Here is a 130,890-nt window from a genome sequence, read left to right as displayed (position 1 = left end):
CTGCAGTGGGAGGGTGTTTGTGAGGAGAGCCGGTTGCTGGGCTGAGGGAGCAGCGGGCGCTCAGATTCTCTTGGGCGTTCAAGTGAAGCTCGGGCACCTTGACTGGGTGACCTGCCCGTGCGAGGCCATCTGCGACGGGTCCCACCACGGCCCGGAGCACCGGGAGGACCCTCTGCCATCCTCAGCTCCTGCTCTTTTGAAGCTTTGGATTCAGGCAAAGCCGAATAAAGCATCGAGGCTGGGCCAGGGCAGGCCGCTCCCGCATGACGAAAGGGAAGGAAAGGAAGAGAGAAAGTGGCACTTGGGTGGAGAAGATGTCGGGTGGGAGATTTTGGGAGTGATGCCTGCTGCTGCTGAGCCTCCCCTGTCCCGACCCTTGCCGCGTGCTCCTAGGCCACCGCAGCCCACTCAGGCTTTCGAGGTCTCCTGTGCAGGCAGAGCAGGCAGCAGGGCTGGGCCTTTGCTTCTGCCATAGGCAGCAGCCTGCCGGAGCTGAGCCCGGACCTCGTCTGCCCCGACCTGCTGAAACAGGCAGGTTTCAGCCGCCAGCTCTGCAGTCGGTCTCGTCTGATGACTCTGCTCAGCCTCTGAATCTCACAGGCAAAGAAGCTTTAAATGCTGAGGTCAAAATTATGCTTTCAGACTGCTTCTTGGTAATTTTTTCACTGGGGACATACACTAAAGCTCTCTGCCCCCAAGTGAAACGCGTCCCATTACAGATGTGTAGGAACACTTCGCTGGCAGCAATGGAAAAATAGGAGGTTATTACTGTCGCTTCAGTCTGTCCCATTTGACTTGAAAAAATGTCACCCTCCTAGCGCTCTGCAGCTGCTGTGGAGAGGGTAGCACCTCACTGGCTGAGAAAGTACGCTTCAGGCAAAGGTTAAACAGTTTGCTGTGCCACTGTTTACATTTGCAAAAGCATGCCATTCAGGTGTCATTATTTGTGCTGGCAAAAATTATTTGGAGTTTCTCCAGCCTGAAGAAAGCAAGGCTTACGGTTCAGTCCCTAAAAATCAATGAAGAAGGCACTTTTTTCCTTTTTCCCCTCCTCATCCAGTCAGGGAACTCAGGAAGTTGATCCTTTTCCAAAACTGATGAACAACATGGAAGAGCTGTGCGTTGTCCCACAAAGGGAAAGTCATTAAGTAATGAAAGACTGAGATCATGCTCATCTTGAGAATGACTGCATAGTGAAAAAATTAATAGGCTGATTTAAGCAAAATGAGCATGAAACAACAGTGTGTTTCCATACGCAAACCCCTGAGCTTACATCTTGGTGAAGGGAGCTGAAGCAGATGTTACCTGATTTGCCACGAGGGCACCTCTCTAACCTGCAAGCCACAGACTCGATCGCATGGATCAAACACCACTCAGGGCGCCGTTAGAAGGAGAGTCGTTACAGCCTTTCACTTACCCCATGGATATGGTTGATAATGAGTTAGGAGTTGCTGTAACTTCAGGACTCCGTCCCTGGAAAAATGTTTGTTCGCTTAGGAACTGTGCAAGGAAGTCTCCCTCCTGTTTTCTGATAGAGAGGAGTTTGTCCCTTTGCTGTCTGGATCAAATTCTTTGTAAATATTATGAAACAGCACTTTGATAGTATTTGCTGCCATTACTTTAAAAGGGTTTGTGAGACTTGTCCCACTGCAAAGCAGAGTGTATTTTTTTGTTTATTTCATTTAAAATAAACCATAACAATGAAAACCAAAATCCTGCAGGACCATTCGCTTCTCCTCACTGAAACCAGAGCTCTGTGGGAACTTGAATGCAAGCGCTGTCTCAGGGAGTGGGGTGTTATGTGTGGCTGCGTGATGGCTCAGTAAGGAGTAACAGCAGAGGATGACCTGAGCTGAGAAGTATTGAGCTGAATAGAAATGGATGAATTTGGGCAGATGCACAGAGCTGACCTCAACTTCTCTGATATTCACACTGGGTCTATGATATCAGCTGATTCAACAACAACCAGAAGAGAAACTGGGCTCTGCCTGGAGAATCTTCAGCTCAGGTGCACACCGAACATGTGGTCCGAGCTCTGCTCATGGCTGCATTTTTTCTATGGGTGTAACTAGTTTTATTTCAGAGTGTAAGTGTGAAGGTTAATAGTGCTCTCAAGGAGACAGCAATGCTCACACTGTATTTTTCTGTGCTACATCCTCTCATCTCTACAATTCACAGAAATCCCAAGACAGATGATTCTTACAGTACATGGAAAGCATCCCTCCACCCCTCCCTCCAAATGGAGCGTGTAGTCTGCAAGTGCACTGAGGAGGGCTTCGGTGACTGGCGAGGTCGGTACATGTGTTCTTGGGAGACGGAGATCACAGACGTGAGTCCATAAATCCTTTTAAATTGTTTTAAAGTTCTTGTTTCTTTACTAAGCAGTCTGGCTATGTTTTCAGCACCATGATCAACTGCACTTTCATACTTTGCCACAGGATAATGATGGGGAAACAACTAGGGCCATGTGCAAGGGTCTGCCAGAGAGAGAAAGGTACACAGAGCAGGCGGGCAGAATAAATAGCAAAACCATTATCAGAGTATTTACTGCAGAACTCCAAAAGAGAAACGTGTCGTTAATAGTGTGGTGCATGGAGAGGAAATGGTGCGCTCCCTGCAGTTTACCTCTCTTGTGCGTCAGCTCTTTCTGTAGATCTCAGCAATATATTGCTTTGTGAATTCTAGGTTCCTTTTCTTCAGGTCCACCACCTCGAAAAATTGCCATAATGACCTGAGGTGAGTGGTTTTTAGAGAGGTGTTTGTACTCCTTTGACGCTTCTCTTCAATAAAAAAGCACTCTTGTCTAGAAATATTGTCTGTGGCACAGAAGGTCTTTCAGGTACTTCTCACCTGGCCATCAGATGCGAGAAGCCAGCCTATAGCTATGTGTAGCCTGCCTCTACGTCTGGCACTGTATTAACACCATCCATGAGTCAAAGCAGGTCATAGGGTTCCTCTGGAAAGATGAAACTGATGTTAGGGAACAAAGAAAAGTTTGAAAGGAATTTGCAGGAAACTCCAAGCCAACAGAGGAAGGCTTGGATTGAGGTGTATGATGCATGCTGGTTTGGATATATAAGGAAGAGCACTCCATGGGGAAAGAGAAGTTTGAACACTGTTTTGCAGAGACATGATACAGCCCTGTCCCATTCATTTGGCCTGGTGTATATGTCACTACACAGTAATCTCAACATTAAGATTTCTAGTTCAAGTCTAGGATTGGAGGTGTCCTCCAACTTCTTCCCTCTCAGATCAGATAGTGAGCTTTTTTTGAAACGTCTTTTAAAAAATTATTCCCCACTGCAAGAGTCAGTTTTCAGTTTTGAAATTTCTATGCGTAATACCCATATTTAGCTGTGAATGTTTAATGAAAATTAATGACTGAATGAAGAGCAAATAACAGATGTTAATAAAATCATTGTTTATAAACTTGTTAACTTAAAGAAAAAATCCAAGCCCTAGTCAGGAATAATAAACAAACAAAGGAGAGGAGGGAGAGCAGAAAATTTTGGTTTAGTTTTTACTGGAGAGCCACCTTGGAGGGCCATAGCAGTTACACAACTATTAAGATTTTGTTAATTCCACAGAAAAAGGTGTCTGGTGGAGATCCACTCCAGCAGCCTTGGAGTAGACAGAGAAGTAGCCCACGCGGTCCTGACCAGCACTCAGGCCACATCTTCACCTAGTTGAAGTGCCGTATGTGCCTGTCTAGGTGCTGATGGTGTGGTGTTGTATGGGCTGTGTGGCACAGGCTTGGGGATGTCTCAGCGCGTGGGTGGGCAACCTGGCAACTCCAGCGTTTCTTCCTTTGTGCTATTTCCTTTTTGAGGGAAAAAAATTGTGCTAAGTTTACTTATTTAAACAGAAAAATGAATCAGTGTTTTACAAACAGCCCAAACATTGCCCAGTTCTGGCACGTGTTAAGTGTTTATATTAAAATTGATGCTCTTTATTGTCCTAGTTATGGTTTTGTCTAGATAACAAAATAAACCAACTCTAGTCCCTGGGAACAACTATCTGAGCACACTATTACAAACTGCTCAAGGCTTCAAGGTGGGACAGCAGAGATCAATATATATTATTCTCCAGCAGGAACAGTGATTTGCCTGAGTGTTGGAGCATCATAAACCACAAGTATGCCATGCTTGTGGAACATCCTGTCTATTTTGTACTGAATAGTTATGACAACTAAAGAAATAGTGATTAAGGTCTACACTGCTTCCATAAGTGCTATTGAACCCAATTTTCCAAATAAATGCACATTACTTACTATATGATGTGAGAGGAGTGAATGACATATCATCTACTGTTACCATGGATTTCTGAGCACAGCAAGTCTGGAGCGTGTGGAGAGAGAAGACATCAGAGTACAGGATGACAATCAGAAAACATTTTAATGCTCCGCAAGATCTTTCAGTGAAGGGCCCGAGGCTGGCTGACACATGCGCAAAGGTGGAAGAAGTTAAAGAGTACTGGAAAGAAGATTGGAGAAGATCAGTATTTCTGGGCAGATGGGTTGGGAGTGGCAGGGTAGAGGAGGTGTGAGTAACAGGTTTCTTTTGTGTCCGCGTATCTTTGATTTGGTGCAATTGACAAGTGACTTCAGTGGAGAAGATGCATAATGCCCTTTTGTTGTTTAGATTAGATATAAGGAAGAAATTCTTCACCATGAGGATGCTGAGGCACTGGAGCAGGTTGCCCAGAGAAGCTGTGGCTGCCTCTTCCCTGGCAGTGTTCAAGGCCAGGCTGGATGGGGCTTGGAGCAACCGGGTTTAGCAGAAGGTGTCCCTGCCCATGGCAGGGGAGTTGGAACTAAATGGTCTTTAAGGTCCCTTCCAACCCAAAAACATTCTGTGATTCCACAGCGACTGCTGCTATAACCTGCCCATGCAATAGCACAAAGCTGGTTCACACAACTACATGCGCACAGACCCTTCAAAAAACCTTGCAGGCAAACTGCTGAAACGTACTTAAAGACTGAGTCTGAAACTGCGTGCAGTTTACCCTTGTTGTAACGAGTGTTTTCTAATCTTGCTAGTTATGAAATCAAGAACTGTTATAGTTGGTTACAGACATACTGTTTACTCTGGTTCTGATATCTCACCTCTGATGGTAGTGCCATGTTTCAGGATAGAGACTAAAATTGAGGGCATTTATTATTGTGCAGTCCTTACCTCCAATACAGGGCAGCTTCCAGAGTTTCATGGCATGCACTGCCCTCCTTAATGCACCTCTCTGACTCTGTCAGATTTCAGCTTTCATGATTTTTTAGAAATAAGCCGGAAAGCAGAGAAAGGGAGTGGCACATGAGTTTACAGTGTTTGGCACAAAGTTGTCAACAGATTTTTAAACAATTACATTGTTCCTGACAGAAAATGACATGATTCTGAAGCTTTAATTCCATGTTCATCAGTTTATCCAGTGTCTTGCTGAAGTTTCTGGTGTTTTAACTACACAAAGAAGTTAAGTGAGTTTAACCACAACATGTGCAAGTTTGTATGTAGACATTGTAATGTCAGTTTAGGCATAACAGGTGTTGGTTTATTTCAAGAAATTGATTAAAACTGGAGTAAGTCCATGTAAAATTAAGATGAGAAGCTCTTCCCGAAAAGAAGAGGCGGAAATTCTTGATGTAGGTAAGACCCAATACTGTTATTCACAACATCATTCTTGCTTCCTTGGAAAAAATAACTCTCAGTGTAATTAGATCTCAATCAAAAAAATGACTGCTAGTTTTAAGGAAGCATTCTGTACGTTTCTTCTGATTCTTATCTATTTGGCATTTAAAAGCAAGGTTAGCTTTAACTTCTGTTCAACTTGCACACTGTAAAGAAGATTCAGGGTTCTTAAAGAACTTTTGTGTTTCAAAGTGAACTAACCAAACACAAAAATGCCAGGAATATTTTAAATAAGACCTCATTAGGTAAAGACCATGGCTGCAAATACTTCACGCCTCTCTGCAGTCACACTGTTTTTAGAAGAGGATTTATATAGGCTAGTTAATTTTTTCTGATTCAGCTATTTGGACACTGAGCAAATTTCTTCAGCTTCTCTAGTGTCTCCCTGGTTTCTACCTGGTAGAAGATGCTGCTCATTATTTGTCCTGTAAATTCTCATTAATGTTACAATGTCTCAAAGGTCCAAAAACCCAAATAAAAGACAAGAACAAACTCCAAAATACTCTTTTTTTCATTTGCTTTCTCGAATCTTATATTTTCACTGGGTGTGGCTGTCCTTAACCTGAAAAACTACAACTCAAAATGTATGACTGCAGCTCCTGGTTAACAAAGCGAAATGGCTGCTAGAGGCTCCTGCAGCCAGTGAAATTGCTCACCAGAAATGCAAAAGTACAGGGAGGAAGTGGGGAGGAGAGTCCCTTTTAGCAGATCACTCTCTTCACCCTTCCCCAGGGCAATTTCTTCCCTCTACTCAGTCCTCAAAGGTGCTTTCCTGCAAAAGGACATTGGCAACTTCCTACAAATACAGGATGAGGCTGTAATACTCTTGTGCACACAGATCCACTAAAGGAGAAGGACTTCCTATATAATAGTAGGGCTATCATAATCCAGTTCATAAAAATGACCTTATTGCTTCTACCCAAAAGAGTTACAGCTAAATTAGACTCAGGCAGCAAACGATATGCTGCCTGTGCCTAAGCACACCTGTATGCTTCACTATTGTATGGTGACAAATAGTATCTCTTTTTGTTGGAAAGTGAAATGCGAAGGAAACTGTCTGAGGTTTCCTTTTGTAGTTGCCTTTGATTCTCTGTTTATCAGAGTTTCAAAGGAGGTGGCAATTTTAAAAAATGAGAAGTTAAACAAGACAGGGAAGAAGATGAAGTAAAATGTAAGAGGCTGGACAAAACACAAAAAGGCCTTGGAGGTAAGATGGTGTGGAAAGAGGAGGTGGTGAGCTCCGCATTGTGAGGATGGGCAAGCATCTTGCTCTGATCACGTGCTCGAATCCTGTGAAACGCCATTATTCGTATGGTTGCCTTATTGTATTGTACTTTCTTGTATTTCATGTAGTCTAACATGAATTTCTATTAGTTGGGGCTGAGGGGAAAGTGTTTGCTCTTCCTCAGGCCCCCTGTATGTTGGGGAGAGAGACCGTCTGTAAATGTTCCACTATTGAACCCTAAATACCTTCTGAAGGGATGTGTGGTTGCAAAGACAAATAGAGCAAGAAGCATATTCAACTGGAAAACAGATAAATTTTTATCTTATTTTGTGTGCAGTCTACAAGAAGATTTATGTGTTTATTCTAGAGATTGTTCTAGAAATTATTCTCAAGAAATGTTTTGCATTGTGTCCTAATTGTGTGGCTAATTGTGTATTAATCATACTGTGCAAAACCATTTGTGTTCAATTTCCCAGGGCTGCAATTAAATGAACAGGTGATAGCAGTGCTCTGGTTTGATCAGTTAAGCAATCTAAATGAGCCAAGGGCAATATCCTTAAAGAAGCTACTACTTCACTCCCACTAAATTTGATGGGAAGTTAACAGCCCACATCTGCGTGAAAACTAGAACATAAACATCCAAGATTTGTCTCAGTCAAACCTCTTCTGGTTAACATCACTGGATACATCTGTATGCATTTTGTGCCTTACTCTGTCGCCTTCTCTTGAAAATCTCAGGCAAGAATCAATAGTTTAGTTAAACAAAACCACATATTATTTTGTTCAGACATGCTGGGTTAAAGCAATGCCATGACTTGGTCAGCAAACTCCATGGAGATCGGGGAAGTACAGAAGTGTTTTCCGCATATGATGGCCTTGTCAAATATTTCTTCCCAGTAGTGGGAGAGGCGGGTAGGTAGGTTTAAATACATCCATCCTAACAAGTAGTAGGCCTTGTATTTAATTACAATTAGCAGAAAGTGAGAAATATCTAAATATATAATGAAACTGTCTTATATCTAACCACTGAAGTTTCCATTCTGTTTCTAACATCCTTTAGCTAAGTATTTATTAATATTGATAAATATTTAGATTTTAGAAGATCCCAGAGATTTCAGTAGTATCTATTAAGTTGTCTATGAGATGAGTCCAGCTCAGTCTTGAATTTCCTTTTCCCCACCTGAGATCAAAACCTCCTGGTGACACCATTTCCTCTGATTCTTTCAGACGTGTCCTACACTTCAGCACCCTTCCTGCTGCAGGCTGTACAGATGAGCGTTCCTGATCAGACACTGACTTGTATCCTTTTTAATTTGTCTTTTATTGTTGAAAGGAAATATCCATTGCCAAAGGAGGGTGTGCCTTTCACATCATTTTGGAAGAGCAATGGCTACAGGAATGATGGTTGATGGAGCAGTTAAAAATGATGAACTTTGCTAGTGTGTTTCCTGTGTGGCGGACTGAAAACTGATGGATCAAATGACTGTAGTACTTCCACTGAACAACAAGACTGTGTGCGGTAGTGGTAAAATGAACTCATGGGTTCAGAATTTACTTAAGAGAACATAAGATATGAAGAATTTATGTATAGCAGCATGTGTTCAAGAATGAACTCAGTCATGGACTCAGTTCAGGGCATCTGGCATTATTTACAGCATTCGCTTTTACTTTTAGAAGCACAGAATTTCAAGCTTGGAGAGTGTTATTTAAAATACTTTTTAATGACAGTGAAAATAGAACCCAAACTTTAGGATGCACTATCAGGGACTGTTAATACTCTTTGTGCCCGTGTTAGGTTTTTCTTTGTATTCCCTTTAGCCATTTACAGAACACCACGGTGGGGTCATCACTACTCTAGGATGAGAAACGATTAAGGAAGGAATCCTGTTGTTTTATAGGTACCTGTCAGTGATGCTAGGGGATCTGAACAAAATCAGAGCTCTGTTTTCTTCAGTGTTACACAGTCACAAGCTTTGTGCCAAGGCCTGGTCTCTATGGAGAGTTTTGCCACTTCAGTTATGCTAACAGTATTAAAGCCAGAAAAAGATCTGTAGCTATAGATGTGGTTATCGTGCATAAACTGGTATAGCCCATTCAGTTTGGGAAGTGGTTAAATTCTGTGCCAGATGAAATTCCCCGTATTCCAGTAATAACAGCACCCACGCTAAGTGCTGCTGGCCAGCTGAGGTTGAGATGGAGGGGAAGGCAGTAGGAAGGAAGCAGAGGAGAAGGGGTAGAGAGTTTTGGTCTCCTCTTTCACATTGTGTAGCTCTTTCTGAAAGAAATGAAAAGCTTACATTTGTCATTGATGTTTAGAAATATATTGGCTATCGTTTAACTCCTTTCAAATTTAACTATGGAGAAACAGGACAATCTCTGCGGTGAGATGCTGCCTTACTTCATGTCAGTCTATGCATCCAGTTTGAGCAGTTTCCAGTGTTACCAACAACAGGCTACTTAAGTGCCAGCATTCAATCAATAAGTCACACAAGCTCATTCCTAGTGTTTCCCTGAAGTTTGTCATTAATAAAGAAATAACGTCACAGAGGCTGTAGCTGTAGATGTATTTTTAAACTGCAGTAGGGGATAATAAATTGTCTGAAGCACAAGAGGATGTTTCCTAATTGGAGATCAAGGAAGTCACTGCAAATTATTACACTGTAATTTCACTGCAAATAGTATACTGCAGAAAATTAGCATGAATTATGGGGACAGTTCTCCTTCACAGAAGACATCTGTATCCAGAGCATATAAGGTAAACCAAATGTCTAGAAACATCAACTGTGTATAATTCAAGCATCATGGAATCATAGATATTAAAAATAAATAAATAGAAGATGTTTTGATTAGTTTTATATCACTCACACGAGCCACTTCACTGATGGTATCCTGAGACAGCTAAAACTTCATCATCTCATGCATGAGTTGTCCTTTTTGCTCTGAAAAAAGTGGCAATGCTCCCAAGACCTTTATTCCTAGAGAGGTCTGATTCATTCAGCTGACTTTACAGCTGTGAAACCCTGATGGAGGAGCAATGTCTTGTCGTTGTTAGATTATGGGATGTATTTTGTTACATCAATCTTCTTTTTAAAAAAAGGGAGACAGAAAAATTAATATCTGCAACTACTATGCTTAATTTGTCTTTACTTTTTTTTTTTTTTCTTTTTCAGTATTGCAGCATCTCATGCATTTTGCTTTTTCATTCAAGCTCCGGTTCCTGGAATTCCAGCATGATTTGAGCACTTCAGATTGTATTGCAAGAAAAAGTTAGTTCTGGCATTCCTTTGCTGAGAGTAATTTGAAAACCTCACTCAAAACCATCCTACAGACTCAGAAAGAAAAAGGCAAGTACAAAGAATTGTATACTTTTAAAATCTCATGACTTTTAAGCCATTCTCCTGACTGTTTTCATTGCTAGAATTTTGCAGTAACTTACAGTCTTTTTTCAGCTGCCTCTGACTTTCAGCAGTTCTCTGAAGTTGCTGTTCTGGAGTTGGCAATGCAGATTATCTTAAAGCACTATTTGCTATGTGGCATACTAAAAGGCGACAAAGACTTTAATTAACGTCTCCACCCAATTATGTAATCAGAGTTCTTCACTCTTCTATCTTATGGTTCAGCCTTCCTTTACAATTACTTTATTCCATTTTCCTTGCATGGAAGATTTCTCTGGTAAAGGTTGTTTATCTGGGTTAAGTTATTGATGTGAAACTTAAAGAATAGGTACTTACTGTAACTTAGAGTAAAAGACGCTTTCCCTTATTTTCCCTCAATTCAGTCTGTGGTAACTGGGCACTTATATTTCAACTGCCCCCTGGATCTACAGACAGCACTTCATGCCTGACTCAGGTCTTGGTGACTTGCAAAACTCTTCTGATACAAGTGAGTGTTCGGTCTTCGTAATTGCTTCCAGGATTTCGTGACTCTAAGTGTGAGGAGCTCAGCTTAAAATTCCAGCCTAGATCCTTTGCATGGATATACCCTTCTGTTTTCAGGCAGTTAACAAAAATGAAAAGACAAAATTACACAGCCAAACATTGCAACATAGGTTGGACACACATTCAGGGGTGGAAACAAAACAATCCTTTTCTACAGACTGTCTCTAGGGTCTGGTCCTGTTTTGCAATTGGCAAAAAATGGTTATAAAAGATATTACACTGAGAACAAAACCTCACTGCTGTTAAGGACAAGGCTGGCTTTGGCCTTTTGAAGGTGAGGGGCCTCTGCAGGTTCCACACTCTGCACAAAGCATATGCGGTCTGTGAAAGTGAGCAAAAGCAGTAAGTACAAAGTTGCTGAGTGCATGTGCAGTTGATGCTGTAGCTGAGATTGTTGATAGTTCACACTAAATCCATTTGTGGTTCGTAGACCACTAGCAGACTGGTCTGTAGGGTATTGAGAAGAGTGGGCAGTTGTGGTGAAACTAGGCAAAATACCAACAAAAACCATTTTAATTTGCTTTTCCTACCAGACAGTGCATTTGATTGTACAACACAGGGAATCAATTTGTACAGACTGTGTCTTGGCTGGTAGACCCTGGGAGCCATTTCAGATGGGAAGACTGAATTCTGGCCCCTTGTGGCTGTGCTTTGTTAGCATCTCATGTGGCTGTGTGGACCTGCTGCTGCTGAAAAGACAGACTTTTGGAACATTCAGAATTGTACACGTGTACATGAATGACGGCTTCTACCTCTGGTCAAGACATTTATGCAGTGTAGAACAGGACCAGGCTGTTTAAAAAGACAACACCCATTCGCAGCTGCTTTCTAGTAATTATTAGAACGTTAGTTCTTTTTCTGATATTTTACACAAAGAAAAAGGGAGAAAGCTTTTGGTTTTAAAACCATAACTTTGCATGCAGGTTACTAAATGACAGGTCATCCAGAAAAACCAGATTTTGCTGCTATAACAGTCAACGATGAGCTGATCCAGTCTACTTGTCATCACCATCATGTACACAAGTGGGTACCAAAAGAGAGCCACCATATTGTGTTCTGAGGGTGGAAATCCAATGGCTCGATTTTCAGTAGTACAGAATAGCCAGCAGCTCCCACAGAAGTCTACTGCATCACTGGCTACAGGACTAAATCCTATTTAATCATCTTTAATTTCCATCCTGGAGGAGTTTATACAAGCAGACTTAACCTGTTTAGGAAAGAAAAAAATTAATTCTGTGAAGTGACATCCAGCACTTCATCTTCAAAGCCTTTCAGAAGCTTTGGCAGAGGTAATCTGATGGTTTTTTTCATCCTAAAGATTCTGGATTTCCTTTTTTTTTTTGAGAGGAAATTTAGATTTACCACTCTCAAATCTTTTTCAGTCTGTACTAAATATACACATGCAGAGGATTAGAAAACAGTTCTTTTTTAAAAGGTAAGCTTACAGAGGAAATTATGCAGACGAAATCTCTATATGTTATAGATTCTGAGATGCATTATTTATTTTTCTCCTAAGTGAATTTTAATGGGATTTGACTACTTCTATATCCCTCTCTTTATGTAGTTGCTTTGTCAAAGTGCTCCAAGAGCAATAATGGACATTGCCTAAAACCTGAGGAATGTTCTCACAAATTTCCTTCTTTCCCAGGAATCAGGAGCACTGCTGGAAGGAATGAAGGGAGATATACAGTCAGTGTGCATGTGAAATATGGCAAATAGGTTCCAAAGACAGAGCAGACTTAAAAGCGATAGCTGTGGTTTTGAAATTCAGGAACATTCTGAAAGCTGAGAACAAAAGAACGAGGTAACAATTAATTGACTTGCTGATTTCCAGATTTCTAACTGTATTGTAAATGTTTTGCAAAATTGCATTTTAATGCAGAACACTGAACTGCTTTCTGCTTTGCCAACTCATGAAAAAGAGCCCAGATTTCTTTCCAGTTCTTACCCCCTAGGAAGATGGCATATTTTTCATTATTATTTTTCACATGCAATCTCTCCACATGCAGGAGAGTTTTTCAACAAAGGAAAGGCTTGCATTTCAAGTAGTGCTGTGGAAAATGTTCCATATCATCAGCTCCTTGACACACTACATTGATGTGTCAGCATGTCTTTATAAGGATCTGCAACAGTCAGTCTTGGCAACAGAGCTAACCAGCAAACTCTCTGACCCCCAAATTCCTCTATTTTGATAGTGTTATCATGCATTTGACACAGGGTCACTGTTACTCCCTTACATACAGTAAACATTCAGAAGAGAAACTGGGTAACATTTATTCAAGAGAAATCCAGTTTGAAGTGATAAGCTAGACCCCCAAACCAATATGTTGCAAATATCCTTTGTTTCACGGCTATGGTAGTTTTCTTATCTGCTGAGTGCACGAGGATCTAAACTATGAAACAATTCTGACTGATCACTTGAAAACATGGTTCTGCTATTGAGAAGATCCATCTGAAAAAGCAAAAAGAAAAAACTGGTGTGGAAAATATACAAAATGTACCATTTGATTCAATATCATGAAGCATGAATGAGATTTGATTTCCTTAGTAGCATCCCGAGCATAAAAGTTGGAATATAAACGAATCTGAATAATGCATGTTAATTCCAGATAATTCTATTTGCCAAAATTCTAACAAAAGCATCCACATTCTGGTCTTTGTTCAAGCCTGGCAAAGACCCCTGCAGACCCTTAGAGAATACAAAAGAGTTCAAAAGTTTGCTTGTTATTTGCACTTCAACACATTTGGTTAAAATAATGTTTCCAATCTTTCTTTACACCAGAAGTCATGTATTTACCATTCTAAGATAAAAGAAAGTAGAGCACTTCAGAAAAAAAAATGAACATGAGTGTTTTACATGTATTGAGGGGATTTAAGAATCAGTGTACCAATATATGAGGAGCAACTCTTTCCAGAATACCTGGCATTTTGTGTGTAAAACACATGAAGTATATCTGCATTTATCCATGGTTATTTATCTTTCTCCAAGACTACTTAACTTAATTTTCTAGAAAATACTGCTTACACTTCTGACATACTAACATAAAAAAATGACGTGGACTTGCATAGCCTAGAACAGATGTTCCCACGCCGTGATTTGGTGGGTGGCTGAGTAATGGGATTAGATGGCTCTGGGAGCCACAAAAAACCCCACAAGGAAGATACAAAATACATCAAAATCAGAGCATTTTCTTTCCCACAAGAAAAATGGCTTATTGTACCACCAAAACTTGTTTAAAATTGATTCCGTGACCTTTCAGTAACCCAGGGAAGTTATGTGATGACAATTGTGAAGAAAATTGGCCCATAAAAAGTCTTTTGGGACAGGGTATGTGGCAAAAGTTGCAAATCCACTGCATAGAATTTTTGCAATGTAAAATGACAAGAATCCTGAATCCATGCCTATCTGTCCATGTGGACACAAGAACAGGCTTTCGCAGTGCCGCTGGTGAGGTCACCCATAAATGTGCCACAGTAGCGCTCTCTGTCACAGCCTGACTATTCTGAGGGTTACGCATTCATAGAGGTTCAGACTGTCGAGGACTCATCCGGGTTAGAAAAATCCCCAGATTCCTCCTTGTCCGCCTTGCTTCCGCCCAACTGTTTAACGTGGGTATGCATACAATACCAGACCAATGTCCACAAAATGGTGTTTGCAGATAGGAGATAATAAATATATGTTTTATTAAACATCTAAATATTTTCTAATGCTTGTCAGACTCAATCTAACAGAGCTAACTTTATTCAAATAATCATGGACAAAAGCATTCATATATATAATAGTAACAAGAACAATAGAGATAACACTCATGACTGCAATTAAGGCGACTGGCAGTGTCATATGGTCAGGCGCTACTGGCCAGGAGGATGTCACTACGCTAGCGAGATCCTCAACTAGTCCTGTCCTGAAGCTGGCTTTTATAAAGTTTCTTTACCTACATGCAATTACTAACAGCCATAAACCGAAAACAACCACAAGCCACAGGCCACCAGCCCCGTTTCCATACTTTAAGGTGCTTTTTTTCTATCAAGCGCCTCAATTCTGTACAAAAACACAGGCCAAGAGCCCGGTTTCCGTATGTCAAGGTACTTTTTTTCTGTTTCTGTGGTTTTGTGTCAGTAATGTTCTCGGCACCTGCTCAAGCTGCTAAGAGAAAGGAGGGGGGGAGGGGAATCGGTCACCACACTCTCTCATGTTGATGGATGTGTCTGTCTCTCAGTTCAGCTTTCACGTTACTTCTTGCATACTTACCTGGGATTTTATTTTCGGGAACTCCAGCAGTTTCTGGTTTTCTGCTTGTCTTCTCTGTGCTGTCAGCATTGAGTTGTAGGGAACGCCTAGCACAGAGCTGAGTCTCGTGGGGGCACTTGAAGTTGCCTGCCGGTAGTCTCCATGGCTGGTTCATCAACCCCAAGCCACTTCAGTCTCAGAAGTCTCCAACAGCAAGCAGAGGCCTAACAAACTGTTGAGTCTCATTTTGGGAGATGTGAAACTTCAGAAGCAAATTTCAAAGCCAGTGACATCTGATTCCTTACGCCTTCTCCAGTGCTTCCACACTTCCCCCTTCCCTGCCACACACCCCTCCATTCAGACTTCTTTGAGGGCTCTTGTTTATATTTGAAATATCTTGGCACACGTGAGCAGCAAAGTTTGGTGGAGAGACTCTATCAGCATCACAAGCTTACTCTCAGCCACAGTGAAGATGAAAAAGTAAAGACCCTTTTGGCTTTGTGCAGCATGGGATGAGTACAGCCCTCGGCCAACACTCCTGCTGGCCTCACAGTGTTTGCAGAGTGAGGGGGAGGACAGGAGCGGTCACATCTCCTACAGGTTGGATGCTCTGATGCAACTCCCAGATGGGCTCAATTCTGCAGGTAGATAAAATCTCCATCCAGAGTCCAGCTGGATAAGTCAGTTGTGGCCTGACCACCCACCATCAGAGGGACGTTTTTCCTTTCAAGCTGTGCATGACAATAAACTGCCTTTGGCATCTGAAGGCTCTCCACTCAGAATGTAATTACAGACTTCAAAACAGTGGTTACAGCGCCAGTGCAGGACATGATTAGCTGCAAGCTTGCACATGTCTAACAACATACCGCAACAGCAACACACCATTACTTAGTAACTGATATAACCCATCCCCGTTTTTACCACACTGTTGCAGCAGTTTGGCTCAGCCAGCCTTGTGGTATACCTTCAGGTCAACTCAGGTGTGAATGATGGAAGATAAAGTTGCTATACTGAAGGCAGCTCTCTGTAGCCTATTTATCTGCCCGAATTACCATTTGCACCAGAAACAGGCTCAGTTTCAGCATGTGAGGCTTCTCACATGCGTAGCAGTCTTCAGCACGCTTCCATGCCCATCACTGTGTTCGTTAGCTCTGGTATGCATTACTAAAATTGCTTTTATGTCTGCTTCTGCCAGAAGTCCCTAACATTGAGAGGACTTCCAACCATCCCTTCTCGCTTTTCACAGGACATCCTCTGTCCTAGAATTGCCCCAGGACTCTGCTGAAGAAAAGAAGCTCTTGAGCAACTTGTAGAATGGCCTCCTCCATTGTTTCTGAAGAATTCTTTTCACTGCATTCCTCAGGCTGTCATGAATCTTCCTCTTGCACAACCAGCTCTTCCAGCTTGAGCAGAGCTGGACCTGCGGATCTGTATCTTCCAACACAGCAGTCATTAGTTTAGGTGCACACACACGCACATGCGTGCTAAGAAAGTAGGACAAAGCAGGACCATGCCAGTCCACCTTGCCCATTTATTGTGAGGCAGTCTTTCATTAAGTACTAATGTTGTGATGCTGCCGTTTCATTTCTATGCTGTATTTTGGAATATAGTTAAAAGAACATGCTAAAAGCAGGAGCTGTGTGCAATATGAAATACTTGCTTTCACTAGCTGTTTATGAGAGAAAGTTAACTTTCAGGCTTTTGGGATCATTTCCATTAAACAAAGTAGCAGCAACCTTTTATTCAATAGCCCAGGCTTTTCTACAGTAAACTTTTAACCTACCCAGTTTTTGTGAAAAATGATGAATGAGAGGTTAGTTAGTTAATTGGTTCACCGTTCTTCCAAACCTGTAAGTACATTGGGGGACAATAATTTTCCTATTCTAGGAATTAGGCTTGAATGCAACAATTTGTGTATTTCTTACGTGATATGGTTTAGTTGATTTAACAAAGTTATAGGATGAGGGAGTGGATAATAGGAAATAAGAGCCCACCAAATGTCCTTCAAGCAACTAGACTGTAACATTCCTTTGCTAAAAGAGTAAATATTATATAGTTTAGGCAAGAATTCTTGGACTATGTTATTAGATAAAAAAAAGTCTTACATAATCTGTTCTTATGTAAGAACTGTGAAAAATAGTTCTGATGTCAAATTGAAGGAAGGTCTATTCTTTGTGGCCCATTTCTGTTGCAAACTACATGTGTGCTTGATTGTGGGCACCCAGACACGGCCTAAATATTGTAGTTGTAAACAGCTAGCTGCTAGCATACTGTAAAATAATTACCCACAAAGTAATGAGTGGGGATTTCTTTATTGCTGTCATAAATGCTCAGTCCTATAAAAACTACTGAGAGTTGTAAGAACCATTAACATGTTAAACATACAGTAAAAATTGTGGAATTCATGTATTTGCAAACTGAAGGTGCTTGTTGTTTGCCTCTAATATCTAAGATTTTCCTTAGTTTTATATATAGGTTGGTTTAAAATAGAATTGCATTCAATTAGTTTATGTGCACGCATTTTTTATGTGAGTTTTGTCTGCTAAAGCTGAGACTGATCTGTTCCTTGGAACCATTTCATTGCAGAGCAGACATGCAACGCAGGCAGCGATAGAGTATCTGCGCAGCTGAAGTATATCCAGTCAACACAGTAGCTCTGTTGCAATTTTATGCACTTCCATAGTCACAGTGGGTGTGGAAGAGCCTATTCATGGAAATACAGAATAGGAATTACATGTATGCATACACATATATATCTTTGTGTGCGTGTGCACGTGCACATGTTTATACTTTTTATGAAACAGAAATGATCCCTGTTGTTGAAGCCTGGGGAGATGATCTGGTGAGGCAGCAATGTCAAAATCACTGGATACACCCTTTCCAGCAGCAGGCAGAAAGGGAGGATAACAGCTACTTCATGCTGAAAGATACTGTTACTGCTACCATCAGTAAAATGTGTTTTAATTCCTAGAGGATAAGCAGACAGAATTTTAAAAAAGAAAATAGTAAAACTAATTTGGGCTTCTCCTATGCTGGGCTGCAACCTTGCAGGTGAAAAGGAAGGACTGCAGATCTGTTCTGTCATGGTTGCCTCAGTGGAAAGGATTATACTTGCTGTGTGCTAATGAAATGCAATATTAACCAGCTTTGTTTCCTAAATATGAAAAAAAAAATGGGGAACAGAGTTTATTAGGAGAAAATGTTGATCCATGAAGGCAGATGACATTTTAATGACAGTTCCTTACTAATGCTTTATTAAATGTGCATAAAATTACGCCACCACAACCCCAGACACATTCTATAATCATAAAAATCTTTGATTAAGAAACCCCGTTCCACTGGCTGGGAAAAGAGATGAAAAAAAGACCTGTAAAAACAATACTGACTCCTTTGCTGCTATCACATGGAAAAAAATAAATTAGAAGAGAAGTACACTTGAGGAGTCAGCAAATACAAACTGTGATAAAGGAGGACTGAAGGTATCAGTAGAGACTGTTAAGGATTAACAACAAGAAAGAATAGAAAGTCTGAAGCAAATAGACTGCTGGAATGGTATAATAGTTGACCAAACAGTTTTTAATGAATCTTCAAAGACATGAGCAGCATCACATAAAATGGAGTTCTTGGATTGAATCATAGAATGGTTTGGGTTGGAAGGGACCTTAAAGACCATCGAGTTCCAAACCCCCTGCCATGGGCAGGGACACCTTCCACTAGACCAGGTTGCTCCAAGCCCCATCCAGCCTGGCCTGGAACACTTCCAGGGAGGGAGCAGCCACAGCTTCTCTGGGCAACCTGTGCCAGGGGCTCACCACCCTCACAGTAAATAATTTCTTCCTTGTATCTAATCTAAATCTACCCTCTTTTCATTTAAAACCATTACCCCTTGTCCTGTCACTGTATGTCCTTGTAAAAAGTCCCTCTCCAGCTTTTTTGTAGGCCCACATAGTACCTCAGTCTCCCCACAGCCTTCTCTTCTCCAGGCTGAATAACCCCAACTCCCTCAGCCTGTCCTCATGGGAGAGGTGCTCCATCCCTCTGATCATTTTTTTGGCCTCCTCTGGACCCACTCCAACAGCTCCATGTACTTGTGCTGGGAGCTCCAGAGCTGGACGCAGGACTCCAGGTGAGGTCTCACCAGAGTAGAGTAGAGGGGCAGGATCACCTCCCTCACCCTGCTGGCCACTCTTCTCCTGATGCTGCCCAGTATACGGTTGGCCTTCTGGGCTGCAAGTGCACACTGTCGGCTCATGTTGAGCTTCTCATCTACCAGTACCCCCAAGTCCTTCTTGGCAGGGCTGCTCTCAATCCCTTCCTCCCCCAGCCTGTATTGATACTGAGGATTGACCCGACCCTCTGGATGTGAGCATCCAACCAATTCCTCATCCACTGAACAGTCCACCCATCAAATCCGTATCTCCCCAGTTTTAGAGAGAAGGATGTTGTGGGGGATCGTGTCAAAGGCCTTACAGAAGTCCAGATAGACAACATCCGTATTTCTTCCCCTGTCCACTGAGGTAGTCACACCATCATAGAAGGCCACTAGGTTGGTCAGGGAGAACTTGCCCTCGTTGAAGCCATGCTGGCTGTCTCGAACCACCTCCCTGTCCTCCATGGGCCTTAGTACAGCTTCTAGGAGGAACTGTTCCATGATCTTCCCAGGCACAGAGGTGAGGCTGATGGGTCAGCAGTTCCCAGGGTCCTCCTTTCTACGCTTTTTAAAAATGGGTGCAATGTTTCCCTTTTTCCAGTCACCAGGGACTTCACCTGACTGCCATGACTTTTCAGATAACATGGAGGATTGCTGTATGACCAGACATACATACCTTAGTGAGCTCAGCCTGCTTTGAGTGCTGACAACTTGAATTGTGCTTTATTCACCACAGACAACTGAGTTTATTTCACTTTTCCCTCCTCCCTGAGCTACTGGATCGCAGTTAGCTAGCACCATCCAGCAAAAGGGATGGAGGAATAACTTCAAAATGCACCTGTAGACACTGCATTGCTCAAAAAACAGAGTACAGCGAGAAACTTGCCTCTCTTCCTATTGTGAGGAACTGACAGTGTGGACTGTTCATCAATGGTGACTGCAAATCTCTTGACTAGCTTAGTTGAAATGGCGTTCAGAACAGCCATAGAAACCTAGCTCCATCAAATATGCATCTGCCTTGGAGGCTTCAGAACAAAACACCTGGTAATTATACTGCTCAAGTCTCACCAGGTGTCTCAATGGACATTTGGAATGCGTGTGTTTTTCATCCAGGCTACTGACATAGTGATAGTGTAGCATCATCCTGCAGCGATTCCCTGCCCCGCTTACTGCTCTGCCTTCCTTTTGCTCCCCTGGGCATCACCCCTTCCTCCTTTCCCCTCTGCTCTTTCCCTGAACTGGAGCCCTGGCTGGCAATGGGACTCGGAGAGGCCCTGGAGGAGGCAGAAGTAGTCACGGATGAGAGATGCATCTGGCTAGAGAAGCACTGGAGAAGATGGCGATGCTGAGATGGTAGAGTTGTGGAGCTGAGGTGCCATGGTACTGACGGTGGGGCTGTAACACCACAGCAGCATGGTTTGGAAAGGACGCACTTGTCACTGACCAGCATCCCTGCGTTACACGGGCCATCCCCACGCACCCGATACAGGCAGTCTCCGCATCCCCGCTTGCTAGAGAAGGAAGGTCAGAAAGCCCAGAAGCACACACCAGCCTAGGGAAAGCAGAGCTTAAGCACCGAGTCAAGCTATGGTCCTTTAGGGGTGGGTGACAGAAAAAAATAAGCCTTGCTGTTAACATTTTCTCCTCTGCTGAAGGGAGGGAGACTGCGAAGAAGAAAAGTCCAGTTGCTGGCACAAGTGCAGGCACAGGACTTGCATTCAGTTTCCTCTTGATACACTTTTGCCAGAGGTCCCCTGTCCTACAAAAGAACCCAGCAGCGTACGCCGTAGAGGTGCAGCTCCCTGTCGGTCCTCATTGAAGTCACAAGTGTTCCAATTTCCATCCTCACTGATGACCTCAGCACGCAATGTGATGGTATTGCTGTCTGATGGGGCGGGGAGCAGTGAAATCTGTGAGCTGGGGCAAGGGTGAGGTCTCGGGTCTTTCAATGGGGGAAAAGTAACCTACCTCCTGGGCAGGGAAACTGCTGCTGGGGGGTACAGGGCCCCTGCGTGGAGTGGGGGGGACCACCCCACACTGGGACAAGCAGCACCATGCAAGCGTCTCTGGGAATCTCTGTTGAAAGGAACGGGAGGAGGCGAGGTCCCGTCTCTCTGGGCTGGGAGAGGTGCCAGCAGACAAGAGGGAACCACGGGGACTCCCAGCCAGCTCCGCTCTGTGGCGGGTGCCCGCAGCCACAGGACTGCCAGGGCCTGGCCTGGTGTGCCTGCCACCCGCTCCTCCATCACACCTCCGCCCAGCCCTGCTGAGCAGCAGCTCTGTCTCCCTGTGGTGGAGCAGCAGGCCGCAGCCCTTCCCCACCCCCAGCTGCTTCCAGCCTCCACCAGAAACCAGCTCCTCGGTCCCACGAGCTGGCCCAGGCCCCAGCCAGAACCACTTCTCAGGTCTACTGCACCGCTCTCCACCAGCCCTCATGGACCAGCGAGGACAACATACACACCCTCGTTTTTAGCCCCCAGTTTGCTCTGTTACACAGTACAGAATGGGTAAAGAAAAAAAATTGCAACTTACCTTCAGAGCTTGAGTGTTTTGTCACGACCAGATCAGCTGCTCTAAACAGCTACAGAAAGCAGTAACTTGCACTGTAATAACCTGCAATCACTCTGCTGAAAAATCCTGAAAATTCCCTGGTGAAATTTCCTGAAATCTCTGATAGCTATTGCACAACTCTGGAAACTATCCTGAATTTCCTGTTTGCTTCTTCCAGCAGAGAGATACATCACGTGGTGCTGGTAGCGCCTACAAGAGATGAATTGCAAAAGGAAACAAACATTTTTGCTAGAATAGGTATTTAATCAAATAGGATTAAAGGTCACCCAGAGGCTGGAGGTTTAGGCTAGGCAGATCTCAGAATTAAAATAAATACATTTAAAAGAAGTACTACTGAGTAACTTGGCGTCGTGGAACAATTTCTTACATGGCAAACCCTCCATTGGGGCTGCCTGGTTCAAGTCTTGATGTATAAATTTAGATCTGAAAAACAGGGAAAAGGGCTGAGGCAGGGCTATTGTAGTTTCTGGCTGGTGTAACACGTTACCTTTGAATATATGTATTTTCTTTAAGAAGAGTACAAATTGATGTCTGAAGTTATTTAGACTATCTTTTAAGACATGAGAACTTTTGGAGAACCTTCCACCACAACGCACTGCTCAATTTCTCCTTTATTTGGAGAAATTGTTTTATTAGAAATGTCATAGAGATGCGCACCTATGACCCACATTCTGAAACTTCCCGGAGGATGCCATTGTGTCTTTTTAACATTTAAAGTCCCTTTTCAGAAAAGCTGTATATAAAGTGCTTGTTGCTGAGTGCGCATAAATCAGTAAATTTAATATCAACTATCACTCCACAGCAGAAATTGAGGCTTGCATGAACCAGCACGTCCACACACTTGAACACCTTCTCCTGATCTGTTCTTTATTTCTGTAGCTTCAACTGACAGTTTTATACTGCACCAAGTTTAGCTTTCTACTCTTGCCCTATCTTTTTCACCCAGGAAAGCCTATTTCCAACTGCCCACTCCCACCCTGGCTGAAACTGGATCTTTAATCATGCCTGGTCCTTTTTCTGCCCTGTACATTACTAAAATCCTTGTGATGCAGATCACTAGAGGTGGTGACCTTTGACTCTCCTTTTTTTTTTTTGTCTCATTTACCTGTTGACTACTTTCTCTAGCATTTGAAGACTCCGTTTCTTCAACCATGGAAAACTTTAATTTTCCTTAGGTATTTATGAAAGCCAAGAGAATCATCTTTTTTTTTTTTTTTATAAAGCTGGAGACAGCCTTATAAAGTAAAATTCTGTCCCGGTGTCTAGTTTCCCAACATAACTTTTTTCCCCTCCAGCTTATGCCTCCATTTCCGACTGTTAAAATGCATACACACAGTTCAGCTGTAAGGATTTTTCTTTTTCCCTTGTGATATTACCTTTTCCTACTCAAATCCTTCTGTCACGGTTATATTGTTGGTGTCAAGGACCAATTTTTGATCTGCTGAATCAGTGCGGTTCTTTTACGAGGTTTGTGGTAATACAGATGTCGAAAAGCTGTTAGCATTGGTACAATACTGTATCTCATTTGCACCCATGAGGTATCCCTCCTCACCACTCTCTCAGTACATAAAATAGCCTCCTAGTAAACCTGTTAACACTTCTCACAAGTTACTACTACGTTTTTTCCACTGGCACTGTCTGGAGATATGAATTCCCACGTCAACACCTTGCACACAGCCTTAGATACCAGCTTGTTGTGAACTGTCTGAACACTCTGCAAATGGCTGTGGTTAGATCACAGTGTATCGCTGCTCCAGCCCTCCCTTTCCAATTGATACCTCATCCATCAGGAAAGAGCAGTCTAGAAAGTTGTCTTCCCCAAGACTGCCCGGGATGCTTTTTAAATTAAAATCTCATTTCATGGCACAATCTCTTGACTTAATTATTACAATCGATTATATTGGCAGTGCTTTGTATTGAAGCAGTTTTATTGAAAAGATTGATCTTTTTGATAAATAAAAAGGATATATTTTAAACTTTTTTCACACATGAACATAAAAACTCTGAAAGCTTTTAGAAATGAAAATTAACTATATAAAAATTAGGCTATCAATGTTAAATACTTAAGTTTTTGTTACTACTAACTGAAATACATTTATATCTTCTATCAGTATAAAAATCTTCATAGTAATGGGTAATACAACATGAATATTTCCTTTAACTGAACGTATTCACATTTTCAATACATAGCTATTTCCAGCAAGTCTCATCAGTCTATGCCTTTCTCTTGCGTGGAGTTCCATTGAGTTCTGAAGGGAATATTTGCAGAAATTGCTGTTGCTGCTGCTGCTTCTTTGCAGGAGAGGAGATCCATTCTTCTGAGCTAAACAAAAACAGAGCACAGTAGCTTATAAACCAAGCCCTTTTATATATATATATATATATATATATAATCTATGTGTCTTATTTTTTAATATAAATTAGATATAATTGATGCAAAAGCACAGCGCTCCCACTAGTATTATAAACCCCATATTTGTGCACAGCTTCTTATTCTTGTAATTATTTTGTTAAAATGAGGAATAGCATCAGGCTAATATTAGACAGTTTAAATAGATAACGACAGAAGTTCTACATGTGGATAAAAAATAATAACAAATATAAATAATACAGACATGGTAATATAGTGAAAACACATTCTGATATTTACAGAACACAACCGAGAAAGTTTTAAATAATCTCAGAAATATGACTATAGCTGAACAAAGACAATGATGCAGTCGTGAGGAGAGACATAAGAAACGGAAAAGTCAGTTCCACGTCATTTTAAAGATACAGACTTACAGATTTCCCTGATTTGTGTGTGTATAGATGCTCATTAGCCACACAGGCAATGTATGAGTAGATACACAAGTAAAGAGGGAACCATGTTAGATACTTTACCACTAGCTCACCTCAGACAGTTACTTAGAAAAAGTTATGTAAGAATGATTCTTTCTGTGTTCTGTAACAATAATTCTTTTTCTGTTCAGCTGCCCAGTATTTGACATTGAACCTTAAGAGTTTACAGACTAAGCCAGCTCAAATATTTCTGGGATGTAACAGAGTTGAATATACCAGAAAATAGGGGGGAACGTGAACGCACAAAGATCAGTTTGAAATGAATCAGTTCATAAAGAGAAACAGAACTAGAATTAGCAAGCAAATCTTTATGTCAAGCCTAAATAACAGCTGAAACTTTAAAGGAAATAAAAATTACTTTGAAAATAAGCCTTATGCAAATTCTACTCATTGTTGGTTATAGTATACAAATTAATAAAAAAATCTTCCATGCAAAAAAATCCAACTCATTTTTGCTTTGAAATCAGGATATGGGAAAGAGATGACTAGATTCAGAACAGACTTACCTATACAATTTTTTTACTGTTTCTCTTCGCATTCTTTTGGGGGGGATGGCGGTGTCAGGCATATCTAACATTATAGGCTGAAGTAATGATTCAGTGACTTTACCAGATGGAGTCATACCTATGAAAAAGTTGCAAGTAAGAACAAATTGAGTAAAATATTAAGCTACTGGTTATAAATGGACCCTGTAACAGTAGTGCTAAACCTTGGAAGTAAGGCTTTAGACATGTCACAAATTTTATAGTTACCTTACGTCTGAAACTGAGTTCAAAGATGACATGTAAAAAGACTTGCTTTAGTTATAGTTGTCACAGAGTAAATGTTGTTTTTTTAAATATATTTTGAAATATCATAAATTATTTTATATTGACATAAAAAACATTTCTAAGAAATATCTATCCTTGCAGAATTAGGGGTGTTTCTTTTTATAGTACAATGTTTTGATTGTGTTTCCTTAGCAAAAGCAGTTCAACTCTTTACTACGCAGTCATTTCAAAAAGAATGCCAATGTTGTCTACCACTGGGCTAGCCAGAATAACAGTTATATAATCTCATATTAGTGAGATCATAGTTTCACGTTCACAAGACACTAACTGACCATGTTTTTATTGTCTGAATGCATTACAGAGCAGTGCTGGTCTAAGCAGTATGCACAGCATCATGCTACATACAGTTTTTCTGTTCTTTCCCTAAAATGAGACATCTCTAAACTCTTAATTAATTTTAACAATCTTCCTTCATAGTCTGAACTTGTTAGTTTGTAAGAGTAGGATACATCTGGATGCAGTTAACACTTCTCCTCCTTTAAGACACCAAAAATATAATACAATAACCTACCCAATTTTTGTTCTATTAGCTTGAGGCTTTTCTCTTGTTCAGCGAGTTCCTGTTTTTTCTTTTGCATTTCTGGAGTGTTAAGTGACTGCAAATGTGTATCAAGGTCCTTATTCACATTATCAAGTTTCACCACTGCTGCACGGTATTGCTGAAGAAGATCTAATTAAAGAATAAAATAATAAAACATAAAACAGTAAATAAGCCATCATTTTGATTTAGAAGGCTACCAAATACAATCCAGACAATGTACAAGATTCACAAGAAAACATACCACTCAAAAGCACTACTTAAAAAAAAAACACCTTAACTTCTAGTGGACCAGCGGCTTCTGTTAAAATGCCTGTAAAGACAGACTGAAAAAAAACCGCACACACATCCCATATTATGATTTCTCTTTTATTTTTGAGCCTGTATCTTAGACCACAGTAAAGTACCAGCGAACTCTGAAAATGACATGGCAAACATCTATTTCTTTACACATCTTGTCGCTTGTGTGCTCCAAACGGAATTCTCTACCTTTGATGCTCTTAAGTGTGCTTGTAGTATGTTTTGCTTTTAGTGCTACGAAGCTGAAGCTTGTATTACTGACTGGAATTCTAGTCCACCTTGTGGAACAAGAGAACATTTACTGAGTTTACTCTGTCCCACCCATGGAAATTTAAACAAGGAGCCAGCAGTAGACTCAGGTAAACAAGGGCATATTTTGCCGACAAACTTTTGCTCCTTTTCTAACACGAGATGAAGAACTTTTCCTTGTCCAGGCACTGAATAACTATGTCAAGTAATAAAGAAAGGGTTCAGGCATGTTAACCCAGACTCATTCATTTTACTCTCCAGTGAGTATGAGGTAGCTTGCAAAAAGCTTAACCAAACACACAGATAGTTACTGCAGACTGACAAAAGGCAATGTAAATTCTTAGCACGGTTTATTTCAGAAGTACCTTGTCAGTGTCATCACAGTTTAAGTAACTACTTTCCTTTTATGCTACACAGAAGTGCAGCAAGTCAGAACTAATGTTAAGGCTGAAATTCAGTTCAAAACAAGTCTTGTGTAATGAGGTGCTGTCCTTTATATGAAATTTCATTATTATTTTCCTTTAAATGTCTAGTAGCTATTCAAGCGAAATTAAAACGTGCCCTTCTGCCATGACTGCTCCTGTACTAAATTACAGACAATTCCAAATTAATTCACATTGGGTAACAGAGTTCAACAATTGAAAATGTGTTGCTAGATAAATATAATGTGTGCTAAAACCAGCGTATTTCAGTCTGTAGCTGAAATGCTTGCTATGTTTTTCCTACATGTAATATATTTTTATTGAAATCCCTGGAAAGATCTTTTTAGACTTTTCCATCCCTCAGCAGGCCAATGTTAAGTAGCTTGCTCCCATACAAGGCTGCTCTGATAGGTAGACGTGTTCTCTCGTTCTCCCTCCCGGCCCTCTCCATTGCACATTTCTAGGAATGGAAAAACTGTAATGGAAAAACTTCGTGTCCGTTTCTTTGAAAATTAAGTATTTAAGAACAACCTTATTTCTGAATAAGACTTTTCAATGGTTTAGAAATCAGTCAGGTCAGCTGTTACATGTCAGAAGCTGCCATCTTTTAACTCCATTTGTAACCTTTATTCTGAAAGGAAGAATCCTAGTACCTAATGAAATGTAAGTGATCCCACAGGACATACAAAGTGTCTTCTTGTTAGGGAAATAATGTAGACGATGTTGTGCATGACCTTGGGGAGAACAGGAATTTTTCTACCACTGCTTCATAGAGCTTACTTGCAAAGTAAGAAATTAATTCTAACTCGACATATGGTGCTTCTGGAGGAGAAAGACCTGAAACTTCTTTCTGCAGGATGTTGAAATTTAACCAGCTCAAGCCTCTCATGCCTGCTGTTTGAATGATTAGCACTGCTTATACTCTTTCTTTAATAAGACTAAGAAAAAGGGGGAATCTTGCACGATTATTATTTTTTCTTTCAAGAAATGTAATAGCTATAAGCTTTTAAGAAAAGCGGAATTCATAAATAGGACACTGTACACGTCATATTTCTTAAAATAACTTTATGCTAAATTGAAGTTTTCCTTTTTACATTACATAAGAGAATAACAAACATAGGCAAGCAATATAATTTTGGAAGTTTTGTATTTTCTTGACTTCACTAACCCACCTATCTGTCCAGAGAAAGTAGAGTAAAGTTTCGGCATGGGTGCTCCAAATACCATTCCTCTGAGTTTGTCCATTGGAGGAGCTTTATTCTGAAGGCCTCCAAATTTTCCATTGCTGCGAATCCTGTCTCCTTCCCTAGTCAGCAAAGTCGGGCAATGTGTAATTTTTACAACCTACACAGGTATAAAAATTGATACTAAATTAGTAACTTCATGGAAAAATCTAAGATTTCAACAATGCTGCTGTGAAGCTTTGTCTCTTGCAACTACGATGTAGCTTGTTCTCTAGTGAGAACGTACTTTATGAAATAACATCTCATGACTTTTGCTTTCAAGTAATAGTTGTAATATTCAAGTTAAGCAGTATTGTCAATAATTACGAAGACTACATTTTTGGGGCTTTTTTTGTGTCCTCAGATCTTAACAGAACTCTGGAGGCAGAATTTAGATCTACACTGGGAAAAAGCTAATTATCAACATATACTATGACATAATGGCAATAAATGTTAGTGTTGATAAAAAATGTGAGCACTTGATTATTTGATAAAGATGGCTTTTTTCTTTTTCTTTAATGCACAAGACTTAAAGCATTTAAATTCCAATTTCTTATAACATACTCAATAAAGCTTCCAAACAGTTGAAGAAATTTACTTGTGGTGGGTGACTGAAACAAACGGGCTGACAGACTAACCAAGTGAAATGACCCAGACCTCATTTTGAGGGATGACGACACACACAAACTCCTTTTCCTGAACAGACACAGTGTCAGTCTCCTGACACTGATTAACAACTGAGATCTGACCTTGCTATCTCTTCTGTTTGATTTTACAGTAGCAAATATATACTTCTTGATGACAGAAGCACATGCAGTCTTCATAGTTGACAAATGGTAGCTATTTGTTCACTTGATGGACACTGAGATGGTTATAACACGTGATGAAAATTAAACTATCAGTGTCAATCATCTTTTTTTTTTAATCTTACTATATCCATATCTCTGAGACACTCTTTGGAAACATTTAAGGCAATCCCTGTTCCCAGGTTACCACGTAGTAGTAGCCAATAAAAACGGAATGGAATTGCAGAGTAAAAGAGCCGGTCAAGCACAGAGCAGCAAATCCGTGCTGTGAAACAACGAAACAGGCAACCAATTTTACATGCCACCAGAGGTTCCTTGTTAACTTGTTATTCTCTGAAATGCCTTCTAAAATGTGTCCCATTAAACCTAAATAAAATGGGTCAGAAAAAGGTCTAGTAAGTTTCACATTGAGATTTTAGTCATTTTAGTGGATCTCAAATTTCATCCTGTGCCTCAGACTCCTGTGTTTTATTATACATATAGGGACTAGGAAAGTACGGAAGAACTTGCATGTAACACTAACAGCAAAACTAAAAATGTTTGTCCTTACAAACGTGGTCCTATGCTTCATGGCAACATTCACATAATGGAATTTATTGAATGGAGATAATTTTGTCAGTGCCAATAAAGTTTTCATTCACTATCAAGTGCATCAAGACATACAGACAGTAAGTACGCTTGTAGCTTATGCAGAATTAAACTTAGCAATTATTCTAAGTTTGTAATGTACTAAATACATAGTTATGTAATATATTTGTTTTAAAAAATATCAAAAATAATTGGAACCTACCTCCTTTCTGTAATGGTTGGCAGCATCCAAGTTATCTATAATGATAGTGTCACCCAAGAGCATCCCAAACACTGAAAAATGTAATTTGTGAACAATGAAATTTCTCCGCAACAAAATAACTTCAGTTTTGAAAAATCAGTTCTGAGGCATCATTATTGCATCTTCTCAGATAAGTGCAAGGGAAATTGCATGTGCATCATCTCTTTTCAATGAAATTTTATTCTGAGATTGAGATAAATATGCAATCTTCCTCTTTCATCAAAAAACTCATAAAGAAAAAAATCAGTAAGTTTAATTGCCTTATGGCATAATTGACTGTATTTTCCACCAAAGTACTCTCTTGATATCTTACATCTACATTTATGAAGACACGCATAATAATATCCCAAGTTTTAGGAAATTATATAAATGATAACTTTTTTAAGCCCTCCTTGAATGGTGTTGTTCTTGGTTTCTTCACTTTTTTCTTATATTCAATGGGCTATCAAAGAAAAAAAAAATTCCAAGGCTGATGAGCTGAATGATTTTAAGACCTTTTTTCTGCTAATAAAAGACTGTTCTATACAAAGTCTACATCTATACAAAGATGTAGCCTTGCATGAGATACATCGAGCAATGTGGATTTTAAATTTCCCCAGAAAAGTAATAGCGTATCTGCTAATGAGGGACACAAAGAAGAATTTATAGTTAAAGTTTCTGACAATATCTAACTTTCTGAAAATAAACTGGACTAAAAATTACTTTTCATTAACAGTTGAGAGGAATATTTCAATACTGGGAAGCTGTGAAGTAAAATGCAAAACTTATTGAACTAATCACAAATTCCAACTCTCAATATAAAGGAGTAGGTCTACTTAATTTAAGAAAAGGAGTGTAGGAAAAGGTAGGTACTGCTACGTTGTTAGAAAGAGTGAGTATGATGGTTCCCCAAACTGAAATCTACATCAAAATTGAAAGCTTATGCTTACTGTAATATTTAAGTATACCATATATAGTCATGCACAGTTCAGTCTGAGTGTACCTAAATCTATGCGTTACACATTTTTGAGAGGAATAGGACTGAAAAAAACAGCCTAACAAAAGCAGTAACTTCTGCAATATGAAAACATAAAACTAGTATCATGATTGCCAGTTTCTGCTTACATGAACTAGGGAATAATGCTGATTTAATTGAAAAAAGAAAAAAAACTCTAGTATACACAGTAGAGAAAACAAAAATAAGACAACAAGCAGAAGACAGTGGTCATTGTGGGAATTTTCACAACTGTTGTTTGCAAGTACTTAACGCTAACGTCATCCTCTTTTTACCAGCAGACCTCAGAAGCAATGTACACTGGTATTTGCAAATGTCTCAGTGAAGATTACTGAATGGGTTATGATTTGTGATGTTTCTGTATTTCATTTATTAAAAAGAAAGAAGTTATGCACAATTTCTTTAATATCATTTACCTGTTTGACAATGCTCTGCATTATCTGGAAATGTTAACAGATCTCTGGCAAACACAGGATTTCCAATAGGTCTGAAGAAGGTCTTTCCATTTCTTAAGTGAGGTAAAGGCCTAGTTAAAGAAAGGGGAGAATGAGGGAGAGGAAAAGACGAGAAAAAAGTAATTTGTCCTTATTTCATTATTGCTTCTGACAATCTAGTCAGAAATCTCAAACTGAATTGAATGCATCTTAACACTTCCACAGTATGTGCTAAGTGATCCCAACAGTATCTGAAGTGCCAGTTATATTAAAGATGCTTTGGTGAAACACTGAATTGTAATGAGACAGGCATCCAACAAATTTATATGACTAATTTTACAGTTTTAATACACTACTTTATAAAAACTGAGATTTTGGACCTTATAAATACATCTGCACATCAGATCTTCTCTAAAAGGCATTCTTTATGATATTAGCAGTCATTATCATATGCAAATTATTTTCAGGCACAGAATTATTGTATTTTCCTTTATCTTCCAGGAAACCGAAACAGCAGAATGAATTTCTATTACTACAGAAGATTTTAGGGAATGCACCCCAGAACTGGATTTTTAAAAAAGTCAGAATTTTATTTGAAGCACTAAAATTATTAAAAAAAGTTCCTGCTCTAGAAAACACGTAGAAGTGAAGAAAAAAAATGGCATCGTCTTCTCTTTTTAAGAGAAACACCGTATTAAATAAAGAACAATGCACAGTTAAAGACATAAAGCTAGGATTTCAGCTAACATTTCAAGTGACATTACTGTTGCTGTAATTAAGAAGCCAGAAATTTTATACTTTGAATCTTTAACAGGAGTCAAGTTTAAAAAACAAATTAGACAAAAAAAAAAGTTGAAGAAGTATATAATACAAACGCAGAAATTTCATTGTTTTTTCTTTACCTGTTCCAGTCAGGGAGTGTCTTCTTGTAAATAGAATCAAGCGGTAACACTTGTTGTCGACCTTGAGTTTCATCAAAAATAGAACGAGCGGCTTCAGTAGTCAGTGTCACTACACAGTCCATGTCGCTTGCCAAATGCCAAGAGATAACTTTTGCTGCTTCGTTATCCTCAATTTGAGCTAAATGTGCAATCTGTACCACAGAAGTTCCAACAATCAAAATAGAAGCCAAGACCACCTCCCCTTTTCATACTAATCACAATCATCTTGCAACTTCAATCAGACATTTAATTCCCCTCTTGATGGCTCTGTTAGAAGAACTGGTCACCTAATGGGTTGAGAATGCTATCTTTTTTTTTAATACTGCTCAAAAATTACTGGCATATTCATGTGGGTCATTTTTCATCATCACCACACCCTGGAACCAACAAAACTCATCAGAAGGCTCTTCGAGGGAAAACTCACCTTGCCTAAAATATCCTGGTTGCCTTTTGGATAGTTTGGAAGGGTACAAGTTCGCCTTGGCTGTTTCATTACTCCTTCTTGATCCAACATCTTTTGTTTTATCAGAGAATCCACATACTGAAGCTGGGAATTAAAATTTAAAGTTAATAAGCATATATCATTGGGCCAAGGCGCAGCAGTAGTTACTTTACCTGTTATCATCTAATTCCTAACAAAAAACATTAAATAATCTGAAACAGATTCTTAATATATAGGGGACCACTGTAGATCATCTCAAGGGAGAGCAATTGTGACTATGAATTTTTTTATTACTACTATTTTTTTTTTTTTAACGACATCAGGGAGCTTTCCAGAAAGAGCTACCGGACCTTGATTACAGCCAAAACTGAAGAAAGTTTGAATCAGCAGGAAGAGACAACCACAAATGTACAAAGAGAAAACATTTTACAAGGGGACTATGTCCAGGCCTGAAAAATTTAGCCAGCAGGTGGAACTCGGGTATCATGATTGCAGAATGTGTGTAATTTAATTCTACTGATCTGTGATTAATGACTGTAACACTTGATTTTATTTGATCTAAACACAACTGATTGTTTATGTAGCTTTTTTCAAATGTTAGTAGTTTGAAAACTTTAAAAAGTTTCTTTAAAATATAATTGGATCTATATGGGAAATTAGCAATGGGATACATTGCCCTGAATCTCTCAAACTTACATCAACTTTGGCAATAACATGAAATTCTCTTAATATTTGAAAAGAATTGTTTTCCTTTGGTCTACTTATGCCAGAATACATCCAGTGTACATTGATCAGCCTGCAAAAACTCATTACTAAAACTAGCCATACCAGTAACATAACTGGTATCCTTAGCAGAAAGGCAAAACCAAGATGAAGATAAAAAAGAGAAGTTTTTCTTCCTTCTCTAGCAGTTTATTTAAGAGATAGTCACACTAGAAGAACGGTAAAAATTTTTCAGTTTGGCACTGATCCACAAATTTTCCTCATGTTTTAAATTTTCAGGGTTTCAGTAACAGGTGCTTGTGTATATACCAGTGTGATTCAATAATGTTATATAATGATACAAAGATTATATTAAGATTTAGATTTATTTTTAAGATGTTATGCAGTTTAGTAAGGAATAGGCCATACTGTGTTTGTCTGTGGTAATTCAATTTGGTGTTTTTTCAGTTCGTTCTTCAGGTGAGTTTCTCTTGTTTCAGCTTCTTTAACCTGACCTGAAAACAATAAAATCAGCAGAGTCTCAGGAAATATTAGAAAGCAATTGAACATTTCTCACCACTTTTCAGAATTATGCCACCCACAGCTGATGGTATCTACTTCTCAATTTCAGCACAGAGTATCAGGATTTGTCCACAAAGATCTTGTGATCTGTCCAGCTTCTACGCAATTTCAGCAGCTGCTGTCTCTGTCAGCTTCAGGAAGCAATGGGGCTAGTCCTCCTTAGGCCAATCTAAGAATGTAAGCCCCTTTTTTCTTTTAATCTTCAATTATCTTTCCAAATGTTTATCCAACAGGTGAAATGGGAAGAGGGAAGGGAAGAGCGGCAGCTGGCACTAACCTCTTTTGCCTATCATGTGGGACCCCGCTTTCTGGACACTATTTCCTCAACTATCATATCTGAACTGAAGCAATTTTGAAAACAAGTAAGTAAACAGGCGAGTTGCTTCCCACACTCTCTATTCAAACAGGTTTATATTTGAAAATACTATTTAAGCTAATGTGCTCTAACTTACTGTCTAAAGATGTGCAAAAATCTGCAAATATGAAGCAAAACTTTTTGCCTTTCACACTGGAATTCAGGAATTTGCATCCATAATGGAAACACGCATTACACAAGTAACAGAAACATATCCCTGTACTAAAACCACAAGAAACAGCAGCATGTTCAAATTCCAGCATGCTTTATTTACATTTAGTGATTGCTTAAAACAAAAATTCAAACTGCATCTATAAAACAAACCTTCTGATCAACAGGCAGGATGATTCAAACAAAAGAATAATGCAAATAAAAGATTTCCTTCATCTCTTCAGTTCCCATAAACAACTCCCCTCATGCTGCTCTGCTGTTTAGCAGACTTTATGAAGGATTACATTTACTGAAGAACATAAACAATGAATAGCTACAGAATACTTTTGAATAATGTATGTAGGTTGAAATGTGGAGGGGAAAAGTAACATTCTGAAAATGTAAGACTAACTTTTTGAAAGAGGATTATCTATAGTGCATTCCCTAAATTTGTTTTTAGGCAACTATTGAATTTCTGGATGGATGAGCATTCACACATCCATTGCAGAGACAGGAGTGCAAGGCAGTCATGGGAAAAAAGAATCAGACCACCAACTTTAACTTTTTATTCCTCCTTTGAGAGTTCTGACATAAGGCATCCTACTGTCAATCAAGACCCTTCACAGATAGGTCCATCCAAATAACTAGATGCTTCCCTGCTAATGCAAAGATCTACTCCCTTCCGCTCCCCTACAACTACTGTACCTCATTATTTCAATATAGATTTTTCTGCCCCTCTCTATATCCTCAAAATTATTAAAGGGAAAAAAGTCTGATTCCCAGGAAATTTATTTATATATTTGAACTTACATTTCAATTCAGTTACAAGCTGATTAGTAGTATCAAACCAATTTCTGTAAACTCCTATCGACTGAGATAATTGGTCTCTCTCCCTTGTAAGTGTTGCCATCTGTTGCTGCTTCTTGAAATCTACAGAAATAAATACATGTATTTTAGAAGAAAATACAGCAGCATACTAGTTGATTTAAACATCAGCAAAAACCTATTAAGCTATTACACAGTTCTGAAGAAGTATCATGGACCTAAAAATAGTTTGTTCTAAGGAAAAGCAAGCATTTTAGAGTAATTGAAACATACCATTGTAAAACATAAATGACAGACAGTATGGTTCCAAAGGTTTTTTCAAAGCTGGCAGATCTGGCTCAAATATGAGAATATATTCAGTGCTATCTCTTCCAGGACTGTTTTCAGCCAGCACCAGATTCTAATAAAACAAACACATATACATATGTAAGTTTATGTTCACACTTGAGGTAACACACAAAATAAAATAAACATTCTTCAAATACTAAATCTTATAAGTTACCTAACACATGATGCCTATACAATATTACTACCATTTTAAGTATTGGCTTGGAAATGCCTTTTATACCTTATAAAAAGAAGCAAAATACAAAGATTTAGTAGTAACTATTTTATTATTCAAGAATTAAGATTGTCATTTTACCTGTTTAAAAAGTCTGATTATTTTTGGCTATATATTTTATTTAAGAGACATATGCTCAGAAAAAATATTCTCTGCACTGTCCCATAAATAAGATTTCCTCGGATGTACTTCATCCAGCATGTGACCAAACGCAAACAGAACATTAAAAAGAAACACCCAATGCATAAACACAGAGAAGGAAAAACAAACTATTCCCAGTGCTGAGTTAAAGCTACTGCTGTTACCATGGAAGTAGACAGCAGGTCCCAAATGAATGAACAATATATACCCAAACACTAACAGGAACATCCCATTTCTTATCAATTTCTTACTGAAAAGACAAACTAAATCCTTTGCCTTTACAAACACAGTAAATATTATAAAATCATAAAAAATGGTAAACAGAAAGAAAATTAGTATAGGTAATGTCTAAATGTGCTGTTACTTTGGGAAAGGTATCATGCATAAAATGAATAATGCTTATGATAAAACTCATACTGTTTCCACCTTTAACATGTAGAAATTGCTACTCAACTGGCCAAATCAAGAGAGAGGTGGTTGCAGCCTAAAAGAAGAGATAGATATATATATAACCTTCAAAGATAGTCTTCATGGCTTTCAAAAATATTGCAGCTACATATTTAATCAGGAGAAGTGTGTAGTGGAAATATCTTTTCCTTAGAAAATTTATACTAATAAAAATCTAAACATTTTCCTTCATTAAACGAGTTTAGTATTCCTGAACCTCAGTGTTAGGGTAAACATATCTGGTTATCAGCTTTATTACATTGATGCTAACTGCACATGATTATATTTATAAACAAGATGGAACAACTTCAAGATATTTTAAAAAAAACACTAGTGTGTCCCCTCCCCTCTGCATTACTAGTCATATGAAAAGCACAATGCATCACAACCAGCAAATCACAAATCCTTTCCACATGACTTTTCCGAGTCCTCTAAAGCAAGAGAACTCAGTACAAACTAGACAACTGAAAACTGCCTGAAAAGGGGAAGAGATATGGGATTCACTGACATGGAATTACTCCCAGTGGAAGACTAGGGAACACAGGTTACTGTCAAAAGCAGTAGGATCTTATCAGATCACAGCAATGAGAAAGCAGAAGAATGCAACCCTCCCCGCCCCTCAACAAACCAGGAATATGTAAGTATAAAGAAAAGGCTTCTGCTCACAAAAAACCACGCAGAACAAGCCAAACAATAAAACCCCCAAACATGCCCCACCCACCCCCCCCCCCCATTACGAAGGTTGTTAGCTTTGTCACTGAAGCAAGACTGGAGTATTTAGGTCACAATGGCTCAACCGCAGGTTACTAATACACGGAGATAAAAAATGTTATTTCTGTATCAGTGAGGGGTCGGAGAAGTTACCCAGTAATTTTACCTGAACTATCAGAGTTTACTCCAAGGGGTTATTATTCCCCTCAACAGTATGAAGTTTTAAACATCTGTTCAAATTTCTACCACAGGTGCAAATGCGAGATTTGTGGAGAAAAGCACTATTTTATTACATTAGTGGTTATAGATGACCCCTTACCTATACCTTTCGCACTTTTTCCTATCCCACCTGCCCAAGAAAAATGTGTTCACAAACCAATAAATTTATTACTCCTGTAACATGGTTGGGGAACAAGAGAAACCCAGAGTGCACCATAAATCAATTAGTATATTATTTTTATCCGATACCTCTATTCAGTCCATGCATTTTATTCTTCTAGCTTGTTTTTCATACATATTTTGTCACTTTTCCTTACGAATCGGAGTAGACCAGAGTTTGAAAGATTGTTCAGTGAAAAGTGTTTGCCCATGTTAACTGGATGTTTCTGTCCTTGACTGTTATCGACAGATAATTATTTATGCTGTATCATTAAGTTTCATCTATGTAGTTCCAAAAATACAGTTGATGTACTGAATAGAACATATTATGAAGAAGTTTGTATGTAGGATCTGAGATTTTTGTGATTCTACTGGGGTTTTACTGTGGTGCTTTCAATGTTGTATTGGGAGATTTTATATTTGTGGCTAAGGCAGTGTCTGCCTCCACCTGGCATATACTGATGCTGGTCTGCTGGGAAGCTGCTTGCAATGAATGAGGCAGAAAAGGTGGCTGAAACTTTAATTTCTTTAAAAAGTTGGATCCTCCTTCAGCACACCTTTTAACTGTTTGAAGATTTCCTTAGATTTCAGGCTAGTAAAACATGTGATAGCCAGAGGAACCATATAAAGTAGGGGTATACTTTTGTTCTGCAATTCTTACGCGACACTTCAGGAACTTTAAAAAAAATAATTTATATATACCTATTTCATCACGTGAACAGTCCCTATTGACTGAAGCTCTCTGTGGGCTTTTAAGTGAGATTTTGTGACCATTCCACTCAGAACAAATGTGTGGCTCTACACTCAGCTGGGTTTTTTTGGTGTGTTTTGAACACTTTCTGGGTTTGTGCATGGGCACGTTTTAACTTGTGTCTTTTACATTATATTTTGTGACAACTGCTACAAATGGAACTCATAGGTTTTAAAAATTCAATCTGTATTTGTTGAAGAAAAAGTGACTAGAATTATGTGACTGCAATATGCAGTACTTTCAGAGGTTCACCTGATGCTACCGCCAGAGATTCAAGCTGAAATAAGGCAAGCATGTTTTTAACAGTCAAGGGCACTGATGACTGAAATAAGCTGTAAAGAGAAGTGGTAGTTCTATCTTTAATTCTTCAAATGGGGATAGCATGCCTTTCTGCAGAGTATATGTAAGCTCAATTAGCTTGACAAAACGTAAAGAGAACTGGTAAAATGTAATCACATATATATGAAGAGGTCAGACTAAATTATTTGAAGATGTTACAGCCAGATAGTATTATAAATAAAAATGTAAAATACCACTAATATTAATGGTTTAGCTACAAACCGATGAGATGTTATTTACATGTGAAATTCAAACAAGGAAGAGACGTATCCTGGATCCCCCTGTATGTCCCAGTCGCTGAAGTGAATTTTTGAGTGTAGCTGTAAACTCCCCTTGCTTAGCAAGGATAATGAGTTTAAAGGTCTTTCCTTCATGTTTTATGAAAATCAGCAACCAAACAGAGAAGAAAGAATTCATCTGCTCATCACTAAGGGAAGCCTACGATACACACTATCCCTCTGCAAAACAAAAGGTATAAGATCAACCTTGAAACTGTAGGAAAATAGATCCATTGCCCATGGAGCTAACTGTGTATTTCAGTCACACTTACAATTTTAGCTGATCCTCTGTCAAATGGAAACTCAGTTGTACTGACTTTCCCCTGAAACTGCGGGATCTCTATGTCATCATCTTCATTGGGGCTCTTAATTTTTGCTATTATTCTACCAACTAGATCAATTCCAGTGTGATTATTGTATTCATCCTATAAGTAAAAAAGACAAAAAAGTTAGTTTGGAACCTGAAACAAAATAAGTAATGCATTTATATACTGCATTGGGATTCCGTGGCAAGGTGCTGGCAGTGTGGGGCCTGCAGGGGCAGGCATGGCCGCCCTGTGCCAGCCACGGCCGTGCCAGCCGGCTGTGACTGACCCGCTGCGGGGCACAGCCCCTCAGCCTAACTGGTGGTTCCTCTGGGAAAGTATATTTAACAAAGGGCCAAAAGGCACAGGTAGAAGAGGAGGCAAAAAAAGAGTGGAGGTAACACCAGGGCCAGAGAAGCAGGAGGCGGGGGGGGGGGGGGGGGGGGGGGGGGGAGATTCCCCTGCAGCCTGTGGGGAGACCACGGCAGAGCCCTACGCCAGAGCATGTGGCGATTTCCTGAGGGACTGCGGGCTGTGGAGAGGCCTCACGCTGGAGCAGGTCACGAAGGACCACAGTCCAAGCAGGGACTCGCACTAGAGCAGGGTGGAGGGACTTGCACTAGAGCAGGGAAACTGCGAGGAGGAGGGAGCGGCAGAGGGGGGCTGTTATGGACTGACCATGACCCCCGTCCCCCATCCCCCTGCGCCACTCGGGGAAGGGCAGAGGAGTCTGCAGCAAAGCTGAGCCTGGGTAAGTGTGGGGTGGAAGGTGCTGCTTTACTTTTTTTGTCGTTGTTACTCACTGCTCAAATCTATTTTAATTGGTGATAAATTAAATTAATTTTCCACAAGTCGAGTCTGTTTTGCCCATGGCGGTAACTGGTAAGTGATCACCCTGTAACCCCGTGAATGTTCAAAGCCCAGGAAACCTCACTGTTCATAATGCAAGATTTCTAAGAGAAACTGTCTCCTGGAAAAAAAACCATGGAGAGAAACATCTGCTGTCTATATACGTGTTCTCCCACTAGAATCCACTTGCGAAACATTTCTTCCCTATGGCAACAAGAAATGGGTTTCAACTGAGATGCCTGACAGCAAGGATTGCACGTTTTAGTTTTGGTCATCTGTATGTAAATAAAACAAGATGCACCTGTCACATACTAGAAATCACTGATTTACATCTTTTTTGTGAAGTTGATCTGCACAGAGATAGCAGCAATGCCTTACAGCAAAATTCAAGATATTTTCAGCAGTCTTATATACTTCCCTAATTATGATTTTGTATTGAAGTATAGTTACCGTTACACGGAGGCACAAATCCTTGACCAGCGTACGGCTAGTAAGAGTTCGAACATTGGAAACTGCTGGAGTAGCTGGTAAAGAATCAGGTAACAAGCGTACAGGGTCATTAGGTACAACTTCAACTATAATCTAGCAGAAAAAGGAGGAAGAATAAAACAAAACAAAATAAAATAAAGACTGATATAATTCACTGCAATTCACCTGCACACATGGGTTGCTCAAAAAATACTGAAACAAATGCGTGTGAAATTTACTGACAATCTTGAAATAAATTAGCACGGCTATAAACCAGTTCTACTAGGTTGCAAATTATGCAGCTCTGTTATTCCACAAAATTTCTGCTTATTTATAAAAGCTAATTAAAACATATTTTGATAACCAACAGTCTGAAATCAATAACTACCAAAAATAAAAATACAATTTTTTGCAAAGCTTGCAAGTGAAACTATTTGCATTCTGAAATCTACAAAGTATCATAATATTTCTCCCAGATGACTCTGTATTATATGTTCTTGGCTACATATAATTAATTGTAGATTCAAACCTGGTCACTGCTGAGGATATTTGTCTTATCCATTGCAAAGGTAAACTGGATACTGTAAGTGCCCACTCTCTCTGGAACCACTTTATCCCTAAATAAATCAAAACCAAAAACCAAGCAAAAGTGAGTCGATATTGAGGTGACAATTATGTAAGTATGCAAACAATTCAAATTCTGAGTAGTCCTCCAAACTAGTTAGAAAGTCCTGTTAAGGCATGACATGTTTTAGTACTCCTCCTTAACACTCCTCCTTCAGCAAGAATGCCACGAAAAGTCCTCAGGAACTAGAAAAAAGCTTTTGGAAGCCTGGATAAGGAAAGTCTGCACCAAGAGTTTGTCTCTACTAGCTGACAGGACATTTGTCGTGGCCCTATTATTCAGAAATCTGCAAGTCTATTTCATTTCACTTCCCATTCAATGAATTTTCATAAAGCTACTGAAACTGAGCATACAGATATTTATATCTGCAACAACAACAAATTCCCTCCAAATCTAATCATTTGGCTTGAATTTATATAAAATCTGAGTAGCTAATTCCTCCTCTTACTCAGCAGGCGTACAAAGTTGGGTAACTTGGACCAATAGTCAAGGTTGAGCATAGTGAGAGAGTAAAGAGCTTCCATTCTACCTCACAGTGTTCCAGAGTGCAGACTACTGGCAAAGAACCTCTAACATCAAAATACAAAGGGAAGACAGACACTTGCACTTCTGCTGCTATAAACAGAACTTCACCTACCAAGGAAGGACTAACAGCACCCAGAAGATCACCACAGTGTTTATACGAGGGATAGCAGTGACTTCCAAATGCTTAGAAACTTTTGAGGAGATGCGAACAGTCTCTAACATTTCTCTTAGAGGATGACTTGTGGCACTCTTGAACTGGTTAATGAGATTTTTGTTTTCAGCATACAGCATTTTATCTGTTTTGTCAATAACATTAAGCAATTTCTTTCCTCTTATTTTGTTTCAGGAAGAAGTAAGATGCAAGATTCCCTGGGATGCTTAACTTGTAAAAAACAAAATCCCAAAGCTTTACTTATTTCTAGAACAGGCCATGACCTTTCCGTTTTGTTTTTCATATAGAGAAGGAACAATTCTACCTTCTTTCCTGCATTTTATCTAGGTTAAGATTGAAAGCAGCATCTGCCTTGTCAGGATGCATTAAAAAACTGAGTTATAAATAATCTGCTACAGATCTCATGGCTGAACACCTTCTAACCAGACATATGCTTTAGAAAAAGAAGAAACTGCACAACTGTTACACAAGTTGTAAGACTGTGTAATAGCACCCATGCTACTGATTGGTGTTAAGTACATAAAAAACATCTGTGACTGTGCCAAGGACGGGAAAACTTGAGAGAAATCAGGTGGTAGCCAGTGATGCCACAGACACTGTCAGCAATGAGTAATGTACTTTCCTACAAGGGGTGCTGATGGGTAGTCTCTACTGTCTGTTCTTTCAAATTTTTCAAAAAATGTTGGGAGTTTTAATTCTGGACATTTCTGGACAACTAGTAAGCTACCGGTACCAATGTCAAGATTTTAATAATTTCATATTCAACTCTATATGGGTTACTTTATAACACACTGATCACCATAGTGCTTTTCCCAGGTGTCATGGTTTAACCCCGGCAACCAAGCACTAGGCAGCCACTCGCTCACTCCTTCCCTTCCGCCCCAGCGGGATGGGGAGGAGAAATGGACAAAAGGTAAAACTCATGGGTTGAGAAAAAGGCAGTTTAATAAGACAACAAAGGAAATACTAATACTAATGCTAATAATGCATATGCAAAACAAACTATATACAATACAATTTTCTCACCACCCAATCACTGATTTGCAGTCAGTCCCAGAGAAGCGATCACAGAACCCCGAACTCGAGGATTTTGCCAGTTTTGCAAAACTCCCCCAAAAGACTACACTCCTGGAAAAGTTCGAACTCCCGGATAAAAGAGCATTTGAACTCACAGAAATGAGAGAAGCAAGAAAGGTTCCTGCCTCCCCCCGGCCAACTCAGAGCATGACGTCCATGATATGGGATATTCCCCTTGGCCAGCCTGGGCTAGCTGCCTGGCTGCGCTCCCTCCCAGCTCCTGCACACCTGCTTGTTAGCTGAATCTGTGAGACTGCAAAAAAGTCCTCGATTTCTTAGCAACAATTAAAACATCAGTGTTATCAACATGCTTCTTGTACTAAATCCAAAACAGAGCAGCCACTGAGAGGAAAATTAACTCTATCCCAGCTGTGAAACCAGGACAACAGGAGAACATTTATTAGCATGACTACACTTTGGCACATTCATTCCAGTCTCCTTTTTCTGGAGGTACAAATACATGATGCAGAGTGCCTTGTTTTAATAAGGTTTTAGGGAGTTCTTATGTTTTGCTGCTTATAACTACGAATTTCTCAGAATGACCAAGGTCACAGAGATGCACCCTGTACTTAGTGCAAGTCTGCAGTGATCCTTGCTTTCCGGACAAGTTCATTCCATAACCTGGGACTATCCACACAGTAAGCTCTACTCCATTAAAAGCAAAACTGCACCCTTATTTGGGAGCCTTCTTTTCCCATAGCTGCCAAACTCTACCTTAGAAGGCTTTGGAACCTTGAGCGCCTTCAAGGTAAAGACAGATCTTGGTAATGATACAAAAAGTCATGCTTAAACAACTTGTTGAATACGTTGTAATCTCTTACATGAGAAAGCCTTCATATATAAATACAAGATGTTGCTGTACACCACGTGGGGAGCTAAAAAGCTGGAATAAACAAAGGTCATGTCAACTGCTTTTCTAGACAGGATAGTTTCGTGGCTGGATATGACAAAGGGAATTACAGATGGAGCTACATTCACACTGCGTATCAAGCTGATTCAAAACCCTAGATTCAAGCACCTCAGCTCCCCAGGAAAAAAGCATGGAAGACTTTACGCTACAGGAAAGTCTTGAAAGCACATGGATTCTCAAGGATTACAAACTGGATGCCTGGCTTCCTGAACTCTATCATGTGCCTCGAAAGGGAAGAGAGCCACAGCTGAGAGGCAAGTTAGGAAACTTCCTATCACCTCTTGAAGTGCTGCCACCAGATGCTCCTGGAATCTTGATATAGCTGAGCTGCAGCAGCCTCTGTTCCTCTGATGCAAGAACCAGGATCAGGTGTGCAACAGTGGTATCTGCTGCATTAAGGTGATCCTGAAGTCTGCTTTCTAAAAGCAGAAGGAAAGTCTGTTCCTAGAAGGCAAGCGCTTGAATCAACAGCCAGTACCACAACTATTTAACTGATCCCATAGTATGCCTGCCAGGAATAGATGTAGAAAGAATGTGGCAGTCAGGCACCAGGTTATGGTAAGCTCTAGTTCTGCTGCCTGTCATATAAGACACCATCTCTGAATAAGTAACCCAAGTAAAGACCACTGCACTGACAGGGCCAAGGTCATGGTTCAGGATTAACACACAGCTACAGAAGGTACTAAACCAGAGTTAAGTTCACTTTGTCCAACCTGCAATGCTACAGCAGTTGAATGTAACATTGAAAAGAATTTAGGAATGTTACCAGACAAGTGACAAGCAGATGATGTAGTCCCTTCATTGCTAGCACTTCTTATCATGTATTCTAATATATTATCTTAGACTCTTGTCTTCTTTACTCTCAGACTGAACAAACGTCAAATGTATCTAGGGAAGAATTCAATCCTTTTGTTCATTGCATCTTGCTAATATATTTTACCATTTCATAGCACTGTATCATACTAACTCTACAATAGATTGTTATTACCAAAACCTAAAACGCTTGTTTCTATTTCAAACTATGTATTTTGTACAGTAAGTTGCATCAGTAATTATAGCATAAATGCTGCCATACCTGAAGTAGAAGAAGCCATCTTCCTTGTCATCCTTCACTTTACTACAGCTAAATGTTGTAACCTGAAAAGATGCAAAAAATTTAATGCAGTATACGAAAAGTTAAAGTACCTTACTTCTAATACACTATCAAGTCTTAATGATTGGCCGTACTGACAGTATACAGTAATTCAGTGAGATCACCTATAATTTCGATGCTAGTTTCATATTCTTAATTCTCACAGTCTTTTCTTTGAAAAATTCAGGGTGGCAACTTTTAATAGTCTTCCTGCTATTAGGTAGCTTCTGCAGAGCAGTAGCATTTTTGCCCTTACTATAGTCTTGAGATCTGAGCAGTCTGATAACTTGTAACATGACAGATATTGATAAACAAATACGACTGATGTGTAATGTAGAACAGGATATTGATCTAAGTTAAATGAAAGAAGGTTTCTACTATAAATGTTTGTCCTATGCTGGCATTCTGATACCCATTTTGAAAATGCATTTTGATGACTTACATCAATTGGTATCCTAGTTCCGCTGTTCAGCGCTTCCCACATTTTCATAGAAATTCGTGCTGGATTAATATTTTTAATAATGTTGTCATCTTCAGAAAGAACACTAACCATAAAATCTGTAGAGTGAAAGACAGCATTTTTTCAAGTTTTTTTTTTCAGGATTAAGAAGACTAAACTCCATTAATTTCTGTGTCTCCCTCATATCTAGAGAAAAAAACCCCAGAAACCCCACATTCCAAACAGAACCCAAACAACAAAAAAATTAAAACCAGATACGGAAAACCTTCTCTCCCTAGCCCTGTAATTAGACCAGGTAACAATCCATAGAAAAAACCCCCATCAACTTCATCCAACGACAGCTTTAAAAAAAACCCTCAAATTTGAAGTCTGCCTTCCCCAGATTATCAGTCTCGTCAAAATAGCAAGCCAGGCTTCTTCTTGCTCTCAGGAAAGAACAATCATTAGCTAGTTAAGAAGGTGGTTCCTTCCTTCAAGGACAGGAAATCCAGATCTCCCTCTTCCTTCACAAGTGCTTTAGCCATTGAACTGCTGGATAGAAAGGTGCAGTAGTTGTAAAGAGACTGTACAACACCACGCCCATTTTCCCCATCTGTTAGCCACGCTGCAATGAAGAGAAGGACTCAGGCTATGAATATGAAGCTGAGTATGGCTACTTCTTACAGACTAATGTCACATACTTAAATCTGTTAGAAGTAGGATATAGGGACACGTTTCACTCCTCTATTTGCTGTTGACTGGTTTGCAGTCAAAACACTTGCCATTTTATATCCCAATCTGAAAAATTTAGTTTTGCCTATATATTCCATAGTTTAGTAGTCTGAAGGAAATGGAATCCAAACTAGAATAAAGCTACTCTTCTTCTAGTCGAAAACGTGAACTAAGCACTTTGACACTATGATTACAGGTGGATTTTATGCATGTAACTGAAGCTGCACTGCTCCCTTAGAACAAAATTTTGCACTTTAAGAAAGGACTATCCTTTGATGCGTATAAAAAACTCAGGCATGACTTCCTCCAAGATTACAGTGCCTGCCCTCAGGTGTACCCAGTTCACAACTAAATCCAATAATTAGGATGTTAATTAAATATGAGGCTGCTAATAAGGAATCTGATATCTAATTTTATAGCAAAATTTGATGTCATTATATACTATGTTATCTCCTGAAGAAGCTGTTTAATTCTCTTCCTCTCTCAAACCCTGGTTGATTTGTACTACACACTACATTTGAAAAATGTCTGTTTCGCAGGGAGGGTGGAGCTAGATGATGTTTACAGGTCCCTTCCAACCCAAAACCACTCTGTGATTCTATGCTTCTATAGTATGCTATTTCATAAAACGAAAATACCTCATGAATTTAGTCAAGTTCATAACACTGTATGGAGTATTTTAAAGAACAAAAGCCTCTTTCCATACAAATGTCGCCTCATCAAGTTATGACAGTATAATTATTATCTTTGAATATGAACCTTCTTTGGTCAAGAAACAAGCCGCCACACCACAGACCTCTTATTTGTGGGAGGTATTCTGCATCTCAACTCCTAGTACTACAAATAAATCCTATTTGTTCCAAATTTTGATTAGATGTTGCAGGTATTTCATACAGGCCTGGGATACAACAAATGCATTCATATGAAGCAGATTTTCTGATTTTTTTTTTCCGCCATCTTTGAGTGATGTTTATCATCTGGGAATCCAGATGTATTTACAAAGCAGTACAGAGAACAGGTGGGAAAAATTCAGATGCTTGTGCTGAAATCACACTGTGAAACAGTGACAGAACTGAAAACACTCCCTAGACAGACAGTTTTTTCTGGTTTCAAGTCCACCTTAACGCAAGGGAAAGACAAGTATAGGAAGGACAGTGTCCTGCAACAGTATACATTATGAGCCTTTGGTTAAGGAACCAAGTACTCTGTATCAGCGGGATCGTTAACATTCACACAGCTGTCAACTTCAAACACATTTGCAAGGCACCACTTTCCTGTACAAGTCATGTAGTTCCCAACCTGCTCCCGTTTCTACATTTATCCATGTACTGACTTAATTATATTCTTTATATTCCTTCCAACAACTGCCCAGTACTGAAAACATATCTACTGATCAAAAGTCTCCCTGACCTCTCCTGGAAATTTTTGGTAACTGCATCAGATTTTCCACCTTAATTTATTCCTTTCAAATAAAGGCCAAAGTAAGTAGTATTAGCGTATTAGAGTTAGTAACTTGGAAATCTCATGCCTAAATTAATTTATAATTCTTAAGTGAATACCATTCAGAATAGGAAATGTGTTAGTATTCACTTCATCAAATACGTCTAAAAGTCATCTACAGAAGGTTAAAATGTGATTTTTATTTTTTTTATTTTTTCTTTTAAAACAAGGATGGGATCAAAGGGGAAAAAAATCAGTTTGGAAACTACCTTACTCCCCTTCACAGGCACCACTGACGAAATACACAGGTTTCCCAAGTCTCAAATATTTTTTTTTTAATTTTACTAAACTGTTACTGAAGTATTTTCTTGCCTTCCTTAATATAGGATTGTATTTAAAGTGACAGAATCTACTTGCTTTCTATTCTAATTTAGACAGGACTTTGGCTTTCGGAAGAATATCTTTGTATCGTGGTTTCATAGTGCAAATTTCATGACTGCAAATTGAACAGAAGAAATTTCTGGAAGAAGGGCTAGTAAATTTGTACACTTCACTGGCAAATTCAAGAACCGTATCTCCCATGGTTATTGTAAAGACAACTTTTATTTCCTGAATTAATGGAATGAGTTAGTATAGGTCTCTTATTCATGTCAAAGTTTCCTTATAGATTCACAGAATCATTAAGATTGGAAAAGACCTCTAAGATCATCAAGTCCAACCATCCACCCAACAACACAATGCCTACTAAACCACGTCCTAAACCACCATGCCACATCTACATGTTTTTTGAACGCCTCCAGGATGGGGACTCAACCACCTCCCTGGGCAGCCTGTTCCAGTGCCTGACCACTCTTTCAGTAAAGAAATTTTTCCCAATACCCAATCTAAACCTCTCCTGATGCAACTTGAGGCCATTGCCTCTCGTCCTATCGGTAGTTACTTGGGAGAAGAGACCAACATCTGCCTCACTACAACCTCCTTTCAGGTACTTGTCAATAAGGTCCCCCCTCAGCCTCCTCCAGACTAAACAGCTCCAGCTCCCTCAGCCACTCCTCATAAGACTTGTGCTCTAGACCCCTCACCAGCCTCGTTGCCCTTCTCTGGACACGCTCCAGCAACTCAATGTCCTTCTTGTAGTGAGGGGCCCAAAACTGAACACAGTACTCGAGGTGCGGCCTCACCAGTGCCAAGTCCAGAGGCACTCCCTACTCCTGCTGGCCACACTATTCCTGACACAAGCCAGGATGCCGTTGGCCTTCTTGGCCACCTGGGTACACTGCTGGCTCATGTTCAGCCGGCTGTTGAGCAGCACCCCCAGGTCGTTTTCCACCGGGCAGCTTTCCAGCCACTCCTCCCCAAGCCTGCAGCGTTGCATGGGGTTGTTGTGACTGAACTGCAGGACCCGGCAGTTGGCCTTGTTGAACCTCTGGTGACTGACCTTGGCCCATTGATCCAGTCTGTCCAGATCCCTCTGCAGAGCCTTCCCACCCTCGATCAGATAGGAAAAAGCAGAAGTTTGTTTTGCTTTTAGCACAAGATGTCCCCTCCTGGTCATAACTTGCTCTTTATCTGTTTTCCTCCTTGTGAATACAACTGGGATATAAAGCATGAGACGGGTTTTTTTCTTTTATGACTCAGTAGCCTTAGTTAGAAAGCAAAGATCATCCTTTTGTGAGGGAATACAACAAGAGAGAAGAATATTTTGTGCTGTCCCTGGCATACTTCTGATCACTTTTTGGTTCCTCTTGGCTCACAGCTGGCCTATGATTTCATTGCTACCACCTTTGTTACTATTCCACAGAAAATGAGGGAAAACACGCATGAACTAGCTCAGACTGTCTTTTGGGAAGATCAAAAAATGAAATACGATATTTCATTGAGGACAGAGAAGAGATTCTGTAGTTTTACCATTTTTAGACAGATAAAGCCAATAATTTGGAACAAATAAGTAAGAGGTCTATTGAAATGCTTTCCAAACATGATGTACATGTCTTTTCTCTCCAAGTGTTACAGGGGCATCTCAGATACGGCTGTTACAAAGAACTGAGACAAAACAGATAAAAAAAGAGTAAGAAAATACACCAGGAGAATCATCAAAACAGTTTTTCATAGTTTTACAAAGTTCGTGAGTTATTGGTTTCCAGCAAAGAATCCTTATACTTACCAGGGAAGGTACCTCCTGCTGGAAAAGCAGCATTTTTGTCATATTTAACATTCAAGCGGACAGGTTTCTCGGGATCAGGCAAGACACTGAATGTGATTATAGGACAGTCTAATGTGATCTTGTTGTATGAGGCTTTAAGCTGTAAAGTGTGCTCTCCCCTGAAATATACAGAAATCATGAAAACTGATGTAAAATATCTCTTCTGAAAAGACAATTTTCAACAGAATTTAAGTCATTCCTGTACAGGAAAGCATCATGAAAAAGTATCTAAAAGTTATCAGTAGTAGAGGGAAGAAAAAAAAGGGAAGTGTTAATGCAGTTAGACAAGTAAAATCATAAGTTTAAGATATTCTTAAGATATTAGCGTATTAAATTTAATTTTGCTTTAATATTTCGTTAGCTTGGTCATGCTTCATTCCCTGTCTGTAAGACACTAGCAGCTACAGCTTTAAGTTGCAGAAGACACTAAGGTGGAAAGCAAGCACAGCTAATTAAAATGCTGTTTGAGGACCATTCTGCTTTGACAGTTTCCAAAGCGTGAACCTCGTACAACTCACATTCAAGTATATAATGACTTCATTGCTCTAAAATTTCCAAGAAAAATTGCTATTCAAGTTCTTAAACAGAACTGGGAATACGGTATTTAACTGCATAGAGGCTGTACTCCTGAGCCGGTTTTGATTATGCTATAAATAGTTTGATGTTACTATGGAGCACACCTGCTTCTAATCTCCAGAAATATATTGGTAACTAATATTCATCATCCTTCTACAAAGATGCAGGCATTGTAAATGCACTGCGCACCATCAATAGCATTTAAAATAGATTTTCTTCCAAATGCAAAACAAGATTATGAATCAAATCCTGCAGATATGAATGCAAAAATACTAACTGCCATGAAATACCTCAGAAATTGAAAAGCAAGCATGTATTGCTAGCTTCTGTGCTACCTAAAGCCACCCTAGTCTTGCAAGAAAAGCTTAGAGATGCAGGGAGTGGGCAGCAGGACTCTGAACATGAGGAGGATATAGAAATAATGAATTTGAAGTCAGGTGGGACATGTGGGTGTAAGGGGAGCCAGGGCAACTGATGTGAAGAAGCAGAAGCCACAGGACACACATCTGCAGGAAATCAGACTTCATTAGTTCTATCGCAGGTAAGAAAAAATAAATACATATATTTAAAGTTCTTTTGGATACTTTACCTAGTCCTTTAAAACAATAGCTAGCACCCAGAGGAAGTGGGGTTTCAACACACCTAAAACGTGTTCCTACTTTGAAAGCACAGTATCTGGATCTGGTCAGCCAAAGGCTGCACATTTCAAATATTTGAGTAGGTTTATGACACTATCTGTGCTAGGTACAAGTTGACAATTATAAGCTGTGTTTTACCGTAACCAGAAAAAACACGATTCAGAAAATTAGAGCAGCAGATTCTCGGAAGACCAAAAGCAGCAGCTATTGAATTTTATTTAGTTAAGCACTTAATTTCTTAAAGCTTACTACCTGGCCTTCCACCGGCATATAAATAACAGATGTCTGACCTTAGTTCTTGATTAATTCTTGGTAGGCACTTTATGAAATGTGCAGCTTAAATGCATCTAGCAAGCGACATTTCAGAATTCAATTTTTTTCCGTATAGTTTTCACTACTTACCTAGGTGCATGAATACTAATAACTCCCAGGTTAGCCCTACCATTTTCATCTGTTTTATGTTGCTGGGTTGGAGGAACAATCTGTCAAAAAAAAATATTTTTTTATTCTTTCAATGACACAGAAGAAGTATCAAGTCTTAGAATAAAATGTGTATCTGATTTGCCTGCATACTGTCTTTCTCTTTGAGCAATAGCTTCTTTGTACTTTTGCACTCTAAATTAGGGAAAGATACATTGTTATGAATACAATATTAAAAGGTTTCAGAATTTTCTCTATCAGTTTTTTAAGACAATCACTTTATCTGAACTAGGATATTTTTGTTCATTAGTATGTTAAAATATTTTATTAATGTTATTTGTTTCATTGCTATTGATGCTACCATGCCATTCATAGCATGCCTTAACCTGAGTAATTTTCAGATTCTAAAACCTTCTAGAATCTATTTATTTCCTTTTACTTTCTTTCTCCAGTCTGCACAGATTCCCGTCTAGCAAAAATTAAAGGATGATACAACTAGAGTAAAACCAAGTAAAACATCTGTGTCTCTCTTCCCTTCCCCCATTCAAAAATGTTGGACTGCTAGACAACTTAGAGAAAAGTGCTACGACAAGTGAAGTACAGTACCTTATTAATGACAAACAAGAACTAATCTCTATACTGTAAGAAATGGCATTTAATGAAACGCTAATAACGATAACTTCTCGTCAGGGTTGCTTTAGGATAACACCACTAATGCCTTATACTCCTCCTACTTATGTAGCACGTTAATTAGCTCTGATTCTAAGTCCTTTGAAGTCAATAGAAAGTCAACAGAAATTCTACTATTCTACTAGTCTATTGACTTCAAGGAATTCTCACTGAATCCCATTGTTAGCAAATAACACCCCTTTAACTCACTGGTGTTCTTCAGGGTGTGTTTTCTACGTGCACCCTGTCTCTGCTGCACTTACTTCCCTGGCACTGAAAGTGAAATCTTACAATTGGCAGTACCATTAAGTCAGACCTGCCTTTACACATTAAACGGCAGAGAAGCTATCACTTCACTTTCCTCATCAACCACACCTTTCTGAAACTATGGACTCCAGTGTAGCAGGCAGAGAATGCTTATCCTCTCACAGAAACAGGAGTGAATCTTAAAGAATACTAATACACTATTTAAAGTAAGCAGAAGCTGCTACTTCTGCAAATTGGTGTGCATGCTGCCTTGGCCTTACCTAACAAGTATCTCCTCAATCTATCAAAAGAACCTGAGACAGTAGCTTTAAAGTTTGGAGGAAGACATGGATACATTCTGAGTTCTTCTGTAATGAATTTCTATCTAACAAAGGAAAAAAACTTTTTCACTGATGATATAACGCAACAATATGGTGCAAATGTTTGTCATTATCTGAATAGGGTTTTGGCATGAAATTGCTTTCTCTTTGCTATTTCAGCACAAATTTCAGGAGACTAAGTGTCTAGTGTCCACTTGCATAAAAACAATGTTTTTGGAATATCTGAAGTGGGCAACCTTCTTCAAAATTATTTTGTTTCCCAAATCTCATGTCAGTAAGTTAAAATAATGAAACTACTTTAGGAAAAAAAAAATTGTGAAAGTTGATTCACAATTGATCAGCTATGGGAGTATGAATTTACCCTATCATGTCACTAGAGAAAAGCAATGGCAAAAAATGTGTGCTTAATGGTTCAAATGAAAGCAGCACTGTAAAGATATACTTAAGAAAATAGCCAGGCATTATTCATAAACTCTTTTGAAGAGTATATTCATAGAATCATAAAATGGTTTGTGCTGGAAGGAACCTTGAAGATTATCTAGTTCCAACCCCCCTGCCATGAGCAGGGACACCTTCCACTGCACCAGGCTGCTCAAAGCCCCATCCAACATGGCCTTGGACACTGCCAGGGAGGGGGCAGCCACAGCTTCTCTGGGCAACCTGTCCTGGTGCCTCACCATCCTCGCACCCTATTCAACTGAACAAAGTAAGTCTGTACTGTACATCACAGAACAGAAACTTTCAATTTTTACAGGAACCAGTGCTTTGTGCATTTCCACTACTGAGCTGCACATAAGAGTTCATCGTGTTTCTGTTCAGCCACAGTCATTTAGTTTTGGACCTGTAAGACAGCGATATGGAGTACAGCACTTGCATGCTGCAACCACTGAGCATCAGGCGTAGATCGGGATGTGAAATACAGACAGACAGCTTATCTGAGAAATTCAGTTTAGCAGAAGCTTCTCATTTCCTTTGGGAGACTGTGCATACAACCTATTTGAAATGATAAGGCAAGACAATTCTCTAAAAGAGGTTCTCCAAGATACCCATGAATACTGATCTGCAACTGCAAACATGCAGTTGGTTGCTCTGCTAATGTATGAAAGTAACTCTTATCGGTGTTAAGCCTTGCGAGAGTGCACTGTAATAAACACATTATAACAATGGTCCACCTTGGCTTTCAGAACACTTTATCCTGGACGCATCGCACTTGGATAAAGAGCATGCAGACTTTCTAAGACATGCTACTGGTCCTCCCTGGAGGAAAGCATAATACCCAAAAAGACACAGCATGCCACCACAACATCTCTTAGATCAGGCAGCACAATCACATAGTGTTACCGTCAAGGTTGTGTGTTCTCTTGAGAACAACATAACCAGAAGCCTCGAGGAAGCTGCAGATGCCATCATAAAGGCAGTAATTGGGGGAAACAAAAAAGTCCCAAACTGCGAGTCAGGCTTCTATAGCAAGAGATTCAAAAGAGCAAGAAGAAAACCTTTCAAGACAAAGAAATTTCCTTTAAAAAAAATCCAATAAAAATAATTAATGGTAGCACAGTTAAATTTAGGGAAAGGTGAGGCTGTGGTACAGTTCTTGGGGGGTGAGCAAAAGAAGTTCTTGACTGCTGTGTGTTCCGAGAGAACTGAGGGACACGAATGCATGGCAAGCAGGAACAAAAAGGGAGTAAGACCAGCCCTGCATGAGAAAATGTTATGTCCAGAGGTGGATTAATATATCCTGTATGGAGAATGTACACATTCAATACAACAGTCTTTGCTCCAGCAGTTAAGAATGTTTGACAGTTTGACTTTTTTTTCCAATAACAAGAACAAACATTCTAATGAATGAAGTATTCTGTCAAATTCCTTTCTTTGTACAGACCAATGTGCAGACTATCTGACACTCAGACCTCTCTAATGGAAAGGACAGTAACCACTTAAATTTGGATCAGATTTGCATCCTCATTGTTTTAATTTGGTTTATGCTGTCAATGTTTTTCACAGAGATAACCAAGTAGTAAGCAAACCTGCTGACTAGCTTTACACACAGACCACGTCATACATTCAGGAAGCACAATCAAAGAACCACCAGATAAAAATGACCTGGTTGCCGGTTTGGACCATATCATCATTGTTGTTATTACTCAGTAATAAAAGGTTAGCAGAAGATCCAGAATGTATACTAATTACACTTGGACACTGCTACAGGAATTTTGTTATATTTGTGACTGTTATAATGAAGGGGAGCTCAGCACTCTGTCCTGACAACTGTTTACATTACTCGTTGACGCTACTGTTATATGAGATTAATTATTCTTTTGTGCCTTTAAAATATTATATTCATTTTTCCAAAAATGTCTTGATAATGCAGAAGATAATGGAGCTGTGACAACAAAAAATTGTGTTAAACAGTTCACATAATAAGGCCTATGCTTACCTTTAAGTTGTTACCCTTTGTAAGGTTGATTTTGACATTCGGTTCAGGAGTCGGATTTCCCCACTGATCACACAGCTGAACAATAAGGGGCTTCTGCAATTCTCTACCATTTATCACTGCAACAGGCTGGAAGAGATACAAATGCATTGTAGTATTCTGTTCTAGGTATATCAGACACTCATGGCAGGTCAGGAACCCCCAGAGCAACAGTGTCTGCCTTTTCCATACTATTTGTCTCTCGTAACAGACCATGACGGAATTGTAAAACTCCAGGAAGGTATTTCTAGAGTTTTCCCATTTACATTCTCTTGTCATTATAAAATGCACTACTTCAATTGAAATGCACATATTACTCGTGTTGATGCAACTAAAAGGAAGGACACGCTTCTGAAGAGGCTTATCATACAGTTTCCTTGTTGTAGAAAGAGCAAATGGCCTCAAAAGTTTATCTTCTGACGCACCTTGAGAGCTTTCTAGAGAGTAAAACCAGTTATGATACTCCCTCAATCTTCTGTTTCACTTTTCAATAACTTCCTTCTCCATTTTCTCCACAGGCCAATCTTTATTCCTGCTCTCTAGTCAGAGATAAAATTTTCTTTTACCTCCTTCCACTCTCCTATTTTGCTTTCTGCTTCAGCACTGTCATTTGAATATTCAAAGTAAACATTGAAAAAAACCCAAAACCCCAGCAAATAAATTGATGTTACCAAAAATCTCCATCCTCTTCATTTGATATGAGTACTGTACTCCCTTGCCTACTTTCTGACTGTAAACACTTGTAAACTTAAGTAAATTTGGGACTGCCTTCCTACAGCCTAAACCTCAAAAATCCCCAATGACAGATAAAGGAGAGATGAGCTGTCAACTATTACTACCATTAAGGACAGTATCTTTGGCAAACAGCAGTGGAAGACGGGTGTTAGGATCCAGCCCACAGTAAAACTGCTGCAACAAAGAAAAGAAAAATAGTATCTGTAGAAGGCCAGTTGGGACAGAATAAACAGTTTATGAGATATTAAAGGATACAGTGTTGTAAATACACACACGACTTGAGATTACTCCAAAATAAGTTTACTTCTAAAAAACTAATGTAGTTAGCTGTTGTGTGAAAAATGCTTCACATCTACAGTCCCATTTAAAATATATCTATACAATTAGATTGCAAAATACTTTATTTTGCTTGTGTTACGTTGTCCTGTATTGAATAAAACATCTCTAGAGCTGTCACATTCTGTCAATTTTTAGAAGCATCAATACTAAGAACTCTGTTTTCAGCTTTGTATCCTGTGCTCCAAGAAGCTCTGGAAATAAAAGACCTGCTGACTAGTGACCCCGTTGTTTCTTTCCAAACCAAAACTATTCAACTTACCTTTTCTAACTCTGGCCAATCCACAAACTGTAATTTAGCAGGGGATCCTGCAGTTAAATTTACTCGGAGAAAGTCAGAAAATTCACGCCAAGCGAAGCACAATTCTTTGCTTCCAAGTAAACAAGGTTTAAATCGAATACCTTTTACACTCATTGTTAGAGTACTCTCCTGTTGAGAAATAAAAAGAGTTTATCAAGAACAAATAAAGGGAAGTATATTCTTTTCTTTTTTCAATATGTTACTTTAGTATTTATGCCTGCTAGACACTATTTGCTGTTTTTACTGCGAGACAGTGGACTAAAAATTTATTCTAGTCCTTTTGTTAAATTTAAATGGACTTCTTGTGTAAGAAGTGATCAGTTTCAAACTCAAGCATTTCTCAAGAACCTGTTTTTCAATGTGCAAGAGTTCTGTACAACTTAGTTATATCCAACATATTTTAAAAGGTACAGAATGGATTTTAAGTTAAGCTATGGCAGACAGTATCATTAGTCAGTTCTACACGGTTCTTCAAAAGACCATAAAATCAACTGTACCACCATAAAGAAAGACTGAAGAAAAGACTAAAAACAAGTTAGAAGAAAAGATATAGACCAATGGACTAGAAACAAAGCAAACCTGACTCAAGCATGAAGTGAACTGGCCCCCCATATTCTATACCTGCAGTAGTGATAAAGTTTTTAACAGATGCTGCTGTATTCCTCAGAACACGATCATACAATTTTAATGCTTTAAGTCTCTGCCTTCTCACAGTTTACCAACTAGTGTTTAATTTGACTACCTTTCCACAGTTTTGATTCAATCCTGTGTGACAGAATTAAGACAATTACCACACAAAGGCCACAAAGAAATAAACTATATGACATCTTATAAATACCTGCCAAGTTATTTTCAAATTTGATTTATCAAGTCCAGGCCCAGAAACTCCCAGGGAATTTACACATGCAGATGTCACTGTCTGAACCTGATTTCCATACTGATCTGTAATCATTACATCTGTTAACAAAGATGATGACGATTAAAATTATTATTAAGACGATTACCTCAGCAGCTGCTTTAATGAAACTTTACACAACATATAGAGTATAAATGTATATAACACGCACACAATATAGAGAAAATTTACATGAGTATCACTGAATCAATGTGGCTAAGGTTGGAAGGGATCTCCGGAGGTCACCTGGTCCAACCCTCTGCTCAAGCAGAGCCACTCAGAGCCAGTTGCCCAGCACCATGTCCATAGGGCTTTTGAACATCTCCAAGGATGGAGACTCCGCAGTCTCTCTGGGCAACCTGTGCCAGTGCTCGGTCACCCTCACAGTGATAAAGTGTTTCCTGATGTTCAGAGGGAACCTCCTGTGTTTCAGGTTGTGCCCACGGCCCCTTTTCCTGGCACTGAACACCACTGGGAAGAGCCTGGCTCCATTTTCTTTACAGTCTCTCTTCAGGTATTTATATACATTGATAAGATCCCATCTACCTTGTGGGTATCAAAAGGGTATTAAAAAAATAAATGTATCTATGTAGTCATATCACATTTGTGCTTCCCACATTTTTGAATAAAAAGATAATTTCTTGCTATAAAGTTAAAAGAAAAAAAGAAAAAATCTCAAAACTGAAAGCTGTTTTTCAAGCTGTTAGTTTGTCCTCTGTGTTTTGCTTTGCTCACACACAAGCTTTTCATGTTCCAAAACACTGTAAGAATTTTTAGTTTCTTACTATGACATGTAGCAGCTGCGTACAGAAACTGAAGGAGAATGAAAAAACTGATCCCAAACATGCCTTCCTCTTGGGTTAAAGTTAACCTCAAAATCTTTCACTTTGAAGTCCATGTCTTTGAAATAGTCTGAATGCTGTTACAGCGTGTAAGATTTCAGAATACACAAACTAAACAAAAATTAATGAGCAATTTGAACTCAGTGTGATGAATGTCCTAATGTACAAACCAAGAGCCAAATTTTATTGGAGAGTAACTCCAGAATTGTAAAATGACAATTAGAGAAGTCTGCTCATCCTTCCATGAACGAGAATGTAAACCTGTTTTTCACATTAAAATAGTTCATATTAAAATCATTCACTCTCATCGAGAGTGAATTATATATACATACAGGGTAATAAACTGCAAAGAAAAAGAAATGTATCTTACAAGAAATTGACAAATATGCAAATACTCACCAATTTCACTTTGTAGTTCTTCACCCATCTGCAGTGTGTTTGGTCCTTTTAATTTACATTTAATGTGTCTGGGTTCATCAGGAAGTGGTCTAAGCACATGAAAATTGACTTATGATCCTTCTCATGAAGGTAATCACTTATAACAGCATGCATGATAAAGCATTTGAAATTGGATTTTTTTTTAATTTTATCCTTGAACATATTTACAGGATGAAGCCACATGCGCACACAAGTTACATAGTAGATTTCACCTCAATCTTATGAGAGGGGGCTTATCAGAGACTACTTACATAACAAACCACAGCAATGTTATGGGATTTTACCTTATCTTTATAACTTGCCTACCAGTATTTTACCATAGATCAGACCATTAGCCACATAAAGCAGATTTCAAGTTTGGTGTATATTAAATCTTGAAAAAAACCATTCCCAACACTTCTAAGCCAAAGTAACATACAATTGTCTACGTATTAAAATACATCTATTACTGTAAACCCAATTATAATATAAACAGTAATCCTGGTGTGTAAATATAAAGGTATCACAGTCTCCCTTGCTATGAAAATATTTGCCGACTTCTTAATGATCTGATTACAACTAACATAGCTTGTAATTTTCAGTGATACAGTTTTTCCTTAAAAGCACAACAAAACCAGAGCACATTGCAAAAATGATGGAGAAGATGAACAACTATAAAAAAACCCACCAGATTTCCATTTCCTCTTTTGCTATGATAAAGCAGAAGTTATCAGCCTAAACTGCTTAACACTAATCTCTTAAAGATACTTCTGGGGTGCTTTTAAACAATCTCAGCATTTCCTTCCGTTTACTTGACAAAGGTTAACATATGTTATGTGCTGGCTCCCCAAATATTTAGAAGTTATCTGACATCTGTAAGTTATCTAAGATTTAAGAAATATCCAACACAATGGTTTTTACTCCTTTTGCGTGTTCTAAGCTAAAAATTACGTTGAGATCTATAAAAATCCCATTAGAATGACCTCCCATTAATTTTTATGACAGCTACCATAGAATAATTCCTAAATAGAAGTTCCCAGATTTGAGACTGCTTTTCAATGACAAGCAAAAATGTATTAAAAATATTCAATAAATCAATTCACTGTTTTACTTCCTTTCAAGAAGAGAGGTATCAATTCAGTCTGCTTTTCTGCTCTCCTTAAAACAGAAAATACCTTTTAACTGAAATTTTTTCTGTCTCTGACAGTGCTGCATCATGGACAGCTTTTTACAAGCATTATGCTCCCAAAACTTTAAAGAATCTTAATGCTTGGTCATGTAATTTTTTTTCTCTACTGTAGACCTGTGAAATGTCTAATTGCTGCAGATTTACTCCTGGCATCAGTGTGCTGTGAACTATTACTTAATTTTAACCTACTAAGGACACACAAAACACATTAAAGTAATTTAGAATCAGATTCGTCTCAACAAACTTTATAAACATACATTAAGTAGAGTTAATTGCCTAGACTCACTAGGAGTGATAAACAGGCAATTTTAAAGTTCAGTTTACAGCCTGTCACTTTTGACTGAGATACCAGATTCAGGCATCCAGCACTTGGCTAGATAAATTCTATCTTTAGCTTCAAAGTAATAACTTCTATAAGGGTAACAATTAACTCCGTAGTGATATTTCTCTTTGGTAACCAGTGACCTGACTCTTCAGTAAAACTAAGCTAATGTTTACTGAAAGTTTTCAAAGATAGCAATAACTTTCTTCAATGTATGTACACTCACAAAAGTGATTATAGGGCTGGATACAAACAGATCGTGATGCAATCTTTCACATAGATAATGTTCTCATCTCTAAACAATTTGCATAAAAATCTCCACCTACCACACCAAACCTACATTCCCCTGTTAATTTGCCAACTGCTTTCATTATTTCAGCTTCTGTAGAAAGATTATTTTACCCCAAAGTAGAGATCTACAATCCTTTGCCAACAACATAATTCATAAAAAAAGTATTTCAAATGAACAAACCTGACTGTGAATGCACTCTCCAAAGACACATGGTCATCCAGATAAGTAATTAGACAGTAACGTACATCTTTCACTGATGTTGGCACTTTTACATCAGGTAATAATCCCTGAATCAACTGTTCTTTGTTAATTTTAGGTGTCCAGTTAACCTAAAATTAAAATTTCTTAAATTAATCGAAAGCTAAACTCTTAATGACTTGCTACATAATACACTCGTGGTCATTCTAAATATGCTGAAGTAACATACAGGCAACGGAAGCTTTCAATGGAAAGCCTGTGCATTTCCCAACAGTAATCAACGCTGTTTTCCCAAAACAAAACATACATTAAGTTTCCCTCACTTATGTTAAGTTAGGAAAGAGCTGATTCTGAAAAAACCTCACCAAAAATTGTCACATAATTGGTGAATCTCTACATTTGTATTGGGCTCCACATATGTATGCAGACAGAGGGATAAGATAGGTAAGAAAATCTTCATGAAGGAACATGCCTATTCAAGGTTCCGAAATGTTGGGAAAACCCCAGATCTAACGAATCATAACTATATCGGAATTATTAGTGTGTTTAGGAGAAGCAGTGGAAATTACTAACCTGCTTTTCATAGTAATACCACCCTGAAGCATTATTTAACATTTCATTAAATGTCTCGATCTCATTAATGACACAATTTTAATAAAATTATTTTTAAAAGTTTATTAAGCAGTGAAGCCCCCATGTTTCATAATACAGTCTTAAGGAATATTCTTTCATAGTCTGATGTCTATGTGTTTTAGAGATCAGCACTGTATCTCTCCCCCATACTATGCTGCTGTTCACTCAAAACTACTTGCCTTGATTTTTTCTGCCACAGCTGGAGTTATGTGTATCTCCCTTTCTCCTTCATCATACATCTGAAATATAAGGTTGTGCATGATATCGCCAGCAACCCAATTAATTTCATCCTGATGTTTAATTTGAATAGCTTTTTGTCCGTCCATACTTAAGACCTGTAGTCTTGCAACATGACTGCTAGGAAGAAGTTTAATAATCTTTTCCACTGGTGGCACATCTTTACAATTCTATACATGGGGAAAAAAAAAAAGGATACACAATGAAGATATTAAATATACATATATGCATGAACATCACTCTGTAATTGCCTATGGCACTACTCTGGATTACCAGGTGTGATCAGGTGTCCAAACACCAAATCAGCTTGACTTGTCAAAAGTAAATCAAAAGAATACACCAGGATACTTACAACTACTAGAATTGCTGCGAGCTATTTCGAAAATGTTTTCTATTCCAAAAGTACCATGTTATACAATTTACAAAATACTTCTTAAGAGTAACAATAAGTATCCTTTCATGTAGGTCATCTTGTCATATTAGTATTTGTTCACACATTTTTCAGGGTAAAACAACACAGGTCTTATTTTCTCCAGCAGTGTGGCTCTCCTGAATACCAGAGAACTGGGATGTTCAACAGCATTTAAGAAATTCAAACTTGAAGAGCTTTAAGACTGAAATCTTACAAACAGCTATTATTTTTTAACCTTTGAAAAAAAATGTATCTTTCTTCACTAAAGTTTTGGGGAACATGTTGCCATACCTAGTCTGGCTCTAAATGCTTATGTAATGAAGGTAATTTGTCAGAAGGATCCAGGGAGTAAAAAGGGAAAGAAGTATCCCAGAAATAATGTAAATTTCTGAAACACTTCAGGGTTTTCAGAAATAAAGAGTCAGAGGTGAAGAAAAAATGGAAAAAAATTCTTGGCCTTTTTATGATTTCCCAGAGAGGAAAAACGGCAGCCACCTGATTATCAGTGTTTTGGTAACTGAAACAGTAACTTCTGGGGGTTAAGTTGATTTATGAAAGACTTCAGTACAGTAGTAAGACAATACAATAAACTGTTTTCAATCTTTTGTTTATCCGAGCATCCGAGTCAATACTTACAAGTATTTCAATCCTTGCTTTCAGCATCTGGCCTTTCTTGATATTCTGTACATGTATAACTGGACCAGTTAAAATGTTTGTTCCTGCATTACTACAGTCCACAGAATACACAGGAAGGTTTGAAGCACCTAAAAACTATTTAAAATGTAAAATTAAACTTCAGGCTTCTTTTACAGAACTACTAGGTTTATTCCAGAAATTATTATATGTACAAGTCCAACTATATATAGGATTATTTACAGATTAATTTGATAGATTTCAGTTTTCCAGAAGCCTGCAAGATCAACATCTACATTTTTTCACAGGTGATAAGAGATGTGTGAAAGAAAGGAAGAAGTGACAGAAGTAAAATTTACTATCTATTCAATTGTTTTGTATTAACACATAAACAGTAGTCTCTTTTACCATTATGGCAATAAATTCAATTAAGCTGTTAAATAAACCTCCTTAATTTTCCAAAAATCATGCATTAAAAGGTTTGAAATATCAAGTTCAACGTGTCATCATACTACTGCAGACCCAGTGTACAGGAAGAGAATGTATACATATAAAGTGTAAAAGTAATGCAGACTATTTTGCAGTGAGAAAAGCATTTTTGTTTACCTATTCTTGCTGGAAGTCTGATTTCACTAGAATTAGAAAATTCACTTTCTTGAGTTGTTAAAAAAAAAATAGGTCTAAAAGGGCAAAAGTTTTTTACTTCTAAATGCCACAGTAACACCTGCATTCCTTTCTGAACTTAGATAAGTGCTTATGGTAATAGTCATTATCTAGTATTATTTTTAGGCACTAGACTTGCATTTTCATCTTCAAAAAAATCGAAAGTAAGCTGTACCAAGTTTTTTCCTGAACAAATTTTAGCATTGTATACTGCAAGTATGACCTAACATACGTCAGAATTATAGGTATATATCCTCACATATCTTCTCTTCCATTTTTAAGGCCAGGTTCCTCTGATTCAGAAACTTACCGAATGACTCATAACAGGTGAGGCATGAGAATCACAGTTATGGCTACCAAGTTACAGAAACTTCAAAACCATTATTAAAGTTAATAAATTCTATCTAGATGCCAAAATAGGCTCTTTTCCCAGCCCTTTAAAAAGCAAGTATCAAAATCCTTATGACATGTAATGAAATGCAGTTTACCTTACAATGAACTATCAACTTGGGCTGTGCTGTTATATTTCCCGATTCATCCAGTACTTCAACCTGAAAGGGGAAAGCTGTACCATTTTCAATCTTTAGAATTTCAGAATCTGGTTTTACTTTCAATTGACGAGGAGGACCTGTAAACATGCACAATTGCGGAACAGTGGTTATATTTTAGATAACTTGTGAGGCACTGGATTTCAGTTTTTGCTATCTCAAAAAGTTTTTAAAGCCAAGCTACCAAGATACTTGTGGTAACAAACCATTTAGACCAATTCAAGTGTATTGCTTTATGTTGAGAATTTCTAGACTTCCTTGTCCTTCAACATATACCACCTGCCAATCTTTTGAATGAATTCAGTAAGGAATAGTCAGACAAACATGATGAACTTCAGCATGTACAGTGCTGTTTACATACTATATGGATTCACATTCATCAAAAAGAAACTTGGAGATTTCTCCTGACATGTTAAAACCAAAGATATTAATATTGAGGTATCTGATCAATCATGACGTACAGCAGTTTAATTACCAAAGTCACCACAGCTACAACTTGCATGCAAAGAAAAGCAAAAGAAAATTTTGTTGGCATTACTTGGATAGTGAAGCTATTCAAATAAGTCTACCCCCTGGAACATGTAATTATTTCATTAGTTTTAAAAACGAGAAGGAAGTAATAGATTACTATTAAAAGACAAGTTCTGAAGGAACAAAGAAGGTCAGTTTTCAGAAACATTCTTTATGCACCATTTATTAAAACTTCCATTTCAATCTCACTAGTTGAAGAACAGGAAAGACTGAAGTAGCTTTTATTCACTCCTTCCTCAAAAAGAAGCTCTAAAAGCCAAGGATAAGCCCAATAAGCATCTCTACAATGCAAAAAGCAAAGGATTCTAATGAAAGATGAAGTTGTCTTCAGTCCAAGGTAAATAACTAAGCAAAACACAATACAATCTGTCTAAAGTCAGGTCGTTCCATTCCATTTTCTACATGAAGCCTTAACTCTTCAAAAGGTAAAGAATAATGGAATAAACTGTACATTGTTGGTCTAAGAATGCTTGAAGTACACATTTTTTCTGCAAAATGAGATGGGAAAGCCTGAAGTTTGGTAATCTGGTAGGCCAAAAAATCAGCCTTCAAACTATACCTTATCTGCCAAATCCAGAAAAACCCAAGTAACAAGGGATAACAGGTATCATATAAAGGAATTCTCAGGATGAAGACATCCACAGAACATAAAATTGTGGTAAGGGCAGTGGACTCTTGCATTATGATAAACTCAACACGTAACATTACAATTTCAGACACAATCCCAACTGCCAAAGCATCCCCCCTTTGCTGGGGTTAGAAACTGAATGAGCATTTATTCATTCACATGATGTTTTCCAGGTCAATGCAGATTTGTACAAGTTAAAGGACTTAATGCCGAAGAAAATCAAGAAGATAAATTCATTCATTCAACAGTGCTAGGTTAGAAAAAGAATTAAAATAGTTTAAAAAAGAAGTGAAAAATCAGTTTCATGTAAGCAGACAAATTCCAGCTGCTAGAATAATACCTTCTTGGGAGAATCAGCATTTCACTAATAGCGTCAAGATAAAGTTCAACAGAAACTCACTAAATATTTTAGGAATACTTACCAGGCTGCAATCTGATTTTACAGATTTGTGTGTCTTCTTTCAAACCAGGAAGAGTAACCTTCAGGTTAAAGTTCTAATGAAAAGAATATTTTAAATATTAACCTTAAACAAAACCAGACCACAAATTATTTCATATCGTCACGTTAATTGATATATATGTAAATTTCAGAAGGCTATCCAAATTTTTCTGCACTGCTACATAAATTAAGATTTTTTTCCTACAATAAAATCTGTCTTTTTCATATTATTCCCAGAGACATTCAATCCAGGATTTGCATGTTAAACTACACGGTCCTGAAAACATTAGAAGCAGCTATTATAACTTGTGGTTTCCTCCTAGGAGGCTGTTTCAATGGGGAAGAATATACATCAGTTCGAAAAAACTAGTTTTAAAGAAAGGGTCTGTAAGTTCTGTGTTCATTATTCCTTAGCTAATTGCCTGAAGCAAGGCACCACAATTATTATCCGTCTCATCGTTGAATACGGCCATAAGAAAAACTGCTGCAGAACTGCATCACTAAAACTGATTTTCACATTAAAATCAGACAATGAAGCAGTCTAATCAACAATCTTAGAAGCTTCAACTTCAAAAAGCAAGTTGCACTGCAGATATGTGAATTTCATATTTTATATATTTGATATTTGAGAATATTTAGTTGCAATTCATGAATTGTCATTTTTACACGTTCAGAAATGCTGCCTCTGAAAAGGTTTAGTTTCATATTCCTGGCTTATGTCCTTCCCATGCCTGACAGCGTTATCCACAGCATTAACATCTTGCAGGCTGAATGAAAGCAATCAGGCAGTCCTTTTGGTTTGCTGGGTAGGAGAAGCGGAAAGTGCACTGAGGCCTGGGCAGGTGCATCACAACTGCAGCCGCACCAAACACATGAGCTCCCCAGCTGATGGCTGGCCCCAAAGGCATGTGAAAACTCTCCAGCTCTGAACAGCCAGCCAACCATACCGGTCTGCCCTGCAAGCCAAGCAGCACATACCTGCTGGAGCCACATTAAACCAAATGGTGAACCACGAGAAAAGAGCAAGGCAAAATATATTAAAGTTACATGCCGGGGAACTAAGAAGGAAAAAAAAAAAAAAAAAAAGAAAAAGAAAGAAGGGGGGGGGGAGAAGGGAAAAATAAGGTAGGAAGCAAAAACATAAGAAACCAGTATATCTGACATTTAATGTTAGTAACTTGAATTTTTCAGTAGATCATTCCATCAAGCTTTTTATTCATGCACTAGATGCTCCTCCTATGCTTCCCTTCTTTTAGTTTCAACCTCTTTTCTGCAATACTATTTTTTTACTTAATACTGTGTTCTTAATACTGTACTATTTTCTGCCTCTAATTAATCAGTTTGTATCTTTAACTTCATTCCTTCTGTGTTCTCTAGAGAAGTTCTTTTCCCTTATCCTTCATGATCCCTTTATCTAATTTCTTTTCCCTTTCAAGTCCACTTCTATGTATACTGGAGTACTTACACGAAAAGAAGAATAAAGAAATATTATTTTCCTTTTTTAAACTCCTTTCTTAACCCTTCTCCTGATTGTATTCGAACTCCTACAATGGCGCTGTCTTCCTGAGATTGCTTACACACTTCTCAAAATTTTCTCTTTGATTACACCCACAATCAAAACATACTTCTCTCTGTCTTGACCGGTTTGGGTGGAATTAAATCAATGACTACAGAATTAAATGAAGTTTGCTTTCTCTTTCCTCTCTATCAGTGCTTCCTTCATTGATGACTGTGATAGTCTGTATTTCCTAGCTCACTCAAGTTTCTCTTCTCCACTTGGCATGAGCATTCCTTTAACACTTTTTTCCTTACTCCTTTCTCCAAAAACCATTAATTTCTTCCATGCTCTCTATTTCTTCCTTTTTGTTCTCTTATTCACTTCCTCCTAAATTCTTTCCAGAATTCTATTACTAACTGTTTCTCTGAGATATTTTAGCTGTTCTGCTACCATTTCAAAATCAACTTGTAAGGTGCTGGAAATTTCTCCCATTCTCTCTTATTATTTTAAATTAAGCACTGAAAATTACACTGTATTTATGATTTTAAATTATCTGTTGGTTTTATTCTGTTGTCCCACCATCCTGCTTTTTGCCATTATTTTTCATTACCATCTTAAACAGTCGTTTTTAAATATAAATTAGAACCACTACTTTCAGTGCCAGGTCCTGTATTGTCTCCGACATTTTATGCAGTTTGCTTACAACGTGAGAAAATAACACTGCTTCTTCTCCATTATTATAGTATGGTATTATTTCTGTATTGCAAAATCCTTAAATGACTCTTGGTCTTGCCCTGCACCAAATTTGTCTTCCCACAGCCTGGCACTTTTGCTCCTAGGTATTTTATTTCCCGTAATCCACCTCTATCTTCTGTCATTATTCTTGCCCTTTACCTACAAAATTTACTACATTCAACACTCTTCAGTTTTCAAGAAGCAGGTATATGCTCCCTCTTCACTTTACACACCCTTCCACCAGCAACATTACTTGCTTTTTTAAGTAACAATTTCAACAGTATAATGAGGTATATTCAGCTACCTTAGCTCATAGCTGTGTCTTTATTATGCTAGACTACAAGACTAAATGAGGGGATTAGGACCTGATTAGAATACTATGTAAATATGCTATTTACATGATTTAATTTTTTTTAAATCTTTATTTATCAGAAGCATTAAGATCTCTTTTATGAAAGAAATTTTTTTAGCATGTAACACGTTTTTGTTTTTACAGTAAATCAGCAGCTTGACTAGGTGCGGAGAATCCATCAGTAACAGGTTGAATTTGGATGACATATATTTGCTACAGAAGTGAAAACAGCACTTCTTATCTAAAGAAGCTCAAGGAGTTACTGCTCATATTAACTATTACTACTCATCGTCTCAACTACAAGAATGAAATCTCCCTCCCTATGCTATTTCAGTGCAAAAGTCACTAGGATGATTTGGCTTAAACTTATTTCAGCACCAGTTTAAACTAAGACAGCTGATGTAGCATGCTGGGTACACTCTACCACACACCCACATGTTGCTCAACCTCTCCAGCTCCAGTCCCATCAGCTAACAGAGTGCAGCTGTGTGAAAAAAATTGCTCCAAGCATAGCTGTAAGAGATCATTTGAAAATATTCCAAGAAATACCTGTAGTCATTAACATAGACCAAACTTAGATAACATTATGTGACAATGTATTTTACATGAAAATTATTTGCTGGTTTTTTTTTTTTTTTGTTACTTCATATCTAAACTTCTTAGCCTACCTTGCCTTGGCAACTATTTACACAGCCTTTAGCAGTGACACCCTTAATGATGCACTTTGTTCCCGCAGTTATGTCTTGATACTGCAATGTCAATCCACTAGAAAAACAGATAGAAAACAAAACACAAGCAATTTAAAAATAAACACAGTTTTTTAATATAGAAGATACTTTCAGATATTCTTATGGAAATAAAAGCAAAAACGCCAGTTAATTTATTTGAAAAGTACCCAGTATATCACTCAGACGAAACACAAATAATTACTTTGTCACATGAAGAAAGGATTAAAAAGAAGAGATGGTTGAATTACCTAGCTTCAAGAACTGGTTTAATGTCAGTTGTCAACTGTGTTGCATGACCAAATTCATCCTGCAATTCCAAAGGAATATTAAAAGGTACTCCAACTCGAAAAGGAAGCTCCAAAAGACCCACTGAAAATTTCTCTGGTTTGCCCTCTAAAAGAAAAGAAATAACACATTTTTAGAAGGAATTGTGTGTGTTCATTGGCTTTTTCTTAATTAAGACTTCAATTAAGTCAAGTGCTTTTCAGCCTCAAAGTAAATAGGCTGTTCAGAATATTGTTGTAATCAAAATCATGGTTTATTGATTGATCCTCTTTTTTTAACTTACATTAACATAAAAAAAAATAGTTAAAACATCATAGCAGTAGACTACGGTATAAGAAACATAACAGGACAGGCAAAACTTCCAAAGTACCTAGAACATCAGTACAGCACCTGAAAGTGGACAAGTTCCTTGTGGACAGTTTTTCTTACACATTTAATTGCTTTAATTCTGTTAAAATCATTCCTGCAACAAAACATTTTTGTTCTACAACTGTCCCAAATTTGAGAGATCAAAATGTGCAATGATGAGCGTTCGAAAAAGAAATTTGAGTGCATCTTTCCTGTAAGATGTGGCCCCGTTGGACTGCCTCCAGTTAGGCATTAAAAAACAAGACCAAAGAGAGCAGTACAAATGGGAGCCTGTGAATCAGAGTAATGCTTCGTCGAATCAAACTGTCTTGGCCAAGTGGTCTTTGAAAAAAGAGGCAATACAGTGCTGAGCTAAATGGTAGATAAATATCCTATCAAATTATTTTGGACTCAAATTAACAACTACTGTCACTACCTACCGGTGTCATTATCAGGGAGCTTCTTTTGCACAAGAGATGCGAAAATCATGGGGGAAGGGAGAATGTTTCCTTCTATTGGCCAAAATTATTTCAATGGTTACAACAATAACAAGACCTCAACCTTACGGTGTTTACCATTTTATTTACAATGATAAAAGTGTAAAATGATTTGACAAAATAACAGTAAAAGAACTTCTGCACTGTTAAAATTAGTAACTACCAAAAGAACGTATCTGCATTAAAACCACAAAACTTATAGATTGACTTAGGAAGTTCAGTTTTAACTGGCATTTATGATGATTTTTTAGCTTACCAAGAAGTAAACAGTAAACACTGAGCAACAACCTGCTGTTAGAGAAGTAAAATAACTTGTTCCTCAGACAAAAAAAATCTGTTGATTTCAGTTTAGATTTTAATTCTTCTTTTCAGGATTTTCAAAATCTATATACATAAAAGGTCACACAAACATTAATATTTTGGAATACTGAGTGTGAGGATTTATAGCTGTTTCTGAGACAACACAAAACATCACAAAAATAAAGACTTGAAATATTCACTTTTCAAGACTGAAGATACTAAAAATGTCAAATTATCTTCTGACTAGATAAAAAAGCAGCAACAGATGGCAAAAGTTGCTTTTGGTGCTGCTTGTGTTAAAAGTACCAAACTATTAGTTCATTAGATTTTTTAGAGTGCATATTCCTTTTTGAGGAGATTTGTTCATTGAAGGCTGCCATGCTGTGGAAAGCCACAATACTATTGACAAAGAATTTTTAAAATACAGAATGCAACTCTGCAACTTCTAACATTCTCTTTTTGCTTTAATCAACAGAGATAAAGGAGCAGACAAGGGTCATTTATGTATTTGTTCAGAGAAAGAGATTTTTTTTTTCCTTTTCTTGGAACTTTGAACAGAGGTATCTGGAGACTGCAGTGAAAGGTTTTCAGACATATGTTTAAATAATTAAAGTAATGCCAAACATTTTTTCTGTATTATCATACAAGAATACCTCTTTCTATTCTGCCAGTAATACTTCTGCAGAGCTTTTAGAAGAACATGCTGCAAAGAACTCTTTTCTGCCTAAAGGTTTGCAATCAAAGCCTCTAACTTTGTGGAAAAAACAGGAGGCTACCGAAAGCATCTATCTTTTCTTGATCTTCTGGAAACAAATGTAAGGTCTAACTCCCAAACTTGTGATGAAAATATACGTTTTAATATTAAATACAAAGGAAGTAGTATTTTTTGCCTTCCACCCTCCCCATCCCCCTTGTAGATAAAGCTCACAGAATGGTTGAGGTTGGAAGGGGCTCCCTGGAGCTCATCTTGTCCAATGCCCCTGGCTCAAGCAGGGCCACCTAGAGCCAGTTGCCCAGGAACTTGTCCAGACATCTTTTGAGTATCACCAAGAATGGAGACTCCACAACCTCTTGGGCAACCTGTGGCAGTGCTGTCTCACAAATGGAGTTCGTTACCCAGTGAGCAACATCCAATACACACACACAGCTGAGGTACCAATTTATTTCATGTCTGCACAGAGATGGGTGCTAGGTAGTAATTCCACAAAGCTAGCACACCTGGTTACAATCACATCACATATTTATACAGCTAAAAATGTTAGTTCCACCTATTAGCCATACCCTCCTAACTATGATTGGTTAGTTCTCTTCTTATTTCGGTTTAAAGATACAGTACTACCAAAATTTACTACTCATGCTCAGTAAATAAGGGTCTCTGCTTGGGCTGGGGTCTCCAACTCAAGAGGTGTGATTTTTAGTATTATAATGAGGATAGTCCATTTAAGGGCACTCTATTATTGTTCTGCTGCTTAGTTCCAAATTGTTCAAAAACATCTTAACTAGCTTACATATTTTTCCAAGATATACTTCCCTTACAAGGACAGTAGTTCCTGATTAGACGTTCCTGTATCAGTCACTCTTGTCAACACTTTGGCCTTCTGTTAACCAGAGAGTACATATTCTAGCTAAATAATTAGGTCAGACTGATCTTCTATGCATACTTGTATAGTGCTGAGTTCAACCAACTACACCAGTACTTGGGCAACTTGTGGCAGTGCTTGGTCACCCTGCCAGCGAAAAAGCGTTTCCTGATGTTCAGAGGGAACCTCCTGTGCTTCAGCATGCACCCATGCCTCTGTTCCTGTCACCACCACTGAAAAGAAACTGGCTCCACCTTCTTTAAAACCTCTCTTTAGGTATATACAGACATTGATAAAACCCCCATGAATCACCTCTTCCCCAGACAGAGCAGACCCAGCTCTCCCAGCCTTTCTTCGTATGAGAGATGCTCCAATCCCTTCAGTATGTTCATGGTCCTTTGCTGGACTCTCTGCACTATGTCCATGTCTCTGTGTTGTAATGTAATGTGCCCAGAACTAAACACAGCACTCCAGCTGTGGCCTCACCAGTGCTGAGTAGAGAGGAAGTATCAGCTCCTGCAACCTGCTGGCAATAGTCCTCCTAATGCAGCCCAAGATGCTGTTGCCCTTCTTTTCAGCAAGGGCACTTTCCTGGCTCATGTTCACCCTGTTATCCACCAGGACCCGGACATCTTCTGCAGAGCTGCTTTCCAGTCTGTCAGGTGCCAGCCTGTGCTGCTGTATAGGGTTGTTCTTTTCCAGGTGCAGGACTTTGCACTTCCCCTTGCTGAACTTCATGAGGTTCCTGTCAACGCATTTCTCCAGCCTTTTGAGGTCCCTCTGGATGGTAGCACAACTCTCTGGTGCATCAGCCACTCTTCCCAGTTTTGTGTCATCAGCAAACTTGCTGAAGGTACACCCTGCCCCATTATCCAGATCATTAATAATGATGTTAAACAGGCTCAGACTCAGTATCGACCCTATTGACCCCTGGGATAACCACTAGTTACTGGCCTCCAACTAGACTTTGTGCCATTGATCACCACCCTCTTGAGCCCAGCTGTTCTGCCAGTTGTCAATCCACCTCATTGTCTACTCATCCAGCCCATACTTCACCAGCTTCTCTACGAGGATCTTACGGGAGACAGCACTAAAAGCCCTACTGAAGTGCAGGTAGACAACATCTAATGCTTACCCCTCGTCTACCAAGCTAGTCATCTCATCATAGAAGGTGAATCCATGCTAACTACTCCTGATGATCTTCTTGTCCTTCATTTGCTTGGAAATGGTTTCCAGGATTACTTGCTCCATCACCCTCCCAGGGAACGAGACAAAGCTGACTGGCCTGTAGTTCTGTGGGGTCCTCCTTCCTGCCCTTTTTGAAGATAGCACTGACATTTGCTTTCCTCCAATCACCAGGCAGTCCTCCCGATTGACATCATTATTCAGTTACTGAAAACGGCCTCACTAGGACATCACCCATCTCTCTCTGACTTATGTGTGCACCCCATCATGGCCCACGGACTTATGTAAGACCAGTTTTCTTAGGTATTCCCCGACCTGATCCTGTGCCACCAAAGGTAGAACTTCCTTGATCAGCCCTTCCACCAGTCTCTGAGGCCTAGGATTCCTGAAGGTCCGTCTTGCTACTAAACCATTGATGCAAGAAGGTGTCCAGTATCTCAGTGTTTTCCACGTCCTGTGTTCCCTGCCTCATTCAACAGTGGGCCCATGTTTACCCCAGTCATCCTTTTGTCATCCACGTATTTACAGAAGCCCATGTTGTTGCCTTTGATACCCCTTTGCCAGGGATTCCAGTTTCAATTCCAACTGGACTTTAGCTTTCCTAACCCCATCTGTGTATGCTTGGATAGTGTCTCTGTATTCCTCCCAGGTTACCTGTCCCCACTTCCACCTTCTATATACTTCTTTTTTGTGTTGAGCTTTGCCAGGAGCTCCTTGTTCATCCATGCAAGCCTCCTGGTATTTTTGCCTGACTACATATTCATTGGGATGGACTAGACTTGAGCTTGGAGGAGGTGATCTGTGAATATTAACCAGCCTTCTCGGGCCCCCTTGCTGTCCAGGGCCTTATCCCATGGCACTCCACCACGCAGATCTTTGAGGAGGCCAATGTCTTCTCTCCTGAAGTTTGGGGTTGTTAGCTTTTCTGTGCTCCTTCTTCTTTTTGTGATCCCGGACTCTACTATCTCATGGTCACAGCAGCCAAGGATGCCTTCAACCTTCACATCCCCAGTAAGCCCCTCCTTGTCTGTGAGTATGAGGTCCATCAGAGCACCTCTCCTTATTGGTTCCTCTATCACTTGAGTCTGGAAGTTGTCACTGATGTACTCTAGGAACCTCCTGGATTGTTCATGCCCTACTGTGTTGTCTCTCCAGCATCTAGATATCGGAGCGGTTGAAGTTCTCCATGAAAACCAAGGTCTGTAAACATGATGCTGCTTCTTGCTGTCTGTAGAAGGCCTCATCCACTTGTTCTTCTTGGTCAGGTGGCCTATAACAGACCTCACTACAGCATCATCTGTACTGGTTTGCTCTTTAGTCCTCACTCATAAGATCTCAGTTGGCTCATCATTCATCCCCAGGCAGAGCTCCATGCATTCAAGCTGTTCTCTCGCATGAAGGGCAACTCCACCTCCTTCTATTCCTGGTCTGTCTTTCATACATAAAGAGCCTATATTCAATGCAACATTCCAGTTATGTGAGCCATCCCATCATGTTTCCATGATTCTAGCAAGATCATAAACCTGCTGTCTGTAACTCATCATGTTTATTCCCCATACTGCATGCACTAGTGTACAGAGAGGCACCAAAGCATGCTGATTTCCCAGAACAGGTTTTGGGGATTTCTCCATAATGGTGCCTTGCTGGCATTTCCTTGCATACATGTAAATGCTGGAAGTGAGCCCACTTCAGCCCTATCTTGTTGATTTTGTGATTTTTCTGTCACATCACTCCAGGCCCTTTGCTTGTCAATCATGTCCACCCCTCCCTCACAGGGCTGCCGGTAACTCTCTTCCTCCCGTCATTCCTAGTCTAATTTCAGCTTGGTTTTTGCCACCTCTGAAAAAGGCAAAGTTACAGCGTGGCAAAACAGCTGAAAAAAATTATTATTTTAGGCCACATACACACATACCAGAGTGTATGGCAAGAGAGAGTAACATCAGACATATATAACAGTATTATTTCTATTCTGGTATTCCAGTAATGGATGGTTAATCCAAAGATACATATCCATTCTAACTGAAAGAGAATCCAGTATTGCATAGGATTCTTCTTTTAATTAAAAAAAAAAGACTTCAATCTCAACTTGTATATTTTAAATGCACAACTTATTTTTGAACAAGTGTCTCCGTGGTTTATGCATGAAAGATGGCCTAATGCATACAAGTTTTATGAAAGAATATTTATGCCAATGGCATGAGGACAAAGGGTGATTCTAATTAAGTAGAAGTTTATTTTTATTAAGTACATTCAGGAAAGTTCACATAATGGAATGGCTTTCGATTCAATCAGGACTTTACTTTTTTGTAAAACTGACTGCATAGCAGAGCCAACACATTACAGGTGAGATAAAAATCTACTGGACAAGAAATTATTTTTTCCTGAAAATACTTCATATTTGACATGCAAATGCTACTTTTCAGTATTCAAAATTCCTCTCAACTAAAACATGAATAATTTTGATATACAATGAATCAAACAGAAACACTAAAGTAGAAGAAAACTGGCATGACTGGAATTCTTACCTACAATAGTAAATTTAAATATTTTAGATGGTAGAGACCTTCCTGCGTAAGTGTCTGCATTACTTTCATTCAACACTACTTGCAGTTTCAAGGTGTAGTTCCCCAGTTTCTGAAGATTTTCTAAACAGAAATACAAATACAATTAAAAGGCAAAAAAAAGAGTAAAATTATAAATAAACTGCAAATATTGCATATGTGAACTTACCCATTTTTTTAAACCAGTATGGCCATTTGCCTCCATGCTGACTGATATGGGAAATTATTTCTTTATTCCCAGTAGGTGCTGAAAAAACAAACAATTAGTTACATGTATTTAGATTTTACACTATAATTCTTCACTTTTTCAAGTATTCCTATCACACATTATTAAGTATTACTATAACTTCTAAATCTAATAAATCTAAATTCAGCTTCACAATTAACCATGTTGATCACAGCTAAAAAAAATGAATTCCCTACCTAATCCATTTTAATTAAAAATTGCTAGCCTCAGACACATTAAACTGAAAGCAACAGGTTTCTAAAGTTGAATTTTATTAACTCTTTGGTCATATGTTTCCCATTAAGTCTGAGCACTTGTAGGTTGCACACTCCACACTGGCAACTGATCAACTTGACAAATGACCGTAACAAATTAACTTCAATGATAGCAATGGTAAAAATGTGCAGTTGACTGAACGTGTAATCGAGGAAAAAAGAACATTCCTTTTTTGCTCCAAATTATTCTGTCTTCACTTCTGCAGCGTTAAGACACATCCAAAAAGAGAACACACTGAAACTGAGGCAATTTTTCAGTGACTGGTTCTATAACCTAAGATGAATACAGGAGTAAGTTTTATTGTTCGAAACTTCAAGAGGCATTAACAGTTTCGTTTTTCAAAATATAATTTAGAATAAATACAGAATGTGACTGCAATAAGACTAAGACTACACGGAAAAAAAAGAAATGCAGTAAAAATATACATTGTTCTACAGCTAAGTACAACTGTTTCAGATCCTGTTCTTGCACCAAATTGCATACGTGACAGAAAGTAACAGTTTTCAACTTTCTTAGGTGTGTTTCTTTACACATGTAATCCTAGAATATTGGGTTATTAAAATAAATTTTGATGGTGTTTTGTAGCAAGAGCTAATTCAGTATTCTATACCAGATTTTTTTCCATCTTTGGCAGTTACTAACACTGAGAAAACAGAAATTTTCAAGTGAGTGCAATTTTCCTATTGTAGCATCAACCACCACCAAGTTGAACTGAAAGTCTCCGTATTACACAAGGTGCACATCTTTCTTTCTTCACTTCAACACAAACATACTTATGAATAGTATCAGCATCCCTACTACCACTGAGATACGGAAGGCTGCACTTGGTGCAAACTGTGTACTGCAAACAGCACAAGAAATTAAGTTTTTACAGACACTGTAGGGTTGCAAAAAATGCAAACCTGAGGCTAAATTATTTAAAGTTGGTTATTTTTTCTCACACAGAAACAGAAGAGAATTCTCATTCATTGTTGCCGGGTTTTTTTGTTTATTGTTGGGAAACTTTGGAAAGAAATGTTCTTCTAGAGATAGAACGCACCTTTTACTCACAGGATTACTAAGGCACCAATGTCTGCTTCTCATACGAACAAAGCTTCCACGTAGAATATTCTCAAAACAACGGATAACTAAATGTCCCTGCTATGGTATAATATAAATCCATTCAGGGTACAGACAGAGGTAAAATGTCTGTACTTTTATTTCAAATGACGTATTAACAGCTGCTAGCCATAGTCTTCCTGAACTGGGAGAATTCAGTGGTGCATGTGAGAGGCAGGCACACATTTGAAGAGCATCTCCCGTTGTGGTTTACAGAAGGGAAGTGGCAAGATAATTGTTTGGGCAGAACAGTCAACTGAGTTCTAAAATAAATACTTCAGCGATGAAAACAGTTTGCTGCAGAGCTCAAAAACCTGAAAACATGCCTCATTCTTGCCACAGATCGCCACAGCACCTACTTGAGTATTTTAACAGAGGCACTTGCAATTTAACTGAGTTATCAGGAGTCATTTAAAAGTGATCTGCTGAGACAGAAATGCTTCTTTCTCAGCCTACCTTAGACAAGAACCACCCAGACATGACTTTGAAAACAAACTTCCCAGAAACCAGCTTTTCTGGCAGCACCCTCTTTCCCAGCCTCCTTCCATCAATCCTAACCTGAAATTTTAGAGTGAGCCTTAGAGAAACAAGATGCTGTCGGTCAGGGAAAAAACCTAACACATTCAAACACACAAAACTAAAAAAAACCCTCACACCCCTGTTCTCCTGGCAGTCCATGTTTCCCTTTGGCAGGCACTTTCCATAGGCAGTCTCTTTCTCTTCATCGAATTCTTTCATTTGGTAGACCACTTCTGTTCCTGCTCCACCTAAACTCTTCAGCTTTCTCTCAGCTCCAACCCATAACCCCAATCTTATTTTTTGGCCAAACCTTACAAGCCCCACCTCAACATGGCCCAGATAAAAAATTTCTCATATCCCAGCTGCCTTACCAGCCCTCGCTTCCCTTGTCCAAACCTTGGACAAGGTGCTCCTCCCATGGCCCAGACAAGAAGTTTCTCACAGTCTAATTCTCCTGCTATCCCATCCTTTCCTTCGGCAGCTCCTTTCATCCCCACCAGACCCCTTGACTTCCTCATTTTCTCAATCCTAATTCAAACCCTAATTTTGAATTGAACCTTGTATAAGGCTCCCCAGTAACAGACCAGACACAAAGTTTCTCTTAGCTCAACTCTGTTTGCAGTCTGCAGTATATTTTGCCAGGTATTCCACTTTTCAAAAGAGAAGAGAAATTTTTTATACCTTATAAGATGTTTGCTGTTGGCCTTCATATGGGTGTAAACACTTTAGTACAAATGAGAGCTTTATATTACAAGAAAGACTAAGGGTTTGAGTTTGACAGGTGTGCCATGCCCAAACTGTCACTTACAGGACTTACTCATTGTTCTGCTTCAGTGGGATTACACTAGTGATTCCCAAATTGACTAGAGACAAAAGTTCAGACAGGAAGCCATAAAGCCAGTTTTAAGTACAAATTTCCATTAATGAATCAAAGTCGTCAGGAGACAAAATAGGCCTGAAGACAGACTTTTCAGTCATCGGAGGTAAAAGGTAAATGTGTTCATATTTCTTCTAGTAACAACACTAACAAAACACCATGCCTCTTTCAGTTCATACATCCTGAAGTCATCGTGGTTTACTTTAGTCAAGGCTGCAAAACACTGATTTATCCTCCAGACTGCTGCCAAATACAAACTGATAATCTACTATGTGAACGTGTTTTTTTCAATTCCTACCTCTTTATGCCCCAGCACACTACTATGGACAATCGGCACGCACAGCAGACTGTCCCCATACAACAAGTGCCACTAAAATACCATGTGTAGTCTTATGACATGTATACTAAACTGAAGTTCCATTTGGTTTCCTTTGACATATATGACTACAGTAACCTCAGTGCTTCAGAAAGGTATTTTTACAACTCTCATATGATAAAGGAATTGGATTTTCCTATTGTATATGGAAAGAAACAAGGCAAACAACTTTAAGTTTCTATAAATTTCAAATATATGTGACGTGCCGGATTGGAGTTCTCAGAGAATTTAGTGCTCTAATTCTGTGTTCAACACACAACTGAACAATCTCAGCTGCCTCAGACAGAACGTAATTCTTCAGCAAATGCAATGTAAGAATATCAAGTGAAGCACCCATAAAACAGAAACCACAAAACAGTAACTCCCAAGAGACTTGATTTTTCAAAAATCCGAAGTGACTTTACGTTAGATACGAAACAAGTCTGGTCCCTACTTTTATGCAGCTCACATGAATTGCTATGTTAATTACAGAAACATTATCCATTTTAACGATGTTCTTAAGCATATTAAGTAGACAGCCTGGAACTGTCTGGCGATAGGCCCTCCTTACATGTGACACAAGATGTAATCCTAATACAGCATTAAGATGTCAAACATTTGGCACTGAAGCAATTGTCACTTAATGAAATACGGCTTTGGAGTGCTACATGCTCTGATAGCATATTGTCCTTAAAATCAAAAGCCATATCCATCAATCAGATTCTAATATGTATTTTATATACACAAAGAAATATATTATCCATTACTCATTTTTAAAATAATAAAGACACATTTAAATATACTGAAATACTTACAATGTAAAATAACCTTGAGTTCAACAAGAAGTTTCTTTGAACCTCCGTGGCTTGTACCTGGAAGTTTTTGCATTGCTTCTCCTTTTTTATTCAGAATTTCTATTCTTAATGCTCCTGTATTACAAGGAAAAATGATGAACTTTTAAAATATGCTGTGTATTGTAAGTGATTGGAGATGTCTGTATGCTTGTATTTTTAACAAGAGTGCACAATGTTCTTTTTAAATTGTCATTTTACGTTTTAGTATTTGGAAGAAAAAAATATACCTATTGGTGTACCAGCAAATCTTGTTTCATTGGGTAGTAACTCATCTCCTTCAGGCCATGTTACTGATAATTTGTCAGGAAGTCTAGTGAAAAAGAAAGAATGATCAGTTTTTCTGTTAGTTAAAAAACAGGGTCATTTATCTTTAGTAGAATATACACAAAGCTATTTTTCAGGGCGGGAAAAAACTCCCCGAACTATTTCTTCTTAGTTTAGAGTTCTCTTTTTTTTCATTTCTACTGAAACAGCTAACTACTTTCCGATCTGGGAACAAAACTGAACTTTTTTTTGTTCCTGAAGAAATGCTAAAACTGTTATTAGGAACTCCACAAGTGAATAATTACAATTTAGAGCTTACCTTGCCATTTCATCCTCTATGTATTTTTTAACAGCTTTGTCAGACACTGTTCTGTCAAGTTTTGAGATTGGAATAGTTTTCATTTCAGCATACAACGCCTGAGGTTCCTGATAAAAAAATGAGTGCAGTTATAAACAGTCAGATTACAGTCAGACAAGAAATACCCCTCTATCAAGGGACTAGACAAGTAGACACAGACATAGTGCAATATGCTAACAAATACTACCTGGAGACTCCACAACACGCTGTTCTAAAATTTCTTGAAATCACAATGGTTAAGAATGGATGCACAACATACTATTGATACCAACTGTGAAGCATATTGCATATGTAAATTTAATAAATCATTGATCAGCAATAACAATTTTAATATATTTACATTAAAACTAATGTAAGTAAGCAGCTTGATTATTTCTAGATTGCTGAATCTCAAAAAAACCCCATAATTCTCAACAATTTAAAAGTTGTTTAAATAAGTCTGATTCAGGATTATGTTTAAATATTCCATAGGCATACTAGATGTGTGAATCTTTTCTATATTTGTCTTACCAAAGCAATTTGCACTTCTCCTCCAGTGGCAAATATATCTCCATCATGGTCTCCATACAAAAAAAATTTCTCAATACTTCCATAGAATATTGGAAGAGTCTTAACAGTTTTCACCTGTAAAGAGAAGACAATTAATGTCAACAAACTACTTCTGAATCAAATGTATAGTATTTGCATTTTATAAGGTTCAAATTCTCCATTAGAAAACAAACAAACAAAACCCCAACATCAGTGAGCAACTAAACTTACCAGCTGTCCAGTTTTGTATGTTTTCCCATCCCACTCTATTGCAGCATACATTGTCCAAGGGCTCTGCATTCTTTTGGATGGTAAATCAGTACGTGTAGTTACTCCTTTAAAGACTGTGAATTTTATCTGTTTGTCATATTTTTCATGACAGTCTTTGAGCCACAACGCAAATTCTCTGTCAATTTTCATTCGCTGCTCCTACAGATTACAAACAAACCCTATATTATTAATGTGTTACAAAATTTATATCTGACAACTTCAGATGTATAAACAATTATAAGAGTACAATGATGTACTACAAAAAAACCCCTGGATTCTTCATCCTGGAAACGTTACAAAATTCTAGGAAAGCTATACTTCAAGCCAGAATATGTTTCTCCCAGCACCCATATTCCTCTATGAAGAGGGTCTTTCCACAAAAACTGTCACAGAACAACTAGATACAGTTACTGTGTAAGAAAATAAAAGGAAAAAGACTAAATCTTATTTTTTCACATTTAAAGAGTCAGCTTTACTACTCACTAAAACTAAGAGAAGCGTCTGCTACAAAGTTCTGTAAAAGTGCTTAAGGTGAAAGTTCTTCAGAAACCAGGCAATATTCAGTGACATGAACAAATGACCAGTGAGTAACGCTTTCTATGTCATATGCACTAAACTTTGCCACGAAGAAATACTTAACACAATAAAATGATCACCTGTCCATTGAAGATTCTCGTGAACAGAGTATTTTTATCTTTTAGCTTCAGCTCCAGATCCATGAAAGTGAGTTTGTTTGTGCTGACCTGGAACTTATCATTGGTAAATAAGGCACCAGAAATTCTGTTGTAGCATTCAATTGGTGCCAATCCTCTCTTCTTTGGAGGAGCACACCAGTCAAAACTTAAAACAAAAGGAGAAAGACATTAAAACCCTTTTTTATAGAGGTTTACATTACAGAAACAGACTGGTTTACATTGTAGAAACAGATTACCACTCACTCTTCCACAGTTGTGTATGGTATTAATCTTCCATTCCAAAAACATTCAAAAATAGGCCTTTTTCCTCTGGCACCCTTTTCTACTATAAAGCAGTCGTCATCACCATCATCATCGTTCATTTCTTGATTAAAAAGAAGACAGTCTCCATGAACAAATTTCTTTAAAAAACTAATATAATATCAAAAATCAGAGCAGTCTAAGGATTATCTATGCTTATTAAGTTAAGCGTGGTAGCAATACACATGATATCAAGCTAGCATATTTACAATATCAAGATTTTTTTTTCTGTGTAAGAAATACCAAGCAGAAAAACTAAGGAAAGCTAAGGAAAAATTTTAAACATTGACTGAGCAATATTACCATATCTATCAAATTTGCAAATTTCAAATTTGAATATTACTTTTTCCCCTTAGTTACAACTGATGCTCTTCTAATATCATAAACTCTTATCAATTTAAACTCAAGATTTGTTTTCTCAAAAGAACAAAAAATCACCAAAACAAATTATTTTAAAACCCTAGCATCTGAAAACTCATCAAGACTGGATAAAACACATTTTAAATTAAGGACTTAGACTACATGTTGTCCTGTGCGGTATTCCGATGTTAGAATCTCTTCAATCAAACTGCTGGTGTTTCATTACTTTCTTGGAGCAAAGATGTAACAGTCAGGAAAGTGGAAATGTTTCAATCAGACTGCATTCCGTAAGAGTTTATAGTTTGAAATCAGATGGCGTTATGTCAAAGATAAGGTTTACATGAACGAGTTACCATAACAGTCAATTTGTTCACAGCATTTATTCATCCAAAAGGATTTCAACTCTTCTATTCTGCCACAACTCAAATTAGGTAACAATTTATGTTTCAATTTAAATTGTTCTAGTTTCTATTTCATTAAAACATTTAGAGCAGTAGGAGTGTCTATAATAGGACTGATAAGTGGGGAAGCATTTCACTCACTTGATGGAAAACATGGATCATCAGGGTATGTTTCTTTATCATACAAGAAGGGATGATATCGGATGATGCCTTCCACTATACCTTCTCCTTCAACATGTGCCTTGAACTCAAAACTATCTGCTGCAGTATTTATATACAAAGTCTGCATGTCATCTTTGATCTCCCTAAGATTGACAATCTTAGGTACTTTTCCTTTTTCGAACATTGCAATCTGGAAAAAAATAAAAACAGTTGATTTTCCTTTGACCAAAAAACTTATAGTAACTAGCATTTGTGACATTTATCTTAACTGACAGCAAAATGAACTAGTTCTGATGTTGCAAAGATAAACAGAATTACTTTTAAAATATTGAATTACATGTGCATCTTAAAATGCTGCTGTAGTTCCAAATGCACGATTAAAGAGAAACAGGCACAATATGAAATAAGTTGCCATCAAGAGTTTTGACTAGTAAGCAGAAAAACTCTTACCTGAATGTCGATGTTGTTGAAAGGGCTTAGTTCTTTTGTTGCAGCATTAGTTTCATTTCCTTTTGGTCCATGGATATAATAGTGATAGATATGTCTGAAATACATTTTAAATGAAAAACAAATCACAGAAAGAGAAAAAAAATTGCACATTATAATTTAAAAAAATCTAAACAATTTTTATTAAAATATAACTGGTTCATTGCATTGGTATAAATCAACTCCATGACAACATGTGTCTGTGGTACAGAAGACTTACTATAGGGAGTGACTCTTTTACACCTTTCAACTCTCATCTCCTTCATGAACAATCACATTACAATAAATTTTTTCATGAAAAAAATAGAAACATTACAAATTGGAGAATAATACATAAGTAAAAAAATTATGATTCTTACGTAGAATCATAGAATAGTTTGGGTTGGAAGCAACTATCAAAGGCCACCTAGTCCAACTCCCCTGCAATGAGCATGGACACCCACCACTGCATCAGATTGCTCAGAGCCCCATCCAACCTGACCTTGAATGTTTCCAGGCATGAGGCATCTACCATCTCTCTGGGCAACCTGTGCCAGTGTTGCACCACACTCATTGCAAAAAAAAATCCTTACACCTAGTCTGAATATACCCTCTTTCAGTTTAAAGCCATTACCCCTTGTCCTACAGCAACAAGCCCTGCTAAAAAGTCTGTCTTCACCTCTTAAGGCCCTTTTAAGAACCGAAAGGCTACAATAAGGTCTCCCCGCAGCCTTCTCTTCTCCAGGCTGAATAACCCCAACTCTCTTAGCCTGTCCTCACAGGAGATGTGCTCCAGACCTCTGATCATCTTCATGGCCCTCCTCTGGACCAGTTCCAACAGGTTCATGTCTCTCCTGTGCTCAGAGCTTCAGAGCTGGGTGCAGGACTCCAGGTGGGGGGTCTCATCAAAGTGGAGTAGAGGGGCAGAGTAACCTCCCTTGACCTGTTACCAATGCTGCTTTTGATGCAGCCCAGGATATGGTTAGCCTTCTGGGCTGCGAGCGCACACCATCAGCTCATGTCCAGCTTTTCATCCACCAGTACCCACAAGTCCTTCTCCGCAGGGCTGCTCTCAAGCCCTTCATCCCCCAGCCTGTATTGATAGAGGGGGTTTGCACCAGCCCAGACGCAGGACCCTGAACTTGGCCTTGTTGAACCTCATGAGGTTCACACAGAACCACTTCTCCAGCTTGTCCAGGTCCCTCTGGATGACATCCTGTCCCTCAAGTGTGTAACAACTGCATCACTCAGCCCGGTGTCATCTGCAAAATCGCTGAGGGTGCACTTGATCCCACTGTTTATGTCACTGATGAAAATATTAAACAGCACCAGTCCCAATATGGACCCCTGAGGGACACCACTTGTTACCAGTCTCCATCTGAACATTGCCCACTACCCTCTGGATGTGACCATCCACCAGTCTACGCTTTTTAAAAATGGGTGCAATGTTTCCCTTTTTCCAGTCACCAGGGACTTTGCCTGACTGCCATGACTTTTAAAATATCATGAAAAGTGGCTTGGCAACTACATCAGCCAATTTCCTGACAATAACTTTTCAAATATGTCATATATCCGTCTCCCTCTTAAACTCGGATGAAGCATCAGCCAATTCCCTCCAGACTCTGGGATGCATCTCATCAGGTCCCATAGACTTCTGTATGCTCGGATTCCTCAGGTGGTCATGAACCTGACCTTCTCTTACAGTGGGAGGGACTTTGCTCCCCCAGTTCCTGTCCTGCAGTCCATCCGCTTGAGAGGTGTGGGAAGAGAGGTTGCCAGTGAAGACTGAGGCAAAAAAGTTGTTGAGTATCTCAGCCTTCTCCTCATCCATTGTTACCAGTTTGACAGTCTTGCTCATCAGTGTGGGGTACGCTTTCTTCAACCTTTCTCTTCTGCCTGACATACCTGCAGAAGCCCTTCTTGTTATTCTTTGCATCCCTTGCCAAGTTCAGCTCTAGCCTTTTCCTGACCCCCTCCCTATACAACCGGGCAGCATCCCTATACTCTTCCCAAGATACCCGTCCCTGCTTCCACTGCCTGTGCAGTTCCCTCTTGTGCTTTAGTTTGACCAACAGGTCTTGACTCAGCCATGCCGGTCTCCTCCCTTCCTTTCCTGATTTCTTACACCTGGGTACTGAGAGCTCCTGCGCTCTATGGAAAGTATCCTTAAAAATCTGCCAGCTCTGTTCTGCTCCCCTGTCCCTAAGGACAGTTTCTCAGGGGGTCCTATTGAGTAATTCCTTGAAGAGCTGGAAGTTATCATCAATGCACTCCAGGAATCTCCTGGATTGCCTGTAGCTTGCTGTGTTACTTTTCCAGCAGATGTTGGGGTGGCTGAAGTCCCCCAGCAGAATGAGAGCCTGTGAGTGCAATGCCTCCTTTAACTAGAATAAGAAGGCTTTGTCAGTAGGCTCCCCTTGATCAGTCGGCCTGAAGTAGACACCAACCACAAGGTTCCCTTTGTTGTCTTGGCCTGTGATCCTTACCTATAAGCATTCAACCTGCTCATGGCTGTTATTCAGAGACAGCTCTTCACACCCTATCCATTTCTTGATGTACAGGGTAATGCCTCTGCCCCTCCTTTCTCGCCTGTCCCTTCTGAACAGCCTGTAGCCATCGACAGTTGCACTCCAGTCATAGGATTTGTCCCACCAAGTTTCAGTAAATGGCAACTAGGTCATAGCTTTCTAGCAGCATGGTGGCTTCCGACTTCTCCTCTTTGTTGCCCATGCTGCATGCATTGGCGTAGAGGCTCTTCAGCTGGGCCACTGGCTGTGGCACCTTCTTAGAGGAACACCCCTTAATACCTTTGAGGTACTTCACTGGTGTTTTCCTGTTGGCTCCTATTACCACAGGAGCCTCTGTCTCATCTCCGTAAGACATCCAAGTGTGCTCCAGTGTGGCCAGCACACCTCAGAACAACAGGCTGAGGGCCCTCGCTAGCACCCCATCCCTATAACCTTGGTGTGTCATCCCACAGCTTGTGATAGACAAGCCTGATATTATCCCCCTCTCACTTCAAGTCTAGTTTAAAGCTCTGTCAATGAGCCCCATTAGCTTGTGAGCAAAGACCCTCTTCCCCTTTGAGAAAGGCAAATCCCATCTGATGCCAAGAAGCCTGGTGCCATGTAGGCCATCCCACTATCAAAAAAACTGAAATTGTGGTGGTGGCAGCAGCTACAGAGCCATGTACTAATAGACTGGGACTGTCTGTTTCTTCCAATGTTGATGCCCGCAACTGGGAGAAGAGAGGAAAAAATAACCTGTGCTGCAGATGCCCTTACCAAACATCCCAAGGCCCCGAAGTCTCTTTTGATCATCCCTGGACTACATGTTGCAGCTTCATTGCCACTCACATGGAATAGCAGTAATAGGTAACAGTCCAAGCACCGTACCAGGCTATGAAGTTTCCTAGGGATGTCCTTAACCCACGCCCCAGGGAGGCATCAGACTTCCCTAAAATGACAGTCTGTCCAACATATTGGACCCTCTGTTCCCCTCAGAACGGAGTAGTCTACAACTATAACCTGTCTTCTCTTCCTTGTTCAGGTAGTCATGATACGAAGGGCAGGACTTTCTGACCCTGGCAACACCTCTGGTGTAGATGGACCGTCATCCACATCATCCATTGACTGACCTTTCACATCCAGTGCCTTGTATCTGTTGTACAGAGGCACATGGGAAAGCAAGGTGGGCAAGGAGGGGGTTCGCCTGCCACCCCGAGCATGGACTTGCCTCCATTCCCCTCCTCTCCTTTAAGCTGCTACCTTCGGTCTGGCACGGAGAGAATACAGGATCCTCCTGATCTTCGTTTTTTTTTCTGGTGGTGTTCCCGTTTCTATCTCAGGGAGGGTAGAGCATGGTTCCACCAGTCTATCTCTTTCTCAGACTCCCTGATGCTCCTTAACCTTTCTACTTCCTCTCGTAGCTCTGCCACCAGGCTAAGCAGATCGTCCACCCAGTCACACCTCACACCGCTGTTCTCACCACTGACATCTGTTACCAGAGAAAGGCTCTGGCACTCTCTGCAGCCTGAGACCTGGATGGCTGCATGTTTTCGTGGGAGCTCTGTCTGGGTTGCCACATCCATTCTGGTGAGTGCAGAGGACACAGCGTTCTGCCGGGTGGATACCACAGCTAAGCTCCTTCTGAAAGGGTGATGACCACCAACAGAACTCACTTCTCGAGCCGGGAGTGTGACTGCACCCTTCCTGCATGCTCTCCCGCCCCGCTGAGGCCCCCATGCCCTGTGTGCCTGTTCTGTTGGCAGCGCTCCTGGTCACTTGTTCCCCTCAGGCTGCTTTCACAGGCATGGGGGTTGTTGTGGTTGCTCTGGCAATGCCCAGAACTCGTCAGCATCTCCCATGAGAACTATATGGCTTTGGATCCTTTGCATCAAAGTGCAAACTAATAAAACTACTGTAAATTTTTCTGCACTCTGGAGATTAAGAAGAACTAGAGCCATAAAGCTTCCCACATATTGTTTCTGATATTCGCTTTGTATTGATCATCTAATAGGAATAGAAGCATTTAACAATCACTATCCTTACGTTATTTATAAAAAATATTTGAATATAGGCAGCAGTCATGGATGTGATCTACATATCAGAAATAATTATTCTATTTGTAAACATTATGTTCTAATGGCACTTGTGCTCATTTAAGAAATTCCAAAAACTCCACACCATCACATAGATTCATTATTTTCATAGAGATAAGAAAATTGAGAAAACCAAGGAACTTAACCCCATTTACTTCAACTTTTCAGCAAGCTAGTTAATTCTTCCAACCTCAAAGATTAAGTCCTTAAACCTCAGGGTGGTGGTTTGCAGAAAAATGAGATTATATAAGTCAATCAGACTGAATGTATGAAGGAGTTCAATGCACCTGCAAATGTTTATAGTTGCTTTGCTTCTGACATCCTCTGCACTAAATGCACCCCAAGGAGAAATCTTGGTTCCTAGACAAATGCTCCTCATGGTCTCACTACTCACGACTTTAGAGCAGACTGTTATGTCCAAACTGCTCAGCATTTTGTCTGCATTTCCTCCAGACCTCAAAAGGTGCTCTAATCAACTTAAGACATAAAGATTTTGGGGGTTCGTCTCCCCTCCGCTCACTTGAAAGCATCTAAAAAAAAATAAGAGGTATGTGCTGTAGCCCATTAGAGCAGAACGAAACTGCTATCGTGCACATGGGCAAAAGGCATGGCAGCAGGGCACGTGGAGGTGTCTGAGGGGGAAAAAGGTCATTACAGCTGAAATAGTGATGCAGGATTCTGTAGCACCAGGAAGCTAAATCTGATAGGTTTCACTGTAAGAGCTACAGGGAACATGCTTGAACAATTGCACCTGGGTTTCATCTCAAATGGAGGCAGCTCTTTCACTTCAAGAGATTGCTGGAATGAACTAACACACACTTAAGTGTGGATGCTCACCAAAACAGCACCTAGAAGCTGAGGGATCTAAGTTATCTGTCAGTGCAAACTTGCTGAGGGTGCGCTCAATAACACTGTGTCATTGATGAAAATATTAAAGAGTCCCAGTACAGACCCCTGAGGGACACCACTTGTCACCAGTCTCCATCTGAACATTGAGCTGTTGACCACTACCCTCTGGATGCAAGCATCCAACCAATTCCTCATCCACTGAACAGTCTACCCACCAAATCTGTATTTCTCCAATTTACAGAGAAGGATGTTGTGGGGGACTGTGTCAAAGGCCTTACATTACATAAGTCCAGATAGACAATACCCGCAGCTCTTCCCTTGTCCACTGATGCAGTCACTCCATCATAGAAGGCCACTAGGTTGGTCAGGCAGGACTTGCCCTTGTTGAAGCCATGCTGGCTGTCTCAAACCACCTCCCTGTCCTCCATATGCCTTGGCACAGCTTCTCGGAGGAAATGTTCCATGATCTTCCCAGGCACAGAGGTGAGGCTGATGGGTCAGCAGTTCCCAGGGTCCTCCCTTCTATGCTTTTTAAAAATGGGTGCAATGTTTCCCTTTTTCCAGTCACCAGAGACTTTGCCTGACTGCCATGACTTTTAAAATATCATGGAGAGTGGCTTGGCAACTACATCAGCCAATTTCCTGACAATAACTTTTCAAATACGTCATATATCCGTCTCCCTCTTAAACGGGGATGAAGCAGCAGCAAATTGTTTCATTTTGTTTTTTAAACCAAACCAAATAAAACCTACCCACAAAGCTAATTATCAAGGGCAGGAGCACAGCTCTGAGAACCATAATGTATGAAGTTATTAATTAGACATATAATTATTACATTAATCATCTAACTCTTAAATTGAATAGGTCATTAATAATTTGATTGGATAATTACGTATCAGTTATCATGTCACAACGAAACTGGTATTTGTAAACCTCTTTCTTTGGATGAGGGAGCCCCATTCAGTTGTGCTGGTTTCTGTAAAATCAGTGAAGTAGAAAGACTAATTGTGGCATCAACAAAATATGTATCAACAGCCTTAAAAAGGAATAAAGGCAATGACTAAGTACAAAAAGGAAGTAATTCATAATTATCTGACTTGGTTAGTGGTTCACTTTTAAATCAAATCTTTTGAATCACAAACTTACGCCAGCTGCCTTGTCCAAAGATGAAAGCAGTTTTTCAAGTACTGCATATGACCTGGTTGTACACCTGTAATGACAACTGCTGTGAAACTCTCTTTATCCCTTTCTTCTAATATTAGGTTATGAAGAAATCTTTCATCTTCACTTGTGATGTGAGTAGAGTCAGATGGCTAAAAGAAGAGTACAATAAGAGCATGAATGTAAACTGAATTTCTGAGCTCCCGTCAGCTTTGAAAAAGATTAAAACAGGAAAAGAATACAGAACACATGATGCTAATTATCACAAAAAATTAACGCTTAAAATAAAAGCTTCCAAATTAAAGTCAACAAACTGAGAATCTGACATCTCTGATCCACTTCATTTTCAACTCGTATCATAGCATTTGAAGTGTTCAGTCTAGAAATGTATTTAATCATGTTTAATTTGGCACTGTGTGATACCCATGTTCTCATCCATGAAATGGAACTATTACATGTACAAATCATAAGTCTTCCTTAAGAAAATCAAGCTAGAAAAAAAAAAATTGCTTTTAAATGGATCGGCTGCTTTCTACAACAGAAATTCAAAAACACGCTTTTGCTGTGAAAGAGAAAGGATGAATCCTCAGTTCCAGATGAAATATCCAGTAGTCTCACAGAAACAGAAGTTCCTGATTCCAGAAAGTCCTGATTGTCTTTTTCAGGATGGGTGAATTCTGTTCTTATGACAGGGGGGTTCTAAGCAGCATAGAAACATAGCAGTTGACGTCATGTTTCATGTTGGACAAGTGGATAATCCTTTACATTTGGTGCATGCATAGAAGAAGCTATTTTTAATACAGAGATTGAGATCTTCATAGTAATTGCAAACAATCTGTACAACTGAGAAAATATGCTTTTCCATGCTGTAGTAAATGCAGCTTCATGCCTTGTTTAGCAGGAAAGCAGGCAAAAAGGAAACACGTCGCTAAGTCATGAAAGGATGCATCTCCTACCTAACTGCAGGCAGTGAAATATGTTAGTCAAGGGTGTTCTGTTAAGGCTTACTTTCCGCAGGGAATCAAAGGGCTCTCCTTAACCAACAGGATAATCTAACCAGTTGTTGGAACTTTCAGCAAAAAACAGTGCAATTCTTCAAAAGGTTTCTTCTGCCTGCAGCATAGCCTCTTTTAAACCTAACAGTCTTGCTGATTTCATCCAAGCAAGGGGCTGTTTCTGTGCTAGTGATGAGATCACAGGTAATAAAGAAAAGCTGGAGTTGTTTGGCCCTCATCTCTGTATGATTTGACCAATGACCTAGAAGCTGCACATCAATGTTGAACAAGTGCAATCCTGTACAACTTACAGAGTGAAAGTACCTCCAAAATGCTGTTCCCAAATTCTTTGGTTGCCTTCCCACTCCAGATGACAAACTACCATGGCACTTTCCCCTAAATTCCTAGTGTCCACCTCAACTAGAAAAGTAGTATTTACTTGTTGACAATATCAAATGGTCCAGGGAAGCAAGTGCAGTAAAGACAAGTGCCTATTATCCATCAACAGAAGATGCTCAGCTGGGGTGCCATCAGTGCCATTTCTTTTCAGTGTTCTGGCCTTGTTGTAGAACGTTTTCTGTTTGATATTAATTACAATTTGACTTCTTTGCAAAAGTAACTTCCTTTACCAACTCAATGCCTCAAAGATTCAGAATCACAGAATAGTAGGGGTTGGAAGGGACCTCTGTGGGTCATCTAGTCCAACCCCCCCGCCGAAGCAGGGTCACCTACAGCAGGCTGCACAGGACCTTGTCCAGGCGGGTCTTGAATATCTCCAGAGAAGGAGACTCCACAACCTCCCTGGGCAGCCTGTTCCAGTGCTCCGTCACCCTCAGAGAGAAGAAGTTCCTCCTCATGTTCAGACGGAACTTCCTGTGCCTCAGTTTGTGCCCATTACCCCTTGTCCTGTCACTGGGCACCACTGAAAAGAGCTTGGCCCCATCCTCCTGACACCCACCCTTCAGATATTTGTAGGCATTTATAAGGTCCCCTCGCAGCCTTCTCTTCTTCAGGCTGAACAAGACCAGTTCCCTCAACCTCTCCTCGTAGTGGAGATGTTCCAGTCCCCTCACCATCCTTGTAGCCCTCCGCTGGACTCTCTCCAGTAGCTCTTCATCCTTCTTGAACTGGGGAGCCCAGAACTGGACACAGTACTCCAGATGAGGCCTCACCAGGGTAGTGTAGAGGGGAAGGAGAACCTCCCTCGTCCTGCTGGCCACACTCTTCTTGATGCACCCCAGGATCCCATTGGCCTTCTTGGCAGCCAGGGCACACTGCTGGCTCATAGTTAACCTGTCGTCCACCAGGACACCCAGGTCCCTCTCCACAGAGCTGCTCTCCAGCAGGTCCACCCCAAGCCTGTACTGGTGCATGAGGTTGTTCCTCCCCAGGTGCAGGACCCTGCACTTGCCCTTGTTGAACCTCATCAGGTTCCTCTCTGCCCAGCTCTCCAGCCTATCCAGGTCACGCTGAATGGCAGCACAGCCTTCTGGTGTATCTACCACACCTCCCAGTTTGGTGTCGTCAGCAAACTTGCTGAGGGTACATTCTAAGATTCAATTACTCTTCTCACACTGCAGTAACCCATTACAACTTCTATTTCTGCCACAGTATTTTCTTGCTCACCTATGTGGACTGCAGTCCATTTTTCCAGACATTAAAGAGACAAATTCACACACTTAATTTCACATTAATATAATGAACTGGCCTGGCTATCTCAATGATTTGTAGAAATTTCTTAGACCAGAGCTGTCTATGCGTTATCTCCACACTTCACTTTTATTACATGAGTGCTTCACATCATCTCTTCCCTCTTGGATATTCACGTTACTTTTTACATGTAATATAACTTTACTTGCAATTTTTTGACTGCGTCAGCTTAACTTTCATTTTACATTATCACCACAACTTTTCAAACAGTTGATCGCACCACCTTCTTGAATTCTCCAGTAGTATTTACGCATCTCATTCAGCTAGTTTCCTCCAACTAACGTCTGTTAGCTTATTTTCTACTTTGCTATCGCCCACCCTTTCTTTTTAATATTGAATGGGAAAGATATAGAGATATGGGAATATAAAATACCAATAATAACAATATAATATATAATTGCATAAAATATATAATATATAATAATTATATATCAATAATAATAATAAATAATTTATCTCATATGGGAAGGAAGTAGAGAAAGCATTTGTGCCCTCTGCAAAAAGAAGATTTTGTTTGCTTTTACTTTCAGTTTCGGTGACTCTATCTTGTCATCTATATTGCACACAGATTAAAAATAAAACTTGTACATTTCTGATGATTCACTCTGTTGCAAGTCACTGACCCAAGACTGGCATGATAAAAACCTTATTTACATCCTGTTCCTTTCTTACCCATACAAAAGTCCACAAACACTGATATGAACCACAAGATATGGGCTATAATCAAGGTCTGATTACCTTGTCATACACAGCACCCACTTATGCTCCTATCTGCACACTTAGCTATATCTTTGCCTTCATCTCCTTGCACAAATATGTTCAAAGAACAGTTCTTTCTGGTCTTCCCCCTTATCTTACAGCTTTTTGCTTAAGCTTTTCTTCTTAATGAAAACCATCAGGACTGTTCATTTCACTTTTCAACCAAATAGTTACTTTCTTTTACAAAATTAGTGAAGATTTGTGAAACTACTAGGTTTTGTTGATCTGGCTGGACTTTTCTCCCATATGCAGGTTAGTTCTTCAACATACTTCTACATACGCAGTTTGTTTTCCTAATTTGTTCCTTACTACTTCAGAGAATGGACATTTTTCTTTATGTTTCATACATAACAAAACAATTGCTGTTCTTAGAAAGGTATTTTCAAATATTTTTCTTAACCTGATAGGTCAAACTATATGACATTTCTGCCCTTTAAGGGAAACTGAAAACAGAAAAAATAATCACATACAAATAAAGCCTTATGATATAGCGTCTTCAAGTTTCCCGTCACTTCCTTTTACGCTCCAGGGTACAAATGATTCAGTGAGACAAAGATATCCTCAGATAAATATTACAAGAATATTACATAGTGAAATCATGTTAACTTGTGAAAGGCTTGCAATCAAAGGGAGACAGTATTAAGGCTATTTACCTTTCTGTTTCGAATGTATCCACTATATATTGCTTCTTTGTTTTTCTCCTTCTTTTCAAAATCTTCTTTAGATAGGACAAGTTCATGAACATCCTGAGAATCTGCAGGTTTGCTTATCATCTGATTTTATTAAAGAAACAGCATGTAAAATCAAAATAAGATTTAAAATGAACATAATAGAAGTTTACCGCTGTGATTAAAAGCTAGGATAGTAACAATCTGATTACATAAAAATGTTTTAAAATAAAGTTAAAGATTGACTTTTACTTACTCTGGCAGACTGTCCAACGAAGAACACTGCTTGTTTGCCTCCAACTCCAAAATATGAAATATCACTATTTAAACTACGAGGCACTGGCAAAGGGCGTACATATCCTGAATGATCACTGAGAGTAAAAGCAGCTTTAATAAATTTTCTCAAGACAAAAGTCATTTAAAGAAAGAAAGAAACTTCTGATCTAAACAGTTTGTATTAAATTCTTCCTGCAGTCACTTTGTTCAAAAATCCTTCACTTTAGACGTATTATAATTGCAATATTAAAATGTATGTGCCTAAAATTCTTGATGTATGCTTCTTAAAAGGATGATGACATAGTAACTCTTTTCCTAAGCCATCTTGTACGACGTTTCGTCCCTTCTAGCAAACCAAATCTTATTCAGTCATACAATTTCAATATTTTCATCTGAATAAGTCTTTTCCTTATTACTATCTACACACAATTTTTTTTACACTGAAGTTCAGATGAAAGAGGAAAATATTTTGCATGGAGAATCTGATAGAAAAAGAAACTATTACTCTGAAAACTTTCCTTCATTGTTAACTCTGCAAAAGGGACATTGTCAACAGGTCTGTGTGACAGGTACTGCAGTAACAGCAATTATACACAGATTTAATGGTAGAAGATAAAAGTCAAATCCCTCAATGCTCTCCCTTTGACCTTAGCAAGCTAGTAACTGAGAAGTTGCTGCAAATGAAAATGGCTAACAAAGCAAGCCTGATCTTTCTGATATCATCACAGAAATCATTTCATAGAAATACTTTTGAGTCAAAATGGGAAGTAATGCCAACCAACTATTAAATGCAGTCTTGGAGAGACTACATATGCCATCAGTAATTAATTCTATGTCTTTCAAGTCAGCTTTGATGGATGAACAGTCTTACCTAGTTTAAGCAAATAGTAGGACAAACATCTGTTTTTAAATCACAGCAGCCCCAAATGAAAACAAGGTGTAGTGGTATCCTGATATAATTTACAGCTATGCTCCCATTGAACGCTATCAACATGTACCTTAAAAATACTATACATTTCTACTGTTACTAAATTCACCTACAGCAATTTCAAAAAGCAAATGACTAGATGACCCAGAATCACTTTTTAATGCACTTACGTCCATTTTTTTCATAGATAATAGTCTTTGCTTCCAATGCAAAAAAGTCCTCCTCAGCTATATTACCACTTTCCACTGCCCCGTTACTTTTTACACTAGTTTCTCGTAGGTCAAATGAGTTATGTTTGAGGCTGTGATCCTCATCTTCACATTTACTGTCCTAGGCTTAAGGTATTTAAAAAGTGACTAAGGCTCAAGAACAGTACATAACTCTTCTCTGGAGTTTTCTACACTAGTGTTAATCTGGCTGTGCAGGTGGAAGATCTCTTGAAAACAGACTCAAAACTGTAAAATGAATACATACAAGTAGTAAAACACACCATAAACCTCCACTTTCTTCTTTAAATGCAAAACATTTATTTTGCTTAGCCTCCTTCAAAAAATACAGACCTCTTCAGGCATAATTTTGCACTACATTGTACACTATTAAGATACAAAAAAAAAAAAAAAAAAAAGAAAGAAACCCTAAACCAAAGCCCGGTATCCATTATTCCAGTAGCATAACAGACACTGAATGCCTTGTTTAATGCACTACTGAAAGGCTTTCGAGCAACAGACGAATGCACTGTAAAAAAACCTCTGCAGAACATAGAATGCCCCAAACTGTATGTAGGCAAGTCAAAATGAGCTTAGAATAGGCTATGAGAATAAAAAATGTTCTCACAGTGTCATAATACTGAAAGTGCAGTTTTGTGTTATGAAGCTTCTCTATTTCCTACCCACAAAAAGTATGTGTCTATTTACATGTAATCATAGAACAACAGGTTTTAGCTAAGTGTTGGTATAGAGCTATGTCTTAAAATGATATTCTGTGAACCTTCACAGAGTTTGCTAATTGTTGTAACAATGATTAAAACTTTCTAACCTCTCAAAGTCACCTTGTCTTGTAAACTTTGACAATCTATATACAGCCCAGTTGTTAAGCTGTTTAGAAGTCATTCCTCTTCCATTATCGATCACAGCAACAGCGGGTTTTCCTTGGGAGTCATCAAATGACTGAGGGGGAAAAAAACACAAAAAAACCAAGAAGCACCAGAAAAAAAAAGGATAATACAAACTACACCCAACAAAAAGTAGAGTATTTCTATCTTACCAATTTTATCTGTATGCTCCGAATACCAGTATTTTGGGATGTAGCTGACAGAGAATTGTCAATCAACTCAGCAAGGGCAAATGCTAAAGAAATTAAAAATAACCGTATTAAAATCTTGTTCTCAAAAGACAGCACTCAGAAAACAGACACACGCTCACAGTAGTTTCTTCTGAGCAGTTAAGATGACACATTCTCTAAACACAGACAAGAGCTAAGCACTGTCAGAACCATCAAAATTGTGTAACATCTTGATTTTTGTTTTTAAAAAAAGCTTTTGTACATATACGCCATTATTTGTTTCATCACTGAATCTGTCATATCTCTGTTGATGATAAGAACCCAGGTACTGGAAGTACCTAGGAACAGTAATAAACTAACAGGCTCCTTACCACAAGACAAACTTGTCCTCTTCCGTGATTAGGAATGAATTTGTATGATTCACATAAAAGAACAAAGTATGTAAAAAACTGACTTTCACTTGTTAAAATATCGAGGGAAGAATGAAGTAATTGAAAAAAAAGAATGGAAATGTTGTGCAGCTACCAAAATAGAGAGTTATTCGTTTACAATAAGAAGACAAAGAAAATTGTAAAAATGTTTGAAGGATTTAGTGAATGGTAAATACAACCAAAGTTCTGTCAGATATGTGGCAATACACAGCAGAGACAGTCAGCCAAACTACTTGCAAAAGTTTGTTGTTTCTAAACATCAACACTTGAAGACCCTACCTAACTAAAGTTAGGACTACCTAACTTCAGTGAAAAACTGCATTTAATTTAGGACAACAGCATCAATCTGAAAAACATACATCAAGTCTGGGTTAATTCACTCTGATCGATCAGCCCTAGTGAACAGACATTTCCATTCAGTCTTTCTGATAAGGAAGTTTTGTTCCCTACAATTTACAAGGTTCTTCAGAACGCTACAGTACAAGTTACACTGGCCATACACTTCAGACATGCAAAAGAAATCCCTTGACTAGTAGTATCTATACAGAAACACTGAAGCATTTGGCATTTTCCCTCAAGCTCTTTCTGAAGTATAAAACTAGTTCTCAGATTCTTTGCAAATTTTTTCACTGCTAACAACAGGAGTGGAGCATCAGTTATGTGATCCATACTTACTACTCCACACCAAAGAACAATGGCCCTTCATCAACACATGAAACTAGTTAGGCATGGCTTTAGAGGTGCTGTAAATAAGGAGCATCAGCTGCACTACACTTACACATGCTCAAAATTGTTATTTGTCCTCAGGGTCAATTCTAGTATATAATAAACAAAAGCAGACAGTTTAATATAGCTGTTTTGCAAATTTTAATTACTGATGTGTTGCAGAATTTCACAAATGACTTCGCTAGGGTCTCAAAGAGAATTAGTAACATATCAGAAAAAAATACACCAGTAATGTCATTACAGAAGTGGATCTAAAAGTTATTCTGTTTGTAGTCTTGATCATTGTAGTCTCTTTAGAATTGAAGAGTTACGACCACAAGTAGTTCCAGAACTTTTGGACCATTTTAAAGGCTTCTGTGGTAGCACTGTGAACACACACAGTACACTTAGAGTAGGAATCCTCGTTTTCCCTGTCTCCCATTGCAGAGTACAGACAAGATGAAGAATTGTCTTAAATGCATATGAAAAGTTTCTCACAAATGCCTGAAGCCTGTTCATTCTCTTTTAGAGAGAATGACAATTTAAAGCACCCTAGCAAGCTGCTTTAGCAATAACATGACAGATGAAAATGTAGGCAGAAGTTTACTTTTCCCTTAGTAGTAGTAAAGTTTGTTTAACTACTAAAAAAAAAAATCAACAGACTTCAAAAAGACAACATTGAGATCTCACATTTAGATTACTTCTCTGACTCACGAATAAATACACTTCAGGCTTTTGGGCAACAGTATGTAGTGAGAGAAAACAGCAAATGTATGTTGATGATATTGCCAGATGGACCTAAACAGAAATTCAGAATGTTTTTAAACTACAGCAAGTTGTCAAGACATTTTGGTATCTAAGCCCGCAGACATTGACAAGGCACAATCAGACGTCTTCTCCTCTCCTACAGATATACTTTCTTCCTGTTTCAGTACTTCTGGAACACAAATAAATCTGTCACAGATGCTGCTATATTTTACATTCAAACCACATAGTAAAATGCAGTAATTTTATGTGTGGATGGCAGGTTTGACCTTGGTACAAAATCTCTGAATAATGCAAAAAGTTATCATTGGAGTTATGTACAGGGAAATGATCATAATGTGAGGTAACAGAAGTGGAAAATGTATTTTATGAAGAAAAGGAGGGAAAAGGAAAAGAAATCATGTGTGCGAGAAACTGAAGGAAAACTGAACATACGCATGCATTATCTTTTTCATCTCGTATTATTATTCTGAAGCCTGCTGAGAGAAGGAAAAAGAGGTTTTCCTACCAAGGGAATGCTCAGCATTTTGTGGGAGATGAGTGGTAGCTACAAATCACGTGAACACTTACAGGAAGTGCATTATTGAATGATTTCATATTCATAAGGATCTTATGAAATATAACAATTCCTTCTAACTAACTGATTGTAGTGCTGTTTATTACCATGAAAACAGAGTGAGAGTTACATTGTTATGCACATTGCAGGGAATTTCTCCAATGTAGAAATTACACTCCTCAGTATACATTATTTATTGATTTAGGAATTTAAATTTTGCTTTAAAAAACCCCAACAAAACAGCAACACTGGAACCAAAACTCTTTAGAAGTATATTTCTAAAGTGAAAACTTTTTAAAATATTTGTTTTCTTGACATAAAAAACTATAAAAAACAGAAGAAAGAACTTCAAGTTCTGTTGTAGAACCTGATGACCATGAATCATCTTGCATTTAAAGCACAAACCTGTTTGTTTAAATGCTACCATAAGTAAAGCTAAATGGATGATACTTGACTCTTTGACTCTTTTTCTTCTCAGATGAGACTTTTTTTTTTTTTTTTTTAATAGAGGAATAGGGATTGGGAGTTTTGATAAACAGTTACAGAAAAATGAATGCAAGAAACCACAGACTACATATACCTCTTCAAATCTTAACAGTTCTAATACAAGGTGGTTATAATAATGTCCTGGTTTCATCTGGGATACAGTTAATTTTCCTTCCAGAAGCTGCTGGGTTTTGGATTTAATACAAGAAGGATATTGGTGACACTGCTGGTTTTAGTTGTTGCTAAGAAATCAAGGACTTGTTCCAGTCTCCCATGTTCAGCTAATGAGCAGGTGTGCAGGACCTGGGAGGGAGCACAGCCAGGCAGCCAGCCCAAGCTGGCCCAGGGAAGTACTCCATAGCATGGACTTCATGCTCGGTTTATGAATGGGGATTGGCTCGGGGGCAGGAACCCTCTTTTGCCCGCAAATTCAAGCTTTTCCATGAATTTGAACTTTTTCAGGAGGGAGTTCCGTGAAACCCACAACCACTGCTTGGGGACTGGCTGAGAATCAGTCATTGGACGGTGAGAAAAAATTGTATTGTGTATTGCTTGTTTTGCATATGCATTATTATTACCAGTAGTAGTATTTCTTTTGTTGTCTTATTGAACTGTCTTCATCTCAACCCAAGAGTTTTACCTTTTCACCAGTTCTCCTCCCCATCCTTCTGAGGGGGAAGGGGAGGGCTGAGCGAGCAGGTGTCTAGTTCTCAGTTGCCAGCTGCTGGGTTAAACCACAACAAGTAACTATAACTACGACAGAGGACAAGATTTCTCAATTTTTCCACTCTTCATCTCTCCATTCATGCAGTATAGGCCCTTGCTCCCAGTTTCCAGCTTTCATCATCATCTTCTTGTCCCACAAGTTCTATTGTGCTAGTATTAGCAAAATAGTATTAACTCCTTGTCTAGCAATGTTACATATCAAGCGAAACATGAATGGAGAGTAGCAAAATTCCTTCGTTTTGCAGCTGAACATCAAATAACAGAAGGTTGTGTGTGCACACCATTGCATTCAACACCTCACCATCTTGAAATACCACAGAATTAACAGTTTCCTCTTGTTCATTATTTTTTTGTCTCAGTGGATGGGGTGCGTGTGTTTTGATATTATTTTCTACTTACATCCCCATGAGCGGGTACTTTTTTTTCTTATAATTATTTTTAATTTTTTTTTTCCCCCAATTTCAAAGTCTTCCAGTGTGGTAGCCAAAGGTGCACTCCTTCAAATCGAAGCTGAAGTGCTCTACAGTTTCAGGAGTGTACTGTGGTTTGACTGCCAGAAGCACTCATTTGAATCCTTTCAAATTCCATGACTGAAAGAATGGCAGTGCTGCCAGTTAACATGAATCTAACACTGAGAACAGTATTTCTACCTGCAATTTTTGAAATACACGCATTTACCTAAAAATGCTATTGTCACACACTTTTCCCTATTAGTCTTCATTAACGTCTGTAAACTAACAATAATTAATAGAATCATAGAACAATCCAGGTCAGAAGGGACCTCAAAAGATCATTTCGCCCAAGCTTTCGTGGGAAAGCGAGCCTAGGTGAGATTATCCAGCACCCTGTCCAATCACATCTTGAAAACCTCCAGGGATGAGGACTCTACCACATCCCCGGGGAGGTTGTTCTAACAAATGATTGTTCTCATGTAAAAAGTTCTTGCCCTTAGTGAGCATTTTTAATAGTTGCCCTGGATGGCTCACAACAGCTGGCTGGTCTCCAAGGTCCACCTCCTCAAATAGGAGTAGTTCACTCCAATGTGCAGAAACTCAAGGTCAGAATTGGCGAGTAAGACTCCTAACCAACTTCAAATGCTGATGGGAAGTACGCATCAGGTTGAAGAGGGGATGGGCTACCCAGGAGGAATACAGCGACAGTGACCAAACGTCGATCAAGCAGTCAAGAGAAGTGATTCTTCCTCTCTATCCAGTCCTTATGAGACTGCATTCCGAGTACTGTGTCCAGCTTTAGGCTTCTCTGAAAAAGACACTGAAATACTGAAGTGAGTTGAGAGGAGTCCTCCACATTATCAGAGAGCTTGAGCACCAGACATGCATTAAGAAGCTGCTGAGGCAACTGGGATTGTTCAGACTTAAGCAGAGCAGGCTGAAGGGAGATTTATTGCTGTATTATTGCTAGGAGGGTACAAAGATGAAGCCAGACTCTTCTCAGAGGTGTACACTGATAGAAGAGGAAGCAACGGAGAAGAGCTGGAACATGGAAAATTCATTAGACAAGCATGTATTTATTTTATAATCAAATACTGGAACAGGCTGCCAAAACACGTTGTGGAATTTCTACTCTCTGGAGATATTCAAAACTCAGCTGGACTTGTCCAGCCACCTGATCTACTTCACTTTGCTTTGAGCAGGGATTTAGATGATGACCTCCAGTGATCCCTTTCGACCTAAATTATGCTAGGATGCCATACAATAGTTCCACATGTCCAAGATCTCCCAATCTTTCCCAAAAAGTTCTTGGATGGCTACTGCAGGTAATGATTACCATACATAGGCCTTCATTTTCAACAATGTCAGGTTCAGACATCAATTCAGTCACAAAGAAATGAAATAATAATTAGCCTTCCTTCACAAAAGTCTTGAGCTGAGCTAGGGAGGCAGAAGCATCAAGTTCAATTTAAGAAGGTACACATAGACATGGAATGGTCGGGCTAGTTTGCACTGCTGTAGCTCAGGTTTATTAATTTTGTTCAAAAAAGTAAAAACAAGAACATTAATTAAGCAGAACAGAATGTACAAGCCTCGAAAACTGAATTCCTGAGATCCATGACTTGGATAGAAAATGTGAACAAGAGACAACAGAATCCTAGAATGGTTTAGGTCAGATGGAACCTTCAAAGATCACCTAGTTCCAACCCCGCTGCAATGGGCAGGGACATCTTCCACCAGATCAGGTTGTTCATAGTCCCATCCAACCTGACCTTGAACATTTCCAAGGATGGGGCATCCACAGTTTCTCTGGGCAACCGGTTCCAGTTCTTGCCACCCTCACAGTAAAGAATTTCTTCCTTATGTGCAATATAAATCTACCTTCGTCCTGTTTAAAACAGTTTCCCCATGTGCTGTTACTACAGGCCCCAGTAAGAAGTCTCTCTCCATCTTTCTTATAAGACCCTCTATATATTGAAAGGCTGCAATAAGGACTCCCTGGAACCTTGCCTTCTCCAGGCTGAACAGCCCCAACTCTCTCAGCCTTTCCTCACAGGAGAGGTACTCCAGCCCTCCGATCATCTTTGTGGCCCTCTGGACCCGCTCCAACAGGTCCATGTCTTTCCTGTACTGAGGGTGCCAGAGCTAGACACAGGACTCCAGGCAAGGTCTCACTAGAGTGGAGTAGAGGGGCAGAATCCCCTCTCTCGCTCTGCTGACCACTCTCCTTTTGATGCAGTCTAGGATACAATTGGATTTCTGGGATGTAAGTGCACGTTCTCAGCTCAAGTCCAGCTTTTCAGCCACCAGTAGCCCCAAGTCCTTTTCCGCAGGGCTGCTCTCAATCCCTTCTTCCTCCAGCCTGTATTGATGCCGCGGGTTGACCTGGCCCAGGTGCAGGACCTTGAACATGGCCTTGTTGAACTTCATGAGGTTCACACAGACCCACTTCTCAAGCCTCTGAAGGTCCCTCTGGTTGGCATCCCTTCCCTCAAGTGTGTAACAACTGCACCACTGAGCTTGGTGTTATCTGCAAACTTGCTCAGGGTGCACTCCATCCCACTACGTCATTAATAAAGATATTAAACAGTACTGGTCCCAGTAGTGACCCCTGAGGGACATCACTTCTCACCAATCTCCATTTGTACATTGAGCCACTGACTGTAAGTCTTTGGATGCGACCACCCAGCCAATTCCTCATCCAACAAACAGTTCATCCATTAAACCCATATCTCTCCAATTCAGCTACAAGGATGTTGTGTGGGACTGTATCAAAGGCCTTAGAGAAGTCAACATAGATGACATCAGTTGCTCTTCCCTTACCCACCAATACAGTCACTCCATCATAGAAGGCCACTGGATTAGTGAGGCATGATTTGCCGTCAGCAAAGCCATGTTGGCTGTCTCTAGTCTCCCCTCTGTCATCCATATGCTTCCACAAGGATCTACTGCATGATTTTCCTGGGCACAGAGGTGAGGCTGAATGGTCCATAGTTCCCAGAGCCCTCCTTTTTAAAAATGGGTGTGATGTTTCCCTTTTTCCAGCCACTGAAGACTTGGCCTAACTGCTATGACTTTTCAAATATTATGGAGAGCGGCTTAGTGACTACTTCTGACATTTCCTTCTAGACCCTGGGATGCATCTCATTGGGTCCCGTGGACTTGTACATTCAGGTTCCTCAGATGGTCTTGAACTCGATCCTCTCCTATGATGAGTGGGACTTCATCTCCCCAGTCCCTGCCTTGACATTCAGTGACTGGAGAGACAGGGGAAGAACAAGTGCCAGTGAAAACTGAGGCAAAAAGATTGCTTAGTACTTCGGTCTTCTCCATGTCAGTTGTCACTAGATCCTCCATTTTCATTTACTGGAGGGGTGAAATTTTCTTTGTGTTCCTTTACTAATATACCCATAGAGGCCCTTATTATTGTTCACATTCCTTGCCAAATTTAACTCCAGCTGTGCCTTAGTTTTCCTAATCCCATCCCTACACTCCCAGGCAATATCCCTGTATTATTCCAAGCATGCCTGCCCCTGCTTCCACTGCCTATGCATTTCCCTCTTGTGTTTCAGTTTGACCAGAAGGTCCTTACCCAGCCATGCAAGTCTCCTGGCTTCCTTGCACATTGGAATTAACAGTTCTTGTGCTCTAACAAAAAAAGTCTTCAAATAGCTGCCAGGTCTCTTCTACTCCTTTATCCCTGAGGGCAGTTTCCCAGGGTGTCCCATCCACCAGTCCCTTAAACAACTGAAGGTTTGCTTTCCCAGGGTTTAGAGTCCTGACTATACATTTCATCTAGCCTTTCTTTGTCCCTTGAGATCATGAATTCCACCAGGACTTGATCACTACAGCCCAGGCTACCACCACTCTTGACCTTCCCAAGAAGTTCCTCTGCACTGGTGAGCAACAGGTCCACTAATGCATCTCCTCTGGTTAGGGTTTCTATGAACTAGATTAGGAAATTGTCCTCAATGAGCTTCATGAATTTTCTAGACTGCTCACAGCTTGCTGTGCTGCTTTTCCAGCAGATGTCAGGGTGATTGAAGCAACCTAGCAAGATCGGGGCCTGCAAGTGTGATGCATCCTATAGCTGAAGTAAGAACACTTCATTAACATCCTCCCCTTGATCAGGTAGCCTGTAGTAAACACAGCTCACTGTTTCCTTTGTTGGCTTGGTCTTTAACCTTCACTGATAAGCTCTTGACCTGTACATCGTTGCTTTTCAAAGACAGCTCTGTGTAGTCAATCCATTTTTATGTAAAGGGCAACCCCTCCACCTTTCCTTCCTTGCTGTCTCTCCTGAACAGCTTATAGCCATCGATTGCGGCGCTCCACTCATGTGAATCATCCCACCAAGTTTCAGTGACAGTGATCAGATTGTAGCTTTCCAGCTGCACAGTGGCCTCCAGCTCCTCCTGTTTGCTATCCAGGCCACATGCATTGGTATAAACACTTCAATTAGACTGCTGACTGTCTCACCTTTTTGGTGGTAGCTTTTTGGAGGGTTAGGGTCATTCGCCACTACTCCAGTAGGTGCACTCATTCACCCTGCTGCTTTTGAATACACTAGTGTCACAGCTTTGCACCCCAACCCCCAAGTTTTCTAGTTTAAACCATGATTCACTAAGTCAGCCAATCTGCCAGTTTATGACCTCTCCCAGCATGCAAAGTAGGGTCAACAGGTGAAAAAAAGGTAACTAGTTCAAAACATACAAAAAGACACGACACTTCACATCACAGGCAGCTAAGCTGGGGGCTCAATACCACAAAACATTGTGAATGCTGAAGATGTCCAGCTACTTTCCAAATCACATAACCAGTTTCTGCAAAAAAGTAGTCGACAGACAGGAACTGAAAAGTCCCCAAATCACTTTTGTTGCATCTCTGCATGGCCCTTCTGTTCCCCTAGTATTTCTCAGGCTTCTGATACTGGCTGCTAGTAGGAACAAAGGACAGACCTAGACAGAATGCTTTGTGTGGTACAACACAGCCATGCCTATGCACAGAGATACACATACCACTGTCCAAACTATAAGTGCGCTTGCAACACACTGCCCCCAAACCTGAATCAGAACACCGTCTTTGGTGGGACAGGGAAGAAATGAAGTGCAGAAAGAGCGAGGGGGCAAAAGGAGAATGGTATTTAAAAACACAGTTGCTATTTATGGACATTGCTGAGATTGTTTTGAAACAGAAATCACTGTGGGAATGATATAACGCTTGAGTCTTGATGTCTGCATTTTTTCCGTACAATTTTGAGACTGCTGTACCTAAGATGTACATACTTAAGAAGTAATCATAGCTACAGGCAAGAATTTTCAGAGAAGCCATAAACAGAAATTAATTTTTTCAACATAACAATATGAAATGCTGGTTACATATCTAATATACTAGTTAGATAAAAAATAAAGCAGCATCTTTTTAAAGAAATACTTGCTCTCATTACTAAGTTAAGCCCCATAGAACCACAGATGGGACAGCAGACAAAATTCTATGGTTGGTCATACAAAAACTGGTCACCGAGTCCAAACAAAGTCAGTACAGGAGACAAAAACATGACAACACACATGCTGACCTGTCTGGATAACATCCGCAAGATTATTATCAAGACTTTAGTCATTTCACTTTTAAAATATTCAAACTTCTTAAAAAAATATTTGAGGAGGTACCTCTGTAAATCTGGATTTTTACATTGCCATTCTGAGTCATTTTTAAAAGAAAAATTTCAGTAAAGAACACAGTTAATTTTTCTTTCACAGTTAAGACTGCATTTTTTCATCAGCTGTAACTAAAATTTAAATTGTTCATGACCACATTATATTCACATAAACATCATTTACACAAGATTATTTTGGCAAGTACTCACGCAAAGGATTTTGCCCTTCGCTGGCATAGTACTCGTACATCCCACTTTTGACAAGTGTATCATAGTGGGGCAGGAAGTCAATTCGCTCCTTGGTTGCCGAAATCAGCATCTGATCAACTGACTGTAGCAGATATAAAGTAACTCCATCCCGAACAAGTTCACCTGCAGTGAAGATGAAATGTAAAGTATATTGAAGAGCATTCATTGCACCAGTCAACTTCTGCTCTCAAAACCAGTACAGGTTTAATCTCAGGTAATCTCTATATTTTCTTAGGCAATGACTACTCAGCCTCCTAGCAACAACATTTAATTTCAAATCTTTTCACGTTTCCAAGCTTAATAATGCAAGTTTTCTTAAGCGACAGCTATTTACATGCCATTTTTTCCTATCATTTACAGAATTTGTAATGGAAGGTAAAAAGTTACCTTGTATAACGGTCATCATACTAATGAGTACTTGCTTGTGAAAGTCTATTTTTGTAACAATTCTTGACAAACTATTATAGGATTTGTACTTCCAGTTAATTACTGCATGTCAGTGTATAAACAATCACCATGCGGTCTTTATAATCAATATAAGAAACAGCTGTATTTATTTTGCCACCTAAGATACTTACTGAAGTTGTCTTCTGTAATTTCCTTCCTGTTCGTTGTGGTGATAACAAAGTTTTCATCAGTAGCTATGCCAAATGCCTACAAAAATTGCAAGTTATTCAGTTGTGATAACTATGCATTCCATAAAATATTCAGATAAATGAGAAAACACCAGTCTTTCTATTCACTTTGCCACAAACTACTGAGAAGTGACAAAACTATTTTTTCCACTTTAAGTCAGAAATAGAGTACAGTTTAATTCCGGAACTTCACTTCATTTGCTTTCTCAACTTAGCCATAACTCTCTGTAGTAGAGTAGTTTTGTTTTTTACCTGCTTAAAATATGTTCTGGCGAGCAACAGTAATCTCAAGGAGGAGGAACTGTCTTATGGGTAATGACCTTTAGGGCTGAAGAATGAGACTGAACAGCTCTATTCCAGACTGCGTAATTACAACAGCAATAGTCATGATCTAGAGGGTGTCCCATATTTAATTGCACTTTTGAGACACTAAACCAACCAAATATTTATTAATGTTGGATACACATTAAAGTCTTTGTTCTTCAATTATATTACACATTTAAAAAAAACAAAAATCAAGATTTGTTTTAGAAAAATCTTTACGACTAAAACACTGAAGTACAGTCTTCTGAACCTAAACAATCTTTGCCACGTTGCTGCCACCAACTTTTGAATATGTTTCTGTAGCTTTGGACTGTTTATCCTACCTTCTACATAGATTCATAGGCCTCTACATCTGCCCTCATTTTTGCACCCTGATGTCAAACATTAATCTCCTTCTCAAAATAATAAACTAAATACCTGTATTGTCTCCTGCCTTTCCAGGTCCTTGAAACTCAAGTAAAAGTCAGCTCTGATCTTGTTCAACTCCATTAACCCCTTCAGTCCTGCAGTCATGACTCCGACAGGTGCTTTCTGTACTTTCAAATTCTTCCCTGAAGACCTCTCATTCCCTGTAGCAGCTTGCCCTCATGATTTCGTAGACCTCTTTCTTTCCATCCCTAGTATTCAGACTCACAAAAATATTTTTAAAACTCTGCTTAAGGTTTCATTAGAAGTCTACTTTCCATCTCTCAGTTACCTTCTCCCTAGTTGTCACTATGCTAAAGATACAGTTAGTCTCCATCAGCAAAATTAGAAAAATTGTCAAATTTCTCATAGTGCTTGGTGCAAATGAAACAAATGGAGGTGACACAAAAAGACTGATGTTCAGACTTAAGAGTCTGCAGTAATTATTACTTTTAAACTCTTCTATGTTCAAATAACTTAACTCCTCATATTACACAGATTTTCACACAGCAAACCTGTGCAGGAAAAAAAAATTAATTTCTCAGAACAACGCAAATAAGCAATGAAAAATATGGACACTATAAACTAACATCCTACTGTACCATTCAATGTTAACAGTTAATATAGAATAACTGGAGAGTTTTACATTTGAAAGCATGGATAAGCATCTTTTCCCACCAGGTATAATTACAGCTTCCCTGTTTTCTCTACCTCCCCAAAGCTCTTCTGCTCTTCAAAACCTTATGAAGAGCGCAGTATTTACTTCAAGGCAGCAAGAAATTAGGATGTGGTAGTGCCTGCACAAGACAGCACCCTGCTAACTGGGCAGGGTGGCCTCCTTCACCTGCACGTTCTGGCTGAGCCCAGCACTACTGCATCTACCAGCAGCAGCTCCTTTCCGCTTAGCTCCAAATGGAGATAACCTACTAAGTGGGTTCATGGACCAAGTTTGGCAGTCCTAACTGCAGATAACCTGCTTTTCTTGTGCTTTGAGAGGCTACATCCTTTGTAAACTTTGGTCAACTTAGAAATTTCTCAGCTTGAAAGCTTCACTTGTGTATCTTTTACTTCCTCTTTCCCTCTGTCCTGTGCTCTCACAGCCCAGAAAGCCAACCGTATCCTGGGCTGCATCAAAAGCAGCGTGGCCAGCAGGTCGAGGGAGGTGATTCTGCCCCTCTGCTCTGCTCTGCTGAGACCCCACCTGGAGTATTGTGTCCAGCTCTGGAGCCCTCAGCACAGGAAAGACACGGACCTGTTGGAGTGGGTCCAGAGGAGGGCCACAAAAATGATCAGAGGCATGGAATACCTCTCCCATGAGGAAAGGCTGAGAGAGTTGGGGCTGTTCAGCCTGCAGAAGAGAAGGCTGCGGGAAGGACCTATAGCAGCCTTCCAGTACCTGAAGGGGGCCTATAAAAAAGATGGGTAGAGACTTTTTAGCAGGGCCTGTAGTGATAGGGCAAGGGGTAATGGCTTTAAACTGAAAGAGGGTAGAGTTAGACTAGATTTAAGGAAGAAATTACTTACTATGAGGGTGGTGAAGCACTGGCACAGGTTGCCCAGAGAAGTTGTGGCTGCCCCCTCCCTGGAAGTGTTCAAGGCCAGGTTGGATGGGGCTTTGAGCAACGTGGTCCAGTGGAAGGTGTCCCTGCCCATGGCAGGGTGGTTGGAACTAGATGATCTGTAAGGTCCCTTCCAACCCAAACCATTCTATGATTCCATTCTCTGTTATCTCAGCCACTGTCTCTTCCCACTATGCCAAGTAGCAGTGAGGTGGCTCTACAGTTGTCTATCCATTATGTGGATGTGGTCTCCAGGAAGATGAGCTGGTCATCCCTAAATAAACGTGCACCTACTGGGTAATTTGCTTGAACAGTTGATGTTTCATTTGATTCTGATAAACAACATTTGGTCAAATGTTTCATTTCTCACTAAGATTCTCACATGTAAAAGACATAATAGTATCTTTTGTTGACTTGATATAAAGTTCAGGTTTCAGTGCCAAGCCCCTTTCAGCCTAGCATTGTACCAGTTTTTCAAATAAGTACTGAAGATGCACCCAATTCTTGACTTCAGAAGATTCACATGACAACCTAGCACTATGTTCAGACTACAAATCTGTTGGTTATTCTTCTGCTAATTGCCCAGATGCACAGTCACAATCTAGCTTTTGATGTCATCAAAATCTTGAAGTGTACAATAAAATCACTATACTTGGAAACATCTCTGCATATTCATTGTGAAAGTACATTTGGAGGTTATTGTGTTGAAACACCTAAGCAGAAAACTTTCATTTTTTTGGACACAAAGGAAAAGACTTTTGGGGGAAAAAAAAAAAAAAGATAAAAGTTCCAAATTAATCCACAATCTAGGAGAAAAAAAAAATAATTGTATGTTCTCTAAAAAGAGAGATAGATAAGTGAAAAGACAAAGATTCATAAACTATTGGTTACATATGATCACTACATGCAAATGTAAAAGTCAAAATGTTACAAAGATGAACAGTTCTATGCATACAAAAGAGAAAAAACCCACCTAAACTCAAAAAAGTATAGAAGATTATATTACTGAACCAAATTTTCAGTAGTCCAGGAAAACAACCATAGCTTCTCACCAACAGCCATTTAAACTGTTTGCTAAGCCACACTTGCCGTGTACTGAGTGTACACTGCAGGGTTCAGGTGCCAGAGGGCTGTAGCGATGACCAGTGCGGGAGAAGGCCATGCCCTGAGCCAGTCGCAGACAGTGCCAAATGGCTCTCAAACTCATGGGAATAACCAACTGCATGCCAGAATTTCAGCCAGAAGGGCACATGGTGCTTCTGCTCAAACATATTGGGGAAGAAAGAGAAGAGACACATGAGAAGCAACAGAGGAGAAGTATCAGAGGAGACACTGCTAGGGACAGCCCTGGAAACACTGTTGAAAGGTGTTCCATGCCAGAGCAGGGATGACCCCAAAGGTGCTGGGGCCCAGGGCAGATCCATGTCAGGGCAAGGGACTTCCCCTCTCTGTCCTCCTACTCCCATGGGGCTATGGCCTGTGGAGAACCCACCAGAGCAGAAGAAAACTGCTAAAGAGCATGGAGGAGCAGCAGCAGCAGGAAACCCTGCACGTGGCCCTGACCTCTCACACCGCCTGTGTCCTCACCAAAGGAACTGGGATCGACTGAGTGTTGTGCATAGGGAGAACAAGGGAGGCTTGGAGAAGGGAGAGGAAAGGCATTTCCCTAAATGTTTGTTTAATTACTGCTCCTCCCAACCAAAAGTTTGTGTTAATTGGCAATAAGTTAAATCAAGAAAAATTCCCCTAGTCGAGCCTGTTTTGCCCACAGCAGGATGTCAGTCATTATACCTACAAAATGATATAAAAGCCAAAAAGCTGTCTTCCTTCAAACAAAATTAATGCACTCCTTGTAAACTGGAGGCTGAGTCCAGAGCGCTGCCTACGTTAAATAAACAAAGCTAACAGCTCTCAATTTCTTGGTGGATGTTTATGACACGAGATTAATATGATGCTAAAAGGCAAGAGTTTGAAACAGACCAATGAATGCCAGATGCCCAAGAAGCTTTCAGCAGAACAATTTACAGGTACACTACATGAAAGTGTGAATGAAATGTGATCTCTAACCCTTAGATCTGAATCAAGCAGCAAAGTTCAATTTCTATACTCACTTCAGTCACAGGTTTTCTTTACAAACTAAAAAAAAAACCCTCAAAACAGAACACAAGCCCACGAATCACAGACAACTCCTCAGCAGCTAAGACTCCTTCAAACAGGCCTCAGTTTATTTTCTCTTTCACACATTGGCACATAAGGTCCAAAGCAAATTTTGCTGCTATTTGATCTGAACACACGCTGTGAGGCTTACCTGGCTACTAAGCCAACCAGAACACTTAGCATTTAGTCAAGGTAGATTTCACCTCTAGATCTAGCATGTGCCTTGGAAGAGGTGTTCAACCCCCAAATGTTCAACTTAGTGTTTATACCACCACAGCTTGCAAAAACATGGATAGGCTTGAAATGGTAAGCGAGGGAGAAGTGGCACACTGTCTGCTTCCAGTGGTCCTCCAGACTACTACCATAAAATAATAATTGCTACTGATGACTTTTCAAACTGAAGGAACGGAACTGTCTCACGTAAACTAGTGAAAAAGAAACTACATCTTTAGAGAAGACATTTAACCCCCTGCAACCCAAACTTTTCCAACACAAGCAGTTGTTTCCTACAATAAGCTACTTCCACAAATTTAAAATGCTCTGTCTCTTCCTACGGTAACCACTCCCAGCAGGCAGATGCATGAGAATGATACGAAGGACTGGCCTCAGAGCTTGGTTGTGTAGCCAAGTGATAACAGAGCCGTAACAGCCACGCTGCCACCTTCCACAAACTGGCACCCAGTCCAGAAAATTATTTTCTGGGTAGAAGAACTGTACTGCCGATATGAACCTTTTAAAGAGGACGTGAAATGTATCACTTAATTGTAAAGAAATCTGGCAAGGTCATTGTCAATGCTGTCCTATTCAGTTACTCATTTTCAGAAAATTTATCTACATACCTCAGCTACCCAACACAATAAAAGAAATTCAGATTTACTTTGAGTATTTCACACTGATCCAGCAGCTCCTTTGCAGGCACTTCATTAGGAATCTAAAAAATCAACCTATATGCCACATCCAGACTTTGAGAGCCCTACAGCCTCCTGTAACTTTGCATGTGATTAACTGAATGTCCCATGCTATTTCCCAATTCATCACCTGAAAGATACACATTTACCAGTTAGCTATCCTGCTTTACATCACATTAAGAAGAATTGTAAGTCCAAACCGAGAGAAATATCACAGAATCACAGAATGGTAGGGGTTGGAAGGGACCTCTGTGGGTCATCTAGTCCAACCCCCCTGCCGAAGCAGGGTCACCTACAGTAGGCTGTAGAGGACCTTGTCCAGGCAGGTCTTGAGTATCTCCAGAGAAGAAGACTCCACAACTTCCCTGCGCAGCCTGTTCCAGTGCTCTGACACCCTCAGAGGGAAGAAGTTCTTCCTCATGTTCAGATGGAACTTCCTGTGCTTCAGTTTGTGCCCATTGCCACTGGTCCTGTCGCTGGGCACTACTGAAAAGAGCTTAGCCCCATCCTCCTGACACCCACCCTTCAGATATTTGTAAGTATATATTAGGTCCCCTCTCAGCCTTCTCTTCTTCAGGCTAAACAAGCCCAGCTCCCTCAGCCTGTCCTCGCAGGAGAGATGCTCCAGTCCCCTCATCATCCTCGTAGCCCTCCACTGGACTCTCTCCAGTAGCTCCTCATCTTTCTTGAAGTGGGGAGCCCAGAACTGGACAGAGTACTCCAGATGAGGCCTCACCAGGGCAGTGTAGAGGGGAAGGAGAACCTCCCTCATCCTGCTGACCACACTCCTCCTAATGCACCCCAGAATGCCATTGGCTTTCTTGACAGCCAGGGCACACTGCTGGCTCATGGTTAACCTGTCATCCACCAGGACACCCAGGTGCCTCTCCACAGAGCTGCTCTCCAGCAGGTCCACCCCCAGCCTGTACTGATGCATGGGGTTGTTCCGCCCCAGGTGCAGGACCCTGCATTTGCCTTTGTTGAACCTCATCAGGTTCCTCTCTGCCCAACTTTCCAGCCTATCCAGGTCTCGCTGAATGGCAGCACAGCCTTCCTGTGTATCTACCACACCTCCCAGTATGGTGTCATCAGCAAACTTGCTGAGGGTACATTCTAACTCTTCATCCAGGTCGTTGATGAAGAAGTTGAACAAGGCTGGGCCCAGTACCGACCCCTGAGGGACACCACTAGTTACCAGCCTCCAACTAGACTCAGCGCCACTGATGACAGCCCTCTGAGTTCTGCCATTCAGCCAGTTCTCAATCCACTTCACCGACCACTCATCCAGCCCATACTTTCTGAGCTTCCTTAAGAGGATATTATGGGAGACTGTGTCGAAAGCCTTGCTGAAGTCTAGGTAGACAACATCCACAGCTCTTCCTTCGTCTACCCAGCCAGTCATGTCATCGTAGAAAGCTATCAGATTGGTCAGGCATGATTTCCCCTTCGTGAATCCATGTTGACTACTCCTGAGAACCTTCTTTTCCTCCACTTGCTTGCTGATGAATTCCAGGATAAGCTGCTCCATCACCTTTCCCGGGATGGAGGTGAGGCTGACCGGCCTGTAGTTCCCTGGGTCCTCCTTCTTGCCCTTTCTGAAGATTGGAGTGACACTGGCCTTTCTCCAGTCCTCGGACACCTCTCCTGTCCTCCAGGACCTCTCAAAGATGACGGAGAGTGGCTCAGCAATGACATCCGACAGCTCCCTCAGCACTCGTGGGTGCATTCCATCGGGGCCCATGGATTTGTGGGTGTCCAGATTGCTTAAGCGATCCCTCACACAGTCCTCCTCGACCAAGGGAAAGTCATCCTCTCTGCAGGCTTCCTCTCTTACGTCCGGGGCCTGGGATTCCTGAGGGCCTGCCTTGGCACTGAAGACTGAAGCAAAGGCGGCATTTAGTAGCTCTGCCTTCTCCGCATCCTCCATCACCACGACACCCGCCTCATTCAGCAGCGGCCCCACATTGTCCCTAGTCTTCCTTTTGCTGCTGATGTAGTTGAAGAAGCCCTTCTTGTTGTTTTTGACATCCCTTGCCAGCTTCAATTCCAAGTGGGCCTTGGCCTTCCTCATCGCATCCCTGCATGCTCTGACCACATTCCTGTATTCTTCCCAAGTGGCCTGCCCCTCTTTCCACATTCCATGGACCTTTCTCTTCCACCTGATCTCCGCTAGAAGCTCCTTGTTTAACCATGCAGGTCTCCTGCCTCCTTTGCTCCATTTCTTTCTCAGGGGGATGCACCGCTCCTGAGCATGGAGGAAGTGACGTTTAAACAGCGACCAGCACTCTTGGACCCCCCGCCTTCGAGAGCCCTGGCCCACGGGATTCCTCCCAGTAGCTCCTTGAAGAGGCCAAAGTTAGCCCTCCTGAGGTCCAAGGTTTTCATCCTGCTTATCGCCCTGCTTCCTCCACGCAGGATCCTGAACTCCACCATCTCATGGTCACTGCAGCCGAGTCTACCTCCAACCTTCACATCCTCCACCAGTCCCTCCTTGTTTGTTAATACAAGGTCCAGCAGCGTGCCTTTCCTTGTTGGTTCCTCCACCACTTGCATCAGAAAGTTATCATCGATGCTCTGTAGGAACCTCCTGGATTGCGCCTGCCTAGCTGTATGGTCTTCCCAGGAGCTGTCAGGGTGGTTGAAGTCCCCCATGAGAACCAGGGGCTGTGATTGTGAGGCTGCTTGCAGCTGCCTGTAGAAGGCCTCATCAACCTCCTCCTCCTGGTCAGGTGGCCTGTAGTACACACCCACCGTAATGTCACCCTTATGAGCCTGTCCCTTAATTCTAACCCACAAGCTCTCAACTCTTTCCTCATTTGCCCCCAGGCCAAGCTCAATGCATTCCAGTTGCTCCCTCACATACAGAGCAACTCCACCACCTCTCCTTGTTGGCCTGTCTTTCCTAAAGAGTCTGTAGCCATCCATGACAGCATGCCAGTCATGCGAGTTGTCCCACCACGTTTCTGTGATGGCAACCAAGTCGTAGCCGTCCTGCTGTATAATGGCTTCCAGCTCCTCCTGTTTATTGCCCATGCTACATGCGTTGGTGTAGACACACTTGAGCTGGGCTGTCAGTCTCACCCCTGACCTTGGCACACCAAGCCTGGGCTCGTCCCTAGTGAGCTGGGCGATGTCCCCTTCCCCCTTCGAACCTAGTTTAAAGCCCTCTCAATGAGCCCCGCCAGCTCGTGGCCTAGAATCCTTTTTCCCCTAAATATATTAGATCAACAAAAGGATGAAACTATAAAACACATCTAAGGAAAATTACTTTATTCTCACATCACAGATTTTCAAACCAATAACTCTTTCACCAGTGCTTATGGATACGGATATCTTTGTATCATCTCTCAATTACTCACACAACTAGATAATATCAAGCCCGTTCATACAAATTAACAAATACAAAAAGTAAGGTATAAATAGATTAAGTGGAGACAAAGGCCTGGCTGGAAATAATTAAGAACTGTTTGTAACTTGTAAGAGTGCAAATCAGATAAAACTTATCCAGTCCGCTGCCGGGTCAGCTAGTTTCAACATGATGACAGCCTGCTGAGGATCTGCTACTGAGCTCTGATGGTACAAGAGCAAGTATGATAACAATCACCTTTAATCACAATCTGAATGAGCTCGTCTAATATCAGAACATCGACATGTATCATCTTTGGACACCCACAGCAAGTGGAGCCAGAAGTCTCTAGAGAAGCAGTTGAATTCATAAAATACAGAAGTTATTTCTAAGCGTCTCTTGGAGCTCAAAGCAGAGTTATGTATTACAGAAATATAAGAACATTCAGCAGCCCATACCTTCCGGGCAGATGGTCACTAGAGACAACCTACAGACAAAAACCAGCAGTGAATACAGGTGTGCTGAAACATTTTCCAACCATACTTTATTGACAGTTACCTCCATCTAAGGAATGAATTACAGAAGACAGCATTTGCAGAACTCCTACTTAGAAGTTTCACTACTTTCAGAAGTTCAGTTGACACACTTCTAAATATTTACAAAAATATATCAATGAAAGGTGTTAAGAAGTGAACAGATGGTTCAACAGAAACATTAAGAATATTTCTACCTATCCCAAGATCCAGTAACAGAATAAGTTTTTATGTCGTAGCTTAAAGTAAAGCTTTATCAAAATTTCAGTGAAAAAACAGAGAGAGAAATTGCATGACAGAAGCTGCATACATAAATCTATGAAATCTTGCCCAGAACAACGAGTTAACTCAGTCATCTTTTCAAGATATGCAAGACTGAACAAGTGGAAAGAAGCTGGGGACCCTAGAAATTATGCAAAGAGCACGCTGTCATTAGCAGACTTATTCAGAGTCTGGACAAATATAGGAACTTTAACCAGACCTTCACAAGCCACTATGTCTAAAAGCACGAGTGCAGCTATCAGCCAAAATTTTGACATCAACTCCATACAGTTTCCACCATGAAAATACTTTGTGTGGCATCACTTGTCAAAGTAAGCAGAATTTGGAAGCTACTCTTCAAAAATGAAAAATACTTGGTCACATCTAAGAAGTTGCACCTGGAAAGTAATGCTAAAGGAATGCAGATACTCTGCATCTGACCATATTGGCATCACTCAATTTGAGCAGGAACTTAAAAACCACACAGCTTTCCAAATCTGTCAACACATAGTAAGTTAGCACCTAAGTGCACAAAGTTATGCAAACTGCATCCTTCTTCCCACTGTAATGTCAGTAACAAAGATGCTATAGACAAGCACTTCAGTGAAGCCTGAAATACGACAGTTTCGAAAAAACCACCATATTGTTGCATCTTATACATGCCTTACGGTACACCCAATAGTTTCTCTAAAAAGCAAGGAAAAACTTGTTTTGTGTATGTATGTATGTACTGCATGTTTAAAACATATCCATTTTTAGTTTCTGATTATACAGAATCTTCAAAAGCGAGTAAATTAACATAGGCTTCATAATACTAGAATATAATTATTGCATAATGGAATGCTTTCATCATTAAGAATGGAAGTACTTTTTTATTGATCAAATTTATCAGAACAGTATACTACTAAGTAATACAAATACCTCTTAAATTTAAGAGTTACTCTCTGGTGATACAAACAGCAGAAGTTGCTATATTTTTTCCTTGATTACAAATAATTTCACTATATGTTATTTATTCAGCATTGGCAAGTAAATATTCACAAAAATAATTACACTTCTTTCCTAAATTTCCACCACAGCTGTACTGCTTCTCCGTACTCCCTCTTAACGAACATCCTTTTTTGCCTCTTAGCTTATTGATACACGGCAATTTATCTCAGTGGACTGGCAAAATAATCTGTTTAAATAGTAGGTAGACTGTTAGGATACAATGGGAAGCTGAACAAAAGATGTCATGAAAGATTAAAAGCAAAGTATTTTGGTTTATTGCAATTTTGAATATTTACATTACAGATACTTTCTATAAAAATTACAGATATACACTTCCTATATATTTCTTCAAACAAGGAGTTCACAACAACAATGAAAAGTTTCAAAAGAAGTAAAGAAGAATTTACAAATGTGTTCAATTCCTATTTAACTAGTAACACTAATTTTAGTACCATTAGCTCTCTTCAGACTGCTACTTCACCTCAAAGCCTCTCAAAAACCCTTTCACACATAGAAAAATGTGTGTACTTTTCAGCATACGTATCTTTCTCCTTTAAAAGGAGTGTGACCTCTGCAAGTGCCTGGAAGGATTCCTGCTAGCTTAGCAACCAACTGAAGTGCTCCAACCTAACTGTGTACCTGGACAACGTGAGCCAGGGATCTAGGATTAGCTACCAACAAAGTCTAGCTCCATTCTGCACATTGCAGGTAAATATTTTGCAATTATACTCTAAACATCAGGACAAGCAATGGGGCACATACCTAACAAAATACAGCAGGTGTACAAGCAATAGTGCTCCCAAGAAGCATCAAGACTCCCTGTTTAATTAACTTATGAACCTCAAAACTTCATGGTTCTTGGGACTGAAATCAAACAACTGCTCCACATATGCTCGACAGTGCTCATATGGAATAATCAAGCTAACAGATAATTTTTAATTAAGAGGTTTCTGCTTTAGGATTGACCACTGCAAGGAAAAAGAACGAAGACTATATATGCTCCAGCTTCTTCCATAAGAATTTTTTTTTTCTTACATCTTTCACCCCCACACACACTCAGGAGGAAAGGCTAATTTATCAGTACATAAACCCACATCCAACCACACCGCCATGCATTAACTTGTTGTTAGGGGACAGTAAAAAATTTCATAAGGTGACAACAAATATTTGCTTCAAAAAAAGAAAACCAAAAGTTTCAAAAATTAATAAAGAATATTTTCATAATAATGGAGGAATATTTTATATGAGAGCAGACAGAGAGGACATGAATCAGCTCCTAAGTCAACCTCTCAGTGGCTGAATCTCTTGTCTCAAGAATCAGTTAACCTGCTACACAAACAGGAAATCACTCGCCTTCTCTCTGCATCATGAAAAAAAGTTAATTCTCAGAAGTAGCAGTCTAAGACCACGCCTTCGGGCATTCACGTATTTTCAACTCAGAATCATCACATACTGTAATCTGGTTTAATTCATTATTTTTTCAAGATTTACATTCTCTGTGGACTCCTATGTATCCAGTTTTATCCACAGGAATTCTTTTATGCCACAGGAAGATGTTCACAGCAGAAATAGTTCCAACAGCTTAGAATTTCTGGCACCCTCGTCAGATATTACCACCCCCACAGCCCAGGTGGCAGACTGGAAAATGTATGTGCCCTTTCGCTGCTACAGTAGAATCCTTCAGTCACCCAACAAACTGCCGATGAAAGTCAATGTAAAGCTGAGCCTGTACTGAGGCTGAGCCACCGGACAGGATACCTGTGGAAACACCACTGCTAGACATGCGGCATTTGCCTGATCATGCACTGATAGTCTCCAATAGCTTTAATTGGAGAAAAGCAAATACAACATTCCACTTCATCTTAGTCTGCACAATTCAAACCTTGCTTATCAAAAGCATCTTTCTTCCTGAGCTTTCATCGCTTCCCTGACACATTTTCAGCACCATGAAGTGAGGAAAGTCTGTCCCAGTCAAGTGAACCCATTCTTCACCCTTCTCCTGAAAGCAGTTAGTTGCAACTTTCAAGAGGCCAGAAATTCAGCACTTTGGAGTACAACACCCAGAGAAACAAACAATGTGCAATACTCCCAAGGGCACTGAGATGCCAGACCACTCTTCCACAAGCCTACAAGAACTGGTACACTGTTGGTGCGGGAGACATCAGATATCAAACTTTCTGGACCTCAGCCTGTCCAGTTTTCACTGTATTAGCATTTACCGGTCATGTGAAGCCACCTGAATGCATGGAAGCACACTAAGGCAGAGTTAGATCCCCACAGGTAAGGCAACAAAATCTCTGAGGTGCAAAGAGCCACGACACTGAAATTAGGTGTGACAGAGGTATCCAAACACATCAAGTTCTGCTTTGGAGCACCAGACTTTTCAAACACTATGTTGCGCATCTGAGCGCTCGCCTAATGGCATTAAAAGTACTGATTCCACAACACATATTTGAGAGAAGAAAACTTTGAAGCTGTTTGTACCCAGGATTCGTCACATCTCATGATGATAGCTTATTTCTGTATAAGACTGCAAATATGCCAAAAGCTCTGTGAATTACTGAACACCATGAGGCTGCATGGAAACAGACGTCACTGGAGTGTGCAGCATATATAAAAAAGCCATGAAAAGCAAGACTCCCTTCTTGCAAATTAGCTTTCACCTCAGCCCATCAATTAATTACAAAAGCTTAGAAAAAAGATGGGTTAAACATCAACGAATTTTCCATGAATACTGAAAATATGAAGCATCCTTGCAATTCATCTGCTAGGCACAGTTGAGATGGGATCCATTAAGTCAACTCTTGGAGGAACTCACGTAATACTTAAAGTCACCCATAGCAGATACGAACTCTATAACGATGCTCCATTAAAGAGGAAGCTGGTTCCTAGAAGACCAGGAACCCACCCCACAGTCAAACTTCTCAGACTGTTACACTGTACCAATTTCTTTATTCCATTCAGTTACTTGTTTCTTCCAGTCTTCTGAAGTTTAAGAACTCTGACCAGATCAAGGGACGTGCCAACAGCCCACTGTCAAATTACTGCTGAGCGCACTTTCAGCAGTAGTGCAGACTGGGCACCTCTAGCAGAATTTTGAACGACTGAACAGTTCAAACAGTGAAGAACTGTGCAAGGAGAAGATGATCATGTGCGACAGCTACTCCTGCTGACGTTGGTAACTCCAAGCTTCCATCCCAGCAGCTACCATTACATTAAACGCTGTCCAGACACAGGGCAAACCAAGCAATTTCCCCAAAGAGTTCGCAGCCTCGAGAACAAAGTGCAAACTACACTGGATAAAGAAACTACAGTAGAATGTTTCACCAGACTAAATTAGCGCACAATTTATAGCCGATCATCCTGTGCACGTCACAATCTAAACCACAGGCAGGCAGCTAACAGGTTTACGGCATTCATCGCTCCCTCAGAAACTGAAGCCACGCCAGAAAATGGGCGATGCCCGCCGGTACCACCGGCGAACGAAAGCAAACCGCCCGCGAGCAGACCGAAACCTCCGCCTCCGGGGGGGTCCCAGGACAGAGCAAGCTCTCGTCCCGCCTCACCCCCGCAAAGAGAGCCGAGCGCAGGCACACGGGACAGTCACCACCCAGCCCGGCGCACCACGCCGTTGGCAGCCGCCGCGCCGCCGCCGCTTCCCCGCGCGGGGGAGCTCCCGGGCCGCCCGCTCCCTTCCCGCCCGCCGCCAGGGGCTGCTCCCGCCGCGCGGCGCCGGCCTTTTCCGCGCGGCGGGCCCGGCGCCCGGGCGAGGGGGGACGCCACGGGAGCGGGCGCGGCCTCCCCTCGACGCCCGCCCGCCCGTCCCGGCACGAAAGTTCGGAGGAAAGCGGCGGGGGGGCGGCGGCCCGCGCTCTCCCGGCCACGCGCGCCGCCGTTGGCAGCGGCTGGGGCTCGCGGCGCCCCTCGGCCGTGCCTGCCCCCCTGCGTTAACGCCGCGGCCGCCGCCGCCGCGCTCCCCTTCCCTCCCTCCCTCCCTCCCTCCCTCCCTGCCCGCCGCCCGCGGCACCTGGCAGACGGCGCTGCGGAAGCCGCGGTAGTTGTCCTTGCCGTAGCTGAGCACTTTCTCGTCCGGATCCGCCTGCTCCCGCCGCCGGTCGAACAGAAAGACGGTGCGGTCCCCGTTGCCGCGAGGCGTCAGCAGCATCGTCCGGCGAGCCCCGCGGCTGCCTCCCGCCGCCGCCGGGGCCGCTGCTGCCATGTTGGGGAGGCCGAGGAAATGGAAACCGTCCCGCCGCGATGGCGGCGGCAACCTACTGCCTGGCCCGCGAGCTCCCCCGCCTGGCGCTGACCGGCCCCGGCGCGGAAGCCCCAGCCGGGGAAGGAGGAGGAGCCAAGCGGGACGACGGGGCGGAGGCCCGGAAGGGCGGCGGGTCCGTGGCGGTGCCGCTGCGCGCTGGCGGCTGGGCGGGGGCCCAGGCGGGCGGGGAGCGGCCTGGAAGCGAAAGCGAGCCGAAAGAGCCGCGACCTCGGAACGAGTCCGCGCCCTCCGCCCCTCCCCCCCCGCCGCCACTTCCGCCGCCGGGCGGGGAGGGGCCGTCGCGGGAGGCGCGCGGGCGGACTGGGCGCCGGATCCGCGTGCTGCGCCCGTCGGCCACACCCGCTCCGGCCGTAGAGGCGCGCGAGGCCGCCTGCTCCGCGCGGGGTGGGTGGTGAGGGCATGGGCCGCCGGCGGGCTCCCGTCGCCTGGCGGGCACCCCCCCCCCAGCCCAGGCGCAGCGGCGGCCGGCAGCGACAGTGCGCGATGGCGCGGTGCCCGCTGGTCGCAGCGGGAGGCTCGTCCTCGGGCTTGGTGTGGCGGAGGCCGGCTGCAGACTGGAGGCGTGAAGTCTGAGGTGGTCTGTCTGCCTCGATGTAAACCAGGTCACCCAGGCCCACCAGCTGTTGGTTGTTCTGCGTGTTTAGTGCTTGGAACGATTTCCTCCTCTGATGGAAGCAGCTGGTGCATTGTCTTCAGCCAGCAGGTCGAGGGAGGTTCTCCTCCCCCTCTACTCTGCCCTAGTGAGGCCCCATCTGCAGTACTCTGTCCAGTTCTGGGCTCCCCAGTTCAAGAAAGATGAGGAACTACTGGAGAGAGTCCAGCGGAGGGCTACGAGGATGATGAGGGGACTGGAGCATCTCTCCTACGAGGAAAGGCTGAGGGAGCTCAGCTTGTTTAGCCTGAAGAAGAGAAGGCTGAGAGGGGACCTAATAAATGCTTCTAAATATCTGAAGGGTGGATGTCAGGAGGATGGGGCCAAACTCTTTTCAGTGGTGCCCAGCGACAGGACCAGGGGCAATGGGCACAAACTGAAGCACAGGAAGTTCTGTCTGAGCCTGAGGAAGAATTTCTTCACTCTGAGGGTGACAGAGCCCTGGAACAGGCTGCCCGTGACTTCGGGCTCCATCTGTCGTAATGGTCTTCCGTGGCAGGAGAGGTGATGTGTGGTGATGGGTGGTCACTTGCTGCATCCGGAGCTCATGGCTGATGTATCTGGTGCGGCCCGTGCCCACAGGCTGCAGGTTGGAGACGTCGATCTCGATGAAGTTGCTGGGTGCCAGTTGTTGAAAACCAGGTCCAGTCCCATCATCGCTGTGCTCTGCTAGGTGTTCATGCAAAAAGTCCATCCTTCTTTAATCTGGATGATTCTTACTACGATACTACTGGTACAACACATAACAATTATAACAGTGATAACAGACAGTGACAGGGTTATTTAACAATTAACTTTATACAATTTATTTATCTATGGACTATTCTCCCCCAAAATCAAATGCCCATGAGGTACACATCGGACTTCCCCATCCTTCCGCATTACCCACCAGGTACACCCAGGTCCTTGAGCAAAAGCCCGCGGACGGGCTTGCCTTTGCCCGAGGCAGGACTAACTCAAACCGTCTTCCCTAACATGTTCCGCATGTGCACTACGGGGACTTTATCTCCTTCTACGGGGTGCTGAGGTTTTGACTGGGCAGGACCAGCCCGGTTGGTGGATCCCCTGGTGTTAACCAACCAGGTGGCCTTTGCTAAATGAGTATCCCAGTTTTTGAAAGTTCCACCCCCCATTGCCCTCAAGGTGGTTTTTAGCAGCCCATTGTAACGTTCGATCTTTCCCGAGGCTGGTGCATGGTAGGGGATGTGATACACCCACTCGATACCATGTTCTTTGGCCCAGGTGTCTATGAGGCTGTTGCAAAAGTGAGTCCCGTTGTCCGACTCAGTTCTTTCGGGAGTGCCATGTCGCCACAGGACTTGTTTTTCCAGGCCCAGGATGGTATTCCGGGCGGTAGCATGGGGCACAGAGTAGGTTTCCAGCCATCTGGTGGTGGCCTCCACCATTGTGAGCACATAGCGCTTGCCTTGGCGGGTTTGTGGCAGTGTGATGTAGTCAATCTGCCAAGCCTCCCCATATTTATATTTTAGCCATCGTCCTCCATACCACTGAGGCTTTACCCGCTTGGCTTGCTTGATTGCAGCGCATGTTTCACATTCATGGATAACCTGTGCGATGGTGTCCATGGTCAAGTCCACCCCTCGGTCACGAGCCCATTGGTATGTCGCGTCTCTTCCTTGGTGGCCTGAGGTGTCATGGGCCCACCAAGCTATAAACAGTTCACCCTTATGTTGCCAGTCCAGATCCACCTGAGCCACTTCAATCTTAGCAGCCTGATCCACCTGGTGGTTGTTTTGATGTTCCTCAGTGGCCCGACTCTTAGGGATGTGGGCGTCCACGTGACGGACTTTTACAACCAACTGCTCTAGCCGGGCAGCAATATCTTGCCACAGTGGGGCAGCCCAGATAGGTTTGCCTCTGCGCTGCCAGTTGTTTTTCTTCCATTGCTGCAGCCACCCCCACAAGGCATTGGCCAACATCCAAGAGTCGGTGTAAAGATAGAGCACTGGCCACTTCTCTCGACTGGCAATGTCTAAAGCCAGCTGGATGGCTTTCACCTCTGCAAACTGGCTGGACTCACCTTCTCCCTCAGCAGTTTCCGCGACTTGTCGTGTAGGGCTCCATACAGCAGCCTTCCACCTCCGCTGCTTCCCCACAATGCGACAGGACCCATCCGTGAACAGGGCATACTGTTTCTTATCTTCTGGCAGCTGGTTATACAGTGGGGCCTCTTCAGCACGTGTCACCTCCTCCTCTGGCGATGCTCCAAAATCTTTGCCTTCTGGCCAGTCCATGATTACCTCCAGAATTCCTGGGCGACTGGGGTTTCCCATTCGGGCGCGCTGGGTGATCAGCGTGACCCACTTACTCCACGTAGCATCAGTGGCATGATGCGTAGAGGGGACCCTGTCTTTGAACATCCAGCCCAGGACGGGCAATCGTGGTGCTAGGAGGAGCTGTGCTTCAGTGCCGACCACTTCTGAAGCAGCTCGAACGCCTTCATATGCTGCCAGAATCTCTTTTTCAGTGGGAGTATAGCGGGCCTCGGATCCTTTGTATCCCCAGCTCCAGAGCCCCAGGGGTCGACCTCGAGTCTCCCCTGGTGCTTTCTGCCAGAGACTCGAGGTTGGGCCATTCTCCCCGGCTGCGGTGTAGAGCACGTTTTTAACATCTTGCCCTGACCGGACTGGACCAAGGGCTACAGCATGAACTATCTCCCATTTCATCTGTTCAAATGCCTGTCGTTGCTCAGGGCCCCATTCAAAATCATTCTTCTTCCGGGTCACGTGGTACAGAGGACTCACAATTTGGCTGTAATTTGGGATGTGCATCCTCCAAAAACCCACAACACCTAAGAAGGCTTGTGCTTCCTTTTTGCTGGTTGGTGGAGACATAGCTGCTATTTTGTTGATGACATCCATTGGGATTTGACGGTGCCCATCCTGCCATTTTATCCCCAAAAACTGGATCTCTTGCGCAGGTCCCTTGACTTTACTTCGCTTAATGGCGAAACCGGCTTTCAGAAGGATCTGAACTATTTTCTCCCCTTTCTCAAAAACTTCCTCCGCGGTGTCACCTCATACAATGATGTCATCGATGTACTGCAGATGTTCTGGAGCTTCACCCTTTTCCAGTGCAGTCTGGATTAGTCCATGGCAAATGGTGGGACTGTGCTTCCACCCCTGGGGCAGTCGATTCCAGGTGTACTGGATGCCCCTCCAGGTGAAAGCAAACTGTGGCCTGCAGTCTGCTGCCAAAGGGATGGAGAAGAATGCATTAGCGATGTCAATTGTAGCGTACCACTTGGCTGCCTTTGACTCCAGCTGATACTGAAGTTCTAGCATGTCTGGCACGGCAGCACTCAGCGGTGGTGTGACTTCAAACAGGCCACGGTAGTCTATTGTCAGTCTCCACTCTCCAGTAGATTTTCTCACTGGCCATATGGGACTATTAAAGGGTGAGCGAGTTTTGCTGATCACTCCTTGACTCTCCAGCTGGCGGATCAGCTGATGAATGGGGAGAAGGGAGTCTCGGTTGGTACGATACTGTCACCAGTGCACCGCTGTGGTTGCGATGGGTACCTGTTGTTCTTCAACCCTCAGCAACCCCACAACGGAAGGATCCTCCGAGAGACCAGGCAAAATGGACAGCTGTTTCGTTTCTTCCGTCTCCAAAGCAGCTATGCCAAAAGCCCACCGATACCCCTTTGGGTCCTTGAAATACCCTCTCCTAAGATAGTCTATCCCAAGGATGCACGGAGCCTCGGGGCCAGTTACAATGGGGTGCTTCTGCCAGTCCTGCCCAGTGAGGCTCACTTCAGCCTCAAATACACTCAGCTCTTGGGATCCCCCTGTCATGCCAGAAATGCAAATGGACTCTGACCCTTGGAAATCTGATGGCATTAAGGTACACTGTGCACCAGTGTCCACTAGAGCTTTATACTCTTGTGGATCTGACGTGCCAGGTCACCGAATCCACACCGTCTAATAAACCCGGTTGTCCCTTTCCTCCACCTCGCTGGAGGCAGGGCCCCTCTAATCCTGGTCAGAGAATTTGCTGCTCACTTGCTGTAAAAATGACTTGGAGGTCCCCTCCAGAGGATCGGAATCAAGATCAAACTGTCTACCCCTGGTCTGGAGAGCTGACTGCTGGAAACTGGAGCGGCATTTTTCCTAACAGAATCCCCTTTGTTAATTGTTTTACCTCGCAACTCACACACTCGTGCCTCTAGACTTGAGCTGGGTTTTCCATCCCATTTCCTCATGTCCTCTCTGTGGTCACGCAGATAAAACCACAGGGTGCCCCGTGGTGTGTAGCCTCTGTACTCTCTCTCCTGAGCAGAGAAACGCTTGCCCCTTATAGCTGAGACACTGGCCCGTACAGGTGGGGAGTAGGACATACTCTGTTCGAGTCGCTGGACCCGACATGACGGCACATAGTATGGAATACCCGGCTCTGTTTGGCCAGGTTGGGGTTGGGTCAGCCCACCCGGCTGCGCCCCTTCCTGGATTCTGGTGAAAATTAACCCTGTCCTGGCCAAACCCAGGACATTCAGTAAAGAAGTTTTTCCTAATATGTAATCTAAACCTCCCCTGACACAACCTACAGCCATTTCCTGTCATGCTATCACTAGTTAACTGGGAGAAGAGACCAACACCCACCTCATTAGAACCTCCTTTCATTTAATTCTAGGGAGTGGTAAGGCTCCCCCTCAGCCTCCTCTTCTCCAGACTAAAAAGCCTCAGCTCCCTTAGCCAGTCCTCGTAAGACTTGTGCTTTAGACCCTTCACCAGCCTCATTGCCCTTCTCTGGACACGTTCCAGCACCTCAATGTCCTTCTTGTAGGGAGGGGCCCAAAACTGAACAAAGTACTCGAGGTGCAGCCTCACAAATGCCGAGTACCGGGGGATGAACACTTCGCTAGTCCTGCTGGACACACTGTTCCTGCCTTGTTGACTTTCCCCCTCATCTTCACCCATAAGCATTCAACCTTGTCATCACAATCTTTGAGCTCTATACAACTGAAACAGTCCCCAACATACAGAGTCACCCCACCGCCTCTCTTTCCTTGTCTATCCCTTCTGAAGAGCTTAGAGCCATCCATCGCAGCGCTCCAGTCATGAGAGTCATGCCACCATGTTTCTGTGATGACGACCAAGTCATAGCTGTCCTGCTGCACAATGGCTGACAGCTCCTCCTGTTTATTGCCCATGCTGTGTGCATTGGTGTAGATGCACTTGAGCTGGGGTATTGATTTCACCCCAGCATTGGCATGCCGCGCCTGGGCTTATCTCTAGTAAACGTGGTTGTATCCCCTTCCCCCTTTGAACCTAGTTTAAAGCCCTCTCGATGAGCCCCGACAGCTCATGGGCAAGAATCCTTTTCCAGACTTCATCTGTTGCCAGCGGGTCTGGTGCCATGTAAACCTCACCATGATAAAAAAAACCAAAATGCCACCGACAGCACCAGCCTCTGAGCATCCCAGAGTCCTGAGGGAATTGGCTGATGTAGTTGCCAAGCCACTCTTCATGATACTTGAAAAGGCATGACAGTCAGGTGGAGTCTCTGGTGACTGGAAAAAGGGAATCATTGCACCCATTTTTAAAAAGTATAGGAAGGAGGACCCTGGGAACTACCGACCCATCAGCCTCACACCTGTGCCTGGGGAGATCATGGAACAGGTCCTCTAAGAAGATATGCTAAGGCCCATGGAGGACGAGGAGGTGATTCGAGACAGCCAGCATGGCTTCACCAAGGGCAAGTCCTCCCTGACCAACCTAGTGGCCTTCTATGATGGAGTGGCTGCATCAGTGGACAGCGGAAGAGCTGCGGGATGTTGTCTATCTGGACTTCTGTAAAGCCTTTGACACAGTGCCTCACAACATCTTTCTCTGTAAATTGGAGAAATATGGATTTGATGGGTAGACTGTTTGGTGGATAAGGAATTCACATCCAGAGGGTAGTGGTTCATAGCTAAATGTCCAAATTCATATCGGTGAGAAGTGGTGTGCCTCAGGAGTCCATATTGGTACCAGTACCATTTAAGATCTTCGTCAATGACATAGACAGTGGGATTGAATGTACCCTCAGCAAGTTGGCAGCAAGCTGAGTGGTGCAGTTGACACACCAGAAGGACAGGATGTCATCCAGAGGGACCTGGACAAGCTCAAGAAGTGGGCCTGTGTGAACTTCATGAGGTTCACCAAGGTGAAGTGCAGGGTCTTGCACCAGGGTTGGAGCAACCCCTGGTATCAATGTAGGCTGGGGGATGAAGCGGTTGAGAGCAGCCCTGCGGAGAAGGACTTGGGGGTACTGGTGGATGAAGAGCTGGACATGAGCCAACAATGTGCGCTGACAGCCCAGAAAGCCAACCATATCGTGGGCTGCATCAAAAACAGCATTGGGTAACAGGTCAAGGGTGGTGATTCTGCCCCTCTTCTGTACTCTGGTGAGAGCCCATCTGGAGTACAGCTTCCAGCTCTGGAGCCCTCAGCACAGGAGAGACATGGACCTGTTGGAGTGGGTCCAGAGGAGGCCACAAAAATGGTCAGAGGGCTCGAGAACCGCTTGTGTGAGAACAGGCTGAGAGAGTTTGGGTTGTTCAGCCTGGAGAAGAGAAGGCTCCAGGGAGACCTTCTTGTGGCCTTCCAGTGCTTAAAGGGGCCTATGGGAAAGATGGGGACAATCTTTTTAGCAAGGCTTGTTGTGACAGGACAAGGGGTAATGGTTTTAAACTAATGGAGGGTAGATTTAGACTGGATATAAGGAAGAAATTTTTTCCAATGAGGGTGGGAAGGCACTGGAACAGGTTGCCCAGTTGTAGATATCCCTGGAAACATTCAAGGTCAAGTTGGATGGGGCTCTGAGCAACCTGATCTAGTGAAAGATGTCCGTGCTCACTGCAGGGGCATTGGGCTGGATGACTTCTAAAGGTCCCTTCCAACACAGAGGATTCTATGATTCTATGATTACATTGATCTACTGGATTTTAAAGGCAGATGTCATGTTGTTTTTCAAAGTTAATGGTAGCAGTAGAGTAACCAATTATTTGTTCATCTTGACATCTGGTATTTTAGATGATGCTCAGTTTTGTCGTTTAACCCCCGACGGCAACTAAGCACCACACAGCTGCTCGCTCACTCCCCCTGCAGTGGAATGGCGGAGAGAATTGAAAGAGTAAAAGTGAGGAAACGTAGGTTGAGATAAAGACAGTTTAATAGGTAAAGAAAAAGCCATGCACATGCAAGCAAAGAAAAACAAGGAATTCATTCACTACTTCCCATTGGCAGACAGGTGTTCAGCTGCCTCCAGGAAAGCAGGGCTCCATCGTGTGTAAGCGTTACTTGGGAAGTCAAATTCCATCACTCCTAATGTCCTCCCCCTTCCCTCTTCTTGCCCCAGCTTTATATGCAGAGCATGATGTCATATGGTATGGAATATCCCTTCGGTCAGTTGGGATCAGATGTCCTGGCCATGTCCCCTCCCACTTTCTTGGGCACCTGTTGCGGCGGGATCAAAGACTCAACCAATATGATCCATAACAGTCAACTTTATTAGCAGAGCATCTGGATTATATAGACAGCACTCGGTACAGCACTTGGTTATGATTGGTCACTATTCATAGAGCATTTATTAATAGAACCTCTGTTTACCCGCAGCCGGCCTTGGGGCATCTGTTTATCCACAGCCAGCCTCTCGGTGGCCTTGAGGCCTGTGCTGCTACAGACCGATCAAGTCCATATTCAGAGTGTCTGGGTTGCTCACAATATGTCCCTGTTCTTCCAGAAATCCCACAGGCACCCTCAGCCCACTCACTGGTGGGGTGGGATGAGAAGCAGAAAAAGTCTTGGCTCTGTGTAAGCACTGCTCAGCAGTAAGGAAAACATCCCTGTGTAATCATTACTGTTTTCAGCACAAATCCAAAACTTAGTCTCATAGTAGCTACTTGAAGAAAATTAACTATCCCAGCAAAAACCAACACACTCAGGAATGTGTTCTCTATGTGTATGTGGGAATGTATTTATCATTATGTCCTCCCTGTATCTATTTTTTTCATTCAAGGAATAAATTGAGTATCTGGTTTCTTTGTATTAAGGGAGAATATGAACTAAGTTCTAGCACTGGACATTTCTAGACAGTAAATATTTTGTATACATGTAATGAAAATCACAGTGTCTTCACTATAATAAAGTGCAC

General features: G+C 40.7%; 1 protein-coding gene across 1 annotated transcript; it reads right to left on the bottom strand.

Moving 5' to 3' along the window:
- Positions 1 to 22,113: 22,113 nt before the first annotated feature.
- SMCHD1 (structural maintenance of chromosomes flexible hinge domain containing 1) lies at positions 22,114 to 122,178 on the bottom strand. The gene is made up of 48 exons (XM_075416391.1): positions 121,830 to 122,178; positions 107,263 to 107,338; positions 106,646 to 106,807; positions 96,641 to 96,723; positions 96,413 to 96,543; positions 94,430 to 94,544; positions 94,159 to 94,278; positions 90,027 to 90,193; positions 83,417 to 83,510; positions 82,946 to 83,156; positions 81,987 to 82,107; positions 81,705 to 81,888; positions 81,010 to 81,207; positions 80,761 to 80,874; positions 80,212 to 80,318; positions 79,856 to 79,938; positions 79,590 to 79,703; positions 75,593 to 75,670; positions 75,388 to 75,507; positions 68,916 to 69,060; positions 68,608 to 68,704; positions 65,338 to 65,410; positions 63,697 to 63,836; positions 62,549 to 62,683; positions 61,443 to 61,670; positions 60,613 to 60,761; positions 58,612 to 58,700; positions 57,314 to 57,432; positions 56,437 to 56,604; positions 55,068 to 55,193; positions 51,357 to 51,436; positions 49,702 to 49,859; positions 45,369 to 45,484; positions 44,870 to 44,931; positions 41,015 to 41,102; positions 40,468 to 40,599; positions 39,136 to 39,288; positions 35,530 to 35,656; positions 35,242 to 35,361; positions 33,774 to 33,859; positions 32,625 to 32,747; positions 32,162 to 32,352; positions 31,242 to 31,351; positions 29,793 to 29,863; positions 28,146 to 28,317; positions 25,976 to 26,134; positions 25,141 to 25,258; positions 22,114 to 24,116 (listed from the first exon to the last, which is right to left on the bottom strand). The coding sequence occupies exons 1-48, from the start codon at positions 122,019 to 122,021 to the stop codon at positions 24,008 to 24,010; spliced, it is 6,114 nt and encodes a 2,037-aa protein (XP_075272506.1). The 5' UTR covers positions 122,022 to 122,178; the 3' UTR covers positions 22,114 to 24,007.
- Positions 122,179 to 130,890: the final 8,712 nt, after the last annotated feature.

This window comes from Opisthocomus hoazin, chromosome 3 (genome assembly GCF_030867145.1).
Source record: "Opisthocomus hoazin isolate bOpiHoa1 chromosome 3, bOpiHoa1.hap1, whole genome shotgun sequence".
NCBI classification, from domain to species: domain Eukaryota; kingdom Metazoa; phylum Chordata; class Aves; order Opisthocomiformes; family Opisthocomidae; genus Opisthocomus; species Opisthocomus hoazin.
The sequence above is the reverse complement of the archived record's forward strand: the minus strand, read 5'-3'. Positions and strand labels throughout refer to the sequence as shown.

Bases quoted from the DNA above. Each gene is read 5' to 3' on its own strand.
- SMCHD1 (XM_075416391.1), bottom strand. From the start codon at position 122,021: ATGGCAGCAGCGGCCCCGGCGGCGGCGGGAGGCAGCCGCGGGGCTCGC. The intron at 60,762-61,442 runs GCAAGTAGTTTT...TTTTAATTTTAG, and splicing joins CTGTGGCAGAAAAAATCAAG to GTTAACTGGACACCTAAAAT. The intron at 49,860-51,356 runs GTAAGTAGTGAA...TGTATATTTCAG, and splicing joins ATTAGTATTCATGCACCTAG to GGGAGAGCACACTTTACAGC.